General features: G+C 42.2%; 2 protein-coding genes across 2 annotated transcripts; one reads left to right on the top strand and one right to left on the bottom strand.

The window, feature by feature from the left end:
• Positions 1-27,327: 27,327 nt before the first annotated feature.
• On the top strand, positions 27,328-75,058 carry LOC124262357 (DNA (cytosine-5)-methyltransferase 3B-like). Its single transcript, XM_046696845.1, has 20 exons — positions 27,328-27,390; positions 30,794-30,916; positions 34,317-34,466; positions 35,861-35,962; positions 36,659-36,782; positions 37,432-37,542; positions 51,729-51,773; positions 54,175-54,260; positions 58,570-58,617; positions 61,850-61,914; positions 63,211-63,265; positions 63,741-63,872; positions 67,792-67,864; positions 68,200-68,345; positions 68,849-68,942; positions 70,085-70,230; positions 72,003-72,061; positions 72,103-72,135; positions 73,883-74,086; positions 74,719-75,058. Exons 1-20 carry the CDS (start codon positions 27,328-27,330, stop codon positions 74,876-74,878), a joined length of 2,019 nt encoding a protein of 672 aa, XP_046552801.1. The 3' UTR covers positions 74,879-75,058.
• A 7,573-nt stretch (positions 75,059-82,631) lies between these two features.
• LOC124262364 (cytochrome P450 18a1-like) lies at positions 82,632-108,641 on the bottom strand. The gene is made up of 4 exons (XM_046696850.1): positions 107,641-108,641; positions 91,995-92,513; positions 90,264-90,704; positions 82,632-83,695 (listed from the first exon to the last, which is right to left on the bottom strand). The coding sequence occupies exons 1-4, from the start codon at positions 107,990-107,992 to the stop codon at positions 83,514-83,516; spliced, it is 1,494 nt and encodes a 497-aa protein (XP_046552806.1). The 5' UTR covers positions 107,993-108,641; the 3' UTR covers positions 82,632-83,513.
• Positions 108,642-115,089: the final 6,448 nt, after the last annotated feature.

Below are 115,089 nucleotides of genomic sequence, written 5' to 3'. Positions count from 1 at the left end.
CGCATTTGATCCCCAGCCGCGTCATTCCAAAAAGACGTTAAAATATAGTACTTGTTGGTCCCTACTTAGAACTAGGCATTAATGGGTACAACAAGGACTGGTCGGCTCAGAGTCAATATAATGTGTCTGAGTGGGGTTTTCATGCTTAACTGCGGATGGTATCTCAGTGAGCTATCACTATAAAACCAGCCTAAGTCTGGGCTAGTACAAGCAGCCACACATACACACGCATGCACTTCATTATATGAGCGAAATTTTCTCAAGTACGACGTTAAACCCCATTTCCCCTCACCTCACCAATATGAATGTTCTTCGATCCTTGCAGTTTTGAAAGTGTTAGTAGAAGTTTTATCCCCTAACAGGGCTCCAGATAAATATTTCAGTCATTACCATTTGCACATTATCATTCACGTCTTTTAACAGCATTTATAAGTGATACACATGAAAGGTGAGAATTTTATGGATAACTTATCACTGTTGTTGTTTCACATGTACTTATATAGCTACCTGCTTCCTTGTATTTCATTCACCTGATGAAGGAGTCAGAATTTACTCTAAAACATTGTGTTCCTCACAATAAACAAGTTTAGATCCATAAAATTCTTTGGGTATTGAATATATTTTTACTCTGTTGTATTTTTCACAACCTGTATACAAGTCCAAGTTACTGTAAGCCATGATTGCACTATTGTATTATGAATTTATGAAAACACACAGTTTATCTAGCTATCAAGCTTACGTGTATCCAATGCACATGTACTTCAGCCATCCAAAACAAGCTTGGCAAGCAATTCATTATTGACATGCATTCACTTTTATGCTTGAAAACGGTATAAGTATCTATACCGGAAACGTCGCTATTTTACAATAAAGAATTTGATCATCCATAAAGACTTGTCATTCCTATACATTTGTTAGTGAATTGTAGGGAGTTATGTCCCCTTATGTCATGCTTGACGTCTCATAAGTGATAAACTCCATGAAACTTGTCTGAGTTCCTGGCAGTATTTACCTTTATTCCAATGTGGCAACTTTTGCTATGATCCACGTTATTCATGTTTAAGATTAAATACCAAGTGTTAAGACACAGGAAGGAGAACAAAGGGAACAGGTGTTGGAATGCTGGCACTGCTAGTTTTCAAGAAGGTATTGATGATGTGTTTTCTTGGCATGTGGTTGACAAAGTCATGTGAAGGAGAAACTGTCGCCAGGGGGAGAAAAACCAGTGGGGCAATGGAGTTGTGCTAATGCAGAAATTATGAATGAAACGTACCAGCCAGGTTATTTGAGGTCTGTCAAAGATTAGCTAAATACACATCAGATACATATAGGCTGGCTTCTAGGTATGCCTGGTGTAGGACAGTAATGTACAGGGAACGTAGGGAGCGATAGACAACAGAACAGTTTCCTAGGGTACTTATTTACAGGAGATCTTCAGTAAGTACTATGCTCCAATATGCAGAGACCATATATATCGGTATATGGTCCCTGCAATATGGAACAAACAGATGGGTGCATCAAGATTGGGGTGATACTTCCATTGGCAGCCATTATGGAAAGGCCATTAACAATCATGGCCAAAACAGTGCCTTTATTCAACTATAGTCAACAATGTTTGCCAAGTAACAGCTTACAACATTTTATGGTATTTTATTGAATGTTAGGGCCTCTCTTTCAGACAGACTGAAATTTATTTGGTAGTCCCACGCAAATATTCACTTGTTGCAAAGAACAGAATCAGATATTTTATGAATGCTTCTGAGTTAAGCAACCATTCAATGCAGGCCTATCACCAAGAGGAGTCAGTGGATGAGTGAGAATGGCGCTGTCTTGAATAGTATTTTAGCTATATTGATCACAGCATGTCAGACTGATGACAGTGGACATCCCAAAGTAATGAGGGCCTTATGTAAAGGTAACCAGGTGAACCCCTGAAATGAAGGGGTTGTGCCTACAAAATTAACCTTGCCATCATGATTAGTGCTTTGCTTTTCTGGGATTCAAAGCGCAATCGGAGGAGCCTGGAATTAATATGCATGATAAAGAATGCAACAGTGAATCATGGTACTTTTACCCACAGAGACTGCCTTATACATACTAGTTACTTCAATTTAAGAATACCGACCTTGTATCTTGAAAATGGACAATTGAGAATCTAAGCAGCCAATTAAAGCACTGATTCTTGGTGACAAATGTAGCAGGTTAAGGGGTGGTTCTGTTCAATGAAGACCAACGCCTGCTGGGGTGTGACTTGTACCACTACTTTATTTCTCAAGAATATAGTTTGTTTTGTTTTCACCCTGTAACATAATAACCATAGTCAATAAAACAGTCATATCACATCTGTACTAATATAGTAGATTACACATAAATGTTACAATTACTGATAATAATCATATATCCCTATCACAATATATTCATTGTAATGCAAATTACTTGAACTGCATCAATTCCAAGAAAGTAATAAACATAAGTAATAAACACAAGCAGTTCACAAAAAGGTATTATATGAATTAATTGCAGCAGCAAAATATTACAATATCAACGGAACACATATCTGTGGCAATGATATATACATGAAATATAAACACATTAAAAGGATAAAATACCTACCAAATATATGGTACTCAGGTGATATTACATTGTCCACCTTAGTGAAACAGCATGTGTCACCTGACCTCATAAAAGATTACAATTATTACTAATAAACTTACAATGAAAATGCTGATGCAGTAAACATGAAAATCATGCCTATAAACACACAATATTTGACTTACACTATATTCTTAAAACACATTCATGCCTTCACATCACACAATATTAAAACCTAAGCAAAAATAATGTTTATAATATAACTATACTTAACAGATATTACATCCTACATAATATGTTCATAATTAAGTTAACTAACCTTAGACAGAGTGAAGTTGTAGACCAAACAGAAGAAATAAGACGTCTGTCAAAAATATTACGTACGTCATATGTAAGATGCTTCTCGTATGCGGCTGTATGTGGTAGACTGACTAAAATGTGCTGATGTTAGTGAAGAAGACAACATAAAACTGACCAATCGGAGATCAAGGAATAGCTTGCCCTCTGAGTTAAGAACAATAGAACACCCTGCTCTCCCACAATAATACAATAGGAGCCCAGGTCCAGCTTGGGGTAATCAAGCTGGAGACAAATACAAAACATACTCTAATAAAAACCTAATCCAATAAAACTACCACAACAAAAAAAGTGTTTAAAAATGATACCGTATTTACACAAATAATAAATAAAATGTAAAATATGACACTGCCACACACTTCCCCCCTACGACAAATAACGTCCTCGTCATCACGACTTCCCTGCCACAAGATCTCCAAGAACATCCGATGCCCTATCACATTTACTGGCTACCACTCCTGTAGCTATGAGAGAACTAAGGTAGTCTGCTCTCGAGATCCAGTCCGGCTTTGGTGTTGTCCTAGCTGTCATCACATATTTGCCACTAGTCTGCCATGATGGTTTTTGCCGTTCCCTCTGTGACCTCCTTAGTGGTGGGGTAGGTAGTATCCTCCGCTGAGGTCTATCTTCGGGTGTGGTTCTTGTTGGTGGTGGTGGCTCAGGAGTTCCTACTTCCGTCTGCACATCCTCTTGTGCAGAAGCATGAACATCCTCTAGTAACAAGTTGACAGGTGGTACAGATGATCCCGAAACTTCAGCTTCTATCTGCATGTCTTCTGGTGCAGAAACCGCTTAATCGCCTGGGATATCTCCAACTTCATCACCATCAACATCTGTGGCTCTCTCTGGCTCTTCATCCCTGTGATCCTCATGCAGAGCGGCATCTGTCACAACTTCAGCCTCACTCTCACGTGGCCTATCAGTCGGTACACCAGCTGAAACTGAGAGTTCTGATGAGGTCACGGGCACAAAACAAATTTCATCTTCTGAATCGTCCTCTTGATCCTGACCCAAATCCTCCTGTTCCTGGGTTGATGATCCAGATGGAGCAACTGGCATCTTGGATTTCCGAGGCCTTGGAATTGGGACGGGTGCACCTGGGACTGCTTGTGGCAGAGATCCTATGGGAAGAAGTAAATTCCTGTGGAGGGTCCTCCGTTTCCCATCGTCTCTCTCCTTCCCTACTACAAACACAGGTATCGCAGGATCAGGCTGATGAAGAATGACATATACATCCTTTTCCCAGTTGTCAGCGATCTTGTGTTTCCCATCAAATGCAACGATCTTAACAAGCACCCGATCTCCAATGTCCAACATGGCAGCTCTGGCTTTGATGTCATAGTTAGCCTTCTGTCTTGCTTGGGACTTGGTGGCAGATTCAGCAGCGAGTTCATATGCCTGTTTCAGTCGATCTTTCAGGAACTTAGTGTATTCCAACAGAGACTTGGCCTTGCTTGGTTCAATATCTAGTCCAAACCCAAGGTCTAAAGGAAGTCTCTGCTGTCTTCCGAACATAAGAAAAAACAGTGAATATCCTGTTGACTCGTGCCTTGTAGAGTTGTAGGCATGCACGAGAGGACCAACATGGCTCTTCCAGTCCCTCTTTTCACTAGCATCCAAAGTTCCAAGCATGTTCAGTAAGGTTCTGTTGAACCTCTCACACTGTCCGTTTCCCAAAGCGTGGTAAGGAGTAGTCATGGACTGATCAATCTGTGTGAGATTACACAACTCCTTCATAAGGTTTCCCTGAAAGTTTGCTCCTTGGTCTGAGTGGATTCTCTTGGGTAATCCATAATTGACGACAAAGTTCTTGAAAAATACCTCAGCTGTTGTTTGTGCAGTCATGTTTTTGGTTGGATAAGCCTGGGCATAGCGGGTGAAATGATCGGTGACCACTAGTATACACGGTTGTCCTCCCTTTGATGGTTCCAGTGAAAGGAAATCCATAGGCCAATTCCAAGGGCTGTGTGGTCTTGATGCTTACGAGTGGTGCCTTTACTGTGGTTCCACTTTTCCTCCTGATACATCTGTCACACTGGCTGACATGATTCTCGATATCCTTTGTCATTCCCGGCCAAAAGAAACGATCCCGTATGAGTGAATTGGTCCTGTCACGTCCTGGATGTCCAACCTGATCGTGAAGGCAGCGTAGCACAGACTGGCGACATCTACTAGGCAGAACAAGTTGTTCACAGGTTTCACTGTCCACAGATGTAACTCAATACAGGACTCCTCTTTTCAGTTTGAGACTTGGAAAGGTCTTAAGGAGACCAGTCATCTCAGGATCTGCTAAACAGTCACTTGCTCAGGGCTTGGTTCCATTCCTCAGATGGGCCATGATATTATCCAACGCTGGGTCTCTAGCTTGTGCTCTCCTCCAATCACGGGCATTAATATCACATTTATCATTGCTGATGTTCATCTCTGGCTCTTGAAGGATGTCAGATGAAACAGATACACTCTCTACTAGGCTAGGGGTTGATGTCATGTTGCATATGGTGCTAATGGAATCTGATGTTATCTGTTGAGTCGGATAATCTTCTGGTGTTGGAAGTCGTGACAAAATGTCGGCATCAGCATTGTTCTTTCCAGGTCGGTATGATATGGTGAAGTTATAGGCGGAGAGTGCTGCAAGCCATCTATGTCCTGTTACGTCCAACTTCGCACTTGTGAGTACATAAGTGAGAGGGTTGTTATCCATAAGTACTGTGAATTCATGTCCATAAAGGTAATCATGGAATTTTTCTGTGATGGCCCATTTCAAACACAAAATTGGAAATTTTAACTATAAATTGTATATTTATATACTTATCCTATCTCACGACTTGCACCTCTCTCTCTTCATTCGACCATGAGTGGAAACGAATTAAACTTTGCTCCAGGCCTTCCCTTGTCCCTGTCCCCATGCTGTGCATGCCTTCCTGCCTTAGCCATGCTCACTAGGCCGTGACAGCAAGTGGCATCCGCAGTCCTCACCCACGTGATCACCTTCCATACTCATTCTCGATCTTGGAGCCATAAAAGGACAAAACCGGAACGGTGGTAATCTAAGTAGTGGGGAGGTAGGGTGGGACTTTATCGCGTGAGATAGGATAAGTATATAAATATACAATTTATAGTTAAAATTTCAAATTTGACGACTTGCACTTTACCCACGGTAGGAAGGTGGGTCATAGATTACCCGAAGTTCAAGCGATAACAGCTAAGCGTTATGCCAAAACAACCGTAGGAAGCAACTACAAGGCAGGCCAATAACTACCAAAGTTACTACGTGTGAGGGTTTGTGCGAACCCATTGACTTACTAAGCACAAGTGCTCCCAGGGACCGGAATGTGGTGTTCAGTCACTACCTTCACAAAGTGAAAGGATGCAGCTTAGCGAGTGTAATCAGTCGCATTGCCACGATTTCCAAGGTACCCCCGTAATAAAAGTCTAACGACTAGTATCGGGCCAGCCCCTGCTTCGAAACAACCCCCACAGACACCGTCCCGAGGAGGGTGAAAGGGTAATTGAATCGGAAAAACTCACAATTTTAACATTCAGTACCACAACATCATCTTATGACTTCCACTACTTACCACAGTAAGATCACATAGATGTGTATAGTACGTAGGAGCATGAACGCTACGAAGTGTTAACACTTCGGGAATGACTCACTTCACTGACGTAATTACTCCGTGGAGCAGAGGACAGTAAGTGAGGTGGCGACCCTCCAGCGTCTCAAAAGCAAGACATGCGATGGTTAGTTCGAACCCATTGACTTACTAAGCACAAGTGCTCCAGGGACCGGGATTCCCAAGCAATGTGGTGTTCAGTCACTACCTTCACGAAAGTGAAAGGACGCAGCTTAGCGAGTGTAATCAGTCGCATTACCACGATTTCCAAGGTCTGACGACCAGTATCGGGCCAGCCCCTGCTTTGAAACAACCCCCACAGACACCGTCCCGTGGAGGGTGAAAGGGTAATTGAATCGGAAAACTCACAAGTCCCAGAAGAATCAAAGACAGAAATCAGAAATAAAATTCAGATTGTACACAAAGCAGAAACGATCGCAACTGGTGATCATCTGCGCTGAAGCTGATGGTTGTCCCGAGTGCCGAACAGGCGATAATGACAGTGCTGAATTCCAATTCGTGGTGATGAAGGGCCCTTTCTTCTGATGACCACTGCTAGGCCACTTGATGGAGAAAGTGAGCGCCCCCAGCTTGAAAGATGTGTCAACGAATCAGGTGTTGAGTCGGTATGAAGGGCACCATAGAGACTCCAACACAAACATTTCACTTGTTGAGCCACCAACGAAAGACTGAATGTAGTTGTGCGGGAAGACGAATCAACTCCCTGGGGTTGTTGTCCCCGATGTATGGGCACAGAAACATCTGAAGAGGGCAAAGCTGCAGCTGGCCCCTGTAAGTCAGCGCTTGTGCCAACCGTCTGCCACTGGCGAAATGGTGTGGGTTGGACCAGCACTAGTGGTGCGTTGCACTGAATCTTGTCCCACCTCTCCTGGGGCACAAACATCATGACCTGTCGTGTTGAATATTGTCCCAATAAAAAGAAATCATCGGGTCGGTGTTACCTCTGATTTCTCCGAATTTAGCAGCCATCCTAATTCGTGAGCAACTTGATGATGAACTGCCTGTGGAGAGGAAGGACTACTGGATCCTGCTGGGCTTGAACACAGTCGTCGATATAGTTCTCAAATGTCATGCCTCGACAATGCAGGTAGCTTGTTATCGGAATGGGTATCTGAGTAAAAAGCCACGGGGCCGCACATATGCCCATACAGCAGGACCTTCCATTGGTATCAATGACGCCCCTTGAAAGTAAATCGAAGATCTTCCGATAGTCTGGATGTATCCGGATGTGAAGGTAGGCGTCTCACAGGTCGAGGGACTGACTGACTGACTGACTGACTGAGTTTAGTTTTACACCGCTTTTAGCAATAATCCAGCAACATCACGGCGGGGGACACCAGAAATGGGCTTACACCATGTGGGGATGGAACCGGGTCTTCGGCGTGACAGCCAACAACCACTGGCTGCCCACGGCCCTCGCAGGGGGGAAATGAACGAACCGCGTTGCCTCTGACAGAAAGATATCTCCTGATATAAGAACGTTCAATAAGTTGAGCAACTACGTCATTTCTGACGGAGTGCTCAATGTAGTATGTTCGGCGCATCGAGATTGTCAGTCAATCTACAGGAACGTTCACATTGTAAACGAATTGTAGAAATTCGTACGATCGGTGACCTCAGGAACGTTTCGGTTGGCCTAACAAAATAATGGTGCGCCAGGTGGAGTGATAAAGGTAGTAGATCGCTGCCTGGTGACAGTCCTTGCATAACTGCAGTGACCTCTGAACTCAGTGCTTGAACTAGTCAAACCATTCACGGGTGTTTCTGTCTGTCACCCTCGATAAGCAGTCTCTCTCGACTGGCTGTCAAAATCCCGACACATTCACTCTTACCGGGAATGGCAGCGTTCATTGTTACTAGCATTTAAAGGCTGGACTTGGTATCCGATTCGTGGGACCAAGACAAGTCTGCAAGGGCACTTCATAGTCACTCTAATCATCAAATTCCGGTAAACAAACAGTAGTCCGCCATTTGCAAACGTTACACACGAGTGACAAAAACGGACAACATGGTCTTCGGTTAACCGGGCGAGTCGCAACCCATAAATTCCGGGCTGAGCTATGCTGGCTATTTGACAAAACATCACTGCTGGTACCATGCGCAAAAACTTCACCCATTTGTTATCTGTCCAGAAACTTGCTTATCATGTAAAACAAAGGGAGCTGAAGATGACGAACCATCTGCAACAATTGCACCCAGCGATACACAAACACGCTGTTACCAGTAGTCTGTAGTAACAAGACTCATCGGAGCGTCGTAAAGTATTCCTGGCTAGCAAGCGTATCTAGTTATGCCATATCGGGTGGTTGTAGAACTGATATCTACACCGAAGGGTAGAATGGTTGAACCGAATCATTCATCAAAGGTGAAGATGGGATGGTAGATTAAATCTGGAATGAGATGAGCCCCGGTCACGGAGGACTCTTGAGAACTGGGATCGTCAGACCGTCAAGTGCTGAGCGTGATATCTCTAGATGACTGCGCTACTGACATCACATGTAAATCAATTTGGTATGGTGAAGCACATAGCTACTACCTCTGTACAACCATCCGAAAAAGGGGTACAAGGTGGGATAACTTATGTGACTAATAACATTAAGCACCTCACAAGCCGTAAGGTAAACCGGATCAACAAATCAAATTGTCGAGCTTAGAGCTTGCCACTTCGTAATGAGGAATTCAGCGCCTCACAGATGCCCTGAAAACTATGATCGTGTTGAAAACTAGCAGAGTTCGACAAATTTGGCCCAATCTAGATGCAAGTTCACGAACCTCGTTGAGGATGTGGAAAACCAATGTTGACAAGTCCCGATCCTTCATGTTGAATGCAATCAATTGAACATCTGGTATCTTGCTCTAGGTAGCTGTAGGTGGTCGGCGAACCATGCGATCATGTTTGTCGAATCAACCAAAACCATTCCTGCCTCTTATAGGCGACTGGCGTAGCCCGAACCATGAAAACAAAGACGAGGTTCGATGTGGGTTAAGTGTCTTGGGAGGCATCCCAGACACATTTGGCATAGGCTCTGATAGGCTGGTAAGATGCTTTGGAAATAACACGAGTGGTGAATCGCCCAATTCATGAATAAGCTCAATTGCTGGCAAGGTCCGAGGAACGGATTATTGATGAAAGCTGACAGTTCGATAAATGCTGACAATTCAGTGAACTTGAACGGCCAGGTGAACTGGTTCGACGATAAGGAGCTTTTCGGCCTGGTGAAACGGTACGAGTCGGGCTGGTAAATCGGTTCAGGGTGGTGAACCAGAATGTTGACGTGATCTGAATCAGTCCGTGATCTGGATCGGCTGGATCGACTGTAATCGGTTCGGTAATCCTTTAAATGATCTCAGCTGATGGAGAGATCTAGAACGCTCAGATGAACCGGTGAGGCGAGGTGAAATGTTCCGCCGAGGTGAATCGTTTCGTGCTGTGAATTGAATCGATGATGTGAACCGTTTCGGCGATAAGAAACAGTCTTAATATTATGGCGAACTAAGTCGATGTCGTAATCCACATACGCCGCAGCAAAACGGTTTGGTCTGGTGAATCCATTCGGTATGGCGAACCGATTCGGTGTGGTGAATCGGTTCGGCGATTTGACGATGTAGATCGGATGTGTGAGTCAGCTGGCAACACAGAGCGTTTTGATGAGGCGGAACCACGAGGAAGACATCTAATGATGCGCCAATAAAATTATCACCGTCCGACATGGGAATCTCCGGACGACGAGCAGTTAATACCGGTCGTTAAAAGCGGGGGGTTGTCGGGTGATCAACTGTTGAAGTGTAACGAGCTCTGTCTGCCAGCCAACGGGAGCAAGCATGTCTACATGCTCTAAAAACGTCCTTGATAAGGGAGCACATTCCCGACAACGTTTGCTCCAGGAACACAGGTCAATACAACCCACACATGACGAGTGGGGATCCGAGGAAGTAAATATTGTTACAGTGTGCGCAAAATTATGCTACTTAGGGTCAACAGCAAGAAGCATGGTGTCAAAACCCGGCGCTGGAGAGGGATCAAGCGCAGGATTCCAAGACTCAGCAATAACCTATGACCGAGGCAAAGTAGAAGTGGCATGGCGTGAAGGTGAACGCCGATCCACTGAACCATAACGCAGCCTAGCAGGTGAAACCACCCGCACAGAACGATGTTAATGAGGGGAACTATCACGTAAAGGTGCTGACCGCAAGTGCTCACTAGCTCTAGACTGACAAGACGGGATATCCTGATTCACCTGAGGTGAATGAGACCGACTACGAGAATCACTCTGACGAAAACACACCGTACGGCTAGGTGAACCGGATCGAAATGGCCAACCACTTCCACCAGGTGAGACTTAACGACTACGTGAATCAAAACGCTGTGGTGAATTGATTCGACTATGAGATGGTGAGTCAAACTGAAACCTATGTTGAGGTGAACTGAGTCGGGAATGTGAACCGGTTCGTCCTGGTGAACCCATTCGATTACGTGAATCAGTTCGGTCAGGTGAACCCATTCGATTACGTGAATCAGTTCGGTCAGGTGAACCCATTCGATTACGTGAATCAGTTCGGTCAGGTGAACCCATTCGATTACGTGAATCAGTTCGGTCAGGTGAACCCATTCGACTACGGTCTGGTGAGCCGGCTCGGCTGAGTGAACTAGTTCGACCCTTGGCAATGACACGGCTAGGTGAATGGTTCCGTTCTAGTGAACCAACACTGGCATTAGACCCAATTCTGATTGGTGAAATGAATCGAGGTGGTGAATCGGTTCGGACTGGTACATTGGAAGGACGACGAGAGCTCGAGCGTGAACGAGATCTAGAACGACACTTCCCAGCAGTAGAAGAACGAATTCGAACCTCCGAACCAGATGGTGACTCAACTTGTGTGGGTGAATTGTTTCGGTGGGATGAAACCATACGAAGAGGAGAACGGTTATGTTCCAACCACCCCGATCCACGCTTCGATGATGAATGCTTGGATTTAGAAGTTTTCGAGGACTTTGAACGGTCCGAAGAAACGGATCTACGAGATGAAGTAGATCGCAGGTCTTGTGTAGAGGAAATATCAGTCATTACCACCCTTGCATGCCCATGAGAACTGGAGCTAGGCGAGGAAAGCGTCCCAAACGCCTTTTAACATTCTCAGACAAATAGGAATCAGACGAAGCGTCCATAAAATCTTCGTTAGGAGAGACGGGAGATTTAGAACGGCGAGCAGGTAGGGTGGGGCGATGTAAACATTGTTTTAGCGGGAGATGGACCAGATCCCGCATAAGCATTCCTGGCCCTATCTGCCAAACGTCTGGCACAAGCACGTTTGTAAGCTTTAAAATCCTCATTAGACAGTCCTGAACACTTAGGACAACGTTTGTCCTAATCACAACAACCCACATAATCAACACACGATGTGTGTGGGTCCCAAGCTGAAAAAACTTTATTACGCTGAGCGCAAAACTTCGTTTCTGGCCTGAACAGGCTTAACCATGTTGAGCAATTATCAGACGAAAAAAAAAATCACGTCCACTCTGTCAAGCGACAAGAAAGAGAATGAGTATGGAAGGTGATCACGTGGGTGAGGACTGCGCATGCCACGTGCTGTCACGGCCTAGTGAGCATGGCTAAGGTAGGAAGGCATGCACAGCACGGGGACAGGGGCAAGGAAGGCCTGGAGCAAAGTTTAATTCGTTTCCACTCATGGTCGAATGAAGAGAGAGAGGTGCAAGTCGTGAGATAGGATAAGTTTAAAAATATTCTAATTTGTGAGCAGAGTAGTTCCTTTCCGACTTATTGAGACTCCGGCTAGCATATGCAATAACTTGATGGTGACCATCATGCTCCTGGTACAACACAGCTCCGAGACCTTGTGTGCTGGCATCCGTGTGCAATTCAAAATGATATGAATAATCCACAAATCCAAGAACGGGTGGTGATACAAGTCTGTTCTTTAGCTCCTGGAATGGTTTTTCTTGGTTGGATCCCCAAGTCCACTGTAGCATTGTCTGATTTTGTCTGGTTTGACGTTTCTTGCCTTTCTTCTTAGGCATCAGCTCCGAGAGGGGTTTAGCGATCTTAGAAAAATCCTGGACAAATTTCCTATAATATCCTGCAAAGTCGAGGAATTAGAACTTCTTCAGGACTTGTTGGTGTAGGCCAGTCTCTAATTTTGTTGATCTTTTCGGGGTCAGCCTCAATTCGTTCTCAGATAAGATGTAACCAACATATTTCACTTTATTCTTGAAAAGCTTGCATTTCTTTGGAGCCAACTTCAAGCCGCATTCTCTAAGAAGTTGAAATACAAGTTCAAGGCGTTCAAGATGTTCTTCGTAGGTCTTGAAGAAGATTATGAGGTCATCAATATAAACCAGGCATATCTTGAGATGCAATCCTGACAGACAATTCTCCATTAATCGCTGGTAAGTGGCTGGTGCATTACATAGGCCGAATGGCATCCGGTTGAACTCGTAGAACCCAAGTGGTCCAACGGTGAACGCTGTTCGTTGTTTATGATCTTCCTGGAGTTCGACTTGGTGATATCCTGATTTCATGTCAAGAACAGAGAAGTATTTATTTCCACCAAGACAATCCAACATTTCTTCAACCCGAGGGAGCGCGCAGGAATCCTTCTAGGTCCGGTTATTCAAAAATCCAAAAACACATCCTAAGTTTTCCATCAGATTTGCGTACCAGTACAACACTGGACGACCATGGGCTGTAGGACTCTCGGATAACACCAGCTGACAACAGTTGTTGAAGATGACTATGAACTTCTTCATACATGGCAGGAGGTATTCTTTCGATGGCGCTGCTTGAAGGGTATGTCGTTGGTTAAGTCGATGCCATGTCTTACAGCTGTACTATGACCTAAGTCATCATCTCCCTTGGAAAAGATGTCCTTGAATTTGAGGATGACACCAAGTCCTAAGTTCAGTTCCTCCTGAGATATAGCTTTCTGTTCAACATCAACTTGTTCCAGCAAGCGTTTTTCATCCTCAGACTCCAGTGGCATCAATCCTTTAAACGTAATGGGTTGGAGTTCGCATAACAGTGCCCTTGGATGTACAACAACTGTCTGAGTGGTGACGTTAGCGACATGAACATAAACTTCGCCAGGATGTTCGCAGTTGTAGTCCACAATGGTGGGAGCAATGTCAAGGTCACTTGGAATTGCAGCGTTGTCAGTCGGCTGAATCAGTGCACATACTTTAGGATGGTTGACACTCTTCACAACATGGCCTCTGATGACAACTTGACTATTTGCAGGGATAATCACATTTCCATGTTCTGTGCTTTTCACAAGTCCAAGTTTCCATCCATTCCTTATCAGCTCTTTCTCCCTCAACACTACACTGCGGAAAGCCAAGTACCAGGGTGTATACAGTGCAGCCTTCTGTAGAAACTTGACACCATGTGTGTTCTTGCATCCTTCCAATAGGAGACATAGGATGTTGGTTCCAAGAAACGCTGGCACTTTAGAGTTGTACTGAGTGTCCGTTGATACGAGAAACAAACATGAAACAGGTTTAGCAGATGATATTCCTGATGTTTCTAGCTTGACATCCACATATCCGGTATAGGGTAATGACTCTCCTCCAGCACATTCAATATTCAAGATGTTATCAAGAGACTCCAATGGTACATGTCTAAGGTGTGAATCATAGAAGGACTGAGATATTATGGACACTGCAGCTCCTGTGTCTAAAAGTGCTCTTGTCTTAACTCCTTCAATCATGATGTCAACTTCATTGGCATTTCCAACAAGTCCATCTGGGATTCCTCTTTTCCTTTCTCTGGGGTGCTCGAAAATGCCTATAGGCGGCCCCTGCCCATAGGCCTGCGCGAGTTTAAAGCCCTTCCTCGTCTTGAATGATCCAATCTGACATGGCAAGTATGCTGAGTGTGGCCGACTAATCCACATCTCCAACAAGTGGGTCCTGCTCTCTGTGATCTGTAGTCCATGTCTTGTCCATATGAAGCTTGGTAGCCGACTTGTCTTTCATTCCACTGTCCATAGAAGTCATTGCTGGCTTGATGTTGATCCGCTCTGGTCTGCTGTCTGTTCCAGTTAGCGTGTTCACTTGGTGGCCTTGACCTCTGAACCGGTGAAGAATGAGCGAATTCTTGCTCTGTGGCACTTGCCTTCATTCCAGCAACTTCTGTGGTGAGCTTGTTGATCATTGCCTTCATCTCCTTCATTTCTTTCTTCCACTCAGGCTCTAGCTCCTGTGTGGTGACACTCTTCACTGTTCCTTGTGTATTGGGCTTGGCAGGTATGACTGTGCTCAGCTGGTCATTCTCTATCTCTCTAACAAATCGTCAAAGTTATCAACAGCATCAAACTTGTGTCCTGAGATATTCTTGAGAGCTGGCTTGAGTCCTGTCCATAGCATACTCCTGAGCATTTCATCCGAATCCTCATTGTTTGTAGGCTTATCCTTCAGGGCATGGGATAGAAGTTCCTCCAAACGACAAGCTCCATTGTGAAACATCCTCATCATCATTCTGTCTAGCGCTATAAAACTGAGCCATCCTTGATTCCCTCCTCTCGACAACTCCAAAGACAATGTTGAATTTCCTAAGTAGTGATGTAATACTTGTTCCAGGTCTCATGTTGACGGCAATCTTAGCGGCTTCTCCCTTCAAAGATTCCTTAATGGCCTGCTCCTTAATATCCTGAGAATACAATCCTGATTCCATAAGTCCATCAACTCGATATCTCCAGACATCATATGGAGTCTCCTTTCCTGTTATGTCACCACTGAATGGAGGAATCCTGGGGAACCTATGATGAGCTCCAGTTCCTGATGCAGAAGGGCCTAAATTCTGTTTCTCAACTGGCGTGGATTCACTCTTGATAGACATCACATTCTGAAGCCAAGCCTGAAAATCCTCCAGAGAGTTGGCCTTGGGTTTCTCCTTTCCTCGCCTAAATGCTTCCAAAATGTTAGCAATTTCCTCCTGTGAAAAATCCATGGCTGATCAGAGTAATAGTTCCAGATGATAATCCAAGAGGCAATTCATATATACAAAACTGAACTGGAATCCAACAACAAATTCACCCGGTGAAGCTAGAATCCCAGAATTCACGTGATGCGAGCAACAATCCACAAATAAACCAAGCAATCACTTAATAGTGAGTACCAACAATACAAATGACCAATCACAACATCATAAGACCAAGTGAAAATCCAAAATCCAAAATGCAAACCCCAACAAAATCACATGATCAGACAAAACCTCCCAACAAGATGCAATATTCACAAAACTACTCCAGTTATCAGTGAGGGTGAGATTACTCACTGAGGATCAACGACCAAACATGAGATATAATATAATGAATGAACTGCAAAATAAAATAAGCACTGCACATTCCTGAACTTACCAAACAAATTGAGAAGAAACGGTCAGTAAGAACATCACTTACAACAAGTTCCACTGAATAACTGACTGACTGAGTTTAGTTTTACGCTGCTTTTAGCAATATTCCAGCAATATCAGGGCGGGAGACACCAGAAATGGGCTTAACACATTATGCCCATGTGGGGAATCGAACCTATATTCTAAGTGAAGCAACTAAAACCACTAGGCTACCCCACCGTCCACTCCACTGACAAAAAATATCGAAAGGAAAGGATATGGTTGAGGTAATGAAGACAACACAAAGTAACTTATACCTACATAATGACTTAAATATAGTTTAGACACCTAATTATAACTACGGTTAAACTGACACACTTTTATTACACAGTCACTCACAACATGCACACACAGTATGGTAAGATAACTAAGTACAGTAATTAACTAAGGCATGGTGTATAAAAGGTAGCACTAAGGTGATCACCAACTAAATGAGGGTACCCAAAGTAACTATGGTAACTAACTAAAAGCAACTAACTAAAGTAAATTGACTAAATTGAATTAACTAACTAAACTATGACATGTCAAATATTATTTCACATTTGAAAAACTAATAAAGAAGTGTAATCACATCTTAGTTATAAAGGCAACTAAGACATGATAAGTTCAAATTGAACAAATGCTTTCAGTTAATAAAATACAACTGTATTATCAAATCTTGTCAAACAATGACAAGTAAATACAAGGTAAGAATTACATTATACTATGGTAAACAAAACAGGGATAAGATAATTACATGGTGAATAAAAAAAATCTGATTATGTACAAATGTGGATGTAGCAACTTACACTACATCATAAATAGGCAGTGATCACATGATCATGCACAATCTCAAAATCAGTCGTAGCTGACGCACAAAGTCAAACGTGTCTGCGATCTCGATTACATGATATCACATAAAAGTGACGAGTATGTAGAGAGTACTACACAAGTAGAAGTACAGAAGTACGTGAATACAGCTTCTCTAGCAGTGATGTGGCTCCTCGCTCTCTTCCAAGTCACTTCCTCTCTGGGGGCTCCATTTTGTAGCAGTTTAAGGGGTGGTTCTGTTCAATGAAGACCAACGCCTGCTGGGGTGTGAGTTGTGACTTGTGCCACTACTTTATTTCTCAAGAATATAGTTTGTTTTGTTTTCACCCTGTAACATAATAACCATAATCAATAAAACAGTCATATCACATCTGTACTAATATAGTAGATTACACATAAATGTTACAATTACTGATAATAATCATATATACCTATCACAATATATTCATTGTAATGCAAATTACTTGAACTGCATCAATTCCAAGAAAGTAATAAACATAAATAATAAACACAAGCAGTTCACAAAAAGGTATTATATGGATTAATTGCAGCAGCAAAATATTACAATATCAAGGGAACACATATCTGTGGCAATGATATATACATGAAATATAAACACATTAAAAGGATAAAATACCTACCAAATATATGGTACTCAGGTGATATTACATTGTCCACCTTAGTGAAACAGCATGTCCATCTATAAGTGATATAACACACAATTAAGTATATTATGCTAACCTATTATTATATCATAATGAAACATATATCACTCTTTAAAACAAACCTACTTAATAAACATATACATATACCTTACAGCACAACATTATCTGTACTGTGATATTCTTATAAATATATACAATGAACAATTGTTAAAATAATATGATATCTCAAGTGGCACAGACATTACATGTACCATCAAGTAGACAACATGGCCGACAAAGATGGCCGCTAAGCAGGCACACATGCTTGTGTGTCACCTGACGTCATAAAAGATTACAATTATTACTAATAAACTTATAATGAAAATGCTGATGCAGTAAACATGAAAATCATGCCTATAAACACACAATATTTGACTTACACTATATTCTTAAAACACATTCATGCCTTCACATCACACAATATTAAAACCTAAGCAAAAATAATGTTTATAATATAACTATATCCTACATAATATGTTTATAATTAAGTTAACTAACCTTAGACAGAGTGAGTTGTAGACCAAAGAGAAGAAATCAGACGTCTGTCAAAAATATCACATTCGTCATATGGAAGATGCTTCTCGTGCGGCTGTATGTGGTAGACTGACTAAAATGTGCTGATGTTATTGAAGAAGACAACATAAAACTGACCAATCGGAGATCAAGGAATAGCTTGCCCTCTGAGTTAAGAACAATAGAACACCCTGCTCTCCCACAATAATACAATAGGAGCCCAGGTCCAGCTTGGGGTAATCAAGCTGGAGACAAATACCAAACATACTCTAATAAAAACCTAATCCAATAAAACTACCACAACCAAACTGTTTAAAAATGATACCATATTTACACAAATAAATAAATAAAATGTAAAATATGACACTGCCACACAAACAGTAAACAATTTATGGTTACTACATATATTAAACTCTAAGGGATTGTTCATGTTAGAGTGCCATTCAGGCAGTACTCTATAACAGTAGTTCTTTATGTATATACATTTGAGTAAAATATACAATGCCTCGAAAAAAAACCCTACAGTTTGCTATATCTGTCAGTTCACTTTAAACATAGTTTACTGTACATCAAATTGTGCTACCAACCTGCTAGTTAGTCAGGCTGAAGTTACCTGAAGTTCCTTACAGCAAGGGGCGGTTGGGTAGTCTAGTGGTTAAAGCGTTGGCTCGTCACGCCGAAGACCCGTGTTCGAATCCCCACATGGGTACAATGAGTGAAGCCCATTTCTGGTGTCCCCCACCGTGATATTGCTGGAATATTGCTAAAAGGAAAAGCGGCGTAAAACCAAACTCAGTCAGTCAGTCCTTACAGCAAACACCAACCATCTGCCTTCTTGGAACGAAAACAGTGGGTCCCTTGAATAAAAATCTCATTACAATGATTATAAGTCTCTTCCTTGCCTGAATGGCACTGAATACAACTAAAGATATACATATTGGGAGAGGATGGTCGACCCATTATACTACGGAGACATGGAGATTTTCATACCAGACGACAGTACATTATATACACTATGGATATATTGTATATTGCTCTATTCCCAGCGGACACGAAGATGTTCCAAACAAACAACAACATTTGGATGAAACCTCAGTCGTTTTAGTTCTTTCATGAAGTAATTGTTTTAACTTTATATGTACCTGTTTGGTGTGTCTCAAAGTATCACAGAAACGAGCAGACGAACTCAGTTGTACAAACTTTCAGCATGACCGTCAATGTAATACGTCATGGACTCATCCCTGTGAGGAGCCTATCGCGATGTGCAAAGAACTTTTTTCTGTCACGTGACGATGAGATCCAGGCAGCCAATCACCAACGAAGAAAGTGTTCTGCCATAATCATTGCCAGAGATGTGATAACAGAAAACAAGTAAAAAGTGTCTTTTTATTCAGCGGGTACATGCTTGACGAAAAGGTAAACAGCGTAAAATAACTTTACACACGCACATTTAGTGAGGCACAAAAACTTAATGTTACATTTGCACATCTTTTATTGTTTGACGCATGTAATGTTTTGTCAGATGCCACGCCCTTGATAATGATCCTTCATAGTTTTACAGACTAGTCGGCCATATTAATTATTGGTGGCTAACAAATGGAATCACATTATGCAGAATCATGGTCATGAAGGAATTGTCACACTAATTATCACAAACCAGTGGTCTCAAACTGCCAGGCACATTACTCACCACAGAGCTGACAGCAATAGTCAAAGAATTTGTCCAGGACACCAATAGTCTCATACAAATTTTTGGGCTTATTACCACGTGCACTGTTGCACACGTATCACAAACCAATAGCCTCCTACAAACTTCCACTCTAATTATCATGGACAAATGTCACATTGAAATTGTTATTTTCACATCCAAAAGATCAAGATGAAAAATGATCATATCCTGTCCCACCTGTGACAGGACCCGTGAAGATCTGGGTTAGAATTGATCTTCAGCAACCCATGTCGTAAGAGATGACAAATGGGATTGGGTAGCCAGGCTCGCTGACTTTGTTGACACTGGTCATCGTATCCCAACTGTGTAGATACTGTTCATGCTGTTGATCTCTGGATTGACAGGTTCAGACTCAATTATTTACTGACCGCCGCCATATAGCTGGAATATTGCTGAGTTAGGGGGTAAACAACAACCAACCAATCAATCCAATCAATCAATACCCCTCACAAATACATGCAAGTCAAGTCAATTGATCATTAGGAAAATCAGGGAACCACCCACTGACCATGGCCAAAGCTGCAGATTTGGAAATGTTCCTTGCATGTCTGCTGTAAAAGTCTTCTAAAGAAAGAGTCCTTTGTAGGTCAGAAGTATTTCTAAATGTCACCCTCATTGTAAGATCAGCTAATGTAGGTCCAGATACAAATACTGGAACCTACTGAAAAAAAGTTTGTGCAAGATGACAAGTTCTGGAAAGGGATGAGGCGGCAGATGGTCACCAACAGATCAGTCCTAGAGACCTTGAAAGACTCCCTTAAAGTTATAGCTTTAAACACTTCAGGCACCTTGGGGCAGTGGGGTAGCTGAGTGGTTAAAGAGTTCACTTGTCACACCGAAGACCCGAGTTTGATTCCCCACATGGGTACATTGTGTGAGGTCCAGTTTGGATGTCCCCTGCTGTGATATTGCTGGAATATTTCTAAAAGCGGCGTAAAACCTAACTCACTCACTCACACACTCCAGGCACCTTAACCCACACAAAGCATTACTATCCTTTCTGCTAAGCTTCGTCATCATTTAAGTTAATATTACGGCGAAGAAAAATACCCATAGCGATGTCCCAGAACTTCAAACATCTGGTGTCTAGTTTCTGTAGGGGATACTTTGCCCTAATGAACTTGGTATACACCAGACTAAGTGAGTTACTGTTTGGGAGGAGCATAGAGGGTTAAAAAGGAGCAATTTGATCCTAAAACATTATACCCCTTACAAGCATGCTGGGAAAATGCAAGGTTGTCAGCAGACCATAGAGTGAGTGAGTGAGTGAGTGAGTTTAGTTTTACGCCGCACTCAGCAATATTCCAGCTATATGGCGGCCGTCTGTAAATAATCGAGTCTGGACCAGACAATCCAGTGATCAACAGCATGAGCATCGATCTGCGCAATTGGGAACCGATGACATGTGTCAACCAAGTCAGCGAAACTGACCACCCGATCCCGTTAGTCGCCTCTTACGACAAGAGAGTCGCCTTTTTATGGCAAGCACATGGGTTGCTGAAGACCTATTCTACCCCGGATCTTCACGGGTCCAGACCATAGAGTGTCTTATAATGGTGCTAATAGGAGCTGTGCATCTCTTTATTGCAAGATGGCTTGGAATCAAATCTTTGAAGGGCATTCAAGCCTAGTGGTTTAAGAGTTCGCTTGTCACATCGAAGACCCGGGTTTGAATCCCAACATGGATACAATGTGTCAAGCCCATTTCTGGTGTCTCCCACAGTGATATTGCTAGAATATTGCCAAAAGCAGCGTAAAACAAAACTCACTCATTCACTTGAAGGGCATTTAGAAGTGGAATGCATAAGATGGCTCGGGTTTTAACATTGTATTACCACAAGGGAAACTGTTCAAATAGTACTATGCCAGACCCTTCACTAGTTTAATAATCCATTTGAAAACATAACATCCTTTCATCAGTGAACAGTTTAAGTCGTATTAGATCTAATATCATATAAAGAGCATGATTGTACACATACTGAGTAGGGCTGTGCAATATTACCGGTAAACCGGTATATACCGGTACAGTATGTCGTGATATGATATTTGCGATATGGTTCAGATTCTGCAATATATTGGGTCATCCAGACTTAGCTCCTTTTGAATTATCTGCCCATGATTTCCATAGCAAAAAATGTGATCTAAAAGTGCCAAATATATTTTTATTTCTGTTGGTTTCATGTAACATTTTACAAGTGGAAGTGTCATTATAAGTGGCTCCAAAAGTGCCAAATATTCTACCAAATGCATTACGTTTTGTTGGTTTCAATGGTTTCATTTGGAGGAGTTAAGTGGCTTCAAATGGACCATTTTTATATGGACTTATTAGTAGAGCCTCTGGCCTCTGAGTGACCATTTCACAATTAACAGTATTTTGTTATTTTTGTTTGTTTCATAATGGGACATATGACATTAATTTATCATAAAGGTCTAAGCCTTATAAATTTTCTAGGACTGTATAATGACATTCTAGTCAAGGATCTTAGTAATTGGAGGTCACATGCGATTTTATGCTCAAGTAGTTCAATTAAATCATGTTTTTGTTTCATTTTGCAATAGTTCATGTTAACACATGTTAATATTGGAGTTGAATCTGAATGAATCACTGACAGACAGTAACAATAATTACATACTGCATTGAAGTGCATTCTGTTGAAACAAACAAAACTGACCATGAAAACCATGTTGTAGGATTACCTTTATCATTATGACCATGAAAATCATGTTATACAATTACCTTTATCATTATGTTCAATCAAAACTCTGTTGCAGTACTTCAATTAAACATTCCACGTTAAGACTTTCTCATATCATTTTATTTATCTGTAAAGGTCAATATCGGTTTTATTGACATACAACAATACACAATGGGGATATTGTTTACTCAGGTAATAAAAACCTGAAAATTGTATGGATGTACACAATGGGGACGGGGAGCCTGAAAGTATGGTGTAACAGCAACTAAGAAGATGATGTCGCACACAGAGAGCTATTATGAATTTATGATGTACTTGGGCAGAAACCTTCTAGTCAATATATCACAATATGTATTGCAATATCTCTAAAGTTATTGCAATATATCGCAATATGAAATCAGGGCAATATCCAGCCCTAATACTGAGGATACTTTTCAATATTAGGCACCCGTATGCATTTGCAAATTGTACGTTATCTGTTTACCATTTTTATGTGCAGATTATCCCACTGAGCTACAGACAAAGTAATAGAGGAAACTTTACTATTCCTGCTTGGCACTGGAAAAGAACCTATGATCCTTAGAAGGAAAACAATTTGAATTAGTGAGACAAAGAGCTTTATCACAATGAGTGTGAAAAAATCGTTGTGTCTGTGTTTATCAAACTTTATACACATCGTCCATTTGTAGTTGCCAATTTTGCTTTTTACTTTTCCAACATTTACTGGAACCCTGACCCAAGCTAAGTTTAGCAGAACCTTACTCTTAAACTGTTTTATATTCCTCACAAAAACCTTTCTGCATATCAGGCATACACTAGTAAAAAAAACCCTCTATTGTGTTGGTCATCTTTTGGAGGTGAGCTTCTGAACTTATACTGCATACCATGTATCACGGTGTACACATATATCATATTTAGCAATCCCACATATGAGGCTGCCGCCTTCTATGGACCTTCAAAATCGATGCCATTTTGTATAATCCGTGTATAAAGCGACCCTGAATGAACACCATCATCAGTCCCTTTATCTGCATGTTTCTCTTCCGTTGTATTTTTATGTGCTGCTTGAACTCCAGTACATGGCATGATTTTGTGTGTGTGCCAATTATCTGAGTTTTAATTGACCAGGTTTGTATGTTGTAGATACCACTGAAACATGGGCAAGCCAAAGATAAAAATTCAGAGAAGCCAGCGGAAGCAGAGATTTTCACCACGAAAAATCACCTGTAGACAAGGTACAGGAGTGCCGTTAGCAATGTTTCAGCAAATTGGCAAACAGCACTCACAAATACTGATAAAATCCTTGTGCTTTTGCCACATGGTATGCTATATACTGCAATGTAGTGCCGTATATGATGATAGATTGGCCGACCTCATATATACAAGCGAGTCCGGTAATTCCGCGTGTCCGGTAATTCTTCGCGCTACAATAAGCGTACCACATTGCGGCTACCACATTTTACGCTTGAATCACGACATTTCTACAAGGGACTGGCTTTTAATTTTCCTTATCTTGACTCATGCTCTTTTTGCTTGTCTTCTTCTTCTTGCGAACATAGTGGAACACTTGTATCTCCCTAATTGAAGCTCCCTTCAATGTAAAATCACTAATTAGTACCCACCACGAGTTGCCTCCCTCTCCCAAAATGCGCGGGAACGGAGGCACCACCTCTGCCCACATGCTTCACTCTCTCCTTTTTCGCCCAGTGAGCAGGATGTGAGAGCGCCTGTGTCTCCCTACACTTTATATCCTTTGATTATTTTGAGTTAGTGATCTCTTATAGGCATCTATAGAGGTTTAGCTAGTATCCTTTCAACATTATGTATTGATATTTATTCGTGTTTCTACTGTTTATTCACGGGACGCCGTGATTGTTCAGTGGATTACGTTGATGAAAATCTGTACTGTTTGCAGGTTACGTTTTTTCTGCTGCTGATCCGCATTTAATATGCCCTAGCTGTACTGCGCGCCATGTTCATTTTCTTCACGTTGCAGTTGCTGTACTAATTTATCCAATTCTGCCTTTAATAAATATTTACTTTGCGTTTGAGACGCGCAGCAGATAGGTCACGTAAGCAGAGTCTAGCCATGACTGATACACCTGAACCCCTCGCCAGTCTACTGCTGTTGGTCGACCCCCTCCCGTCTGGTGTTCCGCTAGAGTGGTGGAGAGGCGTGGGACGTAGTCCGTCGTCTCCAAGAAGCGTCCTGCTTCCCCAGACATCCCGTCGTCGCAGCCGAAGACTAGAGGGCTTCTACTTCATCTCAATGCAGACTTCGCACCCCCAGGGCAGCGTCGACCTCTGAGGGGAAATCAACGAAGTCTACTAGGACTTTCTCAGCCGAGATTGTTCCCGTCGCAGATTTGGGCCTGTATGATGATCAGCCGATCATCATACCTGATGTACATCAAAAGAATGACCGATGTCGGCAACAGTGATGTCAGCGCAGATCAACATGCAGCCTGATGTACCAACGCTGATGTCCGATGATCTTCCTGAGGGTCCCGTCGCTACCAACGCAGATAGGGCAGCAACTACTTCATCGCAGATCGTCCCAGACGACCTGATGCGTCAGATTATGAAGATGATGTAAGACCGCTACGGTCTGGAGAGGCAACCAGCCTCGAGCCTTCGCGAAGGCTCCAACGTAGACGTCACATCAGAGGGACCCCCCAGTCAGCGAAGCGACTGCTACGAAGCCATCGTCGAGGAAGCCACCTTCGCGAAGGTCGTCACAGCCCACCTCCACGAAGGACCCAGATGTTCAGCATTCGCGAAGGCCTTCGCGAAGGACAACTAGATCACCACCTACCTTGGACGCCGATGATCAACGCTCACGAAGAGGTTCGCAGAAGATCCTTTCATCCCTGGACCCAGGTCATCGTCAAATCGCCATTCACCGGACTCGGAAGCTCAGATGAAGCTTCGCGAAGGTCAAGTCGCCACTTCCCAGGACCGGACTCAGATGAAGCTTCGCGAAGGGCACCAGTTACAGACTCCAAGTCATCTTCGTCTAGAAGGTCATCGAGGGATTCACCGAGCTTGTCATGCTATCAACGTTCATCACATAGATCTCGCGATCATCGCCATTCTCCACGTCGATCTCCTCGCCGGTCTCCACGTTGATCTCTTTGTCATTCACATCGTAGATCTACTCACAGATACGGATTCAGTGCAAAGCTCATTCGCGAAGACATTCGCGAAGGAGAATTCTTCCATCCCCGGATACAGAATCAGGCGACAAAATCGTCCATCCCCGGATACAGAATCGTTGGCGTACAGGGCGTTCGCGTAGAACCAGTCACCACTCCCCAAGTACGGACTCAGATGAGCCTTTCGCGAAGCCCTTCGCGAAGGACGTCAGCTACAGTTTACAAGACATCTTCGTCCTATAGTTCGTCGAGGGATTCATTAGGACCTTCGCGAAGCTACAGGTCACCCTACAAGCACAGTTCGTCGGGCTATTCACCACGTCGATCCCCTCGCCGATTTACACACAGGTATCCAGCGAAGCAGAGACATCGCAGTACTTGTCTATCAACTGTACGCCACATGCCGTCTACAAGCCTACGCAGAAGGCATTCGCACAGGCCATATACAACGCAGAAACGTTGCAGTATTTATATTATCAACAGAACGCTATATGTCATTACCGAGCCTGCGCGAAGGCATTCGCACAGACATCCACAAGACAGAGATGTCGCAGTACTTAACTTTTTAACAGAACGTTATATAAGTTACGCGAAGTACTATTTACAGATGAAGAGCCTAAATAAGGATCTTCAGGCCGACTGCCTACATCAAGGGCATCAACGACGCTTCGCAGATCATCACAGGAATCACCATTTCCGTATATATTGCCAGGTAGGCAATCCCGGACTACGAAACGATTATCTACATGCAAGGCGCCATACAGTCACACCAAGTTGACCACTACGCAGATCACTACGCAGATCGTCAAGATTATACAACTAGGACATGATATAGCATCATCCTAGAATGGAAATATCTTCTTCGGTACACAGACGGAAGATAGATAATACACTACAAGAGAGATACTTGGTGTCACAATTCATCACTAGCATGGACCATCAGTCGGAATCCAGGATGGGATTCACATAGATTGATATATCTACATTAGTAGATTTATGACATCATAGAGATCTTCACCTTCGGACAGATCTGCAGACAATTTCAATAACGAAATTGAGCAGCAGCCTTGCTACAGCGAGTAAAACACATAATCGTCAACGATTTCCTGAGAGAAAAAATGTACAACAAGTTCAGCATTAATTCTACAATTATGACGCTGCATTGATGTATGCAGTCTACAAGCTGACAACGTACAAGTTTTATTGAGCCTATATATAAGGACGACGGCATTATCTTCAAGACTGAAGTTACATTCACAGCAGCCAGGAAAATAACCTACCCAGCATTGATATTACAGGGCGAGGTATTTCGCGGCGAAATATTCGCGCGTTTACCATTAACCCTCGACACACGTGGTCACTCGTGTAACTTCGAAAGTTACGGACAAGACCGACGATTGATTAAATATCAACGACGGCACTAGATTATACAAGGTTCCTTTTCCTGCTACACCGGTGACATCACAGCGCGGCTACACTACAGAATCAAAATGCCTTGTTCTGATTGGACCGCGAGGGGCAACGCCCTACGCAGAGGTCGGTCATAGTTCACAGTTCAAGACATGGGTTGCAAGTGACAACAACATGTCAGTGAGCGAGCAACGCCTCCATTACAGTCCAGTTAAACTGGACCTTCATGATTTGGCTGCCTTCATGGGGTTAGAGACCTCCCCTGTCAATTAAGGACGAGGGCACGGCAGTCAGGCGATTTTTACATAAAGTTTCAACGATGGCAGTCACAGAGTCGGCCATCGCTTCATTTCCTTACAGACACGGGAAGGGTGTCAAGTTCGTAGGATATAGATACAAGTTCTTGTATCTCAAGCACTACTCTCTCCGTTTTTACTACGAAGTGGTGGAATCTGTTGGGGTTTCGCTCTTCAGCACAAGACATGGAATGCAAAGAGAATTATAATTACGCCCACTACTGGTCTTCATGAATGTACAACCGGACGATACGGACAGGTTATAACCCATATCTATATATGGTGAACTCCGTGCAAGGACGGTTGCAGACGCACCTAATTAGCGGAGTCACAGTACAAGACGCATCTCTATGGAGACGCATCTCTCATAGAGTGGGACCACATCTTGACAACAATATGTCAGCTGTGATATGGACCATAGCAGACACGATCTGCACTTCCACAGGCTGGAAATGAAAGCAGCAATAAACGCCATACTTCACCGGATCAGCTTTTTATAAATGCTCATCTAACGGTACACACAGTCACCTCCGCAGGGACTGTCTACATTCACAGAAGGATCAACAAAAGTTGGCGAACCTTCTGGACCTCTGCTTTCAGTTGATCAGCATAACAGTCAAACTGACTGTCCATAGCAGTAAACACCACATTCCAAGAACAAAGAATGTGTTAGCAGTACACTATCGTGTTCAACGCAGCCATTCTCAACAGACTGGATGCTATATTTGAAAGATCTTCAAACAGATCATATAAGAGAGGGTTGAACCTTGAAGAGTTCTCTTCCCCACAAGGTTCAACTAATAACACAGGGGCAACGGACATGCGAAGCATCTCCTGCCTAGGTCTAAAACTCTTACGTGTTTTCCACCAGCTCTAATACCTAGGGTATTGCAGAAATCAGTCAGGCGAGAGACCCACAACTATTTGGGGCACGCCTTTTGGCCAGCGAGAATAGGAATTCATATTCTCATACCCAGGGACTGCTTCTACTGCAACTACCAGAGTGTACGAATCTACTAGTACATCCTCACACAAAATAAGCGCACGAAAACCCAGAAGCATTCCAACTTTACGTATGGACTGTTTTTACTGTTAAACAACAGAGGTTACTCAGCCAGAGCTTTAAGCAGTCACGCTTGCTTTACGCAATGCTACACGCAACTTGTATTATGACAAGTGACACAGTTTTGAGATATACGCTGCTAAAAAAGGGATTTACAGCTAGAAATGCTACACATCCTCAAGTGGCAGACTACCTTTGTCACCTACGACAAATTAAACGTCTAAAAGGCTCGACACTGTCAACATATCTCGCAGCACTAAGTTCAGTGATAACTATGAGAACGGGTGCCAAGCTAATGAAAACGCCAGAGTTACTGGCCTTGCTTCGTTCATTCTGATTGGAGGATCAGAAATAGAGGTTTCACGCTCCAGTATGGGATCTAAATATAGTGTTCCAACACCTCACATGTGAGGCTTATGAACCACTGGAATCAACATCGTTCGAATTTCTGACGCAGAAAACACTGTTCCTGCTATCCCTAGCAACGGCAGCCAGGATGTCAGAAATCCACGCTCTAGATTACGAGAGATCACGTTTTGATGACAATCAAAACACAGTGCATATGGGACTGAGATGGGACTTTATCGCCAAGAATCAATTGCCAGGTCAACCAGACAGATTATTCCACGTCCCTGCACTTTCCTCGATCCTCGGACCTCATGATACGCTTGACCTATCATTATGCCCAGTTCGACCCTCCAAGAGCATCTAATCCCATGAAATTAGAGCACTGGCTTTACACTCCTGCTTGAGCTCTACACGGAAGTTGCTCGCTTTCGACTAGATCTTAAACTAAGTACTTATGCATTTCGAAGACGGTTGATTCCCCATGGGTTACAATGTATTATAGCCATTTCTGGTGTCCCCATGCATTGATATTGCTGGAATATTGCTAAAAGCGTAAAGACAGCTCACTCCTCCTCAACGCGCATTTTAGATTGGCTTCTCCCACTTTTAGATTGCCTTATTATTATTATTATTATTATTATCATAATATCCTAAATGTTGTAATTACCCCATCTATATGGCGGCCTGTTAGAACTTATATTATTATAGCAGCAGGAATTATATTAATTACGGATGCCATTATGAAGTTCCTGTAGGGGTTATTACATATGTAAATCACTAATACTAATATCCAAAGTATTCTGTTTCCCTCCTCCGTTTTCTGCAGTTCACACAAACCAAAAGAGCATGAGTCGGATAAGGGGAAAATGTAATTTTCTGAATAAAATTGATGTTTTATACTTATCCTGACTCATGAAATAACTTCCTCCCATCCTTACTAGCACTTTTGGATTTCCCTCACTCTCACTCACTCACTCTTCAGGACATGATGACAAAACAAAAGAGCATTAACTGCTTATATTTTCGGCTGCAAGGGTGTATTGTTCCAGCTTTTCAATCAAATTGTCAGCGTTTCAGTATCCATGGTAGAGATAACTAAAGGTAAATAAATAACGGTAAATGACAGATAGATTTACAGTGTGGAGGACAGCCCCGGTGATGCATCACAGCACCCCTGCAAAGACTCATGAGTGGTCAATGAAACTTATATTCCTAGGTTCCAGATGGGTTAGTTTCCGTGTTGTGAAAAGGTCACAGTGAAGACTGCAGTGATGGTGTCTCAACCCAGGTCGCAGTGAAGAAGGGGTCAAGGTAACTCCAGTTTGAGACTTGACTTATTCAATGTTCGCGTGAATGCAGTAGAGGAAGTACAGGCTTAAAGTGGAAGTCCCAGAAAGCCAATCAGGACAAGAGAACTGATGACTTGTCCGCATCCAAAAATAAAACACCATCAGAGTAAGTAACAGATTCCTTGTGTATTAAGTAGGTCTGTGGTTTGAGCAAATCAATAGGTTAATGGTTAGTGTTATGGACAGTGTGACTATAACAGTTTCTGAAACCAGTTACTATTTCAACACACACATGCAGCCTGAACACACCCATATAAAGAGGTAGCCTCTTGTGCCACTTTTACCGTACTGTGCTAAAACAATTGTCAGGATTTTAAAGTAATTCTTATTGGTTTCCAAGGCAAAAATTTAACCATTGGTTGAGATGAGGCCATGTTTCAGGACTTCTTATGTTCATGATTTTCTATTGAAACATTGTATGCACACCAGACAATATGCTTTTAATGTTATATCCATACAGCAAAATAATGCAGAAGTCAAACTTCTAATATTCATATTTGTAATGAATAATGAAGTGTAAATGTGACTTATATTTCACTGACCAGTTTTGATCAAGGTGGGAATGTTTTCCAAAAGTACACAGTCTACTGGTATGAATGCTTTGAAATCCTGGATAAGTCCTTGCAGGTGATGTGTTGGTGTATAACATAACTCTTCATTATTCTAGGCTAAAACAAAAGATGGGAAGGAGGCAGTACCCAAAGAACCAACTCCCCAAAAACGCCATAGCAACACGTAAAGGCAGCAGCCAGGACTCTGCCCAGTAAGAAGTGCAATGACAGTCCTAAGAACAAGGGTCCAGAGGCAGTGGTGCTGGAGACTAAGGAGGAGCTGGCACAAGTTGTTGAAGTTGTAAAAGTGTTTGTTGTGCCTCTCCCCTTGTGAGACTGGGTTAGAACTGGTCCTCAGCACCCAATGATTTATCATAAAAAAGGTGAACATTGATCAGGCTGACTGACTAGGCTTGATAAGTGTCATCTATCTGTTCCAGATGCTTTGATTGATGCTCAATATGTCCATCCTTGGATTGTCTGGTATTTGAATATTTACAGATTGACGTCATCTAGCTACAATATTGCAGAGTATGGTGTGCAATAAGAAACTAATGAAAACCAAATGTGCGCACAACTAGAGTTCAGAGGAACATAGTTCAGCCACAGAAATCTGAATCTTTCATTAAAATAAGGACATATGTCTATTACTGAAAATAAAGAAACTAAGGCACGTATTGAATAATGCGAGTGCAAACCTCAAAACGAAAATGCGTGCATTTATTAATGCGAGGAGGCAAATCAGGACATGGTTGAACAGAATCACTACACTCACCAATTGTGGAAATATACTAGTAATTAATCTGACTCTAGTGTAAACATCTTAATCCCCCTGAACACATGGGTGTTTGGATCAAAGACGGCTTTATTCAACTGTTAGTACTAGTAATTGACAGTAGAGAGGATGATCTCAGTTTGTGACATTTCAAATTCAAATAGTTAATAGTAATAGCATACAAAAGCGTTTGGAAGATGTATCATGCATCATACTTCACATAACAATGATGCTGAAGTACGTAACTGTCACTAAGCCGCCGACCTGTCGGTCTTCCTCGATCCGCGCTACCGCGGATACCGGAAAAGCGACTGCTGATATGGAGGCTGCAAATAATGCTATTATAACCTCAACCGCTTCAGAAGATCATGTAGTCTCCAGACGATGGAGTCAAAGGAAGCGAAACAACAACCATTATTCTCCAGAAACCAGAGCAAAAATAGCAAAGTAGGAGGAGGATACTTTATGCTGGAATACATTGAAAATGTGTTGGTGCCCTATAAAAAGAACATGAAAAAGGAATTGAACTTGCCATTGAAACAGAAATCGCTCTTGATTTTCGATGTTTTTGCCGCACATCGTTGGGAATCGTTTCTTCAAACTTTAAAAGAAACATTTTGAAGTTCACTTTGTTCCGCTGGGTGCACTGGTGAAGTTACAGCCGATGGACCTTATATCAGTGAACGGAGTAAGTGAAAGGGATAATGAAGGAACAATTCACTGGTATGCGCCGACAAAGTGGCAGCTAATCTCCAAGACAAAGAGACGATAACAAAGCGTGTTTATTTGAGGATTAGCATCATGAAAACATGTTCATGCTCACTGGATGCATGAGAGCAATTGAAAAGGTAAGCAGAAATCGTGGCGAATCGCATACGTGGATGGCTAGACTTGAAGTACAATGTAAACTAGTAATTCAAAGACTGTTTATTCTGTTCAGTAATTCAACTTTTAAATGATTAGTGCTCAATCTTTCTTCCTGGAATGTATTTTACTTGTTGATATAATATAATGTCAATGTTTTTGTGTCAATAAAGGAATTTTTGTGAATCAATCGTCGTGATTTGTTCACTGGATTATCATGACCCAAATACTAGTAATGACGATATAGAAGCAAAAAGATAATATAATAATCACGAAATTTATTAATGCACTTCAGATATAGACGCATTTTTCGCATTAATAAGTATCTCACATTATTTTATTGATTTACAGTATTTATTCTATGATGCAACCTTTAGTATTTATTGAATCACCAGAAGTAGAATATGATTGAAAACCAACTCTTACCACCCTTTTGTCATATGTGTGTTCTTATTTCAGTAGCTAGATCAAAGCCATCACTCTCATTCCATACTTTTCTATTGCAAGATGTTGTTTGTCATAATAGTTAGCTTAGATTATAGGTGCCAAAATCATTTATCTGTTATCACTATTATCAGTGTTAGATTAAAATCATTTATCTGTATGTTATAACAGACTGACTCATACAACAGAACCCAAACATACCTCATTGTAGATGTTGTGTGAATACCACTGATATGATCAGAACTGAAACAGGTAAATGAGGTGTTTCTTATCTTAGGTGTTTCAGAGATTTTCTTGAGGGAAGTTCCAACTTGTGCTAAGTTTACCAAAGGTTTATTTGACTATATGTTTTAGTTATTATGAACTTGAAGCAGCCTTCGACTCATCCAGGTTGAAATACTGATATGTACAGTAAGTGATCGTCAAGACCAGACGCAGAAACAGGTATTCTACACATCCAGTGTTGAGATGAGTTTTGAGTATGTTTCTGGTAAGATTGCTGCTCTCGTGTTGTTGGATCTCTCTGTGGCCTTCAGCACAATCGACCACCATAGACTCTTGTCCAGGCTCAAACAACAGTACGGACTTGAATGCAATCTGTTGTCGTTGGTAGTGAGAGATAGAAAGGCACTGTAATCCCATGTGGTGTGCCACAGGGATCAGTCCTTGGTCCGGTCCTGTTTGTGTTGTATATTAGATATGTCGGAAGGATTACTACAGACCACACAGTTTCTCGACATGCCTATGCTCATGACGTCCAGCTCCTGAAAGCATTTCATCTGTCAGATCTCTCCATGTCTCTTCTGTGCATCACCGAATGTATGGATGACAGCAAATATGCTTTATGACACAAACAGAAGCAGTTCCCATTGGTACAAAGCAACAACATGACAAGGTCAAAACTGACTTCCTTTCAGTTGCAGACGAGACATAAATGTCTCTGACGTTAAAGATTTTGGGTGTCCACATCCTTGACTCTGAATGCTCATGTTAACCGCTTTAGCAGGACTTGCTACTTCCATCTGAGATCCATTGGTAACATTCGCAATACCTGACTACTGCTGCAACTCACGCCCTTGTTCGTGCTCTTGTTACATCGAGGCTTGACTACTGTAACAGCATCCTTTCAGATCTCAGCTCTAACCTTGATAAGTTTCAAAAGATCCCAAACACTTCCGCCTGCATCATCAGTGTCACTACTAAACGTTCCCATATTACACTTGTGTTGAAAGCACTATTGGCTACCAGTTAGGGCCAGAATCGACTTTAAGATTCTATATCTGACATACAAGTGCCCTCAGCTCCTACATCCATATGTTCCTGCATGCAACTTGCGCTCAAACACACAAAATGTACTGGTCATCCCACCCTACAAACTGAAATCCTTTGAATACCGCTCATTTTCGTACTCTGCACCTGTGTTTTGGAACTCTATCCCTTGTGCCATTCAAAGCTCTGACACAATTGACATTTATAAGTCCGGACTTTTTTCAGCATACTACTTATAATTTCAACTGTAAATACTCCAGTGTAAATATTCTGTAGCGCTTTGAGCATGCCTTAGGGTGTGGAATAGGCGCATTATAAATATGCATTTATTATTATTATTATTACCTAGGAGCCTAACTATGGCAAGCTGGTGTGGGCTCGGTTGTGTGGTGAGCGATGGTGGCCTGGAACCGTTGTCAAGGGAACCCTTATTTACCTCCAGTCTCAGAAGTCTGCTTCATCGTGGGTGTACTGGTTTGGTGATCACAAAGTGTCTCAGGTAGGTAGCCATGTTATTCTCCTGTCTGGACACGTGTCTGAAAAGACACTCAGCTTTCCTTCGTCGTCAAAGAGACAACTGACTTGGATTGGGTTGTCAAATTTGGCAGGTTTGTGTCATTGTGGACTGATGAAATTGTTTGCTGCCCATATTTTCAATCACTTTGACTGGTCCAGCCTGTGAATATTTGATGCCTTTTAGAAATTGATCAAATGTAACAAAAGGATTTAGGATTACACTTTTAGAGTTATGCACAGCTTCTAGTACTTTAGGGCAGAATCAGCATTTTAAGCCCACACTCTTTAGATGAGGCCCAACATTGCAAGCATACAAAGTCCACTCAGCCTCTGATGCTTGTCAGGCTTCCAAGGGAATGCTATTGCTGCCTTGTGTGTATGTATGTACCTGGTAACTGTTTTCACAATTAACATAGCAAGGCCATTTTAAGACAAATTCTCAAACAGTTCCCACTCAAACTATTTCATTTGTAAATATATGCCCCATTGTATGGCAAAGGGCTAAATAGTTGATTTTGGTGTATTTCTTGGAAGAAGATAAAAAATAGTGTCGAAATGTTCACAAATTGTGATAACAATTCAAGTGGGGATATTTCATGACCAGTTTTATGACAACTGTTACGGTTAATAATTGCCGTGACAAAAGATTTAAAAGTCCCCTTTGAACCAGCAAAATATAACACAGACAAGTCTAAAATATGCAATAATATATTGAGCAAACAATGAGCAAGCTACAATGAATGACAATACAGATATTTAGTACAATGCAATTGAGTCACAAATCTAAAGTAATGGGTCACAAATATGAAATATTAACTCATCAGAGTCTTGCATTTACAATGAGAGCAGATATTCTAACTAAAGATAGTTTTACAATGTCAGTAGACAATTGGTCTTGACGATGTAGACAGACAGACGACGATAGGCAGGTGACGGCAGAAAGATGTACACAACAGTGATATGATAAGTCCATGTGTAATTCCGTGTGTGTCAACACTACAACCAGCCTTTATATATACTGACACAGAGTCTAGAACATTCTTTATCCACTGAGAACATTCATATTGAACATACGACCGGTAGTCAAAACAGAAATAAAGCCAAGGGGTGCAACTCTGGAGCGCTATCATAAAGGCGTACCGCTAAAAATAGTATTGCCATTGAACATACATGATGCAAGATGTGACCCACAACCCAAACTCAAAACTCTAAACATTGTGACCCAATAACAACTATCACTTAAGCAATGATAATACAAATTACAAAAAACACTCTCGCAACACAACACTCATTCCTTCTGTGTGTTTCCCACAGTGATGTGTTTGTATAAATCAGACTATTCACAAGTAAATATTATAAAATTGTGGTATGTTGCAGGTGTCTCATGACAAGATCATATCTTTCTCTGAGAACTACAAGGCCAAAGTGGGCAACTTCAAGAGCAAGATGTATCGCAAGGCTGTTCTAGAGGCACTAACAGTAAGTTTCTGCAGTTTTTGTGACTAAAGTCACTGTGAGTAAACTCTCTTCACAAAATCATGAGTAAAGAGTACAGAATGAGGGGCCTCACATGGAATGTTGTTTATTGTTTGAAAAGTCCGTAATTTGATCTCTCAATGAATTTGACACGTGAAGGTCCGGGTTAGACTGAATCTTCAGTAACCCATGCTTGTCGTAAGAGGCAACTGACGGGATCGGGTAGTTAGGCTCGCTGGCTTGGTTGACACATGTCATCAGTTCCCAATTGCGTAGATCATTGCTTATGCTGTTGATCACTGGAATGTCTGGCCCAGACTCGAGTATTTACAGACTGCCAGCAGATGGCTGGAATATTGCTGAGTGCAGCGTAAAACTAAACTCACTCACTCACTCACTCACTCACTCACTCACTCACTCACTCACTCACTCTCAATGAATTTGTATTTCAAAAATATTTTGTTCACTTTTAAAAGTTAACTAGATGTTCATGAAGTATTAGCAGTAGATGTCTTTGTGGTTTGTTTTATTTCCTTCTCAAGTATTAGCTGTGCTTAGAGCCTTGTCTGTGAGGTTTTTGTTCTTGACAGTGTAGACAGTGTTTTTGATGGTGGAAAGGCCCTTTTCGTAGCAAGTATGTCATATGACTCTTCAAAAGTTTTGGAATGACACTTGAAATGTACAGTATCTACTTTATAGGAATGTTGTCGCCGCGGAGGTCCACATGTTAACAACAACAATGACCACCAGATGCTGCAGTGGGCTGAAGCAGGCTTCCCCGACAGTACAACAGGCAGACAGGTGTCTCTGGACCCACCTCAAGGTACATCTAGATTCACCCCAAAGCATCACTGGATCCTTCGATGTTGGGGCAGTGAGATGGCCTTGCAGTTAAAGCAATTGCATTTCTCACTGACGGCCAAGGTTCAATGCCCCACATGTATATGTGAAGCCCATTTATGGTGTAGCCACATTGCTTGAATATTGCTAAATTGGTGTAAAGCCATACTCCCTTCCAGCCTTGAAAGTCACCCTTTTAAGCTTTTTAAAGTACCCAAGATCCCCACCAAGGTACCCCTGGATACCCTTTCAAAGTTTCCCAAGTTACTTTGATAGATTCCCCTTGAGGTACCCAACAATCCTTTCAAGTATGCTGAGTTTCCCTTTCCAGATGACTCAAGATTCCCTCTCTTAGACTCTTCCTAGTAACCTACTATGTACCCTAATATTCCCAGCCATGTTTCACAAACACACCCCACCTTCTCAAGTACCCGTAGATTTGACTCATACCACTGAACCCCCATCAAGGTGACCCAAGAATCTTCCTCTCCAAGTATCCTCAGATTCTCACAGAGAAACCTAAGATATCCCCTTTGATTACCCCGTCATATTATGTGTTCAAAACTTTCTTCTGACTATTCCTATGCATCTAAAGCCTCTGGGCTGTTTAAAATATGATGTGCATGTTCCAGACTGCCCTTTGCCTGGCTCTGTTATGGGCTACCTCACTGAGATTGGGAATGACATCAGAAGGAAGGTGGCAAACATGGATGCTGGCAACAAGCAGCCAGATGAAAACAGAGGTTGGTGTCCAGGCTGGATGATGGTGTAGTTTGTCCTGGCATGGTGGTGGTGTTGTTAAGCTTGGATGTTTTCAATTCAGGACGACTACCTTCTTGGTCGGGTGGTCATCCTAAAGAGAGTTACTTCTACAAAGCAAAGACATTAGTCATTACTATATGGGTCATTTTCAAAATGGTCAGATTTTCAATTCTTTATTACAGTAAAATCAAACTCCTGAAAATTGATTTAATTTTTATTCAAATAAAATCTAAAAAACTTAAGTATTCAAAAATACAAACATGCAGGCTCAAATTTACTAATTGGCCTTTCAATTGATACATAAGTAATTAATAGGGTGAGGGAAAGTCCTGACCGTTACCATTTCTTAATCAGAATACAGATTTTGAAATATATTTCATAAAAATCTTTAAAGATGGCAGACACAGCTTTTACACCGACTTAATCAAACTTGAAGGTAAAAACTATTATCATGAATCTTGAAAGTGTTAATTTTTAACTAATCCTGCACTACTTACTTCCTGCACTTATTGCTTACGGCTCGAAAAGCGTGGCTTGCCAGACGATGTCAAAAAGACGTAGAACTGCAATCACTTCCTGGTCTCGGCTGCTTACCCGTCTGCGCATGCGTCACCGGAAGGTGACGTCAGCCACCTCAGATTATTGCTTTTCGCACGCCTCGTTAGACGTGTTGTTTGCCAGCTCAACAATCCTACGGGATTATATTTTGTGAAGCATTAATAAAGACTGACTTTGTGTGTATTTTGTTTTTGTACCTCTACGAGAAGTGTAGGTATTATCTTTCACTTTCTTTTTGTCATTCAGTAGTTCTGTGTAGTGATGTCGCTCGTTTATACACGGTCCGCCATCACACTTTCATTCGCCATTAAAACACTTTGCCGTGATTGATACGCCGTTGTGTTTCATTTGGTTCAGGCTTATATACTATACCATATAATAGTGGTATATTTATTGTGCCTGTATTATGGTCTCTTAAACTTTCAGTTGTTTTGAGACTTTTGTTCTCAACTTTGCTGTTATATTCATTACTTTGTATGTGCGCTTTACTTGGTTTTCTGCTTCATTGCAGATCTATGTACAGCCCAGTTGTATACATTGTCGGGTGGGAAGTCTCAGTAAAGACCCTCATCCCCGATGTTTGAATTGTACTACTCAATGTACCCCTGGCCATAAATGTGCCAGCTGCGCTGTGCTATCACCCAAGAGTTTCTCTGTTTATCTACAGGTTGTTAAGAAGCCTGGGACAACAGAGACGGAAGAGTATGTCTACTACTTCGACGCCGGTCTTGACGCACCACTACGCCTACATCAAGTGTTGCAGCGCCGACTGTGTCAACGAAAGTAAGCCTGTCACCAGCATTCAGATGATGTCTTCGCCGCTTATGTCACCGGTGTTACAGCGTTTGGCGCTTCGCGCGCGCCTCGGTGCTTGCAGCTTCGCCGGTAACGGATCGGCGGGCGCTTCTGGCGCTCGGGCGCTTTGGCACTCCTCACCTCCTCCGCTGTTGCCGATGTTATCTCCACAACGACCGATGGGCCAGCAGTTTGCGCGCGTCAGACACCCCAGCCAGTGTTCCCCGGGCAGGCGCTTTATGCGATCAACCACATACGGGGTTTCCAATGCCTCAGGCGTCTATGATGCAAACGCCATACGGCCACCAGCAGTTTGATGTATCCACGCCAGCACTCTCTTTGACTTTACTATCAGGTCAAGCCGGGTACATCAGCCGCCTATGCCGTTTATGCCACCAGCTACATCGGGCGCTCTCCCCTACATCGCCTCCAGCCTTTGCCACCTTCGACGCGTTTCGGGCGCTCTGCCTCCTCCAGCATCGGTGCCTATCCTGTCAACTTTGTCTGCTCCTGTGCCTACGCCTAACGCCTCCGCTATCCGCCCACGCCGGGAAGGCGAACATAGGTCGAGACCTCGTAGGTAAAGCGTCTTCTGCTAAGGCGGCGCCTGCACGTAGCCTTTCCCCTTGCCGCTTCGCTCACCGGGCCCTCTGAGAGAGACTTTGCCCCAGACTATGAGGAAGACACGGGCTCTAATCACCTTGGCTTTGATCACGTGTTTGACTGGATTGCTGATCGTTTAATAGCCTCAGTCCCTTCACCAGGCCCTGATGTTGCAAAGTCACTTACTATTTGGGACTCACCTTCCTTAATGTTACCAGCACATGAGGCGGTCAGAGATTCTCTCTACCCTTGATGAAGATTTCGCGGGGATGTCTCTCAACCCAACTATTAAAGCGCCTAGAGTACGTCGTGATGACTATCCTATTCATGGCTTGGACTTTGCCCAGACAGTGACTAAGGTGGATGAAGAAATGAAACGTGTGACAGGTTCTTCCTCTCTGTCCTCCTATAAAGTTCAGGATACAACGGTCGCGGCTTTGGACTTAGAGCTTAAGCGTATGCTCCGCCCTATATCGGCATTGGCGTCAGCGACTGATGCCATCACTCAGGATCTTAAGGAAATAAATCCGGATCGACTGGATCATCTCACAACTATGATGCTATGGCAGGGTAAAGTGATCACTGACCTGCGTGAACACCTTAGGGTCGGCGCTTTGCCAACGCTGCGTGCAATTCGTCGGCAAGGCTTCCTCTCCTTTTCTTCAAGGGATCTCGAATTTCAGCGGAAATTATTTTACCAACCCTGGTCATCGTGCTCACTGTTTAACGATGCCATTCATGATGTTTATCGGCAGGTGTGTGATTTTGCCAAAGGGGAGACTGCCTTGAAAGCGTTTTAAAAGGGACAACGCCCTGCCTCCATGTCATCCAACACCTACCAGCCTCGGGCGACCGTCTGTTCGGCGTGCCAGAAACTCAGCCGCCGTCTCGTGGCAGGGGACGTGGTGCCAAGCCTAGATCAGACAGGGGTGGATATCAGCGTCGCTGCGGTCCTTCCAGGCGACGGGCGAGGGGCAAGTGAAGTGAGGGACACGCACGACTGGACACTCCCACCTCCAGTCGTCCCAGTTTATCCTACACCGTAGGTGGGAGAATAGGGATCTTTTGGGAAAATTGGTCCATCCTAGAGGATCCATACGTCACCGATATATTGAGGCAGGGGTTTCGGCTCCCCTCTCCTCGATCCACCTCTGACAATGTTCCCGCTCCGGCACAATCACTCTCAGGTTCAACACAACCTTCTAGCGGAGAACATAGCGATTTTGTTGGAGAAAAGAGCCATCGAACTCCTCCCGTGATCCCATCATAACACCAGGGTTTTATTCTCCAATATTCTTAGTGCCGAAGAAAGGGTCCGCGAAAATGAGGATGATTCACAATCTGTCCTATTTCAACGAGACTTTCCTGGAACGTCCTCCGCTTCCAATGACGCCCCTCGAATACCTCAAATCTATGGTATCGCCAACGACTTCCTCATCAGCCTGGACCTACAGGATGCATACCTCCATGTTCCATAAGCCCCAGCGACAGGAAGTACCTGCGCTTTATTTTCAACAATCAACATTTCCAATGGGCTGTCCTCCCATTTGGAATTTCAACGGCCCCGTGGTTGTTCACACGTATCACAACTCCTATTCCCGGTATCTGCATTTGAGGGGCATCAATTTCAACCCGTACCTGGACGATTGCCTTATGCACCTGTTAGACCGTCTACTTCTTATACAACAACGGGATTTCACCCTTCGTCTGTTGCGCCAACTAGGGTGGCTGGTCAACTTGGACAAATCGGAGCTTGTCCCGACTCACACTCTGACGTTCATCGGAGGCCATTTCCAGACGGACAAGAACCTAGTTCAGATTCCCCTGGACAGGTGGGACAAGATTCAGTCTCTGATTCCACGTGCGCTCTCCCAACCTCTGTCCCTCAGAGAGTGGCAGTCACTTCTGGGATTGTTGACGTCGGCGCAGGATCTTGCCAGCAGAGGGCGTCTTCAACTTCGTCCTCTGCAGCGTTTTCTTCAACCATACATTCGTCGGGCAGACGTTCATCAAGGGTTTTGCCTTCCACCTCAGTTACATCGCTATCTTATTTGGTGGACTCGCCCATTGAACGTCTTAGGAGGAGTCTCTTTGACAGAGCAGCCTCCGGATTGCCAACTGTTCGTGGACTTACACGACCAGACAGCCTCCGGCCTGTGGTCGGGTCAACACATCAACTGGCATATAAACAGTCTGGAGTTGGAGGCCGTGATCCTCGCTATTCATCATTGGGCACATCGACTACGAGGAACTTGTCTTCTAGTGGCTGTTGAGAGTTCGGCATATTCCGGGGTGCCGCAATATACTAGCAGATGCTCTCTCTCGAGACCCGACAGAGTTGCTCCCACGGAGTGGATGCTACACAAGGAGGCCTTCACTCTCTTAAGTCACGCACTGGGTTCTCCAAACATAGATCTGTTTGTCACCAGCCAAAACCATCAACTGCCAGTGTATGTGTCCCCAGTCCCAGATCCAGCGGTTCCTCATGGGAGGGACTTCACGCGTATGCGTTCCCGCCACCAGTTCTATTACCCAAAGTTCTCGCAAAAGTCAAGGAGACAACTTGCTTACGACTAATTTTGGTCGCGCCTTGGTGGCCAGCCAGGAACTGGTTTCCCGTTCTACAAAGTCTAGTGGTAGGAGATCCCTTCCCTCTACCCACGTGGAGGAACGTTCTCGTGCACTCTCACAGCCGTCTTCCGCATCCGTCTCCAGACCGATTCAATCTGCACGCATGGACCATTTGCAGAAAGCACTGAGTGCTAAGGGTTTTTCGGCTAGAGCAGCCAAAGCCATTGCGACGGCGCACAGAACTTCTACTAGACATTTGTATGACGACAAGTGGCAGTCGTTTGAACGTTTTTGTGTTACCAAGAAGCAGGATCCGCTGACTGTGTCTCCTCAGTTCATAGCAGATTTCTTACTTTATCTCCGAACGTCCAAGGGGTCTGAAGGGAGGCACCATTGCCACGTGTTTGGCGGCATTTAGCTCTGTTTTAGCGATTCCCACTGACAGAAGGATTTCCAAAATCCCAGAATTACAGGCCATGCTTCGCTCATTCCGACTTGAAGACCAGAAGTTGAAGTTTCGATCGCCGCATGGAATCTCAACACTGTTTTAGACCATCTCCGTGGTGCACCTTTTATGAACCTCTTGATAACGCTTCCCTCGCTGATTTATCCAGGAAGATGGCATTTCTGTTGTCATTAGCGACTGCGGCTAGAGTGAGTGAGGTTCACGCCCTTGACGTGACTAGGATCAAGTTTGAACGTCGTCGTCATGGCTCTGTGCACTTAGGTCTGTGTTGGGATTTCATCGCTAAAACCAACTACCAGGTCAACCTGATCGCCAGTTTTCCATCCCGCCATTATCATCTATTGTTGGCTCTGAAGACGATCGCGGAATTACTGTTATGTCCCGATTCGATGCGCTCAAAACTTACATTGATCGCACCAAAGGCGCTCGTGGTACAAGGAAACGGTTATTTCTTCCACTGTCCCGGCGCCGCGCAGTCAGATGTCAGCAAAAACACTATTGCCTTATGGTTAAGAACAACCATTCTTCAGGCGCGATAAAGCGGCTGGGCTGGACCCTCCTACGCCCTGTCATCCCCACGAGATTCGAGCACTTGCTTCGACTATGGCACTTCACAGTAATTGCACTGTGTCATCCATTATGCAAGGTTGTTTTGGCGATCGGACACAGTGTTTGCCAGTCATTACTTGCGTGACATGGCTGTCAAGGACGCAATGATGTCCACAGCTTCGACCATTGGTGGTTGCTCAGCAACTCGCCATTCCCGAAGAAAGTGACCCTCCTGCCTTGTGTTTCCTTCCACGGACCACCATGTGGGGAATGAGTTGTTTTTCTTCACAAACAACTAGGTATGTCAGTTAAGGAGTTATCCTTGTTTTTCAAGTCCATGCTTTTGCTGCATTCCTTAAGCTTCGCCAGCTTTAAAATTAGTGGGTTCTTTTCATTTAAGACGCAGTCTTATTTGCGAATTACCGCTACCTAATCGTCACCGCTAATTTGCTCTCTGTTATAGGCGCTTATCAACGCTTCCCGAAAGCACGGGATTACGGATTGAGCTGGCTGCTATTACGTAAGCGGTATGATCCCTCAGATGACACGCCCACCTTCCAGCCTGTCGGATAAAGTGCAGGAAGTAAGTAGTTCAGGATTAGTTAAAATTTAGTAAAATCTAAATATTTTTTTATATTTGTATACTTATCCTGCACTACTTATGATAAGGGCCCACCCTGTGCTATCAGCTACCTCCCCGCTTAGTTTTGCCATCTGTGGGATTTCTAAGCAATAATCTGAGGTGGCTGACGTCACCTTCCGGTGACGCATGCGCAGACGAGTAAGCAGCCGAGACCAGGAAGTGATTGCAGTTCTACGTCTTTTTGACATCGTCTGGCAAGCCACGCTTTTCGAGCCGTAAGCAATAAGTGCAGGAAGTAAGTAGTGCAGGATAAGTATAGAAATATAAAAAATATTTAGATTTTACTAATTTTGTATCTTTCATTTATTTACCACAAAATAATAGCATTTTTCTAACACCAGTAATGGTTAGGACAATAGTGGTAACGGTTTGGACAGGAATGGTAATGGGCTGGACATAAACCTTATACAATTTAATTCAACATAAAAACAGGTGACATGAAAGGAAAAAATGATATCATTTACTTCAACTGCTAACCCTATTTTGGACAGAGAGTGAAATGTGTATTAGAAATTGTAACTTGTAAAAAATATGACATGTTTTCTTCCATGCTGTGGTAACAGTTTGGACATTTGTTATATCAATATGAAACTTGTGAATGAATTTAGGCTTTTGAATAAAAACAAACTAGCTTACAAAGAATAGAAAAACACACCAGTCTAGATTGAAAATCACTTACAATCTAAGGAAGAGTGCAATTGGGGAACGAAAATTGAATGAATAGTAGTGGTTGTGACATTATTGGTAACAGTCAGGACATCAGTGTAACAACAAATGTTATCCCTCTAAAAAGTTGCAAAAGATTAAATTCTGAAAGGTACTGCAACAACTATGATACTGTACACATGGTCATGCTACACAGGCCACTGCATAGATATCATTTTGCTGTTGATATTATGGTGCAATATTGGTCTCTACAAAATATACTTCTTTCATTCATTCGGATACCTTTAGTTTTTGTTAATAGTGAGATGGTAACACATATTTATCAAATACAAAGGTTTGGCCAACACATTAGCACCTAGCAATATTCAAAGTAAATGGTAGCCTTACATATCTCACAGTTAAAGTTAAAACAGTTTACACCCAAAAAATCTTTAAAGGTTGGAATACAATTGAGTTGTTTACTGTTACTACATTTTGTCCTAACCATTACTTTTTATTCATAAAGACTATATATCTTATAGAAAATAGAAACTTAAGGTGATAAATTCGGGGGTTTTTTTTATTATTTAAAGCAGATAGATATGTACATAGAAATTTATTATCACACCATAAAAGATATTCTTCAAAATTGAAATTTATTAAAGATATGTCCAGACCGTTACTATTATTTGTCCAAACCGTTACTAGAGACTGTTTTTTATGCTACTACATCAAAACCCCTTTGAACAGTAAAATTCCATGCTTAAACTTATCTTAACTCTTAAAGTAATTATGAAGTTGTTACATTTCAAATATTCATGAACAACTTTGAAATACAAATCATTTTGTCCTGACCATTACAAGGACTGTCCAAACGATTACTTAACAGAATGGTAACGGTCAAGACAATTTGTAAGTAAATCTAAAATAAAAAAGTGAATGATCCGTAAAAGATTTCAAAGGACATGCCTTCCACCTTTTCCATTTCTGGGCCACATATCCATTGAAATGTAAAAAAAAAGAGAGATATATTTGACACAAAATACATTGGTAACGGTCTGGACAATTAAGGTTGACACATAACATTCATACTTATTTTTCCTTATCCTGACTCATGCTTATTGCTTGTCTCCCTTTCCTTCCGAATGCTAGTGGAACACTTGAATCCCCTTTGGAGCTCCTTTAAAAAAAGCGGACGTAAAATCACTTACCAGGAGTCATCTCCCTTCTCAGGTTTTGACGGGAAACGGCGCCACCTGTCTCCCATGCTCCTCACTCTCTCCTGATTCGCCCGAGTGGGCGGTTGTGAGAGCACCTGGTCCCCTATACGGCATTATATCCTTTTATTATTTAGGCCTTTCTTCTAAATTAGCTGTATAAGGCTTTAGTTAACGTTTACCTACAATATTCTACGGAATTTATTCTCAAATTTCTCTGTTTTATCACGTTTTTACGTGACTATTCACATTGTTTACAATTAATGAAATCTTGTTCTGGTTGTAGGTATCGATTATCTGCTGTTGATCCACATAACCTATGTCCTAATTGCAAGCCTGTATGTTTATCTGACACTCGTCAGTTGTGTTTTCTCCTGTCTGATATTGCATTTTACAAATATTCATATTATCTGTCTAGACGTGCAAAGGACAGGTCCAGACGAGATTGACACAACATGTCTAAACCGGCTAAGCTTGCAGAGGACAGGCAGTTAGTGTTTGCGCAGATTCACCATTCCATCGTCTACCGGGGTCGTCTACGGAGGAGGTTGCCGCCATAGACAACGCTGGCTCGAGGAAGAGGTCATCAACATCTGATAATTCCTCATCGCAGTCTAAGAAGATTAGGGCATCATCTTCCCAGAGCAAGAAGTCAGCTACAACTAAGACTTCGTCGAAGTCTCCACATGGGGCAACGCAGAAAACGAGGTCGTTTTCAGCTGAGATCGTCCCTCTGGAAGAGATAGATGTCTACAATGAGCCGCCCATCCTCATCCCTGAGATCACATCTAAGAAGAAGACGAAGACATCTTCGCGAGGACAACCTTTCAACGCAGACGTTCGGCAGAAAGGGTCAACGCCCTTCGGAAGAAGCCTCATCTGTCTCAGATGCGTCGTCAGTACAACAGACAACGCAGACCTTCAACCCGGGCGCCTTTATGCAGCAATTTACCCAACAGATGGAACAACGGTTCGCACACCACGTCCGTTGGGTACCAATGTCCTGCAGAGCATACAGGAAGATTCCAGCTCGACTACAGCGTCCGCACGAATACCTGGCAGCCATACCAACGTGGAACCTGCACCAACTACATTCGGCGGAAGGACTAGACGGTTGCCGAACCCACGTAGATCATCATCGACGTCAGATACGGACGTTCGTCACGAACCTGCACGTAACGGTTCGTTACCAAGGAGAAGAGAATCAACACCCGTACGAAGGCATAGAGATTCGTCAAAAGACTCCAACCCTCGACAAAGCCGTTCACCTACATGCAGGTTCGCACGAAGGCGCGCACGGTCATCTCTATCTCCACGCAGGTCCCCACGAAGGAAGTCACGAACACATTCACGAACGTATGGTTCGCCACGAAGGTCACCACGCCGGTCTCCATACAGATCGCCATGCAGGTCACCACACAGATCGTCTTACAGATCACCTTACAGATCTCCTCGTTCAGACGACAATAGAAGACATCCATCCTCAGAGCAGGAAGATGACGGCGGAATTATATTTTACGACTCGGAAATCAAGTCATGGATGGCCAACGCATCACCCTCTAAGGAGACCAACGAAGCACTATCGTACTTAATGGTGAATGAGGATATAGACACACTCACGATGCCACCTATCGACCCTGTCTTAGACGTTCCAGACAACCTCAGCACAGCCTTCAAGAAGGCAACTAAATACCAGACTCAGAGTATTCCGTCGTTCAACGCTAAGAAGTTCTCTCTACACCACGTGGAACCCTTCATGAAGGCTCCAGAGATAGATGAGAATTATAAGATCATCAACGACACTCTGACGAAATCTTACAAGACAGAAGATAAAAAGCTGGCACAGTTAGACACAGTAACCAGACGAACCTTCTTCGGCCTAGCCAGGTCAAGAGCTATCAACGAGACCCTCATCTCGAAGTTTAAGAATTCAACTTCAGAGGAAGATCCAATGGTTTATTCAGCTCTACTTACACAGAAAAATGATCATCACTTCATGTCTGAACACCTATCATCCATTTCTGCAGGCTTAACATTATCAAGAAGGCAAGGACTGTTATCTTCCAGTACTTGGAGTGAGAAATTTACCAAGACACTCTACAGAGCCCCTTGGTCAGCACCATCCATTTTTGCAGGAGAAATTGATGAAGTCGCCAAAGAAGTCGCTAAAGATTCCCGAGAGGTGATGATGATCAAGTCTATCAATACACTGGCCAGTGTGATACGTCAGACCTCCCAACGTTATTCCGGCAAATCGAAGTTTGTAGGCATCCAGAGAGCAAGGGATAAGAAATTAGGCAACGCTAAAGGGAATAAGGATTCTTTTCGTCGCCCATCCGCAGCTCCAAGAGGTAACTACGGAAGAGGTCGGCCCTTTCGAGGCGCCAGAAGTTCCAGACAATGAAATACAGGTTCGGAACGACTGGAGTCTTCCACCCCGAGCCGTTCCAGTACAACCTTCACAAGTGGGTGGTCGAATCAAGAAATGAATCTGCATATCAACATGCTCGAGATGAAAGCAGTAGTAAATGCCCTATGACATAGGTCCAACATACTAAGAAACGCAAAATTGATGATCCATACGGACAACTCAATAGTGGCGTTCTACATAAACAAACAAGGATCAACAAGATCTTGGAATCTTCTAGACCTCAGCTTTCAACTATTCAACATAATAGACAATCTGAACATTTATGTGAAAGCATGTCACATTCCGGGAGCCAGGAATGTAATAGCAGATGTGCTATCTCGACCACATCAACCATCCCCAACAGAATGTTACATCCACAAGCATTCAGATGCATCATACAGACGATAGGATCTCCACTCGTAGACCTATTCACCACAAGATTCAACAATCAACTAGCAACATTCGTCTCTCCAACTCCCGATCCGCAAGCATGGGCGACAGACGCTCTAAGCATCCCATGGGAAGGACTAAACGCGTATGCGTTCCCTCCACCAGCGTTAATACCACAGGTATTACAGAAAATCAGACAGACAAACAATCTACAACTGATTTTGGTCACGCCTTACTGGCCGGCAAGAACGTGGCTTCCCGTTCTCTTACAAGAACTCGGAAAACCAACAATACAACTTCCAGTCGAACCTACTAATTCATCCTCACACCAAGCAAGTTCACAAGTATCCCAGATCATTCCACCTACACGTATGGAACGTATCAAGACTTGCTTGTCGAAAAGAGGATACTCCGCCAGAGCAGTGAAAGCAGTTACACTAGCTTTACGCAGATCTACTTGTAACTGGTATGACGACAAGTGGCAAAGCTTTGAGAAATATGCATCGAGGATAGGTTTCACAGCAGTGAAAGCAACACATCCTCAAGTGGCGGAATATCTTTGTCATCTCAGACAAATAAAGAGATTTAAAGGTTCGACATTATCTACATACCTAGCGGCTCTCAGCTCAGTTATCACTATGAAGACAGGCGTGAAACTGACGAAAGTGCCAGAGTTACTGGCCTTGCTACGCGCTCTTTTAAACTGGAAGACCAACAAAGGAAATTTAAAGCGCCGGCTTGGGATCTCAACGTGGTGTTACGACATCTCACCAGTGATGCGTACGAACCACTAGAAAGAACTTCTTACGAATTTCTTACACAGAAAACGCTATTTCTGATCGCCTTGGCAACAGCGGCGCAGATGTCAGAAATACATGCTCTGGACTTCGAACGAATACGTTTTGACACACGTCACAACATAGTTCATCTAGGATTGAGATGGGATTTCATAGCTAAGAATCAACTGCCAGGTCAACCGGACAGACAATTCCACATCCCAGCATTATCTACAATCCTTAAGACTTATCCTTATGTCCAGTCAGAGCACTGAAAATATTTCTACAAAAGTCTAAAACCAGGAGCCGAAAATTCTAACGCCGTTTCATCCCCATATCGTCGGAGACACCCACAGAGATCTCACGTACTATGATATCAGTTTGGATGAGAGCAATCATACTACGAGCCCACAAGGCAGCAGGACTTGAGCCTCCACGAGCCTCCACGAGCCTCCAATCCGCACGAAGTTAGAGCATTGGCATCTACACTCGCTCTACATGGAAACTGCTCAATATCCACGATCATGGAAGGGTGTTTTTGGAAATCGGAGACAGTGTTTGCTAACCACTACCTCAGAGACATCACTACCGAGGACGTCTCCGGTATCCACCAGTTTTGGCCTCTGGTTGTAGCTCAACAGCTGACGGTCCCACAAAGGCGCTGAGATGTATCTCGCCCTTTTACCGCATGTCATGCAAAGCTCGTACTCCAAGGAATAGAGCTTATAGTCCATGTACACGTCTAGAACAGACTAGCATGAATATTGGACCCTGTACTTGTAAGGAATTACTTGTACACGGATAGGGTCACTGCTCCACTTGATACGAACATCAAGAGTTGGAGTTATTGAAATCCACATGTACGGTTACAGAAGAGTTTGATATATTGTGGTCCCCCCAAATTACCAGATACAATTCGACATATGGATCAACAGCAGCAGCAGTGCCATTAAAAGTTCCCATGGAGGGTAAATAGGACGTAAATTCATCACTAAGGAATCCAGAAGTGGCTTAACCCACCACCTATCCCGTTGGATTCTACAAACAATAAGCATGAGTCTGGATAAGGAAAAATATGTAATTTTCTGAATATAATTGATATTTTATACTTATCCTGACTCATGAGGTAAGCCCTCCCAACCTCCCCTCAAGGCACTCTGGATTTCCCAGTAAATCAGTGTGTCGGGCTGTAAAGTACGGAGAGAGTGAGGAGCATGGGAGACAGGTGGCGCCGTTTCCCGCCAAAACCTGAGAAGGGAGATGACTGCTGGTAAGTGATCTTACGTCCGCTTTTTTTAAGGGAGCTTCAAAAGGGGATTCAAGTGTTCCACTAGCATTCGGAAGGAAAGGGAGACAAGCAATAAGCATGAGTCAGGATAAGTATAAAATATCAATTTTATTCAGAAAATTACATATTTGATGGTGTCAATTTTCTCCAAATGTGTTGAATCTCATTTGCTGTCACATGCACATGGGCTAGCTCAAGCAGACACAAGAAGTAGAATTACAATCCAGCTCCAAGGGGAAATTATTGCAGGTATTTCACACATTGGTAACGGTCAGGACACAAAGTCACAGGACAAGCATGTTACAATTTGTAGAAAAAACCTTTTTTAAGTTTTAAAAAAATTAAATGCAGTTTGAGTATGCCTGTTCAATCCTAATTGGCATAATATGAATTAGTTTGTTTATTTGCATTTATAGTCACATTATTTGTGAACATTGATATTAGGACCGTCACCTTCGGACAGAGCAAATCTGCCAATTTTTACCCTAAAATGTGGCTAAATATAAATTTCAAAATAACAAGACTAATGATGTACCACATTTACTGACTAGTAAACATCTAAATATGTTTTCTAGCACCAAAAAATCCTTTTAAGGTAACAGATTTTTTTTTTTGGAGCGGACACTTTTTTTATTATTTGGAACGGACACATAACGGATACTGTCTTAAAAATGGGTGAAAATTAACTGTGTGCACGCACGCAAGCACACACACCTTTCTCAAGAAGATTTATCTGCCCCTGAGATGATGGGGTGGGTGGTGTGTTGCAGTAGTCAAGTGAGTGAGAATGGGCATCATCGTTCTTTGGTTTGAATAATTTTACGAATTATACACCTGAGCTACAGTCAAGCTTAGTGTGCTTGTATAACCCGAAGAGATGCAGGTGTTAGACATTAACCACTTGGGATAAACCCATGAGCATGGATATGGTTCTGACATACCTAGGAAAATAGTTAAGGTGAACCACAATCATATGTTTCTGGCATGCCAAAGGTATTCAACTCTACACAATGAATTGAGCCTCCTCAGACAACGTGGCTAATTCGTGCTTGTGTTCATGCTCATGCTTAGGTACCTCCATATCCTGTGGAAACTTACATTTACAGCTATGGTACAACAGGTATGTTACTTGTTCATGAAGTACATAGTATGCAAACCTATTGTTGACTGGACAATGAACAAAATGTTTTACTCTGACATGATCTAATAAGAATTCACATGGTGTGAGGTGAAAGAAAGAAATCTGTATTTTGCAGATAATGCTGTGGATGCTGTTAGAAATGGGCAGAAACAACTGGAAGGTAAGTGGAATCGTGTGACAAATCACACGTCAACCATTGAACAGGAACTTTCTTTTTCTTGTGGAATGACTCCTGATTGTGATGTTTTCGATGCAGGACTACCTTCTTGGTCTAGTGGTCATCCTAAAGAATGTCAATTCTACAAAGCAAAGAGATTATTTATTACTAAATAACGTGAACTGAGAAAACGTAAACAGCCATTTATGAAGTTTCACTGACATTTTCTGCACACTTGTGGCTGAATAACAGCCCCTGAGCAGCTAATCTAAAGCCTTGAATTATTAACAGGACTTCAAACCATGCATCTAGCATCTGGACATATTTCTCTAGAAGTTGTAAATGAAGAAATTTTATTGGTTGGTCTCAGATGCATGCATGGGAAATTTTGTGAACACTGATTATGTGTGGATGTGATTTTATGAAAGCTTCTATAAGAGTAACACCTGTGAAAAGTAATAAGAGATTGGATTTGTAACTCAAGGAAAACCTGTCGATATTCAGCTCACTTTATTACACATAGCCTGTTGTGTTATATGATTATGTCTCCCCTCGAAGGGTCGGGAGACATATTGTTTTTGGTTGAGTTTCCGTCGGCATCAGCGTTGGCGTTCCCATTGTTTCCGGAACATAAATCTCAAACTCCTTGAACAATCTTCACTAACATTTGCTATACTCCCTCTCCATAGCTTGTAGATGTCCCTTTGGGGGATTTGAGGGGTTTTTTTTATGCCCCCATATAGGGTTACCCTCCGTGTCCATCCGTACGAAACAGGGAATGTACTCTATCCACTTCTCCACAAAAACGCTCTGTGGAATTCAATGAACTTATACATGGGCTTTCTTGGGACTCTAATGGTGTACATCTCATATTTTGTTTTTGTATTTTATTGTTTTTGTAAGTTTTGAACTTAGGTACAATTTGCTGAATTTCTCTATGATGATAGTGTAATAGGGGATGAAGTCTATCCACTTCTCCACAAAAACTGCTCAACAGAATTGAATGAACTTCTACATGTCTTTCGTAGGGACTCTAAAGGTGTGCATTTCATAATTTTTTATGCAATTTCTTATATTTGTCACTTTTACAGATGTTTGAACTTTGAATTTTGTTCTATTCAGCCTGTTCGTTCCATCCAACAGGGGGGTGTACGTTATCCACTTCTCCTCAAAAACTACTTTATGGAATTCATTTAGATTACACATGTGCTTTATAGGGACTCTAAAGGCGTGCATCTCATTTTTTTATTTTGTATTTTATTTATTTTTCCAATTTTAATGCCGTTTTGAACTTACATAAATTTTGTTGAATTTCTCTCTGATATAGATAGTGAAATAGTGGATTAAGTCTATCCACTTCTCCACAAATCACTTCTACAGACAGAATTGATTCTATTCATCCTTATACATGTGTTTCATTGGGACTCATTTAAAGGTGTGCATCTCTATAGTTGGATAGATGTTTATTGAACTTGTTTGTGAATTTTGTTCAATTATTGATCTTTATATGATAATAGGTTGTGTTATCTAAAAAACCTCAACACATTGTTTTTTCAGTGTTTTCAAGTACTTCATGTGGGACCATGAATGTGTGATAATTGATCTTTATTTATGGTTCCATTCATGTATACAATTTTCGAGACTTTGTCTGACGATGAATGAAGGACTTTACCATTCACTTTAGCTTCTACAGCAATCTATTGCTTTCACTTGCCTCCACAGTGATATTGCTATTGCTAGTTTATTTACCCTTGTACCATGAACCTTCATGATATAGGTTTAATTGTACTGTGGTAAGTTCATTGTGACATACATTTACAAATATGTATTTACCTTGGATGCTTTGGATATATTTATTTTATAATCAACCATGATATTTATTAATATATAGAAATTAATCACCAGAGCACACTCAGCTTAGGGAACTCTTCCTACAGCAGCGGGGGCATCCGGTGTCCCTGGACACAATTTGTTCTTGTTTTCAATTTATTTTGTTTCTGTTGTCATGGGAACAATTTGGACTTTGTCTTTTTGAATGGTAAAGTTTGTTTCCAGAGCATAATTCTGAAACTAATTGACCCATCTTCACCAAATTTGCTATACTGCCCCTCCATATCATGGAGATGTGCCTTTTAGGGGTTTGTACTTTTCTTTCAATTTTATTCCTTTACAAACATAATAACATACTATCAATAATATGTATTTCCATACTTAGAGATTTTGAAATTGAAGGAATCAAATGAATTGTTAGAGGTTTCAACGTTGAATTAGGGAAGGGGAGACATCTGTTTTTACGAGTAAAAACACTTTCTAGTTTAGTTGATAGATTGATGTTTTTCATCTCCTTAGGTTTCAGGGTTTACATGGGTACATATTTAAGGGAGTACTGTGTGATACGTTGTAGATATCTGCATCAGCTGTTCGGATCTGCACCAGGAGGTGGTGTGTGGACACCCATTGTTTGAAGGAGGCCTTTGTTCTGGATGTAAGGTAGGAGTGACAACATTTGAAAGAAACCTTTCTTATGGTTGGTTGGTTTGTTGTTTAACACTGCACTCAGCAGTATTCCAGCTATATGGCAGCGGTCTGTAAATAATCGAGTCTAGACCAGACAATCCAGTGATAACCAGTGTGAGTATCAATCTACACAGTTGGGATACAATGACGTGTCAACCAACTCAGCGAGTCTGACCACCTGATCCTGTTAGTTGCCTCTTACAACAAGCATGGGATGCTGAAGACCAATTCTAACCCAGATCTTAATGGGTCCCTTTCTTATGGATATAAGGTAGGACGGGCACCATTTGAAGGAGGCTTTAGTTCTGGATGTAAGGTAGGAGGGGCACCATTTGAAGGATGCCTTAGTTATGGACGTAAGGTACGAGGGGCACCATTTGAAGAATGCCTTAGTTCTGGATGTAAAGTAGGAGGGGCACCATTTAAGACAGGCCTTTGTTCTGGATGTGAGGGAGGCGGTGCACCATTCGAAGGAGGCCTTAGTTCTGGATGTAAGGTAGGAGGGGCACCATTTGACCGATGCCTTAGTTCTTGACATGAGGTAGGAGGGGCACCATTTGAAGGAGGCCTTAGTTCTGGATGTAAGGTAGGAGGGGCACCATTTAAAGGAGGCCTTAGTTCTCGATGTAAGGTAGGAGGGGCACCATTTGAAGGAGGCTTTAGTTCTGGACATAAGGTAGGAGGGGCACCATTTGACCGATGCCATAGTTCTTGGATGCGTAAAGTAGGAGGGGCACCATTTGAAGGAGGCCTTATTTCTGAATGTGAGGGAGGAGGTGTACCATTTGAAGGAGGCCTTAGTTCTGGATGTAAAGTAGGACGTGCACCATTTGAAGGAGGCCTTAGTTCTGGATGTAAGGTAGGACGGGCACCATTTGAAAGAGGCCTTAGTTCTGGATGTAAGGTAGGAGGGGCACCATTTGAAGGAGACCTTAGTTCAGGATGTACAAGGTAGGAGGGGCACCATTTGAAGGATGCCGTAGTTTTGGATGATGTGAGGGAGGAGGTGCACCATTTGAAGGAGGCCTTAGTTCAGGATGTAAGGTAAGAGGGGCACCATTTGAAGGAGGCCTTAGTTCTGGATGTAAGGTAGGACGTGCACCATTTGACCGATGCCTTAGTTCTTTATGTAAGGTAGGACGTGCACCACTTGAAGGAGGCCTTAGTTCTTGACGTAAGGTACGAGGGGCACCATTTGAAGGAGGCCTTAGTTCTGGACATAAGGTAGGAGGGGCACCATTTGAAGGAGGCCTTAGTTCTGGACATAAGGTAGGAGGTGCACCATTTGAAGGAGGCCTTAGTTCTGGATGTGAGGTAGAAGGGGCACCATTTGAAGGAGGCCTTAGTTCTGGACATAAGGTAGGAGGGGCACCATTTGAAAGAGGCCTTAGTTCTGGACATAGGTAGGAGGGGCACCATTTGAAAGAGGCCTTCGTTCTGGATGTGAGGGAGGAGGTGCACCATTTGAAGGAGGCCTTAGTTCAGGATGTAAGGTAAAAGGTGCACCATTTGACCGATTCCGTAGTTCAGGACGTAGCGTAGGATGAGCACTATTTGACGGATGCCTTAGTTCTGGATGTAAGGTAGGAGGGGCACTATTTGAATGAGTCCTTTGATCTGGACGTAAGGTAGGAGGGGCACCATTTGAAGGAGGCCTTAGTTCTGGATGTAAAGTAGGACGGGCACCATTTGAAAGAGGCCTTAGTTCTGGATGTAAGGTAGGAGGGGCACCATTTGAAGGAGGCCTTAGTTCTGGATGTAAGGTAGGAGGGGCACCATTTGACAGATGCCGTAGTTTTGGACGTAAGGGAGGATGTGCACCATTTGACGGATGCCTTAGTTCTGATGTAAAGCAAGAGGGGCACTATTGGAATGACTCCTTTGACCTGGACGTAAGGTAAGAGGGGCACCATTTGAAGGAGGCCTTAGTTCTGGATGTAAGGTAGGAGGGGCACCATTTGAAGGAGGCCTTAGTTCTGGATGTAAGGTAGGAGGGGCACCATTTGAAGGAGGCCTTAGTTCTGGATGTAAGGTACGAGGGGCACCATTTGAAGGAGGCCTTAGTTCTTGACGTAAGGTAGGAGGGGCACCATTTGAAAGAGGCCTTCGTTCTGGATGTGAGGGAGGAGGTGCACCATTTGAAGGAGGCCTTAGTTCTGGATGTAAGGTAAGAGGTAGGGGTGGGTATTGCAGAGAATTTTCATATTGCGATATATTGCGATGCGGAAGCATATATTGCGATATGTATTGCAATATATTGCAAGGATTATTTTTTTAACAAAAACTACTTATAATCGAGTTAATGCTTGATTATAAGCAAAAACACAACAAAATCACTATGATTGATTAACTGTTTATAAAAACTTTTAATCATGACAAAATGAAAATGTAATTAACATTTGGCACTAATGAAACAGGGAAAAGAACAATTCAAAAAAGGGAAATATCCGAAGATTTCCGAGTGTTACGGTTTTTTGAATGCATGTCAAAATACCGGTTTTCGATCAGCGTATCGCAATACGTATCGTTTTCATGTCTGAACCGGTAAATACCGGTAAACCGGTTATATTGTGCAGCCCTAGTAAGAGGGGCACCATTTGACCGATGCCGTAGTTCAGGACGTAGCGTAGGATGAGCACTATTTGACGGATGCCTTAGTTCTGGATGTAAGGTAGGAGGGGCACTATTTGAATGAGCCCTTTCTCTGAGAACTAAAGGCCTCCTTCAAATGGTGCCCTTCATTACTACATGCAGAACATTAAGGCCTCCTCCTGAACTAAGGTCTCCTTCAAATGGGGCACTATTTGAATGAGCCCTTTGACCTGGACGTAAGGTAGGAGGGGCATCATTTGACGGATGCCTTAGTTCTGGATGTAAGGTAGGAGGGCACCATTTGAAGGACGCCTTTGACCTGGACGTAAGGTAGGAGGGGCACCATTTGAAGGAGGCCCTAGTTCTGAATGTAAGGTAGGCAGGGCACCATTTGAAGGAGGCCTTAGTTCTGAATGTAAGGTAGGAGGGGCACCATTTGAAGGAGGCCTTAGTTCTTGACATAAGGGAGGAGGGGGCATCATTTGAAGGAGGCCTTAGTTCTGGATGTAAGGTAGGAGGGGCACCATTTGAAGGAGGCCTTAGTTCTGGATGTAAGGTAGGAGGGGCACCATTTGAAGGAGGCCTTAGTTCTGGATGTAAGGTAGGAGGGGCACCATTTGAAGGAGGCCTTAGTTCTGGATGTAAGGGAGGAGGGGCACCATTTGAAGGAGGCCTTAGTTCTGGATGTAAGGGAGGAGGTGCACCATTTGAAGGAGGCCTTAGTTCTGGATGTAAGGTAGGAGGGGCACCATTTGAAGGAGGCCTTAGTTCTGGATGTGAGGTAGGGTAGGAGGTGCACCATTTGAAGGAGGCCTTAGTTCTGGATGTAAGGTAGGAGGGATGCACCATTTGAAAGGAGGCCTTAGTTCTGGATGTAAGGGGTGGAGGGGCACCATTTGAAGGAGACCTTAGTTCTGGATGTGAGGGTAGGAGGGGCACCATTTGAAGGAAGCCTTAGTTCTGGATGTGAAGGGAGGACAGGCACCATTTGAAGGAGGCCTTAGTTCTGGATGTAAGGTAGGAGGGGCACCATTTGAAGGAGGCCTTAGTTCTGGATGTAAGGGAGGAGGGGCACCATTTGAAGGAGGCCTTAGTTCTGGATGTAAGGTAGGAGGGGCACCATTTAAAGGAGGCCTTAGTTCTGGATGTAAGGTAAGAGGGGCACCAATTGACAGAGATGCCTTAGTTCTGGATGTAAGGTAGGATTTTGCAATTTGAAGGAGACCTTAGTTCTGGACGTAAAGTTGGAGGTGCACCATTTGACAGTTGCCTCAGTTCAGTGTTTTGCAGCTTCAACCTGGATCAAGTTTTTGTGACTCTTTGTCATGTTGCATTCATTTATTGATCCATTTGTTCAACCTCCAAGAAGGTTACAGTATTCATTATCCTCTCTGTATAAGTCAGTCTGAGAGGGAGAGAGATCATGAAGGTTTCCTTTTCTGCAAACATTAAAGTTATATGAATTAGCTAAAGTGTACAGAAATACCCACAGGTCATGACAGACAGTAAGTTCATTCTTTGTGATCAAATTTCAGAATCTGTTTCCATAATAATTAATGGTTTATTTGTGAAAGTTGTTGTTCAATACAATAGTCATAGCTTTAAGTAGTCATGAAGATGTAAATGTGAGAAGACCTCAGAGTTCCCTGATAATGCACAAGGTTTTTTCATGTGCTTATTCATTCTTTAGGCGGAAGTGTCGGACACGATGTATGCAGTTGGGGAAGACGGACTTCATGTGAGTTCCTGTCATGGATATATCATGAGATTACAGATAAAAGCATTTCTTACACACCCATGGGTGAGAAAGCCATGTGAGAAAACTGGTATCACACATATGTGTGAGATCGATTTCTAATCCCGTGATTGGCTACTCCATGCTGATGACCTAGGGTCAGGTTATAACGGACTATTTTCCAGATTTAAATTCATTGATAAGTTACTCGTGCTTCAATCGAACAGAATCCTGTTACTCATGCCGAAAAAAACTTTACACTTACCTATTATTTTCGCGATTGCAACATAAACAGGTATTTATACAATGAAACACAATTAGAATAAATATAACACGAATGTTTTATTTTCTAATATCTTTTATTAAAATGTATGATTTCCAGTAGCTCGAACAATCAGTGATACCTGTGTAAACGATTATGTGAAAATCGCCGTTATGGACAAAAATTCCCTTCGAATATTCAAAATGTAAAACATTGGTACTTTTACTGGAGAGATGCGACAAGTGTCATGTATCGTCTTGCAAAAATACCAGCACGATAACGTCAGTGCCTGTCCATTGTGAGATCGATTTGCCTCGTTGTTTCTTTGATGCATTGATGAAGATGACATTTTTCACTGGTAATGATGAAGACCCACTTTCAGCTCCGGGATACTATGTGATTCCAATGTTATCAAATTCACTCGTGACAATCAGAACCAAAACACACTCGTTAAAACAATGTACAACATGGAACGTTTGCAAGGGTTCATGAGTGCAAATGGCGGCACATGTCCTTTCTATTCAATCGAACATGTACAGGAACAGTTGATCTACACATAAGTCATTGTTTAAGATATTCCTCCGACACATGATAATTCATAGTTTATGTCTTGATAACATACAGGATGTAATCAACTTACATTTCATACTGACAACTCCGAAATTCCGTTTCATTCCATGTGGCAGTTTCTGGCTCGGGAAAACGAGAAGGATGTGGCGAAGAAGAGTAGTCCCCCATTTATAGTGAACGTAACCTCAGCAATGTCACATTCAAGCACACGGGATACACCTAATTACTCACACTCAATAGTTTTGGCTCCGGTCGATGGGAGAACATTGAATGTAAACTGGTACACAAGTACAGATCCCCAATGTGCAGAGATATCCAAAACAATCTTCCGATGACGACAACCACCAAACTATAACGATGATGTCACACGCTGAAATATTTTATGCTTGCATGAAATAAAATCATCCACATTTACATGGTAACATCATCGTTTTAGAGGGTTTCATTAATTTTCTGTGATCTTATCCAGTTTGCATTATCATTATTGCCTTGATGACGCGAAGATGTGGCAGAAAACTTTTTGTGGATGGTCACCTTTGGGATGAGCAGTAATTAGGAGGCCACGTGAGGTCAATCATTCATAAACCTTGTGTTGTGTATTATTGCGCAGCTACAATGAGAAAATATGAAATTTGCTTTCGCTCGTTAAATATGTTTTGAAACAACTCGTTGTGAGATAAATGGTATCTGACAGACACTCGTTTAGTAATCTCTATATATCCTGGTGTTGCATTATATGTCCATATAAATCACAACAGGATATCACAAGCTGTCGTACTTTGACCCGATCCCAACAGCGATTCTGTTGCAGCTACTAGATCAGCTGCTTCCTGTCATAACAGAAATTGTCAACACGAGCCTGGAATCTGGAATATTTCCTTCTCACTTTAAACAGGCAGTTGTGAGACCTCACCTCAAAAAGCCGAACTTGGATCCTAATGACCCTAAGAACTTCTGACCTGTGTCCAACCTTTCCTTCTTGTCCAAGCTACTAGAAAGAGCTGTCAACACCAGGCTAAAGGTCCATCTATCTGTCAATGCTATCCTTGACAAGTTCTAATCCGCATACCGCCAATATTACAGCACCGAAACAGCCCTGATATGTGTCCTCAATGACCTACTGTCTGCACTGGATGATGGCTTCATGGCTTCCCTTTGTCATGCTCGATCTGTCAGCGGCATTAGATACCATCGACCATGAAGTTCTAATAAGCCGTCTTTTGGTTGAATCTGGCATCCGTGGTAACTGCCACAAGTGGTTTTCATCCTACTTGGAAGATCGTAGACAAGCAGTCATCATCGGCAATGAAAAATCCGGATTTCACAAACTACACTGTGGTGTTCCACAAGGATCTGTTTTAGGTCCGATACTCTTCACGCTTCGTACACGGCAAATCTGGCTAACATCATCCAACACTTCAAGCTTCTTCACCATGGATATGCTGACAATACACAAATGATGGACAAATTCAAACTCGAGAACCTTCAGGTGTCCTTCCAACGCATATCTGATTGTAGGACAGCAACAAAGTCATGGATGACAGCAAATATGCTGAAACTGAATGAAGAAAAAACAGAGGTGATGCTGATTGGCACTAAGCAACAGTTGGCCAAAGTAGAAGAACAATCCATTCTGATAGCGGATACGGAAATAGTTCTCAGTGACCACCTTAAAGATCTGGGAGTATTTCTGGACTCACACCTCTCCATGGAGAAACAGGTTACCCACATCAGTCGAACCTGTTATTATCATCTCCGATCCATCAGCAACATTCGACATTTAATAACCGCAGAAGCTGCAAAGGTACTTGCCCATGGTCTAATAACATCAAGACTAGATTACTGCAACAGTTTGCTTCAGGGCATCAGTGGTAAACTGCTATCTAAGCTACAGGTGCTGCAAAATTCTGCAGCACGGGTCATCACAAGAACACCAAGACATGTGCACATGACACCAGTGCTCAGAGACCTCCACTGGTTGCCAGTAAAAGCTAGAATAGAGTTCAAGCTTCTCTGTATCATCTATCGATGCCTCCATAACACCAGCCCTGACTATCTATCTGAACTCTTGACTCCACACACTCCAGCACGTAAACTCTGATCAAGTGACCAAAATCTCCTCCAAGTTCTTAAATATTGACTGAAGACATTTGGCTCCAGATCCTTCTCCAGCACTGCCCCTATCCTCTGGAACTCACTTCCATCAGAGTTGAGAAATTCAAATCTAGACTAAAGACCCATATGTTCTCCAAGTATCATAGTGACATTTAAATCCAGTCAACACTCCCTGACATTTATCTTTATACAATCCCCTTGTAGCGCCTTGAGCAGGCATGTCTGTCTGGATTGCGCGCATTATAAATGCACATTTATTGTTTATTATTATTACTGTGTTTGTTTCAGAGCTTCTGTGCTGTGTGTGGTGCTGGGGGAGACCTGTTTGTTTGTGATTCTCCTGAGTGTCAGAGGTTGGTGCATTGGACCAAGGGAATTTGATGTTCTAGAATTTCTATGGGTTGTTTCAAAATGTAAGGGTTGTTGTTGCAGGGTGTATGGATGGGTTCATATTTAGTGTGAACTCTTTCATGTTTCAGGGTGTACTCTTTCATGTGTTCAGGGTGTACTGTTTTATTTTTCGGGGTGTACTGTTTCTTGTAATGTTTCAGTGTGTATTTGTTCATGTGACCATGTGTACTGTTTCATGTTTCAGTGTGTATTTGTTCATGTGACCATGTGTACTGTTTCATGTTTCAGTGTGTATTTGTTCATGTGACCATGTTACTGTTTCATGTGTCAGTTCATGTTTCAGGGTGTATTTGTTCATGTGACCATGTGTACTGTGTACTGTTTCATGTTTCAGGTATTTGTTCATGCTTGTGACTTTGGTGTTTTGTTCATGTGACCATGTGGTTTCAGGTGTATTTGTTCATGTGACCATGTGTACTGTTTCATGTTTCAGTGTGTATTTGTTCATGTGACCATGTGTACTGTTTCATGTTTCAGGGTGTATTTGTTCATGCGACCATGTGTACTGTTTCATGTTTCAGTGTGTATTTGTTCATGTGACCATGTGTACTGTTTCATGTTTCAGGGTGTATTTGTTCATGTGACCATGTGTACTGTTTCATGTTTCAGTGTGTATTTGTTCATGTGACCATGTACTGTTTCATGTAGCCTAGTGGTTAAAGCGTTCATTGTTTCATGTTTCAGGTGTATTTGTTCATGACCATACTGTTTCATGTGTCAAGACCATGGTTCAATTCCCCACATGGGTACAATGTGTGAAGCCCATTTCTGGTGTCCCCCAGGGTGTATTTGATATTGCTGGAATATTGCTAAAGGGTGCATAAAACTAAACTGTTTCATGTGTCAGTCAGTCATGTGACCATGTGTACTGTTTCCATGTTTCAGGGTGTATTTGTTCATGTCTTCGTGTGTATTTGTACATGTTTCTGTTTTAGTTTATTATTGTTCATGTTTGAGGGTATATTTGTTCATGTGACCATGTGTACTGTATTTGTACATGTCTCAGGGTGTATTCATTCATGTGACCATGTGTACCATGTTTCATGTTTCTCAGTGTGTACTGTTCTTGTTTCAGGATGTAATGGTTCATGTGACCTTGTGTACTTGATAATGTGTATTGGTTCATGTGACTGTGAACTTGTTTCAGGATGACACGGTTTCATGTTTCAGGGTGTACTGGTTCATGTTTCAGGGTGAAACGTGATTCATGTTTCAGGGTGTACTGGTTCATGTTTCAGGGTGTACTGCAGGCCATGTGTAGAGGAACTAGGAGGGGAAGACATGCTCCAAAAGGTATCTGCAACAATTATCAAGTATCAGACTCCGACATGTTTTCCTCAAGAATGACATGAGCTCAATCTGAATGTTCAGTATAATTGTATTTTATATGAACTTTTCTATCTAATACACATTTCCAGTTTCAAGTGACTGTCACAGACTCAGCAAATTCAGGGATGGAAATAACTTTAAAATTGCTAGTGTACTCCAGTACAGTGGCACATGTAAAATCACTTGCCCTGATAATTTTTCCACTATACCGGCTGATTTTCCTGTTCATGTTTTAAATATACAACATAATGAACATTGGAAAGTCAACTGGACACCGGTACAGCGTGATATACAAATTTGCTTGCCCGTCAGAAAAAAGCACTGGACTGGAACATCGGGCAACGGGTTATTTCCACCCCTGAAGTTAAGACATTCATGAGACCATAAGATCATGTTCCACTTCATGCTGAGTAATGGCTACAACCTTCTCTTCTTGCAGGTGATAGCAGCCAGCAAGTGGCATTGCTTCCTATGCTTCTCGTGTACCAACCAGCAAGACTGTCTCCTCCGTCCTCGACCAAACTCACACGAGATGATCATAAGGTTTTTTGACACAGGATACAGGGTGCAGGTGAGGGGGAGTTCTTGATATATATATATATAATGCTGATGATGGGGAGTTGGTGATGCATCATCCCTGTATTGACGACCAGTGGTTTTGGGGAGTGTTTTGGGGGATGCGGACATGAGCAATTCAGTCACAGAGAATCCTGTAGGTGGCTGACCCAACACCTACTTCCGTCGGATTTGATTAGCAATATAGCATGTGTCATTATAAGGAAAATTTTGTAATTTTAATGATAAAATTGATATTTTATACTTATCCTAACTCATGATTTGAAGCCCTCCCAACCGTCCCCTCTCAACCACTATGGGCTTCCCTGTAAGCCTTAGTGTGGCCAGATATTCGGAGAGGGTGAGGACAGCATGCCTTGTGGTCACGTGGGTGCATTTTGGCAGGAAAGGCAAGGGAGGCAACTCCAGGGTGAGTGATTGTACGTTCGCCTCAGGGAACTGAAAGGGATTCAAGTTTCCACTTAACTGTTCGAAGAATAAGGGAGATAAGCAATATAGCATGAGTCAGGATAAGTATAAAATATCAATTTTATGATTGTCAATATGGGAAATAAATCGAATTGAAGTTCTTCTAAGAACGCAAACTTTGTGGTCAGTGCAACAGCAACTTTTCATGCTAAAACCACACGCTTTGTGTGTGGATTGTATAGGCTGTTGTAGTTTGTCACATCGATGTGTTCTCTGTTTGTTCACACTTGAATGGTGATGATTTTTCTGAATATCGACGGGTTGCATCTAGATCGAGATCGAATGAGATCGGGCGCATAACCGCTGTGAGGTCCTTCTACTTCTAAGTGTGCTAAATCAGAATGCCATTCGATGAGAGCAGTTCGTCGATCTAATCACCGTCCCCGACGAAGATTTTTAGGGTGGCCTCAGACTCCTACTTCTGAGTGAGTATCTCAGTCGTCTCTTTTCATCCTCAAATGTCTAGTCCCATCTCCGACAAGTTTTATCTCCTCCGAGAGTGGTAGTGCTAACAACCTCTGTAGCACAGTCTCGCCTTCTACCTTGGGTGACGCATTTCACAGACTCCTAGTTTGTTTTAGGTGGTTGTTTCAATGCCGCTTTGGTTAAGTGCTCCACCCCTCTGCTATGGTGGAGTGCGCTTTGGTGAAAGCTGCTCACTCTGAAACGGCGCGAGTGCAGTCCAGTTCGCACTTTCAATCACAGGGATCAGTTCGGCGCTTCAACCTATGCCGCTTGCTTCCAATGCAACGCTTTGTTCCAGTTCGGCGCTCTCATATCTTCCTGTGGTGACATCAGGCATGATGGCGGCAGTATCCAGTCTTGCGGTGCTTTCAACACCTTTCCTGTACCTTGCACTACCTGTGCTCTGAACCACCGCCTGGTTCCAGTGCGCTTCGCTTACTACCAGAGCTGCACTTGCTGTCCATGCATCACCGTGCACAATGCTTCGGCTCTCACAAAGGGGAAAAAGAGACCCGTGCATCGCTTTCGCTTCAGTTCACCGCTTCTAGTTCGGTCCAACTCATTAGCCCTGTGAGGCGCATTTGATTGGATCATCACTTCAGCCCAGTGTGCTTTTTCGATTAGATCAATGCTTCCAGACCAGTGTTCCGTTTTCGATTGGAACAACTTAGTGAACTGTTTTTTATTGGAACACCTTTCAGTCCAGTACACCGTTACTGTGTGGTACGGCGTTTTAGACGAATGCATCGGTCCCGATTGACTCAGCACTTTAGATCGTGAATGTGGGCGAACGGGATCACCCTGCCGAACCAGATCACTTGACCGGAACCGGATCACAGTACCGAATCAGATCACCTCTTCGATCCATATCGTTCGAACCAACCTAGGTCTCAGAATCGATTCTGATCACTGCACCATACCAGATCGCCCGGCTCCAACAGTATTTGCCGATCCAACAGAGTTCCTCGCTGAACTGTCAGCATTCAAGCCGAATCATCTGGTTACCTCTATGCATCATCATGACTTGTTTACTAGTTCGCACACTATGGTACCTACAGTGACTTTTTTTCTACTACAGTTCTACTTCAACACTTCTTCCAACTTAGGCGCTGATACCTGGACAGCCAGACAGACTATTCACCAACCCGCTGGCTGTCTACTATTCTTGGCCCTGACGCGACACCGAGGATCTCTCCCTATGTCCTGTCCGGACTTTACAGGTCTTTTAGCTGCCTCCAAGGACTGTCGTAAGATTACGCAAGAGACTGTTTATTTCTCTGTCATCTGCCTCATCTACAGAAGTCTCTCCGTTACACACTGGCATTCTGGATGCGATCTTACCATCCTTCATGCCTACGCCTCACGCTTGACCTTCCTCCTCCTACTATGGCCAACCCTCATGAGACAGGAACCTTGACCTCAATACATGGTGCTACATAGAACTGTTCCCTTCACGCATTATGGAGGGTTGTTTTTAGAGTTTGGACACGGTCTTCGTGGTCACCCTCCCTCCAGGATCTGTCTGTTACTGACGTGGAAGGTCTTCACCAACTGGGTCCATTGGTTTTGGCGCAGCAGTTGTCAGCCGTCAGCTTCGCAAACACACAGGTAAGATGCGAGTACCTACCTTCGTGTAGGTTTTGCATTCTCTATATCATGAAAGATATCGGTCCTATCTTCCTTATTGGTATGGATTATATTTGGGCATAGACCACTTCACCTAGGGAACTAGGGTGTGTTTGCACTGTCATACCATGACTTCGACAGACTGAAGAGCAGTCTTGTCGCGACATGCAGAGGTGGTCGACCTCCGGCTTACTGACCTCTACTCTCTGAGAATTACGTTAGTGAAGTTTTGATTTCGATTATAAGTGGTTTTGGCGTTCCCGCACTCCTAAGTCCTTTCTCACCTTTGGTAAGTTAGGGGGATTGGTACTGAACGTTAAACAAGTTATTCCCTCTTTCACCTTCCAGTGTCTGTCTGTGGGGGTAGGTTTGAAGCAGGGACTGTCCAGATTAAGGTTTTCGACTCTTTTAATTCACTGGGGTCACTTGATAAATCAAGGGGGGAAGCAGGGTCCACTTGCCAAACTGTGTCCTTTTGCTTGTCAAAAATTGCTGAAAACCACGTTAATTCGGGACCGCCCACTCCCTAGAGTTTTTGTGCTGTGTAAGCTAAGGGGTTATCAGAAGCAACCTGTCACAAGTTTAGAGTTAGCACATCGGGAGTTGGTGCTTTCTCCTGGCCTCCTTTGTGTTATCGCGTGAACTCCGCGGCTGTAGGAGTTGACACAGTGTAATCTCGCGGCCCACCTGCTAACCGTGGGATAAGGCATACCGTGAGGTAGAATAAGTTTAAAAATTTGGAAATTTTACTATAAATTGTATATTTTTATACTTATCCTATCTCACGCCATGGATACTTCACCTGACCTGCCCCACATCACAGATTACTGGAAGCTCAAGATGAGAATGACAGGAACAGAGCGTCACGTGATCATCTGAGCAACTGGCACGCTTATGAGATGATTGACAGGTCATGCTATCGGTGTGGGGGCAGAGGTCAGGGGTAGAGGCCAGAAAGCTTTGATTCAACTTTAGCCTACAGCACGTTTCCACATGGTCGTAGAAGAAGAAGAGAGGTGCACACTGTGAGATAGGATAAGTATATAAATATACAATTTATAGTAAAATTTCCTGTTTATCATAAAAATTACATTAATGTAACATCAGATACATTTTCATGGGTACCGTGTTCAGGTGAGGGAAACTGTTGGAGTATAAAACAATGAATGTAAGTAAAGACCGAGCAGCTAATGATATGTCAAGTATTTGGACACTTCTGAGGTACTTATGTATCACACAGGTAATTCACTTGACACAAGTTGCCAGAGAGAGTTGGGCTGAGATATAATGTCACAGTACATAAGTCATCATCTAATCTCCAGGAGTTATACTGTTTCTTTGTGTCTCCTCCATAGATGCCCAGTCTTGCCTACTTCAGCACCAAGAGACCACTTCGGGTTCTCAGTTTGTTTGATGGGATTGGCAGTGGTGAGTTGTAGATGGCAGGTCCAGTTAAGCACCCGATGCAGATTAAGAATGGGGTACAGGGGTGGGTAACCTCCTTTCGAAACGTTTTGATCATTTCTGCAAGCAGGAATTAAATAAGTAATCTGGTATAGCAGAAGTAAATACAACACTACAATTACTCTTTTGGTGATATACTCGTGAATGAGAAATGCCAGGTCGCAAAATGCAGCCATTGTTTAAATATACGGTTTTGCCAGCATTGAAACACATCAATATCATCTGAAACATCGGCTGACTAGTCGCAATTACCCTCACTCTCTTCCATCACTCACCTTCATATGTTTCTTTCTTCCCAGGGAAATTAACACTTGACCAGCTAGGCTTCAGTGTTGATGCCTACTATGCCAGTGAAATTGATGCTGATGCCATCATTGTTACCAGATGTAACCATGGCAACTCCGTTGTCCATGTTGGAGATGTCATGCAGCTGGATCACAAGAAGGTCAGTGAATGTTTGGTAATGCTTTCACAAATTCCTCATCCTCCCTTTCCTTCACTACATGAGAATATTAGGGCAGACTTGTACATAACACACAACATTTGTTGTCCCCCGCCTCAACGCGGAATTGGGGACTATGTATTCAGGAGCGTCCGTACATCCCGATTCTTGTTAACGCGATATCTCATGAACTGTTGTACCCAATGTCTTCAAATTTGGTGACAGCCTACATTTGGGGACTATGGGGATTATGCAGACACCAATCGATATTGGTGATCTTGACCTTATTGTCAAGGTCCCCATGACACTTTGACCACTTTTTAAACTCTTGTTAATGCGATATCTCATGAACTGTTGTACCCAATGTCTTCAAATTTGGTGACAGCCTGCATTGGGTGATATGGTGAGCTACAGAACTTGCAGTTTCTTGTCCCTTGTGTATGCATCCTTCATATTATTTATGTACATGTTGATTATCAGTTGATCCTGCTTTCAAAACTTTCCAGTTGGCCGAGTTGTCTCCTATTGATCTTCTTATTGGTGGATCCCCTTGCAATGACGTTTCTCTTGCAAATCCTGCAAGAAGAGGTTTCCAGTCTGGTGAGTAGATTATACTTTATTCATAACAAGCATTGTACTGTTTTCTCTGAGCTCATCTTTTCCTTCTTTGCAAGGTTTCTTTAATGCCAACCATTTGTTTCACCTTCATGGTTACATTTGTGAAGAAGGTCATGTTGCATAAGGCATGTAGGCTGTCCCTTGTTGTGCTGTACAACTCCTTGCTGTTGCACAGTCAGAAATTCTGAGAGGTACTTAGATGTACTGTCAGGCAAAGTAGGTATGGGGTCTAAAACGCGATGGGTCATGGCAGTGAACCAAAGTTGACTATGTCTTTCTCAGGGTGAAGTTGCCAATGTTGAAGCAGCCAAGGCTTTCTCATATATTTTTATGCATTGGTTTCTGGTTATTGTTTGAACAAACAAGTTTGCTTAAAGACACTAAGAAAGTAAGTATTCTGCTTTGTGACATACACTCACACATCACATATATTTATGTGTACAGATACAGTGGAAGGTAGCATGGCTGCTTCTCAGCTCTTGCAGATGCTGCCTGCAGCTGAGTTCAGTTGCTTCTTCAACCCTTGACTGCATGTCAGAAAACCAAGAAGTCATGGATCATTGCTCTATCAACCCACTGTGAATAGCGGGAAAATTACTGATGTGACGTAAAGCAATATTCATTCATTCATTCATTACTGCTATCAACCACCAGTTTGCAGGGCCTGGACATGGCTATTTGCAGATCAATCTGATATGGCTGAAATGTTGATGACTTCAGATTTGTATCAGGAATTCTAAATTGAAGCTGCGATAGGAAACGGCCAGGTATATCAAAAGAACCTTATTGAGACTATTTACCCATTTTTAAGAGCCCTAAGATTTGCCACTGAATCAATGGAATGCATGTGTCTCGTATCACTTTAATATTAGTTTCATCAGGATTCTGGTTAGAAATTGGTCCTCAGCATCCTATGCTTCTTGTTAGAGGTTGGTTTAAATCTGGTGGTCATGTTTGGGGACATTGTTTATGATGTGGTGTAGACTCCAGATGATGTGTTGTTCATGGTTTGAACTGCTCACAGTCGTTAGGGCCAGCTTCAATTATTTACAGCCATTACATAGTTAGATTATTGCATAATATCGTTTCGAAAAAATGAAAAAAACATTATTATGTGCTTTCAGGTAGCACTGCTCTGCTGTTCTTCGAGTATGTAAGAGTGCGTGACAAGCTGCAGCAGCTCAACAGCAACACACATCTGTTCTGGCTGTACGAGAATGTAGCGTCGATGAAAACCGAGTTCAAGAATACCATGTCACGCTTCCTAGAGGTAGGATGTTATTCTTCTTATACTCATGCTGAAGGATGGTTGAAGTAATAACTATGTATTTTCTTATCAATTAATGATATTACAGATATCAAGGGACCTATATATTTTTGTCAGCCCGTGTTAATAAGGATTCTCTGACATTTTGATAGAATGTGAAATGCTGCAATGTTTGGACATTTCAAGGATATTTCAAGGACCTTGAACAAACGTTTCCAGCCTCTTTTACCAACATGTCCCAGCATGACCCAGCTCATCTTTTGTTGTAGACAGTCCTAGGAAGCCCAAGCAAAGCGTTAGTCTTGCACTGGCTGACCATGTGACTCCCTAGTGAAGTCATTCTCTTTCTTGTCACCATGGAGTAAAGGTGACCTGCTTGTAACAGAGAATTTTTCCAGCAAATAATACATAGTCTCCAACTATTGGATCTTCGATCAATTCTTTCAACTGACTCACAACACCTCATTGTCAGCGCCTGACACATTCCTGGAGCACAGAACATCATCATTGATGTTCTGTCTCTCCTAAACTGACATGGAGCATCTCTGAAAGATCTCTCAAAGAGAGGGTAGTCTCTATCCCGCCTTATTCATCCATTCTTGGCACAGATGATATAGAGGATCTTTCACTCTACCCTGACAGGGCTCTCAAAATCTGTCTCATGACCTCACAAGACAATCTTAGACCACGGAAATGACGCTTTATTCCACTGTCCACGGCATCTACACTGGAAGTTTCCAGAGCTATACCTTTCATGGGATGTATCTACCCATAAAGATGGATTGTATCTTGTATTTAAAGTATAATTGTATGTTAATCTTTGATTGACTTTGGGTTTATTCTAAACTATGGGCTCACAAGTGATCAACCTTCTCAGTACATTCACTGATTGATGTGAGTCATGACAACGGCAACATTCACGACAATGGCATCAAGACAAAGCTATGTTACAGCATTGAGACAAGCCATATATAACGTCACTGAGGTGGATCCATAATACTCACTGACCTATACTCTCATAAGAAGTCATCAAAGAATTAATTTGATTTCCAAACTCCAATTGTATGGGTATTTCAAACATTCCTTTCATGGGTTCTTCAACCATCAGTGGCCCATAGGGGATCATTGGTGGGAAAGGTTCATAGCTTTTTGGAGAGATTATGGATCTGTTTCACCTTTCACCCGTGTGTGAGCTGGGGTATGCACAGACGAGATGGTACAAGAGAAACTTTTTGTTAAAGGTTGTTGCCACTCTATGGTAGATGGTCAAAAGAAAGTGCACTATGTGAGATAGGATAAGTATAATTCATATACAATTTACAGCTAAAATTCCTTTTTTTCTTTGTTTTTATTCGTCCAAGAAAGCAACAAGTTTGACAGTTACTGTGTTCACAGTGATGTGCTTGTTAGGACCATATCTATTACACGACTAGGTATTCCTTCATGACGATTTTTTTTCCAGAACAAATATCTGAAACTACAGGTATTCCTCAAACCGCACACATTGTGACCAAATTGTATACTAGTGTTTTTAATTCTTGACAGAATTACAATTACTGTGTGAGTTCCACTATCTCTTATCTATGCAGTAAAAACTTCCCAAACAAATTCTACAATACAAGTTTCACTCTTGTAAATTCTTTTCCAGTTTCAAAACGTAACACAAATATGGTCGTTTCACCACTTTCATACTCAGGGTATGTTTTCTTATAACTCAAATATGTCAGCCATGTCACCATTTTCATACATCAGGGGTATGTTGTGTCTGTTACTAGTGCCAGCCAGCCCTTTGGGACTCAAGTAGGTCATCATGTCAGCTCAATGAGAAGGGAAGGTGTTCAGGGCAATACCCTCAGTATGTACAGGTAGGTCAAGGTTCTTCTGGGGAAACATCCCTGGCATGTACAGGTAGGTCATCAGTTGTGTTTACAGGCTGGTCAATGAGAGGTGAGAGGAAGTGTGTTCAGGGGCAATACCCTCAGTATGTACAGGTAGGTCATCAGTTGTGTTTACAGGCTGGTCAATGAGAGGTGAGAGGAAGTGTGTTCAGGGGCAATACCCTCAGTATGTACAGACAGTAGGTCATCAGTTGTGTTTACAGGCTGGTCAATGAGAGGTGAGAGGAAGTGTGTTCAGGGGCAACCACCCTCAGTATGTACAGGTAGGTCATCAGTTGTGTTTACAGGCTGGTCAATGAGAGGTGAGAGGAAGTGTGTTCAGGGGCAACCCTCAGTATGTACAGGTAGGTCATCAGTTGTGTTTACAGGCTGGTCAATGAGAGGTGAGGAAGTGTGTTCAGGGGCAAAAATACCCTCAGTATGTACAGGTATCAGTTGTGTTTACAGGTAGTCAATGAGAGGTGAGAGGAAGTGTGTTCAGGGGCAATACCCTCAGTATGTACAGGTAGGTCATCAGTTGTGTTTACAGGCTGGTCAATGAGAGGTGAGAGGAAGTGTGTTCAGGGGCAATACCCTCAGTATGTACAGGTAGGTCATCAGTTGTGTTTACAGGCTGGTCAATGAGAGGTGAGAGGAAGTGTGTTCAGGGGCAATACCCTCAGTATGTACAGGTAGGTCATCAGTTGTGTTTACAGGCTGGTCAATGAGAGGTGAGAGGAAGTGTGTTCAGGGGCAATATGTACAGGTAGGTCATCAGTTGTTGTTTACAGGCTGGTCAATGAGAGGGTGAGAGGAAGTGTGTTCAGGGGCAATACCCTCAGTATGTACAGGTAGGTCATCAGTTGTGTTTACAGGCTGGTCAATGAGAGGTGTGAGAAGTGTGTTCAGGGGCAATACCCTCAGTATGTACAGGTAGGTCATCAGTTGTGTTTACAGGCTGGTCAATGAGAGGTGAGAGGAAGTGTGTTCAGGGGGCAATACCCTCAGTATGTACAGGTAGGTCATCAGTTGTGTTTACAGGCTGGTCAATGAGAGGTGAGAGGAAGTGTGTTCAGGGGCAATACCCTCAGTATGTACAGGTAGGTCATCAGTTGTGTTTACAGGCTGGTCAATGAGAGGTGAGAGGAAGTGTGTTCAGGGGCAATACCCTCAGTATGTACAGGTAGGTCATCAGTTGTGTTTACAGGCTGGTCAATGAGAGGTGAGAGGAAGTGTGTTCAGGGGCAATACCCTCAGTATGTACAGGTAGGTCATCAGTTGTGTTTACAGGCTGGTCAATGAGAGGTGAGAGGAAGTGTGTTCAGGGGCAATACCCTCAGTATGTACAGAAGAAGAATGTTCTGGGACATCATCATCAGCATAAAGTTGTGAACTGATTGCCATGGGGTAAAAGCAGCCAAGTTTGCACATGCTTGTCATATATATGCTCTAATGCTGACTCTGATTCATTTGTAAGTGAGGTAGTTTCACTTGGTTTCATCGATGAAACGAGTGAACCAGTGTTTCTGTGCTTTTGTGACTTGGTCAGGATACCCCAGTGGTTTTAGTACGGCTTATCCACTGATCACCATTAACACACGAGAGTGTGTTTTTTGTAATTAGTCCGCACCACACCTTTCATTGTTATATCATGTCCGTTGGTCATGTAATGGCAATAACACATATGACAGCTGTTGTTGAAATGGTACCTTGGATTTCTACCTTTGAACGATTGAGGGCCTGCACTAATGAAACTGTACCTTGCATCTCTTTTCCAGCACACCAGCTATCTCTACCTTCATGCATGAGAATGTGGATCTGAACAGCGTCCTGGAGCAGAACTGCAACCGCCGAGCCACCATCTCCAAGATGGGTTGTGTCACCACACGCACCAACAGCCTGAAGCATGGCAAACATGATGAGCTGTTTCCCATCGAGATGGAAGGGGAGACAACTGGTATTTGGATATCAGAGGTTGAAAGGTAAATGACCACAGCATTTTTGCTCATTGTGAGACATGTCTAAGAAAACTCATATGTTGGAAGGACATTTTTATAATTTTTGGGGGCACTTAAGTTTTTGGAAGATTATTCTAATGTGCTGAATCTCATTATGCAGCTGCCTCTACAAGAATCTATTGTTGGTTTTAATCCTGGGTTCACCCTGAAGTTGATTCTTAGTTTGTCAGCACCATGCAGTTGACCATGATTTTTATTAAAATTTATCGCTGCAAATTAGTCAAGGTTTTTGTTCCAAGAAAAAGAAGTGTTTGAAGGGGAATTGCCTTATGAATGGGTTAGAAGATCTCATATTAACTTCTTTGAGTGGCATTTTAGAAGTTGGGAAGTACAATATAGAACAAACTTTATGGATAACAACTTCTTTTTATTCGTGAGTGCAACGTTTCGATACAGATGCTTGACAACGGTACAAGAATCTGTATCGAAACGCCGCTCACAAATAAAAAGAAGTTGTTATCCATAAAGTTTGTTCTAGATCTCACATTGGTGAATGTCTGAAACCTGTGTCTCTTCAGGCTTCCACCATTCGTACATGCAGTGATTTCACTGGTATATTTTTCAAGGCGGTGTTAAATCAAACCCACTTGTTGCAGGCTGTTTGGGTTCCCCCCTCATTATACAGATGTTGGAAACATGCCGGCCACACGCCGACAGAAGCTGCTGGGCAAATCCTGGAGTATCCCCATAATGAGAAACCTTCTCACCCCTCTGAGGCAGTACTTCACAACCACAACAACCACCCCAGCTGAGTGAAGCTGCAACCATCACCATTGATGAAGATGACAACTGTGTTTCTCATTGCCACAATGATGGACCCTTCTGACCTACACATGCAGTCACCACTGACTTCCCCTCTAACACACCTCCAGTCTTCTGGTCTCCCCTCTAAATGATACCTTCTGACCTACACATGAAGTCACCACTGACTTCCCCTCTAACTACCTTCTGGTCTCCCCTCTAAATGTCCTTCTGACCTACCCTGAAGTCACCACTGACTTCCCCTCTCACACACCTCCAGTCTTCTGGTCTCCCCTCTAAATGATACCTTCTGACCTACACATGCTGTCAGCTGACTTCCCCTCTCACACACCTCCAGTCTTCTGGTCTCCCCTCTAAATGATACCTTCTGACCTGCACATGAAGTCAGCTTCACACCTCCAGTCTTCTGGTCACCCTCTCCCTGGATCTCACACACCTCCAGTCTTCTGGTCTCCCCTCTAAATGATACCTTCTGACCTACACATAGAAGTCAGCTAACTTCCCCTCTCACACACCTCCAGTCTTCTGGTCTCCCCCTCTAAATGATACCTTCTGACCTACACATCTCACACTTCTTCCCCTCCTCCAGTCTTCTGGTCTCCCCTCTAAATGATACCTTCTGACCTGCACATGAACTGTCAGCTGACTTCCCCTCTCACACACCTCCAGTCTTCTGGTCTCCCCTCTAAATGATACCTTCTGACCTGCACATGCAGTCAGCTGACTTCCCCTCTCACACACCTCCAGTCTTCTGGTCTCCCCTCTAAATGATACCTTCTGGCTGACCTACACATGGTCTCCCTCTAAATCACCACTGACTTCCCCTCTCACACACCTCCAGTCTTCTGGTCTCCCCTCTAAATGATACCTTCTGACCTACACATGCAGTCACCACTGACTTCCCCTCTCACACACCTCCAGTCTTCTGGTCTCCCCTCTAAATGATACCTTCTGACCTAGTCACCACTGACTTCCCCTCTCACACCTCCAGTCTTCAGTGATACCTTCTGACCTACACATGAAGTCAGCTGACTTCCCCTCTCACACACCTCCAGTCTTCTGGTCTCCCCTCTAAATGATACCTTCTGACCTGCACATGAAGTCAGCTGACTTCCCCTCTCACACACCTCCAGTCTTCTGGTCTCCCCTCTAAATGATACCTTCTGACCTACCATGCAGCTAACTGTCAAATGATACCACCTACCCATGAGACTTCCCCTCTCACACACCTCCAGTCTTCTGGTCTCCCCTCTAAATGATACCTTCTGACCTACACATGCAGTCAGCTAACTTCCCCTCTCACACACCTCCAGTCTTCTCCTCCCTCTAAATGATACCTTCTGACCTACACACACACCTCCAGCAGTCACCCCTACTGACTTCCCCTCTCTCCTTCTGACCTACACACCTCCAGTCTTCTGGTCTCCCCTCTAAATGATACCTTCTGACCTACCCTCGCTGTCAGCTAACTTCCCCTCTCACACACCTCCAGTCTTCTGGTCTCCCCTCTAAATGATACCTTCTGACCTACACATGCAGTCACCACTGACTTCCCTTCTCACACAGCGCTCCAGTCTCCTCGTCTCCCCTCTAAATGATACCTTCTGTCCTACACATGAAGTCAGCTAACTTCCACTCTCACACACCTCCAGTCTCCTCGTCTGCCCTCTAAGGGATACCTTCTGACCTACACAAGAAGTCAGCTAACTTCCCAGGACACTCTCCTCCAGTCCCCCTCCTTTTCCCTCTCAAATGAAAACTTCGGACCACATCATCATGTAACCACTAACCTCCCCATCAACCCTCTCCTTCCTTCCCTCCAAATGATACCTTCTGACCTGAAGAATCAGTCACCACTGACTTCTGTCTCAGTCACTTCCTGTCCCCTTGATTCTCCTCCCTTCTAAATGGTACCTTCTGACCACAACATCGTGTCACCACTGACCGCCCCCTCCCCCACCCCCATGACACAGTCACCATAGCTACTTCAGATGTAACTTTGGGACCCCCACCCCTCCAAATGTTACCTTTTGTCCACTACACTAATTCGCCTCCCCTCCGTTGAACCCTTCTGTCTACATAAATGTACCAATGGCTTTTCACATGCATGGTTATTATCTTTTGTGAAGACTTTCATATTCACTTTTTGTTTTCTCTTATCAATATTTGTCATCATCAATATGTTATTTTTGGACATTATCCATCATTGGTCATTTTATTTCTAGCTGCAGCAATCAGCTGTGCAAAGTTTGCCTCATTTAGCCTTGATCACAATCCATCAATCGTGTGTTTGTATCTGAGATAATGATTGTTCCATCCACACTGATCTTATGGTTCATGTCGAAGTGGAAGATGCGTATAAAACTACTGTGACACCATAGTACCATAGTGACACCATGTGTCATTATTCCAGCATGCTACATTATTATTCTGCCATGTGTCATTGCTATTGTCACACTGTGCATCATTGTTAAGTTACATTGTTATTATACAATGTATTATTCTTCCCACACCATAACCCATTGCACTGTGTAATTGTTATTCCACATTGGGTCATTGTTATCCCACCTTGGGTCATTGTTATCCCACCATGTCTTGATTTCCTACCATGTGTCTTTGTTGTCTGTTTGCATGTCATTGAGATCCCACCACGTGTCATTGTTATCCGTCATTGATTGTGATCCGTTCGCATGTCATTGTGATCCCACCACGTGTCATTGATATCCGTTCGCATGTCATTGAGATCTCACCATGTGTCATTGATATCCGTTCGCATGTCATTGTGATCCCACCACGTGTCATTGATATCCGTTCACATGTCATTGTGATCCCACCATGTGTCATTGTTATCCGTTCGCATGTCATTGTGATCCCACCACGTGTCATTGTTATCCGTTCGCATGTCATTGTGATCCCACCACGTGTCATTGATATCCGTTCACATGTCATTGTGTGATCCCCGCGTGTCATTGATATCTGTTCGCATGTCATTGTGATCCCACCACGTGTCATTGTTATCCGTTCGCATGTCATTGTGATCCCACCACGAGTCATTGATATCCGTTCGCATGTCATTGTGATCCCACCACGTGTCATTGATATCCGTTCGCATGTCATTGAGATCCCACCATGTGTCATTGATATCCGTTCGCATGTCATTGTGATCCCACCACGTGTCATTGATATTACACTTGTCAGTACTGTGTACAACCCATGCACAGTTATATGCTCATTCTAAGCTTTTCAAAGGCCAAACGTCTATAGTCTTAACATGTCACCTGATGATATTGTTTTGTTAAACAGTAATATTGTAATGAGTTTGTTCTTCTCTCACATGGAGCTTTGAAAACAGTCTTGTATCCATGGTGTTTCTCAAGTAGAGATGCATTGTCATGGCAATACTCGGTTTCCTATTAGGTACGTATTGACCTTTCTCTAATTTCATGTTTGGCTTCTTATCTCCATTTCATGTTTCTGCAAACAGATCAGTGTTTAAGTGGTCGATACTTTGAGACATTCCCTGAAATTGTCTCTGCATCCAGGCAACAAAGAACATACTTTGAGGTCTGTGAAAAGTTGGAAGAGAATAATATTAAAAGCAGTAGTTTTCAATCCATCTTGGCAAACTCCAGACGGTTGAGGATTCCATGCATTAGACTGCATCAACAAAGGAACCTTATCTGACACTGCACACATGGCAACCAGAACTTTTTACCCCAAAATCTAAAAAGAGAAATGCGTAATTTGATGTTTTGTACAAATACATAGCATTCTTTTGTTCAGATTAATGCCTGCCCGTCAATGTACAGTATGCCTATCTGCAGAACCTCTCCTTTCATTTACATGACCCCCAGTGTGTGATGTTCCAATCTGTACATTCCAATCTGTTCTTTGATAAACCAGCATATTGAAGTTATTTTTGTTGTGTTAGAACGTAAGCAATAAGAATTATGTTACATTTTCTTGGCTGCAAGTATCATTAAGTTTTTGGATGATGTTATTGCGAGCGCCCCATTGGTGTTCCATTAATGAATGAGTGACAAGTTGAAGCCTTTCATTTTCAAGATCTTCAGTTTAATGTGTTATTTTGCATGTAAGTAGAAAATGCCCAGTTTAGTTCAAAATCAGTTGTTTTTTTCTTTCATTCTTTTTTCCACATAATATTTGTGATTCCTTTTTTAAATAAATGTGATGCAAAGAGACAATTTTTGTGATAATTAAACTGTTATGAAGAATATCATGTTTTTGTTACTGATATGCACTGTACACATGCGTGTATTCTGAGAGTATGTTTCTATGGCAGTGCTACATGCCTGCTTATTGATGTCACGGCTGTGTTAGTTGTGTCACTTAGTGGGGCGGTGGGGTAGTCTAGTGGTTAAAGCGTTCGCTCGCCACACCAAAGACCCTGGTTCGATTCCCCACATGGGTACAATGTGTGAAGCCCGTTTCTGGTGTCCCGTGATATTGCTGGAATATTGCTAAAAGCGGTGTAAAACCACTCACTCACTCACTCACTGTGTCACTTAGTGTCCATCTGCACCATAGTATGTATCAATACATGTTCGTATTTCATGCTGCAAGTCTTATGAAGCCCTATTACAAATTCCTGGTAAAAAGAGACCTTGTGGTTCATGATTACCGTAAATCTATCCAAAATAGGAATCAAGTGGTCAGCTTTCGAGACTCATCTATCAGAAGGCATCCTCAACTGTCCATTATATTATAAACCCATTCGGTTATTCCCTGTTAACATTCACTACCATAGACTCATTTTCATGTTGACGCTGTCATATTACACTGTTTCTAGGTTGAAACTGATTCCCATTTAAATATGCTGGTCGCAAAATGTAACTAAATGGATTCGTTGATCAGGCTCAGTAACCTCATTGATCACCGTACAGCATGGGCCGTTGCACACATTATCAGTCAGTGGGTTGTCTGCACTGTAGTCGTTATTCAGCAGACCAAAGTATTTGCTTCAATTTGAAATGCTCTTATTTCAAACACTCACTTATGACACATGTCAGACTACATAATTTACTGTATACACTCAACCAAACTTTTTGTTAAATTGAATCCCAGAGAGAAATTAGTGTGTGCATTAGTATGAAGATAGATGTGTATCATACAGCAGTGACCCAGGTGGCAGTACAGACGATTGCAGCATCAATGTATTGGGAAAATAGTCCAGAATGCATCACCCCCTCTCCCTTCCCAAGTCCCTTCCAACACAAACTTCACCCTTGAAAGACTTTGGGAACAGATGAAGAGAACAACGACTGTGACCTTCTTGGGTGGACGTGACGGCAACCACTTATCTCAAAGAGGACCTGTTGAAACAATCTAACCGGAAGTCGTCACCATTGGTAGGCAAGTGCTTGCCTAAGGTCTTGCAAGGCCTGGGCTTGTCTGCTGTCACACCTGTATCCATTAGCTCATCCCAAATGGGGCGCTGCGGTAGCCTAGCGGCTAAAGCGTTCGCTATTCACGCCGAAGATCCGGATTCGATTCCCAACATGGGTAAAATGTATTAATCCCATTTCGGGTATCCCCCGCCGTGATATTGCTGGAATATTGCTGAAGGTGGCGTAACGGTATAGTCATTCACTCAATCATCCCAAAAAGGCCTTCCATGACCTTCAACACCGGCGTTGCATCAGAAGTTTCGCGTCACAACTGCAGTATGGGGAGTAGGAATGTCGTCATGTTGAAATGTCAGTCCATCACGCTACATGAATGTCCGAAAGACTGGGGTCCAAATTGGGTCCCGAAACTATAGGGCAGTAAAATCAACCTGGCCCGTGGAGATCGACCGTTGGGACAAAATTCTCCCCAAACTGTTACGCTTCCCTCTGCAAATTGGTCAACTTGACACTGTGCGAGTTATTTCCGTCTCCAGCGCCACACTCGTACCTTGCCATCGGCAAAGGTGGGAGCACAATAGGTCAGGATAGTTCCTATGTATGGTCGTCTAACTTCGATAACTGCTGACAAACTCTGCTTGTGGGGGTTGCAGTCACAAATCTGTTGACAACTACATACAGCTCAGGGCAATAGCTGCACCAGCATTGAGCCTTCCCTTGAGAGTCGTGGCATACTCGCTTTGTGATTAAAATTTAAAGTTTTACACGTTTTCATGCACGCAGTTTGACCAGAGATGTTTCTCGTCGGTCACCAAGACCATGTTCGAACAGCCTATGTATGCCATTGTCCGTTTATATGGCATCGAGAAAGTAAGAGTGTGTTTAGATTCACGCCGCTTTTAGCAATATACCACCAGTATCACGGCGGGGAACACGGAAATGAGCTTCACACATTGTACCCATGTGAGGAGTCGAACCCGGGTCTTCGGCGTGACGAACGAACGCTTTAACCACCAGGCTACCCCACCACCCCGAGAAACTAAGAAGAATTGGCATTGCCGTCAGTCTCTTAAAAGCAAGATTGAGGTATACTGGTACAGCTAACAACACAAAACCCCTTTTCATGAAAACGCGATGTTTCATATAAGCAATACTTTTTCTGGACCACCTATTTCATTAAATGTAGTTTTATTGATGTTCTATATGCTATACAGAGGCGTGTTGATGCTATGATCTACAGAAATGAACGACACTGCCCTGAGACTCATAAACTGGATCTTGTCCATATCCTTGTACACGTTTTTTATGACCAACGGCAAAGGTAATATGCAAAAACATCATTGTATTTTATTATTTACTGTACATTAATTCATGAACATCCTCAAATATATGTATTATTTATAGCGGCCCTGCACTAGAGAAAATCATAGTTTTTGTTGACCCAGTTTCCAATCGAGCGGGGTCACTTTAAACAAGAATAATAGGTAACGACATTACAGAGAACGTCGACATCGGTGACTGACAATATGTAAACGTCGTGGAAACTTATCGTATCACAAACATAGGAACCCGTGACGATCCGGGTTAGAATGGTCTTCAGCAACCCATGCTTGTCGTAAAAGGCGACTAACGGGATCGGGTGGTAAGGTTCGCCTACTTGGCTGACACATGTCAGCGTATCCCAATTGCCTACGTCGATGCTCATACTGTTGATCACTGGATTGTCTGGATACTCGATTATTTACAGACCGCCGCCATATAGCTGGTATATTGCTGAATGCGGCGTAAAAGTAATCTCACTCACTCACTGACAAATATAGGAAAAAAGATGACGCATGACAGATACCACGCCTAAATGGTTTGTCTAAACTTACCAGTAATTATAAACTTTAGAGCCGTCTCTGTCATGTACGCATTGGAAGCTGACATGCCATCAGAAAGCATCTTTAGTCAGGGAACCAGAAGATAGCCTTTGGTTTCAGTTATCTTACATTTGTGCGTGCGACAAATAAACAGCAGCTTGTAAAACCCCGCACTGATAATGGAACACGAGTTTCGCATTGAAAGCTGTGCATTGTTCATGTGTTTCTACTAAATATTATTAAGGTTTAATGCACAGGAACATTTTTCATATAGTCTTTGCGCGAGGTTTCGCATCCCATCTGAATTTTTCTTTTCACATTAATGAGCCAGAATAGGTTTTCACTCTCACCCACGTCCGTTTCGATATCTTAGACATATTAAGTCTTGATAAAACTCGGAAAATGCTGACATTTCATCGTTTCCAGATAAAGGATTTGACTTCAGAGAGCATTTGTAACGGTGAAATGTCGCAAATGTTACAATAGATGTATAAACATAGATAACATGTGACGTACAAGTGAAAGAGAATATTTAAGGGGAGATAGTAATAATCATTGAAACAAGAACGACCGAATGGTTTCACGAAGAACTTGGTAAATGTGCGCAGCTATATGGTTTTCATGTGTTACATTAATATATGGGTCTTTTACTGGTATGGTATCGACATAATGCAAGTACTCAGTCGAGACCTGTATAGCTGTAGGACCCACGTAGTTACAGTATGAGCGAGTGGGTTATTTACTTACAGTATGAGTTAGGGCCTCATTTGGCTATATGAGTGAGAGTAACGTCCCTTTTGTTAATGACCTACAGTATACCTAAGAAAGTCTCACAGCAACAGGCAACGTATGACAAACATGTACATAGAGCTTGGACCCGTAACCATGAAGTGTTTGGCCTTAGTCAAGGCATGTGTATAACATGAGCTGTCCATATCACGGCCTTCATCTACAAGGGCAGTAGTGTGGCTGGCATAATCAGCCTGGACGTGAAAGATGAGGTCCCATTTCCAAAGTACACTCATACTCTGTAGCACAACGTACGTAGTTTTCGAAATGTTTTCGCTGTTTTTGAAGTTATTTGATGGCGATGCTGTGTTTGCGGCGGAATTGGTTGCTTGGGAACTCCCAATGGAAACAGTTGGAATTCTCCTCATAAACTTAAACTTGTCGACTGACGGAATAAAGTGGGTCAGTATCTTTGACTTTGTTGATGCATGTCACCGTGCCCCATCGTATCCCAAATGCTCATCATATCATTCACTGGGACGTCTGGTCCAGTGTCGAATATCAACATACCGCCGTCATTTAGTTGGGATTTTGCTGAATGCAGTGTTAACCAACAAAGACGTCATGTGCTGCGACAGCCTTTTGGTTTCACACTGCTATATCTTTGTGGGTCTAGGATCTCCTGACCATTCGGACTGTGTAGTTCGGCGGGGTATAGGTCAAGCCGACTTGGCCCTCCAGGCTTGGTAGCTGGCCGTTCGAAGCAGCCCGAATGTCATACCTCTGAACCAGGGCGGATATAAAGAGGAACAGCTCCATCCGTGCCAGTGACTCCCCCAAACATACGCGGCGACCTGAAGCAAGAACGAATAATAGTGGAAGTGACAATAAATACGCATGACGACCTACAAACAAGAACGGTGGTAGCAACAATAAACGTATATGGCGACTGGCAGCGAGAACGGAGAATTAGTGTTAGTGACAGTTAACACGCATGCATGGCGGCCGGCAGCGAGAGCGGAGATTAGTGGTAGTGACGATTAACACGCATGGTGGCGTGCAGCGAGAACGGAGAATTGTGGTAGTGACGATTAACACCCATGGTGGCGTGCAGCGAGAACGGAGAATAGTGGTAGTGACGATTAACAGGCATGGTGACGTGCAGCAAGAACGGAGATCAGTGGTAGTGACGATTAACACGCATGGTGACGTGCAGCGAGAACGGAGAATAGTGGTAGTGACGATTAACACGCATGGTGACGTGCAGCGAGAGCGGAGAATAGTGGTAGTGACGATTAACACGCATGGTGACGTGCAGCGAGAGCGGAGAAAAGTGGTAGTGACGATTAACACGCATGGTGACGTGCAGCGAGAGCGGAGAATAGTGGTAGTGACGATTAACACGCATGGTGACGTGCAGCGAGAACGGAGAATAGTGGTAGTGACGATTAACAGGCATGGTGACGTGCAGCAAGAACGGAGAATAGTGGTAGTGAATATTAACACGCATGGTGACGTGCAGCGAGAGCGGAGAATAACACGATTAACACGCATGCATGGTGACGTGCAGCGAGAACGGAGAATAGCGGTAGTGACGATTAACACGCATGATGACGTGCAGCGAGAGCGGAGAATAGTGGTAGTGACGATTAACACGCATGGTGACGTGCAGCGAGATCGGAGAAAAGTGGTAGTGACGATTAACACGCATGGTGACGTGCAGCGAGAGCGGAGAAAGTGGTAGTGACGATTAACACGCATGGTGACGTGCAGCGAGAACGGAGAATAGTGGTAGTGACGATTAACACGCATGGTGACGTGCAGCGAGAGCGGAGAATAGTGGTAGTGACGATTAACACGCATGGTGACGTGCAGCGAGAGCGGAGAAAGTGGTAGTGACGATTAACACGCATGGTGACGTGCAGCGAGAGCGGAGAATAGTGGTAGTGACGATTAACACGCATGGTGACGTGCAGCGAGAACGGAGAATAGTGGTAGTGACGATTAACAGGCATGGTGACGTGCAGCAAGAACGGAGAATAGTGGTAGTGAATATTAACACGCATGGTGACGTGCAGCGAGAGCGGAGAATAACACGATTAACACGCATGCATGGTGACGTGCAGCGAGAACGGAGAATAGTGGTAGTGACGATTAACACGCATGGTGGCATGCAGCAAGAACGGAGAATAGCGGTAGTGACGATTAACACGCATGGTGACGTGCAGCAAATGGTTTCAATTTCAAAAGATTGGTATTTGGTAGATAATGCTTGGCGATCTGCAGCCAGTAAGTATTCAAAAGAACGATATTTGGTAAATGATGATACGCGTTAGGTTCAGTAGCCAGAAACTATTTCCGCAAAATGTTGTTTGGCGGATAATATGACCTGTACAATGGCGTTAGACAGATAACCCAACATTGCGTCACGTTTACCTGTTAAAATGCACGTTGAGAATAGAACTGTTAGTGAATTTCTGTCTAGGAACATTTGTACATGAGTATGATTTCCCTAAATCCTCAGCCTGTGAAGACCCGGGTTAGAATGTGGTCTTCAGCAACCCATGCTTGTCGTAAGAGGCGACTAACGGGATCGGGTGGTAAGGCTCGCTGACTTGGATGACACATGTTATCATACCCCAGTTGCACAGATTGATGCTCATGCTGTTGATCACTGGATTGACTGGTCCAAACTCGATTATTTACAGACCACCGCCATATAGCTGGAATATTGCTGAGTGTTTACGTAAAACTTAGCTCACTCACTCACTCACACCTATATCATCTGTTATCTTTCCTGTTGAACTAAAGTTGTGTTGATTTTACGAATACAAAATGACCTGTAAATATCTGGATCAGAATGAAGTGTAGAACAACAGCGTGATATCATAATAACGGTTAAGTAGCATGCATGGCGATTTGCATCAATTTGAAGAGATCCAGTCTGACACCACAGGAATCTGCTGAACGCACAAGTAATTACACACCAACCACATACCACTGTTTCATTTAAAATAACATTTCTTCGGAGCAATGCTTTTACGTGTTATTTATCCATTATTACGTTTATTATCATATGTTTGTTCCGTCGTATTTAAATGTCAGTCATATCGTTTTGCGAGTGTCGTGGTATCATGAGGAACTGTCTGCCTGTGGCATGGCCTTCAAGTATGTCACGTATGTATGTCTCGATTAAAAGACTAGCATGTGCAACTGGCATTTACAAGTGGGTCAAAGCGCTGCCTCGGTGAACTTTCATCCCTCAAGTCCAGCACACGCCAGACTATTCGCATGTCTCTGAACGCACATTCTCTGACACCAATTGAAAATAATCCAAGAATCGAGCATTCAGGATACTGGTGAGATAGTGACTACGGATGTAACGCCGTGTTAACAGTGATTCATTTGTATCACGGCGCTTCAGCTCGATAAAAAGGGAATGCAGATGCCTTTTGTTTGTTTTCTGCAAGTTTCTTGTCCGGTCAATACATAGCCCAACAAAGCAGCTTAACACTTTGGTGGTCAATATGACTGGGGTTGTTCTGATCACCATAACATTTACACCCTTATCTACGCAAAATAACATTTGAATGTGACCGCCAAAGTCAGGCCAGACATATTTAATAAAATCAGAGTGCATGAATATTTAAAATTAATAATTCCTATATACTACCTGTCTTCAGTATATATATACTTGTGCAACAGTGTCAACAAGTCTCTCATCTATCGGATGATCACAAATGCTATTTAAAGCTCAGATCACTGGACGATTCTGGTCGCTCCACACGGGCTACTCATATCAAAAATATTTTGTTTAAAATAGGATTTGGATATGCATGATTAACACAAAAGCTGGCAAATGTAGCGAAATGTGCAACTATGTATAAATGCAACAAAAATAAAGAAATTATTAAACAAAGAGTTGGTGATGTGAAGATATGTTTTCACCTTTGTAAACAAAGATTATTGGAGAACCTTCAACAATCATGATGTATTTCTATTAAGAGTCCCGGTGCATTATTGTATAACACACCTGTTAAATGTAAGAAAATATTTTAAACTCCCTATCCCTGTACATCTGAGACAATGTATGACTCGTTTCAGATGCAGAAGATTTAAATTGCAGATTTTGGGAGATACAAAAATGTCCCATACACCGAACCACTATGTAAATATTGACAGAAAGTGGAATATGTTTTATTGAAGATGATTGATGTTTTGCTTATTTGAGCATTATTCAGCTCAGAAGTATGTATCTCCAACAGTGTATCAAGTCTCAAACTCATTTCATCTGAAAATGCTATACTTATAGAAAGCCTAAAAGCAAAGAGCTGGATCGATTCACTGACATTCGTAATTCATGCAGCCAACTTACCGACATGGGAGTTTGGCCCTTTCGCTGAATAAACTGTCTACCTGTCTGTCTGTCATCCATAGATCATGCACCACGATCTTTAGCCATTTCTTAAACAAGATCGCCATCAAAGAGATGTGACTGGTTATAGACAAAAGGAAATGCTTTTCCAACAACGTGTTAAAAGCAACGCACTGTTTCCCGTGTTTTAAACATCTATTATACATTCTTCATATATTTGTATTGGGAGAATCAATAAAGACAGTCAAAGAATTTCCCGTTGATTTAAAAGGGTTCAGACAGTCCTGGCAAGTTTTAGTAGGATAAACGTCAACTTTCATTTCCAACTTTCTTAAAGGTTATGCTGGGAGTGAGACGTGTGTGACTGATTTACTGCAATTCGTTCTCCTGAGTTGTGACCATTGGACAAATCAGAAACCTATGATTGTGGTTTGAATCTCGGTTCCTGTTCATTATATTTCTAGGTATTACTATTCCCGGGGAGGTGGGGTAGCCCAGAGTTTGAAGCGTTCGCCAAAGACCCCAGGTTCGATTCCCCACATGCGTACTATGCGTGAAGCCCATTTTTGGTGAAACTAAACTACTTATTGACAACCTGTCACCACTATAATAGGGGCGATACCACTTGAGATTTGAATGAGAGGCAACGTCACGCATTGACCACTGGTAGGGAACTTGGTCACAGGGAGAGTGGAGTCTTTGTGATTTTTGCGACGGAAACTTTGCGATATGTCACAGAGTCTTTGTGATTTTAGCATCAACAAGGGAGGTACGGTAAATGGCCTGTAAGCCTACAAAATGAATATTATGAAATACACAATGCCATTTAGAAAGTGGTCAAATGTAACATATGTTATATTTGGGATTACATCTGTAAAGTACAGATTCTAGTACTTTTGTTGGGTTGAGTCCCATCCCAAATATAACATATGTTACAAAATGAATATTACAAGAGAGTTGAATTCACATTTACTTTCATTAGGTTTCCATCAGTAACAAGTAAATATTATGATGTTCAGAAAGCGACCGATAGAGTCATGTTAAACCATTAGTTGGTACGAAATGAATCCTTTATGATGCATAATCGGTATATTGTGACAATTGACCCCATAAAGAAGTGTAAAAATAATACAATGTGTTCCGATTAGTGTTTATCCACTTTTATCATAAAGGATGTGCTGTTTTATCAGCGAAAAAAAGCGTCCATATCAATTTCATAATTTCTTATGTCACAGAAACTTTGTGATTACGAAATTGATGTAACGGAAAATTCACTCATTGTCACAAGTAATTCCCAATCGCAAAATGGAGTAGACTGGGTATGATTCGTCCAACCTGGACAGTGAATTGGTGATCAAGTCAACACTTGGTGTTTCACCCCTCACACAGATAACATCTGCTAGTATCCTCCTCATACTGCCAATCAAGCGTCGAATTCTCAGCATTTGTCATTCCTCTTAGTGACTACGTCAAATCCTTCAGATTTAACAGGAGGATCTCTAACTCAACCTTGGCGTCCCAGACAGTCCCCAAAATGTTTGATGGGGTTCATGTCGGGGCTCCTTGCGGGCTATGGTAATGTTTCAATGGCGGTGATGTTTCAGATATGTTCAAAGACACATCCAATTCCGATTCACTGTCCATATTGGACGAATCATACCCCGTTCTTACCCCGTCTAATATTTACTTGTTACTGATGGAAACCTAATGTAAGTAAATGTGAATTCAACTCTCTTGTAATATTCATTTTGTAGGCATACAAGCCATTTACCCTACCTTACCCTTCCCTTGCTGATGCTAAAATCACAATGACTCCACTCTCACTGTGACCAAGTTCCCTACCATTGTTGACGTGTATCCAAAGAGTACTATACCCGTACCAAGCTGGCACCAAGCTTTCTTCCCATCGTTTCATGATTTTCATCTGAGAAAACTTAAGTTGGAAATAAGTAAACAATATCAGCATAACAACTAGTCTAAATAAAGCTTATTTGTACCGAATCGAAAAGAATGTTTTGTGTTGCAAATTTGAAAAAATGAGTCTTTACGTATTGACATCTGATTGATCGTCTTCGCTCGATAGATCGACCTCGCGTTTCGTACTTGCTGTCAAAACTATTTCAACTAAGCACGACCTCCTTATTGATGTGCACGAATGTGAATAAGGTCATTTTGCATCAACATTTGCATCGGTCTATTGTCTGGTGATGCAACGGAGAACACAAGTTAGCTACCAATATGGCTCCGCTATGATCAGGTCACGTCAGATTACCTTAGGGCACCTCTGCTTACTAACTCTCGGTAGTTCCCGGATCACGAGTAGTTTTTTAACGTTTTTGGCTACAAATGTTTAACTTTAGAAACAGATTTCTTCGTCACAATACTTGTTTTTATATGCTTTATGAATTATTTGATTTAAGATTTGTTCTGCATATCTCATTAAACAGAGACAATTCTCAACTTCACACATAACATACTAATTAGCATTAAGACATGATGTAACGTCAGACCGTAGAACCTTTATACATAACCAGCAACCTCCTTAATCTCTATACTTAACGATGTCAGATAAATGTCCTAATATGTTAAACCGTTGCGATGTCGTGAACCGATCAGCTGAACCCAGTAATTCTAGCAGAACAGTTCCAGGATGGACCGAGTTGATTGATACAGCGATGGTTTGATTGATGTATCACCTGCTCATAAAGACACCAACATCGATCCTACGATTAAAGGACAATTTTTTTACCATTCTATGTTACATTCGTCTCTGTGGAATACCAAGAAGACTTTCGACACAGTCCTTACATCTGTGACATGTGAGTCCAAAGTCTCCCCCGACATCATGTAAGTCACACAAAATGGCATATTGAATTTACATTCACCAATAAAAATAATGACCCTCATTCCATGTTCTTCCCATGCGGTCCCTACATAACCTGTTTCCTCTCTGAAATGCAGAGGAAAATAATCAAGGGTACCTTTTTTCACAGCCTTAATCTTATACATAACTTTGTGTTTGGGACAAAATAATAGTCGGTACCTACCCATAAAGAATGGAATAAAATGCTCTGGTTTGGTGACACTGCCAGTATCATCAAGAAACCGCTCAGGCCGGAAGTCGGACGGGTGGACCCAGAGTTCAGGGTCAGCCAGTACTGAGTGAATATTTGGGATGACAATGCTGTTCCGAGGGACTAAATAGTTCCTGAACGTGACGTCCTGTAGGGTGCCATGGGCCACTGAGAATGGGGCAATATCAGCGCACCGCTGGATCTCAAGGATTGTAGCCTCGGTGTAGGGCAAGTTGGGCTTGTCGGAAACACTCGGCTGTCTTGCACGTTCCACATGACGGTCTATCTCATCACGCATGCGCTGTTGTACTTCCGGATTGCGCACAAGGAAGATGATTGCCCATCTGATGGTCGTGGAAGTTGTCTCTGTTCCACCTACAAACAAATCCCCGATCACTTTGACCAACTGCTCATCTGAAAAGAAAAAATAATCATTTACGTTGACGGTTACGGACAATGTAGAGTAGAAGTTTCTTGCAACTACCATGAACGTTTCAAACTCGCCAACAATGTTTGGTTTATTTAAAGCTGGACATCGTAGTAGCTATGTACTTGTCAAAAGACGCTAAAGTACTCACGATCACATGAAATTAATAAAGTCTATACATTATGAGATGCCCTGACAGATGTAGTGTCGTAAGTATAGTGACATAAAAGATACGGAAGTACTTAAATTTCTAAGTACGGTATATACTCATACATAATGTACATGCAAGTACAATAACTGAAACACATGAAGTACCCTTATGACCGAAGCATTGAGTCTCAGTAGGAATGCATGTAAAAGATCGAGTGGTGTTAAACAATATCTACTCCATCTGTGGAAAATTGTATGTCTAGCTACTAATGGGGTGTCCTCACCCACTCACAGCTGGGAATCTATGCATACCAACACTGAGTCGTCTTCAGGCAGTTGTTCCCACACTATGTCTACCCTCAGTTGAGTCTACGTCTACCCTCAGTTGAGTCTACGTCTACCCTCAGTTGAGTCTACGTCTACCCTCAGTTGAGTCTACGTCTACCCTCAGTTGAGTCTACGTCTACTCTCAGTTGAGTCTACGTCTATCCCTCAGTTGAGTCTCCGTCTACCCTCAGTTGGGTCTACGTCTACTCTCAGTTGAGTCTACGTTTACCCTCAGTTGAGTCTCCGTCTACCCTCAGTTGGGTCTACGTCTACTCTCAGTTGAGTCTACGTTTACCCTCAGTTGAGTCTACGTCTACCCTCAGTTAAGTCTACGTCTACCCTCAGTTCTCCCCCTCTCTCAGTTGGGTCTACGTCTACTCTCAGTTGAGTCTACGTTTACCCTCAGTTGAGTCTACGTCTACCCTCAGTTAAGTCTACGTCTACTCTCAGTTGAGTCTACGTCTACCCTCAGTTGAGTCTACGTCTACTCTCAGTTGAGTCTACGTCTACCCTCAGTTGAGTCTACGTCTACTCTCAGTTGAGTCTACGTCTACCCTCAGTTGAGTCTACGTCTACTCTCAGTTGAGTCTACGTCTACTCTCAGTTGAGTTTAGGTCTACTCTCAGTTGAGTCTACGTCTACTCTCACTTGAGTCTACGTCTATCCTCAGTTGAGACTACGTCTACCCTCAGTGGAGTCTAGGTCTACTCTCAGTTGAGTCTACGTTTACTCTCAGTTGAGTCTACGTCTACTCTCAGTTGAGTCTACGTCCACTCACAATTGTGTCTACGTCTACTCACAGTTGAGTGTTGTTTCAGGATCATCTGCCTCCTCCTGCATTTCTTTCAGGTAGGCGTCAATAAAGTCCCGGATGTTCAGCGTGTCCAGGTTCTCGATATGCCGCTGCACAGTGTCACGGATGAAGGTCTGCACAAACGCCACGTTGCTAAGGACTTTGTTAAACTTAAAAATGTCACCAGGCAAATACTGGAATATCGGGAAAAAGTTCAGTATGGAGGTTCCACCAACAAGTTTCATGTTCTCGTCAAATATTTCCAGGAATTTCTCAAACAGCGGGTCATCGTAGCTGAACCTTTCCCCAAAGACTATGGATGATATAACATTAGCAATGGCAGTCTGGATGATGCCCTGGGGGTCCACGTCTTCCCCAGCGTGGTGATCCAGCACGGTAATAAATGCTTCTACCTCCTCCTGGACCTTGTCCTGGAAGGATGCTTTCCCGAAGCCGAACTGTCTCAGAGCGGCGAGCGTGAAGCGGCGTTGTTCCTTCCATACCTTGCCTGACGTGTTCACAATACCTACAGGAAAATACAACGTTAAGTACAGAAAACTGGTACAGGGATCTGGTAGAAATCGATATATTTGAATTGTTTGATCGGCATTCTAGAAGTTGGTGAATCAAAAATGAAGCATACAACTTTATGGATAACAACTAGTTTACTGCATAGAGCGAAGTTTAGCTTGATAACAGTGCAAGAATCTACGTCGAAACGTCGCTCTATGCAATAAACTAGTTGTTATCCATAACATTGTATCCATAAAGTTGTATGCTTCATTTTTGACATATTTGAACCGTGTCAGCTCTCAGATCACAAATCATACATGGCTATGAAAAAGAGGGACGGAGATGATGGGGTTGGGGTAGGGGGTGGGGCTGGTGTGTCCCATCCTCGACGTGAAAGGGGACATTTATTACAATCGCAATCATCACATTAACACTAGGTGGCTTACATAAAAGATAGTCGGGTGGTTAGGCCCGCTGACGTAGCTGACGCATGCTGTTGATCACAGGATTGTCTGGTCCAGACTCGATATCTTGGTTAGAAGTGGTCTTCACCAACCCATGTTTGTCGAATGATGCAACTAACAGGATCGAGTGGTCAGGCTCGATGACTTGGTTGATCCTGGTCACCGTATTCCCAATGAGTCGATAGATACTGATGATGACGGTCACTGGTTTGCCTGGTCCAGACAATTACAGATCGCGATCATATAGCTGGACAAGTGCCAAGTTGGGCGTTAAACAACAGGCAAACAAACGTCACTAAATCGGGTTTCTTTACAAAGCTATGGAGTAAACTAATTCAGGGACCTCAACTCGGATGCTACTCTTCCATGCTACTCTTCCATCTCTGTTGTCATTGAGAATCATAACCTGGTCATAACCTTTTGTTCAATCAGCCATACTAGAAGGCTTCTATTTTCAAAGCAAATGCACCATGCCTGCGTATGATGAAGACTTCGCAAAAGTATTTGTGTGTTGACGAGACTTCAAACTTTAAACGGTATAAAAATACTGTTAACTATTCCCTTTGAATTCTTCAGAAGCCAGGTATTGTTTGTTTTGTTGCATGAATAATTGAGAAGCAAGTCATGTGTCTAACGAATCACGAATGGTTGAATCTCGGCCAACATGGCGCCTCAATGTGCAGGTTATGTATGGTTGACGTGATATGTTATTTCTGTCGTCTACAACGTACGTACGTTCGGAATCGTCTAGATACCATGTGCCTGACTTTATTACACATTTCTATGTTGAGCTAATGGCGATATCTGATACGTATGACGTAATGAAATGCGTATGTTGAGAGCCTGCTGAAATTGCGTGAAATACGATTTGAAGTCTTTATGACGATAATGGGTCTTCATAACATCTAAGGTGATATATCAAGTGTGAAAAGTGATATGATATCTGTATAAAATATTGCCTCTTTTTGACGGATAATGGTAATTTATTTTAAGTGTATGACCTTTTCATAACGCGTGTATGATCGTATGGCATGTGTAGGAAGGGTGTACGTTTGTAATCTGTTTAGCTGTATGTAATACGTATTGGCTGGTAAAACATGTGATGTAGGGAAGGGGGGTTGGGCGTGTATATGAGGGGAGGAGAGAGAGGTGGCTACACTGGCTTTTGGTGAAATCGCCCTTCAACGAGGGATGGCCTCGTAAAATCCAAGTTCCGTTATTTTCACTGACACTGGTTGTGACTCCACCTCTCTCAGATGATCATTTCTACGTTAAATTGAGCACTGCGGCGTTACGGAACATTCACTCCCTCAGCAGCACGGCGACTTCTTGTGATGTTGTTACTGGCAGGAAGGTGCGGCTCGCTCCACTTCCACCGGTAACACAGCCTCTGGCTGTCAACAGGCAGCTGAACAACCCTGTTTTGTTAAAACATGAACCGGTGGTAGACATACACAATCTGGCTGACAGAGATGTGTTTTTTAACACAAGTATAACATTTCTGTCAATTATCTACACGTATTTTGCACGCCTAAGCGTGTCAAGCCGACCGGCTTGTGTAGCTTGATATTGCTAACTGCTTTTGCGCCATCATGAGACTAAATACTGCTGGAGTGGAACCATGCAGGGAAATACAAGCGAGATACGTACAGGCTGCAGTGTGTCGTTACAGACTGTTGATGGACCTAAGACTCAAGGGGTTACCCTAACGTTCTCCACAACAAGTCAACACAGCATAGTGACTCTGCCGCGGTTCTGTGGCTTGATAAGGAATATTGCTGGTTAACAAGAGTTCATGTTTTCATGAATTCCACATCTCGAGTAGATTCCAACTCAGATACACGCTATCATTGCTGCACAAAGGAAGGCGTTACTTTCTCTCTGTTTGTTTTCGGAGATATCGTATATGAGTAAACATCCAGAAGCTGGCCGTGGGATTTGGAGCGACTAATTGAATGTTGCTTAAAGCCGCCGCCAGCCTCGTTCGACTGCAAATCATTGATGCTCCTGGGGCGTTATGCGACAGCCAGGCTGCATGATGTGACTATCCTATCAGCATGAGTGTGTGGTTACCACGATGATGCAGGCACTGTTGATCTATATGTTACTCACTCATTGCTTTACCCCTAACAATTACCAAACCTGGGCCCCGTTCCACAAAACGCTCGTAGCGCTAAGATGATCGTAACTCCCATACTTTAACATAGACTTACGACTGTCGTAGCGCTACGATCGGTATGACGAACGGGGCCCAGGCGTTCCTGGCGTTTTGCTCATAAAGCATCTGATAATATAGAATGGCGATTCATGACGTAGACTGGCGTACAAAAGAAAGTACACACCTGGGGCTCCTTTCACGAAAAAAACTTTACTTAGGTTAACCTTAACTCCCATTCTTTAACATTGCACTAAGGTTACATAAGTGACTTACGATCACCTTAGTGCTTTGTGAAAGGAGGCCCTGGTGCTTTCGAAATATACTCTCCCAACAACGAAACGCATATAGGAATTTCAACTGTATTTTTATGCTTATTTTGAAACATCTTGTAGGCTTTATGAGTCAATGAAATATAGCGAAATTGCACACTTTGGCACTTTGGCACCAACTCGAGGAAAGTCAGTTTGAGTGTCACATGGAAACGTGTGGTGGCGCTGAAGTCAATACCTCGTGTGACCACCGTGGGCATCCAGAACTGCACGGCATCGCCTCGGCATCGAACGAATAAGTCTCAGAATCTCGTGTTGCCCAATCGCAGCCCACTCTGCCTGTAGTGCCTGTGCGAGGGGCTGAAGTATCTGGGGCTGAGGGTTACGGCGTCGCACCCGTCTGTCCAGGGCGTCCCACAGATGCTCGATCGGGTTTAAGTCTGGTTATCTTGGGGGCCAGGGGAGCACATTGATACTGTCTCTAGTTTGACGTGCTGTGTGGGGCCTGGCATTGTCCTGCTGAAACAACTCCCTCTAGCGATCAATGATTGGAAGGAGGTGTGGGCGTAGGATTTCGTCACAGTACCGTTGAGCTGTCAGGTTGCCCTGGATCATCACCAAATCACTTCTCCTACGGCAGGTGATCGCTCCTCACATCATAACACTGCCCCGGCCGAATCTGTCCACCTGGGAAACGCAAGCGTCGGCGAAACGTTCACGTCGACGTCTGTACACCCGCATTCTTCCATCGCGTCGTTCCAACAGAAATCGTGATTCATCACTGAACCAGATTCTACGCCAATTCGGTAGGTTCCAGGCCTGAACGTTGGTGCACCATTGAACAATGTCGACGATGTTGTTGTCGAAGCACAGGGCCAAAATACGGTCTTCTGGCACGTAAACCAGCCTCTCTCAACCTGTTCCTGACGGTCTGTGCAGAAAACCTCCTCAATCCGGGTATTTGTCGAGCGGTACTAGTCGCTGTAGCTGTTCGATGACGCAGGTGATGTACCCGGATGTAGCGATCCTGCGCCGGGGTCGCTCGAGGTCGCCCACTACGAGGGGCATCTGCTACCGCATTCTGCCGGCGATATCTCTCCCAGAGCCGTGAAATGGTGCTTTGGTGAACATTCATGCGTCGGGCAACTGCACGTTGAGACTGGCCAGCTTCAAGCAAACCAATGGCGATATGACGGCTTCACTTAGACGTGGCATTTTGCGTTCGTCAACAATATTCCAAATACAGTGAATAATCGACAGACAGCGATCAATCTTTTATACCCATCATTGAGACTATCTGATCCCCAACTTTCACGTGCATTGCATGTGAATTGTGTATTCTGTGACACTACACGCCGAAATTGAAAATCATGCTGTTAAATACGGGTATTTTACGGATGGTGCGTTTTATTGTAATGTTTCAAAACATAAACACCATAGGACTCATAAACAGAGCAAAACCTTTTGTAAAATGAATCACGTTTTCATTCATTGCTACATGAAATTGCTATTTTCATGATACGTTTCTTTTTTGGGAGAGTATATTTTCAAAAATGTTATACCACTAACAATCTCATTCGACCGCGTTCTACTGTTAGGTATAAACAAGCATGAGCGATGGTTCGTGCCATATATGGATATATCAGTTAAAACCATAATCATAACGACGACGGTATTAAAACTAGACACGCCATCATGTCGCTGAAGTCATTATGTTTGTGCCAACGCTTGGTATCCGCTGATAAGGTGTTGTACAGTGCTATTCAATGCACTGTTTTCTGTTTCACTTTTCAGGCCAGCCGACTCGATCCAAAAGAACGTTTCGTCATGGTTGCTCTTTATCACAAGGGACGTTAGAGTAGCCTAGTTGTTAAAGCGTTCGTTCGTCAAGCCGAAGACCCGGGTTCGATTCCCACATGGGTACAATGTGTGAAGCCCATTTCTGGTGCCCCCCGCTATGATATTGCTGGAATATTGCTAAAAGCGGCGTAAAACTAAACTCACTCACTCGTTCACTTAATCACAACACACTGCAGATTAACCCAGTTTTGAGGTCTTAGCTTTGACTTTAGCGAGTGTTCAGTATTGAATTTGTATTTTGCCCACATGGTTTGCCCTATATATGGGCATTCTGGTGTCTTTAACCTGCAGGTCTAAGTACGTAGGCCCAACTTTGCACGTGATTACCTATGACTCTTTCCATGTTATCAGTAGATTAACTTAATATCATCTCTTCAACCTTGAAACGCTTAAACCCGTGAAGATCCGGGGTAGAATTGATCTTCAGTAACCCATGCTTGTCGAATCCGTACTGAGGTCCTGGGCCCCGTTCCTCAAAGCGATCGTAGCGCTAAGGTGATCGTAACTCCCATACTTTAACATAGACTTACGGCTGTCGTAGCGCTACGATCGCTTTGAGGAACGGGGCCCTGGATGACAAACAGAAAAGCAAATCGATCTTCCAACTAGACACATAGATGTAGCTGAAGTGTTCGAAATCTATCTTCCCACTACATACATTGATGTACTTGAAATGCTTGGGCTCTATCTTCTCACCACGCACATAGATGTACTTGAAGTGTTTGAGATCTTTCTTCCCACTACATACACATATGTGCTTAAATTGTTTGAGATCTATCTTCCCACTACATACACATATGTGATTAAACTGTTTGAGATCTATCTTCCCACTACATACATAGATGTACTTGAAGTGTTTGAGATCTATCTTCCCACTACATACATAGATATACTTGAAGTGTTTGAGATCTTTCTTCCCACTACATAAATAGATGTACTTCTAATTTTTGGGGTCTATCTTCTCACCACGCACATAGATGTACTTCTAATTTTTGGGGTCTATCTTCTCACCACGCACATAGATGTACTTGAATTGTTTGAGATCTTTCTTCCCACTACATACACATATGTGCTTAAATTGTTTGAGATCTATCTTCCCACTACACACATAGATGTACTTGAATTGTTTGAGATCTATACTCCCACAAAACAAAGATATAAGTCCGACACCTCTTGGCTAAATCTGAAACATGTCGCCTAACGCATGCTTTTCACCGCGGCTGTCTTCTATTCCATCTATCACTTTAGCCTTTCCCAAAACAATATCGACCCCATCACTTTCACCATCCCCATTCCACAACATGCTATGTGTCTTCAAACCACTATTTCAACATCCTTACAATCTCACCAACTCCACCCAATTAAAACCACATTACCCATCACCCCTTAAAACAACATAAAATGATTAAAATGTCCAACCCTCCACCATTCCCCTTCATAAACACCGATCTCGTCCCCACCCAGCCCCATCCGTGCATCCATGTCAGCTTCCCGACAAGCACCATCCCAAAGCCTACCCCCGCCCTGGTTAGACGTAAAACATGGCTCGGCTGTCCAGATAGGGACCTGATATACGAGGCCTATTCATCGTTTTTTAACACACCACTATCTTCGAGGTCGTGAGATTGATGCTACCCTCTCATAAATATTTCAACGGAGTTACGAAAGTTATGCACTGGATTACATTATCAGCAGTTCGAACATAAGTGTTGATTGATTCTGCCACTGCTGTGCATCGCTCTCCCTTCTACACGTTTACACAGCGTCATAGCCGCCCCCCCTCCCCTCCATTTATCCCACGTCACCTCTCTGATACCTCACATATCACCCCACACATTTAACTATGATTTCTTCATACCTCATACCAATGCTGCACCCTGTACTATGATTTATTCATACTTCATACCAATGCTGCACCCTGTACTATGACTGTATGACACACGTAACACCTATACATAACCCGGTACACACATATGTGATTGTATCATACACCTCACACCTGTACCTAACAAGGTACACATATTTATGATTGTATCATACACCTCACACCTGTACCTAACAAGGTACACATATTTATGATTGTATCATACACGTCACACCTGTACCTAACAAGGTACACCTATTTATGATTGTATCATACACCTCACACCTGTACCTAACAAGGTACACATATTTATGATTGTATCATACACCTCACACCTGTACCTAACAAGGTACAGCTATTTATGATTGTATCATACACCTCACACCTGTACCTAACAAGGTACACCTATTTATGATTGTATCATACACCTCACACCTTTACCTAACAAGGTACACATATTTATGATTGTATCATACACCTCACACCTGTACCTAACAAGGTTCACATATTTATGAGTGTATCACACACATCTCACCTCCACTTAACTCGATACAATCACCCGTGATTGTATCACACCTCTATTTAACCCGGTACACACATCTATGATTGTATCACACACGTCACACCTATGGTAAATCCTGTGCACAAATCTATGATTGTATCTGATGGATCACCCCTGTGCTAAACCCAGTTCATAAACTATGACTATATACATGATTCCACACATCTATAATAACCCAATACACACAACTATGATCATATACATGGTGCCTCACATATAATACCAAACCCAATACACACAACTATGATCATATACATGGTGCCTCACATATATACCAAACCCAATACACACAACTATGATCATATACATGGTGCCTCACATATATACCAAACCCAATACACACAACTATGATCATATACATGGTGCCTCACATATATACCAAACCCAATACACACAACTATGATCATATACATGGTGCCTCACATATATACCAAACCCAATACACACAACTATGATCATATACATGGTGCCTCACATATATACTCAAACCCAATACACACAACTATGATCATATACATGGTGCCTCACATATATACCAAACCCAATACACACAACTATGATCATATACATGGTCACATATATACTCACATGCCTCAATATACCAAACCCACTACACACAACTATGATCATATACATGGTTGCCTCACATATATACCAAACCCAATTCACACAACTATGATCATATACATGGTGCCTCACATATATACCAAACCCAATACACACAACTATGATCATATACATGGTGCCTCACATATATACCAAACCCAATACACACAACTATGATCATATACATGGTGCCTCACATATATACCAAACCCAATACACACAACTATGATCATATACATGGTGCCTCACATATATACCAAACCCAATACACACAACTATGATCATATACATGGTGCCTCACATATATACCAAACCCAATACACACAACTATGATCATATACATGGTGCCTCACATATATACCAAACCCAATACACACAACTATGATCATATACATGGTGCCTCACATATATACCAAACCCAATACACACAACTATGACTCAAACATAGTACCTGAAACCTACACTGAACCCAGTACACAACAGGTTCTGTTATACTACTTCCTCTATTTAGTCCTGCTCAACTGCACTAGCCACGCTTGATATCCTCATGCCATAAACCCCTTACTGGTAGAAGCCGCCTCAGATGGATATTGTTTGGTACCCTTACTGGTCAAAACAACTGATCTGCTAATGAAATATGCTGGTTCCTTAGACTTATAGCTGATACTACAAGGACCTCTCCCCGGGTCAGATGGTCTTAATTACTGGCCTCCTGATGTTTCCATATATAACTGAGCCTCTCCTAGTTGTGTACAACGTGTGTCTGTCATACAGACTCTGAAGCAAATATATCCAAGAAAGTCCAAGTCTAGAAAATGTGGCATGTCTAGATTTCCACAGCCGCTCAGGGCTCCTTTTCATTATATGTTGTTTTCACTTTGAGCTTTCTTCCTGTAAAATATGTTCATTTCAGAGACTAGTTGTTAGTCTAACTGGCCAAGGTTAGTGTATTTTTAGGTGCAATTTTCCAAAGTGTGTGTATTTGGAAGAATTTACTGAACAGAAGTACCACTGAAACAGCTTGGACATATCTGTACAAAACCCCGTGAAGATCCGGGTTGGACTTGATCTTCAGTAACCCATGCTTGTCGTAAAAGGCGACTAACGGGATCAGGTGGCCAGGCCCGCTGACTTGGTTGACACGTCGTATCCCAATTGCGTATGCTGATGACCACTGGATTGTCTGGTCCAGACTCGATCATGTACAGACCGGCACCATATAGCTGGAATGTTGCGTAAACGTGAAACGTAAAACGGCGGCGGCGTAAAACAAAACTCACTCACTTAAATGTGGCACATACGATCGTGGTAAAATGATTGCATTTCACATGCTGGTTTGGCTGGTTAAAAGTTCCACAGAGACTGTCAATAATATTTGAAATTGACCTAAAATGTCTAAATCATTGAATGTTCGTGTTGTATACCAGACGCAGTCTCTTACTTTTATACTCTGATTTCAGGTATATGCAAGGTGATCGATTTAAGGTGCGACAATGAAGATGAAACTGACCTTGCAAGGAGAACAGTAATCTCAAGAAATGGTAGGATTAATTGCTTTAAGTAGAAAATCTGCGTCCGGTCGTCTATTTTTCAACAGAGTTGCAAATTTCCTCAAGTGTCACTGGCAAAATGTTTGCATATTTTACAACAAAGCTTTTCATCCTACATTTTACGTCAACGGCCCAAAGAATCGAGAATAAGAAACAAATTGTACTGGCATGTACATCGATTGCAGGACTATGCCATGTACATCAACACAAATTACTGTCTCTACTTGTGCCTCAACTCAGGGAACATCATTCGCCAATTATGACCCCTAAAAGCAAGGAAGAAAGTCAGCAGCTTTCAACACTCCTCCAAAGTCGGCCAGATTTTAGGAAATGTCGAGCTACCACTGAAACCTGGATCAAAAATAAATACAAGCACTTGAGACTCTCTGGACTGGTATATGTGAATCAGGGAGGGAAAACCACGAGGGCTACATCTGTGCAAGTAGTCGACTGTTCTAAATGTAGGTACAAGTGTTCTCTAAAAAAAACCCGTCAAAGTATGTTTAAAACATTCTGGAGCGTATATTCATACACATGACTTCATTGACTCAAACACAACAGAAACGAGGGCTCGCACATACGCAGATGAAGATGAAAAAACGCCAAGTTCACAGAATATACACCTTTCAACTTGATAGACGGCGACACAATGGCTGCAAAACTTTTTTTAGGTGAATCCTCGTTTAGTCGTCTTTCTGCAAAATACGAACCGGGGAATATTTGCTGTGACTGAAACGGCGGACACCAGAAGCCACATAACAAGACTGCCATAGGTACAATGATTGATTGGTTGGTTGGTTTGTTATTTAACGCAGCACTCAGCAATATTCCAGCTGTATGGCGGAGGTATGTAAATAATCGAGTCTGGACCAGACATTCCAGTGATCAGCATCATGAGTATCGACCTTCGCAATTGGGAACCGATGATATGTATCAACCAAGTCAGCGAGCCTGACCACCTGATCCCGTAGGTCGCCTCTTACAACAAGCATGGGCTACTGAAGACCAATTCTAACCAGGATCCACGGGTACAGTGAAGAAGGTCCGAGAGCACATAGAATCGTTCCCAACAGTTGATGCTCACTTCACCTTGCTAGATACAAACTGGGGATTTGGGCATCGGCATTAAATATCAAGAACTGTACGAACTGTACAAAGACTGTACAAAGAAAGGTGCACCAAATGTACCAAAGAAGGACCATTGCTCCCTGTCACAGAGATACTACAGAGAAAAAGAACGTGGGTCAGTTCAGCAAGAATTACTGGATTACACAGGACTGTGAGACTGTGATGAAACAATTATATATAGATCAAAGCTCCTTGCTCTGAAGGACAAATCCATCTTTGTAGCCACATTTGATCTCGAGACTGTACTATGTCCACCATTCACGCTAAGTCTTGTCAGTGAACTGTTACAATTTACGACCCAGCCAAAAAGAGGTACATTCTTGTATGGTCGGAATTGCTGAAATTCAGCTGAAGACTTTACCACCAACGGCCAAGCATGTAGTTCTGTCAGTCTAAATAACTGAGACTCAGTATAGCAGTGTAACGAATAATACTCAGCCTAAGTTTACTTCGACTGGTAGTTCTGTATTCAGATACCCAGGACAGAACAGAAACCAGAATATCGCTGCCTCCTATTACATGATGTGATCACTATTGAACACTTCAATACAATTCACAACAAAGTTCTAAAACCAGGTCTCACACAGATGGAGTGCTATGCGATTCATTCACCCATTCAAATTGACAAAAATAAGACCGGCACCTATGCACCAAGCCAGTGGGACACTGTTATAAGGACCCATATAATGTGGTCTCGATACAGTACACTGATGTGATGGACGTATATGCTCATGGTAGTCTGAGATAAACCAAACGTGATACAGCTAGTGGATGTGTGAATTGTTTGTCTATGTGCTGGATGAGCTACATTAAAGGCAACACAAAAAAGTATCTTCTTCAAGAATGAGGCATTCAGAGAATGGCAGTCGTCAGGGAATTCGAAGACCTTAGAATACATGTGGAGCTCTGACCGCAAGGTACTCAGGAAAACAAACAATTTCCTCAGCCAAGAAAAAAATATCCTATATCATTATTCCGATATATATTTGTGATATATTTATGACATGTAAATATGACCTTGAAATACTTAATATATTGGTTTTACTCATCAATGAAGAAATACTCAGCTATGAGTGACGTTATTATCATGAATAATATTGTAAAATGATCATGAATATATCCACAAAGAAGTCTTGAAGGTGTTTAAGTAATTACTCATGTGTTCAGTGATTACAACACGTGAAGATAAAATGTAACAAGCACAATTTAAGGCTACCTATAAGTAAAATGTATTCAATAAGAGAAAGGCAGCTACTGCTGACTATTGATTACAGGAGCCGGCTGGGAGTGTGAAATACCGCCTTTAAGTAGCCTTACCGCGGGATCTGGTTACAGGACTTAGAGGATACAGTGGTGGGCGGCTGTAATGATATGGATGCTATTAGTTGATTCCAGCATTGGTGCGATTGGTGGGGCATAAATACTATTCTCCGAGTTACTGGAATCTGCGACACGGGGCAATCATATCCGTAAACTAATACCACAATTTTCTGTTAAAAGAAAACCGGATCCTGGGCCAGACATATTCTCAACTGCCATATAGTGTGTTTCTAAATAGCCAGGGGGCCCTTGTACCAAACAACCTTAGCGCCAAGACTGTGTTAAGTCTATACTGAGGCATGGGACTTACGATCACCTCAGGGCTAAGGTTGTTTTTGTACAACGGCACCCTGGTCCTCGCAGTAATGTTTTTACAAAACCCAGGTTTATTTTTCACATTTACGCCAGAATAAGTGTTAAGTTTCTTTGAAGCTGATGATATTTATGGTTGCATAGTACCATGAGTGTACAGTGCAGTAATCGAGAATTGATAATTAAATTGTAAATACCTGTCCATACACAAAGTGCTCTTCCCGAAATGTCTCTGTGTGGTTATAAGTGATTCGGGCTTTAATCCCTAGATATATAATGCTCCACACTTAAACCAAACACAACACACGCACCTATGATTATTTATCATACCTCACACCTATACTTCACCTAATACACACAACTACGATTATATATCATACCTCACACCTATACTTCACCTGATACACACAACTACGATTATATATCATACCTCCCCCAAATACTTCACCTAATACACACAACTACGATTATATATCATACCTCAAACCTATACTTCACCTAATACACACAACTACGATTATATATCATACCTCACACCTATACTTCACCTAATACACACAACTACGATTATATATCATACCTCAAACCTATACTTCACTTAATACACACAACTACGATTATATATCATACCTCACACCTATACTTCACCTAATACACAAAACTACGATTATGTATCATACCTCACACCTATATCTCACCTGATACACACAATGACGATTATACATCATACCTCACACCTATACTTCACCTAATACACACAACTACGATTATATATCATACCTCACACCTATACTTCACCTGATACACACAACTAGGATTATATATCATACCTCCCCCCAATACTTCACCTAATACACACAACTACGATTATATATCATACCTCACACCTATACTTCACCTAATACACACAACTACGATTATATATCATACCTCACACCTATACTTCACCTAATACACACAACTACGATTATATATCATACCTCACACCTATACTTCACCTAATACACACAACTACGATATATATCATACCTCACACCTATACTTCACCTAATACACACAACTACGATTATATATCATACCTCACACCTATACTTCACCTAATACACACAACTACGATTATATATCATACCTCACACTGTACTTCACCTAATACACACAACTACGATTATATATCATACCTCACACCTGTACTTTCACCTAATACACACAATTACGATTATATATCATACCTCACACTGTATATTCTTCACCTAATACACACAATTACGATTATATATCATACCTCACACCTATACTTCACCTAATACACACAACTAGGATAATATATCATACCTCACACATATTCTTCACCTGATACACACAACTACGATTATATATCATACCTCACACCTATACTTCACCTAATACACACAATTACGATTATATATCATACCTCACACTGTACTTCACCTAATACACACAACTACGATTATATATCATACCTCACACCTATACTTCACCTAATACACACAACTACGATTATATATCATACCTCACACCTATACTTCACCTAATACACAAAACTACGATTATATATCATACCTCACACCTATATTTCACCTAATACACACAATGACGATTATAGATCATACCTCACACTGTACTTCACCTAATACACACAATTGCGATTATATATCATACCTCACACCTATACTTCACCTCATACACAAAACTACGATTATAGATCATACCTCACACCTATTCTTCACCTGATACACACAACTACGATTATATATCATACCTCACACCTATACTTCACCTAATACACACAACTACGATTATATATCATACCTCACACCTATTCTTCACCTGATACACACAATTACGATTATAGATCATACCTCACACTGTACTTCACCTAATACACACAATTACGATTTTATATCATACCTCACACCTATACTTCACCTCATACACAAAACTACGATTATATATCATACCTCACACCTATATTTCACCTAATACACACAACTACGATTATATATCATACCTCACACTGTACTTCACCTAATACACACAATTACGATTATATATCATACCTCACACCTATACTTCACCTGATACACACAACTAGGATTATATATCATACCTCACACCTATTCTTCACCTGATACACACAATTACGATTATATATCATACCTCACACCTATACTTCACCTAATACACACAACTACGATTATATATCATACCTCACACCTATACTTCACCTAATACACACAACTACGATTATATATCATACCTCACACCTATACTTTCACCTAATACACACAACTACGATTATATATCATACCTCACACCTGTACTTCACCTAATACACACAATTACGATTATATATCATACCTCACACCTATACTTCACCTGATACACACAACTACGATTATATATCATACCTCACACCTATACTTCACCTGATACACACAACTACGATTATATATCATACCTCACACCTATACTTCACCTCACACAATTACGATATATATCATTCACCTATATACTTCACCTAATACACACAACTAGGATTATATATCATACCTCACACCTATACTTCACCTGATACACACAATTACGATTATATATCATACCTCACACCTATACTTCACCGAATACACACAACTACGATTATACATCATACCTCACACCTATACCAACACTGTTACAACAGGTACTGCCCGCTGCTCTCTATGTCGGCTAAAAGGCTGGATTAAACACTGGTTTGTGCCACAGTCTTGTTTCCGATATTTGGGGACCTGAAAACGTTTTATATACAGAAGAACCACTGGTTGATGATACGAGCAACGGTCCACGCTGTATTCCAGTCTTTACTCGTACGATGAACATGGAATATTGGTGACCTATTCTATACTCCCCTACAGCGATGGGTGGCATGTAGGTGACGAAATCTGTGCATGCAATCCATCGTGATGCCACTTTTACAAGTGATGGATCGATATGGATTTATGAAACGAGCATGCTAGTTAGTAGCGAGTCGTTTGCAGTACGTCTCTTACCTCGGCCTTGTCCAACCTTGTCCACGGTGAACATGTGCGGGCGGTCAGAGAACACGTCCCCTCGTTTCACGAAGGCCTCCTTCAAGGCTGCAAAACCATTGATGACGACGATGAGACGGGAGCCGATATAGAAGCTGAATACGTCCCCGTAGCGTTCTCGCATCTCCTGAAAAACCCTGCGTTTGTCTCCCCCTCTGAGAAGGCTGATGGTGCCAAGAAAGGGAACAGGAATTGGGCCTGGGGGTAGGGGGCTGGTCTTTCGATACGATTTCAACAATACTGCTGCTAGGAGGATGAGGGCGGTTGTGCTTGCCCAGTGGTCACTGAGAAGATGGATGAAGGCGGACAACATGCCGTCGTCGTGGTCGTCGCTGTATTGGTGCGATGGTGGGCCACCAAGAGAGCCAACACTTGTTTTGAAGAGCAGTAATTTCTGTAATACAACTTCTTCTTCGTCTTCTTCTGGAATATCAGACTAAGTCAATAAACTGATTTCGTAACGCTGACTGTGTGATCACTGATAGTGTGGAAACACAAACAATCTGAGGTTGTTTCCCCAAGCTGTACACGGTATCTACTTGCTCCGTAGATCAGGATCGTAGCAATGGATCTCCCCCGCGGAGGGGCTCAGGGGTGGGGCAGACGGAGGCGTGGTGTCGTTGATCATCTATCCAGGATGTGTTTCTTTGATTCACGAACGAGGGAAGAATTGTCATTAGTCATCATTGGTCTCCCATCCCTTGCTCTAATCTCCGTGAGTGTCGTCATTCTAGGCATCACATATCACACACGGCACATTGGTCAATCCAGGAACTACATTACAAAGCTTGTCTAGGGATGAACGTGTTGAGTGTAACGTGATTATTCTGACTGTGCCGACGCCTGGATGTGAGAGATGCCGATTGGGGGGTGCTGCCTTGTCGCGTGGAGCTATTCTCCTCCCTAGCGTGCAGATTCCGGTAGGCAGTGTTACCTTACTCGCATCGGGAACTCATCGGCAGTCGTACCAAGGTTTTGCCGCTGATGTCGCTGCCAGTAACTGACGTCGTTGGCAGCACCGAAGAGATTTTGATTAGCGTATCTGTTACAGTAAGCGCGCGATTAGTTCAGAGACTGACAGTTATGTTGGTGGAGATAACAGAAGTCATCATGATAGCATCCACAGCAAAGTATCTCAAAGCCTTCAGTATTCATCGACTAGTGTCTATAACACAATATATCCCACACAGTGACTTAAAGACAGTATCCCATGCCCAAGTACTGTCACACTGTATCTATCATACAATGTTTGCTAGATTGTGTCTGTCACAGTATATCTCATTGCTAGTATCTATCACACTGTATCTATCATACAATGTTTGCTAGATTGTGTCTATCACAGTATATCTCACTGCTATTATCTATCACACTGTAGCTATGATACAATGTTTGCCAGATTGTGTCTATCACAGTATATCTCATTGCCAGTATCTATCACACTGTATCTACATGTATCATACAATGTTTGCTAAATTGTGTCTATCACAGTATATCTCACTGCTAGTATCTATCACACTGTACCTATCATACAATGTTTGCTAGATTGTGTCTATCACAGTATATCTCATTGCCAGTATCTATCACACTGTATCTACATGTATCATACAATGTTTGCTAAATTGTGTCTATCACAGTATATCTCACTGCTAGTATCTATCACACTGTATCTATCATACAATGTTTGCTAGATTGTGTCTATCACAGTATATCTCATTGCCAGTATCTATCACACTGTACCTATCATACAATGTTTGCCAGATTGTGTCTATCACAGTATATCTCATTGCCAGTATCTATCACACTGTATCTACATGTATCATACAATGTTTGCTAAATTGTGTCTATCACAGTATATCTCACTGCTAGTATCTATCACACTGTACCTATCATACAATGTTTGCTAAATTGTGTCTATCACAGTATATCTCATTGATAGTATCTATCACACTGTACCTATCATACAATGTTTGCTAGATTGTGTCTATCACAGTATATCTCACTGCTAGTATCTATCACACTGTACCTATCATACAATGTTTGCTAGATTGTGTCTATCACAGTATATCTCATTGCTAGTATCTATCACACTGTATCTATCATACAATGTTTGCTAGATTGTGTCTATCACAGTATATCTCACTGCTATTATCTATCACACTGTACCTATCATACAATGTTTGCTAGATTGTGTTTATCACAGTATATCTCACTGCTAGTATCTATCACACTGTATCCATCATACAATGTTTGCTAGATTGTGTCTATCACAGTATATCTCATTGCTAGTATCTATCACACTGTATCTATCATACAATGTTTGCCAGATTGTGTCTATCACAGTATATCTCACTGCTAGTATCTATCACACTGTACCTATCATACAATGTTTGCTAGATTGTGTCTATCACAGTATATCTCATTGCTAGTATCTATCACACTGTATCTATCATACAATGTTTGCTAGATTGTGTCTGTCACAGTATATCTCATTGCTAGTATCTATCACACTGTATCTATCATACAATGTTTGTTAGATTGTGTCTATCACAGTATATCTCACTGCTATTATCTATCACACTGTAGCTATGATATGCAATGTTTGCCCGATTGTGTCTATCACAGTATATCTCATTGCCAGTATCTATCACACTGTATCTACATGTATCATACAATGTTTGCTAAATTGTGTCTATCACAGTATATCTCACTGCTAGTATCTATCACACTGTACCTATCATACAATGTTTGCTAGATTGTGTCTATCACAGTATATCTCATTGCCAGTATCCATCACACTGTATCTACATGTATCATACAATGTTTGCTAAATTGTGTCTATCACAGTATATCTCACTGCTAGTATCTATCACACTGTACCTATCATACAATGTTTGCTAAAAATTGTGTCTATCACAGTATATCTCACTGCTAGTATCTAACACACTGTATCTATGATACAATGTTTGCTAGATTGTGTCTGTCACAGTATATCTCATTGCCAGTATCTATCACACTGTACCTATCATACAATGTTTGCCAGATTGTGTCTATCACAGTATATCTCATTGCCAGTATCTATCACACTGTATCTACATGTATCATACAATGTTTGCTAAATTGTGTCTATCACAGTATATCTCACTGCTAGTATCTATCACACTGTACCTATCATACAATGTTTGCTAAATTGTGTCTATCACAGTATATCTCATTGATAGTATCTATCACACTGTACCTATCATACAATGTTTGCTAGATTGTGTCTATCACAGTATATCTCACTGCTAGTATCTATCACACTGTACCTATCATACAATGTTTGCTAGATTGTGTCTATCACAGTATATCTCATTGCTGGTATCTATCACACTGTATCTATCATACAATGTTTGCTAGATTGTGTCTATCACAGTATATCTCACTGCTATATCTATCATCACTGTACCTATCATACAATGTTTGCTAGATTGTGTCTATCACAGTATATCTCACTGCTAGTATCTATCACACTGTATCTATCATACAATGTTTGCTAGATTGTGTCTATCACAGTATATCTCACTGCTAGTATCTATCACATTGTACCTATCATACAATGTTTGCTAGATTGTGTCTATCACAGTATATCTCATTGCTAGTATCTATCACACTGTATCTATCATACAATGTTTGTTAGATTGTGTCTATCACAGTATATCTCACTGCTATTATCTATCACACTGTACCTATCATACAATGTTTGCTAGATTGTGTCTATCACAGTATATCTCATTGCCAGTATCTATCACACTGTATCTACATGTATCATACAATGTTTGCTAAATTGTGTCTATCACAGTTTATCTCACTGCTAGTATCTATCACACTGTACCTATCATACAATGTTTGCCAGATTGTGTCTATCACAGTATATCTCATTGCCAGTATCTATCACACTGTACCTATCATACAATGTTTGCCAGATTGTGTCTATCACAGTATATCTCATTGCCAGTATCTATCACACTATATCTACATGTATCATACAATGTTTGCTAAATTGTGTCCACACAGTATATCTCACTGCTTGTATCTATCACACTGTACCTATCATACAATGTTTGCTAGATTGTGTCTATCACAGTATATCTCACTGCTAGGATCTATCACACTGTACCTATCGTACAATGTTTGCTAGATTGTGTCTATCACAGTATATCTCACTGCTAGTATCAATCACACTGTATCTATCATACAATGTTTGCCAGATTGTGTCTATCACAGTATATCTCACTGCTAGTATCAATCACACTGTATCTATCATACAATGTTTGCCAGATTGTGTCTATCCCAGTATATCTCACTGCTAGTATCTATCACACTGTATTTATCATACAATGTTTGCTAAATTGTGTCTATCACAGTATATCTCATTGATAGTATCTATCACACTGTATCTATCATACAATGTTTGCCAGATTGTGTCTATCACAGTACATCTCACTGCTAGTATCTATCACACTGTATCTATCATACAATGTTTGCCAGATTGTGTCTATCACAGTATATCTCACTGCTAGTATCTATCACACTGTAGCTATGATACAATGTTTGCTAAATTGTGTCTATCACAGTATATCTCACTGCTAGTATCTATCACACTGTATCTATGATACAATGTTTGCCAGATTGTGTCTATCACAGTATATCTCATTGCTAGTATCTAACAAACTGTAGCTATGATACAATGTTTGCTAGATTGTGTCTATCACAGTATATCTCACTGCTAGTATCTAACACACTGTATCTATGATGATACAATGTTTGCTAGATTGTGTCTATCACAGTATATCTCATTGCTATTAGTATCTATCACACTGTAGCTATGATACAATGTTTGCCAGATTGTGTCTATCGAAGTATATCTCATTGCTAGTATCTAACACACTGTAGCTATGATACAATGTTTGCTAGATTGTGTCTATCACAGTATATCTCACTGCTAGTATCTATCACACTGTAGCTATGATACAATGTTTGCCAGATTGTGTCTATCACAGTATATCTCATTGCTAGTATCAATCACACTGTATCTATCATACAATGGTTGCTAGATTGTGTCTATCACAGTATATCTCACTGCTAGTATCTATCACACTGTATTTATCATACAATGTTTGCTAGATTGTGTCTATCACAGTATATCTCATTGCTAGTATCTATCACACTGTATCTATCATACAATGTTTGCTAGATTGTGTCTATCACAGTATATCTCACTGCCAGTATCTATCACACTGTATCTATCATACAATGTTTGCCAGATTGTGTCTATCACAGTATATCTCACTGCTAGTATCTATCACACTGTAACTATGATACAATGTTTGCTAGATTGTGTCTATCACAGTATATCTCACTGCTAGTATCTATCACACTGTATCTATCATACAATGTTTGCTAAATTGTGTCTATCACGGTATATCTCATTGCTAGTATCTATCACACTGTAGCTATATGATACAATGTTTGCCAGATTGTGTCTATCACAGTATATCTCACTGCTAGTATCTATCACACTGTAGCTATGATACAATGTTTGCTGCTAAATTGTGTCTATCACAGTATATCTCACTGCTAGTATCTATCACACTGTATCTATGATACAATGTTTGCAAGATTGTGTCTATCACAGTATATCTCATTGCCGTAGTATCTAACAAACTGTGGCTATGATACAATGTTTGCTAGATTGTGTCTATCACAGTATATCTCACTGCTAGTATCTAACACACTGTATCTATGATACAATGTTTGCTAGATTGTGTCTATCTGGTATATCTCATTGCTAGTATCTATCACACTGTAGCTATGATACAATGTTTGCCAGATTGTTGTCTATCATCGAAGTATATCTCATTGCTAGTATCTAACACACTGTAGCTATGATACAATGTTTGCTAGATTGTGTCTATCACAGTATATCTCACTGCTAGTATCTATCACACTGTAGCTATGATACAATGTTTGCCAGATTGTGTCTATCACAGTATATCTCATTGCTAGTATCAATCACACTGTATCTATCATACAATGGTTGCTAGATTGTGTCTATCACAGTATATCTCACTGCTAGTATCTATCACACTGTATTTATCATACAATGTTTGCTAGATTGTGTCTATCACAGTATATCTCATTGCTAGTATCTATCACACTGTATCTATGATACAATGTTTGCTAGATTGTGTCTATCACAGTATATCTCACTGCCAGTATCTATCACGCAACTGTACCTATCATACAATGTTTGCCAGATTGTGTCTATCACAGTATATCTCACTGCTAGTATCTATCACACTGTAACTATGATACAGTATGTTTGCTAGTTTGCTGGATTGTGTATATCACAGTATATCACTGCTAGTATCTATCTGTATTTGTCATGTACTGTTTGTATCTATATCATTAAGTATCTATCATCTATCATACAATGTTTGCTAAATTGTGTCTATCACAGTATATCTCATTGCTAGTATCTATCACACTGTAGCTATGATACAATGTTTGCCAGATTGTCATGTGTCTATCACAGTATATCTCATATCTCTATCACTGTAGCTAGTATCTAACACACTGTAGCTAACACACTGTAGCTATGATACAATGTTTGCTAGATTGTGTCTATCACACTATATCTCACTGCTAGTATTTAACACACTGTAGCTATGATACAATGTTTGCTAAATTGTGTCTATCACAGTATATCTCATTGCTAGTATCTATCACACTCTATTTATCATACAATGTTTGCCAGATTGTGTCTATCACAGTATATCTCATTGCTAGTATCTATCACACTGTACCTATCATACAATGTTTGCCAGATTGTGTCTGTCACAGTATATCTCATTGCTAGTTTCTATCACACTGTATCTATGATATAATGTTTGCCAGATTGTGTCTATCACAGTATATCTCATTGCTAGTATCTAACAAACTGTAGCTATGATACAATGTTTGCTAGATTGTGTCTATCACAGTATATCTCACTGCTAGTATCTAACACACTGTATCTATCATACAATGTTTGCTAGATTGTGCTCTATCACAGATATATCACTCATTGCTAGTATCTATCACACTGTAGCTAGCGATACAATGTTTGCCAGATTGTGTCTATCGGAAGTATATCTCATTGCTAGTATCTAACACACTGTAGCTATGATACAATGTTTGCCAGATTGTGTCTATCACAGTATATCTCACTGCTAGTATCTATCACACTGTAGCTATGATACAATGTTTGCTATATTGTGTCTATCACAGTATATCTCATTGCTAGTATCTATCACACTGTATTTATCATACAATGTTTGCCAGATTGTGTCTATCACAGTATATCTCATTGCTAGTATCTATCACACTGTA

This window comes from Haliotis rubra, unplaced genomic scaffold (genome assembly GCF_003918875.1).
Source record: "Haliotis rubra isolate DU_JTF1 unplaced genomic scaffold, ASM391887v1 Scf832, whole genome shotgun sequence".
Taxonomy (NCBI): Eukaryota; Metazoa; Mollusca; class Gastropoda; order Lepetellida; family Haliotidae; genus Haliotis; species Haliotis rubra.
Note: the sequence above shows the minus strand (reverse complement) of the source record. Positions and strands in the feature narration are given on the sequence as shown.

Bases quoted from the DNA above. Each gene is read 5' to 3' on its own strand.
- LOC124262357 (XM_046696845.1), top strand. From the start codon at position 27,328: ATGGCAGTCACAGAGTCGGCCATCGCTTCATTTCCTTACAGACACGGG. The intron at 35,963-36,658 runs GTAAGTTTCTGC...TCTACTTTATAG, and splicing joins CTGTTCTAGAGGCACTAACA to GAATGTTGTCGCCGCGGAGG. The intron at 51,774-54,174 runs GTAAGTGGAATC...GATACGTTGTAG, and splicing joins TGGGCAGAAACAACTGGAAG to ATATCTGCATCAGCTGTTCG.
- LOC124262364 (XM_046696850.1), bottom strand. From the start codon at position 107,992: ATGTTGTCCGCCTTCATCCATCTTCTCAGTGACCACTGGGCAAGCACA. The intron at 90,705-91,994 runs GTGAGTAGACGT...TTTTCTTTTCAG, and splicing joins TCCTGAAACAACACTCAACT to ATGAGCAGTTGGTCAAAGTG. The intron at 83,696-90,263 runs GTAGGTACCGAC...TTCTTGCTTCAG, and splicing joins TTTTATTCCATTCTTTATGG to GTCGCCGCGTATGTTTGGGG.